General features: G+C 46.7%; 1 protein-coding gene across 1 annotated transcript; it reads left to right on the top strand.

Annotated features, from left to right (window-relative positions):
• The first annotated feature begins 65,205 nt into the window (after positions 1 to 65,205).
• nedd9 (neural precursor cell expressed, developmentally down-regulated 9) lies at positions 65,206 to 140,627 on the top strand. The gene is made up of 7 exons (XM_038797098.1): positions 65,206 to 65,530; positions 102,680 to 103,147; positions 123,684 to 123,782; positions 130,375 to 130,491; positions 133,878 to 135,131; positions 136,653 to 136,742; positions 137,753 to 140,627. The coding sequence occupies exons 1-7, from the start codon at positions 65,519 to 65,521 to the stop codon at positions 138,260 to 138,262; spliced, it is 2,550 nt and encodes an 849-aa protein (XP_038653026.1). The 5' UTR covers positions 65,206 to 65,518; the 3' UTR covers positions 138,263 to 140,627.
• The last annotated feature ends 3,552 nt before the right edge of the window (positions 140,628 to 144,179 follow it).

Genomic DNA, 144,179 nt, shown 5'->3' with positions numbered 1-144,179 from the left:
CTACCCCCTCTAGTCTGTGAAACGTGTTCCGATGAGTGTGTCCCATGCGCGCTGACCCTGGCGGTACCATTGTGCAGACTTCCGTGCCGGGCCAGGCCCCGCTCAATTTCCCCCTCTCCCTCACCCTCCTCATCTGACGAGGCCTGCCCTTCCTCCTCATCCTGCTCCAGTGCATCGCCCCTCTGCTGGGCTATATTGTGGAGGACGCAGCAGACCACCACGATGCAGCCGATCCTCCTGGCTTCATAACGGGAGGTTATGTGGGAGGGGTGAGGGAGGGGTGGGCAAGCGGGAGGGATTCAGATTTCTGGATAACTGGGGCTCTTTCTGGGGAAGGTGGGACCTCTATAGACAGGATGGTCTACATCTGAACCTGAGGGGCACCAATATCCTGGGGGGGAGATTTGTTAGTGCTCTTTGGGGGGGTTTAAACTAATTCAGCAGGGGCATGGGAACCTGGATTGTAGTTTTGGGGTACGGGAGATTGAGAGTATAGAGGTCAGGAGCACAGATTTGACTTCGCAAGAGGGTGCCAGTGTTCAGGTAGGTGGTTTGAAGTGTGTCTACTTCAATGCCAGGAGTATACGAAATAAGGTAGGGGAACTGGCAGCATGGGTTGGTACCTGGGACTTCGATGTTGTGGCCATTTCAGAGACATGGATAGAGCAGGGACAGGAATGGTTGTTGCAGGTTCCGGGGTTTAGGTGTTTTAGTAAGCTCAGAGAAGGGGGCAAAAGAGGGGGAGGTGTGGCGCTGCTAGTCAAGGACAGTATTACGGTGGCGGAAAGGATGCTAGATGGGGACTCTTCTTCTGAGGTAATATGGGCTGAGGTTAGAAACAGGAAAGGAGAGGTCACCCTGTTGGGAGTTTTCTATAGGCCACCTAATAGTTCTAGGGATGTAGAGGAAAGGATGGCGAAGATGATTCTGGAAAAGAGCGAAAGTAACAGGGTAGTTGTTATGGGAGACTTTAACTTTCCAAATATTGACTGGAAAAGATATAGTTCGAGTACATTAGATGGGTCATTCTTTGTACAATGTGTGCAGGAGGGTTTTCTGACACAATATGTTGACAGGCCAACAAGAGGCGAGGCCACATTGGATTTGGTTTTGGGTAATGAACCAGGCCAGGTGTTAGATCTGGAGGTAGGTGAGCACTTTGGAAACAGTGACCACAATTCGGTGACCTTTACGTTAGTGATGGAAAGGGATAAGTATACCCCGCAGGGCAAGAGTTATAGCTGGGGGAAGGGCAATTATGATGCCATTAGACATGACTTAGGATGTGTTGGTTGGAGAAGTAGGCTGCAAGGGTTGGGCTTGTTCAAGGAACAGCTATTGCATGTTCTTGATAAGTACGTACCAGTCAGGCAGGGAGGAAGGGGTCGAGCGAGGGAACCGTGGTTTACCAAAGAAGTGGAATCTCTTGTTAAGAGGAAGAAGGAGGCCTATGTGAAGATGAGGCATGAAGTTTCAGTTGGGGCGTCTGATAGTTACAAGGAAGCGAGGAAGGATCTAAAGAGAGAGCTGAGACGAGCAAGGAGGGGACATGAGAAGTCTTTGGCAGGTAGGATCAAGGAAAACCCAAAAGCTTTCTATAGGTATGTCAGGAATAAAAGAATGACTAGGGTAAGAGTAGGGCCAGTCAAGGACAGTGGTGGGAAGTTGTGTGTGGAGGCTGAGGAGATAAGCGAGATACTAAATGAATACTTTTCGTCAGTATTCACTCAAGAAAAAGATAATATTGTGGAGGAGAATGCTGAGACCCAGGCTATTAGAATAGATGGCATTGAGGTGCGTAGGGAAGAAGTGTTGGCAATTCTGGACAAGGTGAAAATAGATAAGTCCCCGGGGCCGGATGGGATTTATCCTAGGATTCTCTGGGAAGCCAGGGAAGAGATTGCTGAGCCTTTGGCTTTGATTTTTAGGTCATCATTGGCTACAGGAATAGTGCCAGAGGACTGGAGGATAGCAAATGTGGTACCTTTGTTCAAGAAGGGGAGTAGAGATAACCCCGGTAACTATAGGCCGGTGAGCCTAACGTCTGTGGTGGGTAAGGTCTTGGAGAGGATTATAAAAGATACGATTTATAATCATCTAGAAAGGAATAATATGATTAGGGATAGTCAGCATGGTTTTGTGAAGGGTAGGTCATGCCTCACAAACTTTATCGAGTTCTTTGAGAAGGTGACTGAACAGGTAGACGAGGGTAGAGCAGTTGATGTGGTGTATATGGATTTCAGTAAAGCATTTGATAAGGTTCCCCACGGTCGGCTATTGCAGAAAATACGGAGGCTGGGGATTGAGGGTGATTTAGAGATGTGGATCAGAAATTGGCTAGTTGAAAGAAGACAGAGAGTGGTAGTTGATGGGAAATGTTCAGAATGGAGTTCAGTTACGAGTGGCGTACCACAAGGATCTGTTCTGGGGCCGTTGCTGTTTGTCATTTTTATAAATGACCTAGAGGAGGGCGCAGAAGGATGGGTGAGTAAATTTGCAGACGACACTAAAGTCGGTGGAGTTGTAGACAGTGCGGAAGGATGTTGCAGGTTACAGAGTGACATAGATAAGCTGCAGAGCTGGGCTGAGAGGTGGCAAATGGAGTTTAATGTGGAGAAGTGTGAGGTGATTCACTTTGGAAAGAATAACAGGAATGCGGAATATTTGGCTAATGGTAAAATTCTTGGTAGTGTGGATGAGCAGAGGGATCTCGGTGTCCATGTACATAGATCCTTGAAAGTTGCCACCCAGGTTGATAGGGTTGTGAAGAAGGCCTATGGTGTGTTGGCCTTTATTGGTAGAGGGATTGAGTTCCGGAGCCATGAGGTCATGTTGCAGTTGTACAAAACTCTAGTACGGCCGCATTTGGAGTATTGCGTACAGTTCTGGTCGCCTCATTATAGGAAGGACGTGGAAGCCTTGGAACGGGTGCAGAGGAGATTTACCAGGATGTTGCCTGGTATGGAGGGAAAATCTTATGAGGAAAGGCTGATGGACTTGAGGTTGTTTTCGTTAGAGAGAAGAAGGTTAAGAGGTGACTTAATAGAGGCATACAAAATGATAAGAGGGTTAGATAGGGTGGACAGCGAGAGCCTTCTCCCGCGGATGGAGGTGGCTAGCACGAGGGGACATAGCCTTAAATTGAGGGGTAATAGATATAGGACAGAGGTCAGAGGTGGGTTTTTTACGCAAAGAGTGGTGAGGCCGTGGAATGCCCTACCTGCAACAGTAGTGAACTCGCCAACATTGAGGGCATTTAAAAGTTTATTGGATAAGCATATGGATGATAAGGGCATAGTGTAGGTTAGATGGCCTTTAGTTTTTTTCCATGTCGGTGCAACATCGAGGGCCGAAGGGCCTGTACTGCGCTGTATCGTTCTATAACAGAGGGCCCCTCCAGAGCGGTCCAGGCACCTGTAGCGCATCTTCAGGTCCCCACACCCCAAAGCACCTCTCCACCACACCCCGAAGCACCTCTCCACCACACCCCGAAGCACCTCTCCACCACACCCCGAAGCACCTCTCCACCACACCCCGAAGCACCTCTCCACCACACCCCGAAGCACCTCTCCACCACACCCCGAAGCACCTCTCCACCACACCCCGAAGCACCTCTCCACCACACCCCGAAGCACCTCTCCACCACACCCCGAAGCACCTCTCCACCACACCCCGAAGCACCTCTCCACCACACCATCATTGTAGCGGGTCGTCGGACAGTTTGTGGCCTCTGTATATGCGCCATCAGCCACGAGCGCAGTGGGTTACCCCTGTCCCCCAGCAACCAGCCCCGCAGATGGGGGGAGGGATTGTCCCTCAAACATGTCAGGGATCACCGATTGTGCTAATATGAATGAGTCATGCACACTGCCTAGGAAGCAAGCGCAGACGTGCAGGATCCTCATCTGTTGGTCACGGACCACCTGAATGTTCATGGAGTGGTACCCCTTCCTGTTCGTGAACAGCGGCCTGTTATCTGCAGGTGGGCGAAGGGTAACCTGCACCCCATCGATTACCACCTGACCTGGGGCATCCAGGCGACGGCAGCGAACCCCATTGGCCTGGCATCCTGGAGGGTGATGTGCAGTCCATTGGGTACTGGATGTACCCGGCTGTCTAGGGCATACTGGGCATCCATGACAGTTCGGATGCACCTGTGCACCGATGTCTGGGCGATGCCGGACAGGTTCCCACTCGTCAAATGGAACGACCCCGTCATGTACAAGTTCAACTCTACCGTCATCTTGACAGCCACCGGGAGCGGGTCTCCACCCCCATTCTCATGCGGTGCCAGGTGTGCCATCATGTGGCAGATGTGTCTCACTGTCTCCCTGCTCATCCGCAGTCTTCTCCTGCATGCCCGGTCCGGGAAGTCCTCAAAGGACATGCGGTCGTGGTAGATGCGTGGCCTCATCCGGTGCCTCCTTGCACCACCTCCTCCTCCTCCTCCACGTCCTGTTGGGTAGCCGCCCCTCTAACCTGAGCGTTTGCTACCTGCCTCTCTGCAGCCCACTCTTTGCTGCATCCTCCGCCTCCCCTCTGAGCCGGCCCCGCTGATGCTGCCACAGGGCTGCATGCAGGGCAATGGCCGTCGTCACGGCAGCCAGCATCGCATGTTGATGACCGAATGCCATAAATATCTGCAGGGGGTGAGAGGACAACATGTCATCATGGCACATACACCCGTGCCCAATCAGGTATCATGGACTGCACGATGGCTCCTGTTGTCACCTCGCGCCCCAGCCACGCATGCCCTCCAGCCGCTCTCCAAAGCATCCACATCTTTCTGGTAGTGTCACGACCAAATTTGTATGCAGTATTCCAAATGAGGCCTAATTGAGGTCCTGTACAGCTGCAGCATGAATTGCCAATTTTTATACTCAATGCACAACCAATGAAGGCAAGCATGCTGTATGCCTTCTTGACTACTTTATCTACCTGCGTTGCCACTTTCAGTGATCTGTGGACCTGTATGTCCAGATCCCTTTGCCTGTCAATACTCCATTTACTGTATACTTCCCACCTGAATTAGACCTTCCAAAATGCATTCCCTCACATTTGTTCGTATTAAACTCCATCTGCATTTCTCTGCCAAAGCCTCCAACCGATCCATATCCTGCTGTATCCTCTGACAATCCTCTTCACTATCGCAACTCCAATTATCTTTGTGAGGTCCGCAGACATACAGACCAGCTACATTTTCCTCCAAATTTATTGTTTATTTTCCTCATGAAAGACATTTGTGCTAACTTTTGACATTCAGTCTTATCAGCTGACGGTGTTATGTATATCTGTGCACATTTTTTCTTCCTGCTTTACAAATAATTTAGACAATGTTATGTGGATATGGTGCCTGGTGCATGGATTAAGAAACTATAGCTTAATTAAGTATTAATTAATTGTCAGCAAGGCGTTTGCACTGTCAGTTCCCAAAGCACAGTCTTGTATAGCCTTCAGCAATCATATAGTTGGCGGCCATCCCTGCCCTGCACCCCACTCCCCACCCCCACTTTTTTTTCCCCGACTACAACTTTTTGACAGCCGGTTTTAGTGAATCCTTCAAGTTTTGTTCTAGGATTGGTGCAGCTAGCTACATGGAAACAAAACAATGACAACCAGCAGCACAAAAACCTTGCCAACATCAATAGACATTCAATTGCATTCTTGGTTGCTATTAGCATTAATGCTTCTGTTGACACTTCTAGTATCAGTTGGATCATCGGAAAGGGGAGAATATAAGCAGGCCTAAATTTTGATAAAGATTGAGAGCATCTCCAGCTTAGCCAAAGTGGCACGGGAGCCTTGATTCTGGAATTCCCGACCGCAAACGCAGAACCCACCGTTTTTGTTGGGGTGGCAGAATGGGGGCGGGTTATAGTTTCACATCTGTGGTTCACTGAGGCAGGTGCACGTATCAAAGTGCAGCTTACTTGAAACAGATCCAATTTTCATAATTGGGATGTACAAATCACTTGTCGGCTTTAGCCTTTGAAGATCCAAAGCTGCCGGAGTCCTTTGGAGGAGCGTAGTAACAATTCAGATAGGTCCAGGGACACCTTTGGGAGATGTCAAGTGCTGTTTGGGAGAGGGCAGTTGCCTTTTTGCGTTGTTAAAAGTAGACATGAATGCCTGTATAAAGTGGATAAATTCAATGGAGCAGCCAAGCTGAGTGAAAGTGTCAAGCTGTCAAGGGAACTGTCAAGTTAGCAAAGAAAACGTCAAGCTGATTGCAACTGTCAAGCTGTGAAGGTAACTGTCAGGTCGTTAAGACATTTAGATCCCCTGACCTTTATTTTAAGAACAAATCCTGCAGTTTAAAAGCTTACTATATCACTCTGTCTGTAGACATAAACCTGAGGGCTTTTATTACAGTCTTTGTGCTGTATAATTGATTTCAGAACCTATCATTATCACAGCATGGTGTCTGTCAGTTCACAGTTTGATTGACAGATCGAAGCAGTTTTAAAGGCTTTGATGTTGGGTTATGAATATAACTGCTTATATTTAGTAGAGTATCCCCCCAGTCCAACGCCGGCATCTCCACATTATATTTAGTAGGATTAAGCACTTGAACCAAATGGTTATTTTTATTATGCGTTATGTCATCCAAGAAATGTAAATGTAGTGAATGCGTTTGCATGAATGAGTTTTTCTTTAAATAAAGTCCTTGTTAGATATTTAGAACTTTATTTTATTTCATCACAGCATGGATCCTGAGGTCTGCCTACGGTGGATTCAGGGTGAATTGGTGTGGATGGTATAAGGACAAAGGATGGTGAGTGGGTTGACATGATTTTTCACTAAATTGGTGTCAGGGTTATAAAATAACATGGGGGGTCAGAGGGGCATATGTTTGCATAGCGGCTATAACAGGGCGGGTGATTGGTTAGGGGGTGTAGTTTGGCATGGAGGGTATAGGGGGCCAGCACAAGATGGCATGGATGGAGCATGTGAGGGGGTGCGGGGGATGAGGGGATGTTTATTTGTTTTATTGTCCCTTTTAAACAGCTGAGACTAATTCCCAGATCCCCAAGGCCAGCCTTTCACGTAGGGGTCTCCACACCTGGTTGCCCTTGTAGCTGCCTCAGAACTGTTCCCAGGATGGTGGGCCTGACTCCCCCAGAATAAAAACTGACCATGAGACTCAGGCCATGGTCAGTGTGGGATATTCTTTCCACTATTAATGGGTTAGCAAGCAAGGAGAATCAATGACATGCTCAGTAATTTTTATATATTGGGCCCAGCCAGCCTTAACTAAACAAACCAGCTGTCTTCTTGGCAGGAGGATATTATGCATGTGGGTAGAGAGGAGTTCATTTTTAGGGAGAATTTTGGATTAATTAAAGAAAAGATGGAATTATCATATTTTTGGCAGATTTATAGCTGTTGACATTCGAACAATATTTAAATGTGTAATTTCCCTGAAAGATAAAGGTCTGGATTCTCCGTTTGAGAGGCTCGGACTGAATCGAGGGTGTTCTATGGGCCCTGATAGCAACACCGGTCCTGGGGCAATTTAGGATATGATAATGGACCAGCACCAACGCCATGTAGAACTGGCAATTCCAACTGATGCCGGTGTCGGATTCGCTGTGGTCGGAATTGGCACTGGAGAGCCTGACAAGCTGGAGCTGCATATAAGCGCTCCACTCCCCACACACTCTCATTCCAGCCATGAAGATACCACCCTGGAGAATGGCCCCAAGATTGGCCAATGCAGAGCTGAAGACACTGCTGGAAGCCGTGGAGGAGATGCGGGACACCTTTTGCCCCAGGGTGGGAAGGCGGAAGCCACCCACAGATTTCAACTGGGCCTGGACACGGGTGGCAGAGGCCATGGCCACGGGCCCTAAGGCCAGGACCAGGCAGCAGTGCAGGAAGAAGCTGCACCACATTCCCACACCCATACCGCCCACCAAGGCCACTTACTGCAGACCCTCTGTACTGCTCGTGCTGGGTGTCTCAAACTGTGCATTATCTGTCTCCCCAGGAGAAGGTGGCCCACAGCCACAGGGAGGGGGAGGAGGCCGAAGGAGGCCCGTGGGATCTGTGGCCCCTCACCGTCGCAGAGCAGACGGCGTTGGATCTGGTCAACAGGGTAGGAGAGCGGGCAGTTTGCCAAGGCGGAGGTTGGCATCGGAGCAGCAAGTGAGCTCCCAACGAATTGCGATGCAGTGGCATGTGTGCCACCCCTCCCCACCACACCATGTTGAACCACGATCTCACCATGCACCTTGTCTTGTGTCTTGTGGGATCACCTGAAAATGAGGGGAGTCCACCTGGGGTACCTTGCCTCTCGGTGCAACCCCGAGACTCACCTATGGACGAGGCGGGACCTGCTGGTAATTCACCCCCACCACACACCACACCTCCCCACCCCCGCCAGAATCCCACAACACCCTGGAGCACATGTCAGGGAAAGACACTGATGTCTCGTCATTGCTGTCACCGGCACTCTCTACTATCCAAGAGACGCTCACCTCGGCTGGATACTTCAGTGAAGAAGCTCCTGGGGCACTATCCGGAGAACAAATGCAATGGACCCCCCCAAGTGGGCGGTAGGTCGCAGGACAGCGTGACCCCAGGGACTAACTGCCGTCCAGGTGGGCCTCGGGCTTCTGGAAAGGGCCCATCAATGTTGGAAATTCAAGGTCAAAGTCAGGGACCACATGAGGGGGTGTTAGCAACCATCCAGCACCTGCAGTTGCAGTGGGAGGAGTCCAACCACCTACAGGGCAAGAGGTGGTGCCGAGCATGCTTGCCCCCAAGTCAACTCCGCACAGCTGGCGTCACGGTGGAGCCCTTGGGTGCAAAGGTATCGGCCATGGGCCAAGATAGCCAAGGCCTGGGGTGCTCTGTGCATGCAGTGGCCGAGGCACAAGACAGCGCAGCCATGTCACCGGCAGTAATGTACCAGAGCAATCATGGACATTGCAGCAGCACTCCCAAGCTTGGCCTAGTCATGCTTACGGGCGCCAAAAGCATTAGCCTACCACTGGCTGACTTGAGCCAGTCCCAAAGGGCCCTAGCATGGTCACTGCGTGACATGGCAGGACTAGCACAGTGCCAGAGGAAGGTGGCAGAGTCACTTTGCTCCATGGCCCCAAGCATGGTGACCCTGGTCAAGATGAGAGTGGGCCTCTAGAACTGGTAGCGCCAGGGGAAAGCAAAGTCCCCGGAGCTCACTTCAGGATCTAATAAGTAGGTTGGTAGTACCAAGGAAGAAGGAGGTGATGGGACGCATGCCAGTGATGTGACTCAAGTAGGGGAGGTGCCAGAACACCGAGGGAGCTCTGAACCCCCCCCCCCCCCCCTCACCTGTCCCTGGCACATCCAATGTGCAGCGAGCAGAACAGGGTGGCATCACACCAACTGTGACACCCAGAAGACTGCCTGGTCTGGTCGCTCCAGAGGACAGCCGCCAATGGGGACCCAGGTTGCAGGGCGAGGGCACCGCCATCTTCCCCCCATCAGCTGCCGTGCAGTCCGTGGGCGCCGCCATCTTTAACGCCGACCATCATATGCGCCCCGTGGGCGCCACCATCTTCACCGCCTCTGGACCCCTGCTCGTCGGGCACCTCATCGGGCCGCTCATCGCCTGCAACCGCCACCGACCAGCCAGGGGCTATTCCAACACCAGCTACGGCTCTCCTCCATCACGATCGACCAGTCCCGGCCGCACAACCTCGCAACTGCGTTGACGACGGTAAAGTTCGATGGGCATAAGACATCCTGCCTTCTTGGCTCCGAGATCACAGAGGGGTTCATCCACCCCGATACGGTAAGGCTCTGCTCCCTTGCGGTACACCCCATTACACAACGAATCTCCCTGGCCTCCGGATCCCACTCCGTGGAGATCTGGGGGTTCTGCACCGCCACCCTCACCGTCCAGGGCTTAGAGTTCAGCGACTTCTGGCTCTATGTCCTCCCCAACCTCTGTGCTGCTTTGCTACTCGGCCTGGACTTCCAGTGCAACCTCCAAAGTCTAACCCTGAAATTCGGTGGGCCCCTACCACCCCTTACTGTCTGCGGTCTCAGGACCCTTAAGGTCGACCCACCTTCCCTGTTTGCGAACCTCACCCCGGATTGCAAACCCATCGCCACCAGGAGCAGACGGTACAGTGCCCAGGACAGGACCTTCATCAGGTCTGAGGTCCAGCGGCTGCTGCGGGAAGGCATCATCGGGGCCAGCAACAGCCCCTGGAGAGCCCAAGTGGTAGTTGTGAAAACTGGGGAGAAAAACAGAATGGTCGTTGACTACAGTCAGACCATCAATCGGTACACGCAGCTCGACACGTACCCGCTCCCACGCATGTCTGATATGGTCAATCAGATTGCACAGTACCGGGTCTTCTCGACAGTGGACCTGAAATCTGCCTACCACCAGCTCCCCATTCGCAAGGCGGACCGCCTGAACATTGCGTTTGAAGCGGACGGCCGCCTTTATCACTTCCTTAGGGTTCCCTTCGGCGTCACTAATGGGGTCTCGGTCTTCCAATGGGAGATGGACAAAATGGTTGACCGGTACGGATGCGGGCCATCTTCCCATACCTGGATAACGTCACCATCTGTGGCCACGGCCAGCAGGACCATGACGCTGACCTTTCCAAATTCCTCCACACCGCCGAACTCCTCAACCTTACGTATAACAAGGAGAAGTGCGTGTTCAGCACTAACCGCTTAGACTTCATCAGCTATATGGTGCAAAATGGAGTTCTCGGGTCCGACCCCGATCTCATGCGCCCCCTCATGAACTCCCCCTCCCCTCCTGGCCCAAGGCCCCAAACGATGCCTGCAGTTCTTCTCATACTACGCCCACTGGGTCCCTAACAATGCGGACAAGGCCTGCCCACTCATTCACTCCACCGCTTTCCCCCTATCGGCCGAGGCTCACCAGGTCTTCAACCGTATCAAGGCCGACATCGCCAAGGCCGCGATGCACGCGGTCGATGAGACGCTCCCCTTCCAAGTCGAGAGCGATACATCAGACGTCGCTCTGGCCGCCACCCTCAACCAGGCAAGCAGGCCCGTGGCATTCTTTTCACACATCCTCCATGCCTTCGAAATTCGGCACTCCTCCGTCAGAAGGAGGCCCAGGCCATAGTTGAAGCTGTGCGACATTGGAGGCATTACCTGGCTGGCAGGGGATTCACTCTCCTCACTGACCAACGGTCGGTTGCCTTCATGTTCAATAACACACAGCGGGGCAAGATCAAAAATGATAAAATCTTGAGATGAAGGATCGAGCTCTCCACCTACAATTACAAGATTTTGTATCGCCCCGGTAAGCTCAACGAGCCCCCCCAATGCCCTAAACCGAGGTACATGTGCCAGCACACAAGTGGACCGACTCCGGACCCTACACAACGCTCTCTGCCACCCAGAGGTCACCCGGTTCTTTCCTTTCATAAAGGCCCGCAATCTGCCCTACTCCATTGAGGAGGTCAGGGCTATCACCAGAGATTGCCAGGTCTGCGCGGAGTGTAAACCGCACTTCTACCGCGCACATCTCGTGAAGGCCTCCCGCCCCTTTGAACGCCTCAGCGTGGATTTCAAAGGGCCCCTGCCCTCCACCGACAGAAACACGTACTTCCTTAATGTGGTCGACGAATACTCCAGATTCCCCTTCGCCGTCCCATGCCCCGATATGTCTGCCACAGTCATAAAAGCACTCAACACCATCTTCGTCCTGTTCGGTTTCCCCGCCTACATCCACAGCAACCGGGGATCCTCCTTTATGAGTGATGAGCTGCATCTGTACCTGCTCACCAAGGACATCGCCTCGAGCAGGACGACCCTCGGGGAAACGGGCAGGTGGAGCGGGAGAATGGAACAGTCTGGATGGCCGTCCATCTGGCTCTACGGTCCAAATATCTCCCGGCCTCCCGCTGACAGGAGGACCTCCCCGATGCCCTTCACTCCATTCGGTCGCTACTTTGCATTGCGACTAATGCAACCCCCCATGAACGTCTCTTTGTCTTCCCCAGAAAGTCCACCTCCGGGGTTTTGCTGCCAACATGGCTGGCAGCTCCAGGACCCATTTTCCTCCGCAAGCACTTGCGGCTCCACAAGGTGGACCCGATGGTTGAGAGGGTACAGCTACTCCATGCAAACCCGCAGTACGCCTGGCATACCCCGACGGCCGCCAAGACACAGTCTCCATCAGAGACCTGGCACCAGGCGGTTCCCCCCCCCCCCCCCACTCTGCCCCGGCGCACCCTTCCTCCCCCCAGCGCACCTCACCACAGCCCCCGCTCCAGGACGATCCATCCTCCCCTTGGTCCCACCCGGGGATGAAGATGAGGTTTACACGCTCCCGGAGTCACCGGCAACCGAACCAACGCCTGCATCGCCACTGGGACTGCGGCACTCACAACGGAGGATCAAGGCACCCGACCGGCTGAAGTTGTGAAATTTCCCCAAAATGTTAACCTTAAAATGCTTGTAAATAGTTTTTCCACCACCCCCGCTGGACTCTTTTTTAACAGGGGGTGAATGTGGTAGTCACCACTGTTGTATATATATCACATATGAGATGTAAAACGGCAAGGCTCCTGTACTACAGGTACGGGGGTAGATCCCTGCCTGCTGGCTCCACCCAGTAGGCGGAGTATAAATGTGTGGGCTCACCGAGCTGCAGCCATTTCGGCAGCAGCTGCAGGAGGCTACACATCACTGCTTAATAAAGCCTCGATTACACTCTACTCTCGTCTCGTCGTAATTGAGAGTGCATCACCACCAGCATCCCCTCCAGCTTCGCACTCACTGTAACATACCTGCCCCTGAGTCTGCCACTATATTCCCTACCTCGAATGACACCCACTTATTGATCAAAATTGCAACCCCTCCTAGTTTTAGAATGAAATATCTGCCCAATCCAACCCTTCCTCAGCCTAGTCTGATCCACTAGCCTCAGGTGTGTCTCCTGTAGCTTTGCCATGTCCACCTTCAAACTCTTCAAATGCGTGAACACGCGGGTCCTCTTGACCGGCCCATTCAGCCCTCTCACATTCCATGTGATCAGCCTGGTCAGGGGACACATCCCTCCCCATCCCCGCCCGCCAATCAACCACCAGCCTTCTTAGGCCAGCCTTCAGGCTCCTCAAGCCCGCCCCTGCGTGTTCAACGTCATCGACCTCCAATTTGTCTCCAAGCGCCAGGGCGTCCCCTGTCGGCAGAACAATTATCCCCCTCTCACCCCCTCCCCCATTAACAAAATAACAATTCCAACCCCCCATAACAAATTGATCACCTGCTTGCCCCCACTGTGCTTCCGTGAGCGAGCCCACCCAGGTGGCATGGTAGCCCCCGCCCATGGTGCCAAGCCAGTCCCCTGTCCTTAATAATGTTCATCGCCTCATCCGTCGATCCAAAATAAAGTTCTTGTCACTCGTACGTGACCCACAAACGAACTGGGTACAACTTGCCGAACTTCAAACCCTTCTTGAGGAGGGTCAATTTAACTTTATTATAGCTCACCCTTCTTTTGGGCAGATCCGCACCCAAGTACTGTGATGCTCGATCAATGAATCAAGAAACAACAATTGAAGGCTTTATTGGACTAGATGTTTCCCCCAGCAACGTAGGTACAAAATGCAGCTGCTGGGGAGACACAGGCTCTTATACTCTGCCTTACTGGGCGGAACCAGCAGGCAGACATCACCAATGATATTGCTGTCTCAGGTACCTCCCACACCATTGTCCAGGGTACCGTAATACCCCTAATACCAACTACCACATTCAACCCCTGTTTAAAAAAAGAGTCCGGCGGGGTGGTGCTTCTCGGGTTATACAGTGGTAGAGGTTGAGGTTATGGTGGTACCTGATATACATTAGCACAGTGTTTTGCCTCGTTACATGTCACAACTATTTACAGTATTTATTTACAATCAGAATGAAGCAATTAGTCGATCGGGGGCCCTGGTCGTCCTCTGCGATCGTCGTAGCTTTGGCGGTGATGCAGGCACCGGCACGGGCATCCGTGGCTCTGGGAGCATGGCTTTGGCTTCTTCGGCAGCTTCATCACCCCTGGATGGGACCGGTGGGAGGACCGATCCACCTGGGAAGGGGGCGGATGTGGGGTGTGCCGGTAGGAGGGAGGGGGGTGGTGGTGGTGGTGGTGTGGGTGGGGATCCAGCGGGGACCAGGTCCCGAAGGGAGACCGTATCCTGTCGGTCGTCGGGGTATTGAGGGTTAGCGTGAAGGAGATGGACCCTCTCGACCAATGGGTCCGACTTGTTCACCCGCATGTGTTTGCGGAGCAGGATGGGTCCAGGAGCTGCCAGCCAGGTCGGGAGTGAGGTCCCGGAGGAGGACTTCCATGTTGGGGTGTATGAAGCTCTCTGTGCTCTCAGAGTCGATCAGGCAGGATGATTTATGGCCATTGATGAGTACGGTCGTCGTCGTGGTCGCGCGCGTTCGGGGCCGAGACTGGTCCAGGGTCACCCAGGCAAGTCGTGGCAAAAGCTGGAAATTTTCGTCGGGCGATGTGTGGTCATCCGAATCGGGGTCCTGAGACTCCAGCCAAGATGGCGGCGGCCACTGGCCGCACATGGCTGGGGGTGTGCAAGATGGCGGCGCCCATCCATCGCACGTGGTCTCTGGGGAGCACGATGGCGGCGCCCGGGGCCCACACGTGGCTCTGGGAAAGGAAGATGGCGGCGCCCACTGGCCGCATGTGGCTCGTGGAGAGGTTGGGTTGGCGGTCCCGTTTCGCCCCCGGAGACCGCGGCGACCGCCCGGGCCTGGCATACCGCCACGAAATGGCCCTTTTTGCTGCATCCTTTGCAGGTGGAGGAGCAGGCCGGGCAGAGCCGCCGGGGGTGCTTGGCTTGCTCGCAAAAATAGCAGCGGGGCCCCCGGGGTTGCCTGGTAGTCGTGCCGCACAAGCATGCGGGGGGATGGGGGATGCATCGGAGTCGGCCGCGGGGGTGTTCCACACTGCCCAAGGGGCTGCCGCGCAGTTGGGGACGTACGCGTGGGCGTTTCGGGAGGCCATGGAGCTAGCAAGGGCCCGTGCCTCCTTGAGGCCTAGTGTCTCTTTTTCTCGCAGCCGCTGACGGATTTGGGAGGGCAGCGTACCAGCAACGAATGCATCCCGGATCAGAAGCTCTGTGTGGTCGCTGGCTGAAACTTGTGGGCAGTCACAGTTCCTACCTAACACCAGCAGACACGGTAAAAGTCCTCCAGTGATTCCCCGGGGATTTGCCGCCTCGTCACTAGCAGATGTCGCGCGTAGACCTGATTCACTGGGCGAATATAGTGTCCTTTCAACAGGGCCATCGCGGCCTCGAAAGCATCCGCATCCTCGATGAGGGTGTAGATCTTTTTGCTCACCCTCGAGTGAAGAACTTGCATCTTCTGGTCCTCCGTGGGTGTAGCTGTGGCCGTCCTGAGGTACCCGTTGAAGGTCGCCAGCCAGTGTTTGAAGGTCGCCGCTGCGTTTGCCGCCTGGGGGCTGATTTGCAGACACTCCAGCTTGATTCGGAGCTCCATTCTTTAAAATCTAGTCCATTAAATTGATGCTCGATCAATGACTCCAGAAGCGAGATTGGATGACAATTGAAAGCTTTATTGGACTAGATGTTTCCCCCAGCAGCACAGGTACAAAATGCAGCAGCTGGGGAGACACGGGCTCTTATACTCCGGTTTACTGGGCGGAACCAGCAGGAAGGCTTCACCAATGATATAGCAGTCTCAGGTACCTCCCACATCAAAGGTCTTACAGCATTTTCCAGGATACCGTAATACCCCTAATACCGACTACCACATCCTGGTAATTGTGCAGCTCGTTATCTTCCCATTTGCAGCTTATCGTCTGCCTGGCCCACCTCAAGATCTGTTCCTTATCCAGAAACCGGTGCATTCGTACCACCATCGCCCTTGGCGGCTCATTCATCCATGGCTTCCTCATCAGCGCTCCGTGCGCCCTGTCCACCTCATAGGGCCCAGTAAATGCACCTTCGCCCAGCAGCTTCTCGAACATCCGCACCACGAATGCCCCTGCGTCCGATCCCTCGCTGCCCCCCGGGAGGCCAACGATTCTCAGATTCTGCCTGTGCAACCTGTTCTCCAGATCTTCCACTTTCTCTTGCAGCCTTTTCTGGTGGTCCTTCATCATCCTCATCTCCGCCGCCATCGTAGCTAGCTGGTCATCATGCTCAGCAACCGCCTCTTCCACCTTCTTAAATCGCCTGGCCCTCGGCTTTCAATGTTTGCTCCACCCAGTCAATCCCCGTCTTAATGGGGTCCAGGTACTCTCATCTTTGCTTAGCAAAGCACTCCTGAAGGAATTCCACCAGCTGCTCCATTGACAACTGGGCCGGCAATCCCAGTCCATGAGCCTCCGCCATGTTTTCCTGTGCTACAGACTCCACTCCCCTTTCTGCCCAACAATCTCTCCTTTTCAGACCAATTCTGGTCCACGAATCTATAGACTGGTGGGGGATTCTTCTCCTCTCTACCTCACCAGACTCCTATTGTACCGATCAAATCCCCCATAAGTCGGGGAAAAAGATCTCAAAGGTTCACCACGAGAGGGAGCTACCAAATAAGCGACCACTCACTCCATGGCCGCCACCGAAAGTCCGACATCACAAATTGTAAAACATCTCCAGACTTCCTCCTGAGGCAACCCACCATAAGTCTTCTCGAGATCGATGTTACATCGGCATTGGCCTTCCTGATATTTCTCCATCCCTTGTCCCAAAATAAAAATGGCTTGGTGGTGCTTCTTTCAGCCATGAATCCAAATTCCTGCTCTTATTTCTTGTGGTTGGTAATCAAAGAGCATAGATTTAAAACAATTGATAAAATAGACAGAAGTTTGTTCTCACTGGAATGACGGAGGTTGAGGGGTGACTTGATAGACATCTACAAAATTATGAGGGACACAGGACTGAGTGGATAGTCAGAAGCTTTTTCCCAGGGTGGAAGAGTCAATTACTAGGGGACATAGGTTTAAGGTGCGAGGGGCAAGGTTTAGAGGAGATGTGCGAGGAAGGCTTCTACACAGCGGGTAATGGTGCCTGGAACTCGCTGCCGGAGGAGGTGGTGGAAGCAGGGACGATAGTGACGTTTAAGAGCTTCTTGACAAATACATGAATAGGAATGGAATAGAGGAATACGGACTCCGGAACTGTAGAGGTTTTAGGTTGCACGAGCAGCAGGGCCTGTTCCTCTGCTGTCTGTTTATTTGCTCTGTGTTTTTAAGTAGGGTTACCAACTGTGATGAAAATTATTCCTGAAGGTTTCATCACATGGCTTGTCCATAACTCTCTAGCCATTAGTCGGCCAACTCATCCATCCTTGTGGCACATTGCATTTCTACTCCACTTGGAAAGAAAAAAGACTCATTACCCAATCAGATGATGCTTGACTGTCAGCCAAACTATCTTCTTGCCCCAGTTTGTAATATTTTTATATCTGATAAAGTGAAATGTTCAATGAAAATGACAAAGAAACCAATCTATTTGATGATGTGGAGATGCCGGCGTTGGACTGGGGTGAGCACAGTAAGAAGTCTTACAACACCAGGTTAAAGTCCAACAGGTTTGTTTCAAACACGAGCTTTCGGAGCACGGCTCCTTCTTCAGGTGAATGGAAAGGCTTGTTCCAGAAATGTTTATATAGACACAGTCAGAGATGCCCCGGAATGCGAGCACCTGCAGGCAATCAAATCATCAAAGATGCAGAGAGAGAGGTAACTCCAGGTTAAAGAGGTGTGAATTGTCCCAAGCCAGTTCAGTCGGTAGGCCTCTGCAAGTCCAGGCTTGTTGGTGGGGGCCGAATGTAATGCGACATGAATCCCAGATCCCGGTTGAGTCCGCATTCATGCGTGCGGAACTTAGCTATAAGTTTTTGCTCAGCAATTTTGCGTTGTCGCGTCTCCTGAAGGCCTCCTTGTAGAATGCTGACCCGGAGATCAGAGGCTGAATGTCCTTGACTGCTGAAGTGTTCCCCAACTGGAAGGGAACAGTCCTGCCTGTTGATAGTCGCACGATGCCCGTTTATTCGTTGTCGCAGTGTCTGCATGGTCTCGCCAATGTACCACGCTTCGGGACATCCTTTCCTGCAGCGTATGAGGTAGACTACATTGGTCGAGTCGCACGAGTATGCGCCGCGTACCTGGTGGGTGGTGTCTTGCACGTGGAAACACCACCCACCAGGTGCGCGGCGCATACTCGTGCGACTCGACCAATGTAGTCTACCTCATACGCTGCAGGAAAGGATGTCCCGAAGCGTGGTACATTGGCGAGACCATGCAGACACTGCGACAACGAATAAACGGGCATCGTGCGACTATCAACAGGCAGGACTGTTCCCTTCCAGTTGGGGAACACTTCAGCAGTCAAGGACATTCAGCCTCTGATCTCCGGGTCAGCATTCTACAAGGAGGCCTTCAGGAGACGCGACAACGCAAAATTGCTGAGCAAAAACTTATAGCTAAGTTCCGCACGCATGAATGCGGACTCAACCGGGATCTGGGATTCATGTCGCATTACATTCGGCCCCCACCAACAAGCCTGGACTTGCAGAGGCCTACCGACTGAACTGGCTTGGGACAATTCACACCTCTTTAACCTGGAGTTACCTCTCTCTCTGCATCTTTGATGATTTGATTGCCTGCAGGTGCTCGCATTCCGGGGCATCTCTGACTGTGTCTATATAAACATTTCTGGAACAAGCCTTTCCATTCACCTGAAGAAGGAGCCGTGCTCCGAAAGCTCGTGTTTGAAACAAACCTGTTGGACTTTAACCTGGTGTTGTAAGACTTCTTACTAATCTATTTGATGTCCTTATGATATTTCTCCAGGGGACCTCAGAGCAATGTCCTTGATCTTCAATTCCTGGAGATTCCAGGCCAATTCTGGAGGTGGGACAAGGTGCAGTGAAGTTAATTCATTTTATGCAGCAAGTTGCTAAGATCTGGAAAGCATTGCTTTGACAAGAGAATTGAATAAATGGTTGAAAAGGAGAACATTGCAAGGCTGTTAGGAAAGAGTAGAGGAGTTGCACTAATGGCAAACCTTTTTCAAAGTTCTAGCTCTTCCTTCTTCGCTCCAGTGAGAAAAGCCCTAGCACCCTCAACCTTTCTTTTTTCAATGAATTTAGAATGCCCAATTCATTTTTCCAATTATGAGGCAATTTAGCATGGCCAATCCACCTAGACTGCACATCATTAAGTTGTGGGGGCGAAACCCACACAAACACGGGGAGAATGTGCAAACTCCACACGGACAGTGACCCAGAGCCGGGATCGAACCTGGGACCTCGGTGCTGTGAGGTTGCAGTGCTACCCACTGCACCACCGTGCTGCCCTCCTCAACCTTTCTTCGTAAGACATGCCCTCCAGTCCAGGCAGCATCCTGGTAAATCTCCTCTTCACCTTCTCCAAAGCATCCACATCCGGCCAATAATGAGGCGACCAGAACTGGACACAATATTCCAAGTGTGGACGAACCAATTTTATAAAGCTGCAGCAAAATCTCGCGGCTCTTAAACTCAATTCCCCTGTTAATGAAAGCCAACACACCATATGCCTTCTTAACAACCCTATAAACCTGGGTGACAACTTTGAGGGATCTATGTACGTGGACCTCAAGATCCCTCTGTTCCTCCACACTTCCAAGAATCCTGCTTTTAACTCTGTATTCAGCATTCAAATTCGAACTTCCAAAATTAATCACATCACATTTATCTAGGTTGAACTCCATCTGTCACGTCTCAGCCCAGCTCTGCATCCTGTCAATGTCCTGTTGTAACCTGCAACAGTCCCCGACATTATCTACAACTCCACCAACCTTCATGTCATCGGCAAACTTACTAACCCACCCTTCCACTTCCTCATCCAAGTCATTTATAAAAACCACAAAGAGCAGAGATCCCAGAACATGATCTCAGATTCTATGAGCTAGATTAGGTAAGGATGGAAGAACATTCATTTATTTAGCATCCGCAGGGGCCCCAAAGAGTTTTTTTTTGAAGGGGGGCACAGTAGCATAGTGGTTAGCACTGTTACTTCACAGCGCCAGGGTCCCGGGTTCAGTTCCCACTTGGGTCACTGTCTGTGTGGAGTCTGCACATTTTCTCCGTGCCTGCGTAGGTTTCCTCCAGATGCTCCGGTTTCCTCCCATAAGCCCCGAAAGAAGTGCTGTTAGGTGAATTATTCTGAATCCTCCATCAGTGTACCCGAACAGGCGCCGGAGTGTGGCCACTAGGGGATTTTCACAGTAACTTAATTGCAGTGTTAATGTTAGCCTACTTGTGACAATAATAAAGATTATTATAAGTGTATTATCTTGGTAAATAGAGTATCAGAAACAGGAGTTTGTATGTATTGTACAAATAAAACCATTCTCATAGGCTACATAAAAACAGTCATGAAAAATTAAACTTTAAAAAGCCCTTCCTTTCCTGATATGAAATCGAGCACAAGCATTAAACAATTGTGAATATGTCCGTTGCCATCTGTAGTGATCTCTGTATATCAATATACATGAGCAATGTATGTAAAACTAGTATAGTCAATTCAACACTGGATGTCTCACTATAAGATGGTATAAGAAAGACTTTCCCGCTCTTTCTGAGAGAATGTGCTTCAGGAGAGTGAACAGACGAGACAGAATAGCTGGAGAGAGAGGTTATAATTTATTTCATTATTACATTATATAATTAGTTAGTTATCTTTACTGTATTTTATTTATTTTACTAGTTGAGTATTGAGTACAAAGGACTCACAAATATTATTTATATTACTCAATAAATTAGTTCATCCTTACAATTTCATCAACTTGGCTGGTTCAAAGAGTAATATATGTATTATGTCAGGTAATATAACACCATGCATCTGCTTCGTTCCCATTTTCTCTCTTCTTCTCCTCATTGCCAGAGATTATTCTGGGTCTCAGGATCATTAAGCAAATATCAGAAATTGGGTGAGTCATAGCATTGGGTTGTCGAGGAACTTTCTTATTTTCGTTCAGGTTTGGATGGGAGATGGGGCAGATTCCTTTAGCGTCAGGAAATCTGAACCGGCAGGATTCTTGGTACTTGCTGCAGCCCAGCGATACAGTGCACCTGGAGCACAGACCCAGGAAAATCTTCCCAGTGGTGCAAAGGCCCTGCAGATATTCCTGTGAATTTTTACTGAACTGAATGTGGGCAACAGCAACAAAGAGCAGAGCCCTGGAATCCTTTACAGTGTTTGCAAATGTTGATCACAGCAATCTGGCTCACTCTTCGCGGAATCAATGGAATGCTCTGTTTTCCCTTTGTAAAATATGGTGGCAATTGTCAAAGATCAGGGGCTGAGGTCAGTGAAGAGACAACTCTCGGGGGAGTCTGAGAGGAGCAGATTGTCCGCAGCATTATTAAAATAGACAAGAGTGAAAGTAAGCTGTGGTTTAAGTGCTGCAAGTAAACTGTGTGACACTAGACAAGGAAATGCCATTCATTAGAAACAGGAAGAGGTGCTGTGGAATAGCAATGAAAAGATCAAAAAGATAACTTTCAGGCTGGAAAATAACAGTAATAGAAGCAGACAGATTTAGGACACGCCAAACAGAAACACTGTTTATGCGATTAGGTGGTGAATCTGTTTTGAAAGAGGCACCAATTCCTGGAATGAGGGTTTTACAATGCACTTTTTTTGATCAACTCAAGTACATATTTGTAAAATTTACATTCTTGTGTTAATTACATGTATGTAACTGAGGTGGCTGTGTATAGCTTACATCATGTGCAGAGCTGGCTGGTCACAGTTAACCCATTCAAAAGCAGCTACTTGAGCAGAATTAAAATCAGGTCCAGTGCATACAAAGATATCTGTATATAGTTTAGTACACAGCATGTGAGGACCTGACTGTATATGAGTTATGGTCTCTATGAGGCTACATATAAGACACAATATATATGGAGCTGAATGTATATGGATTAGGGTTAGGGTTAAGGTTAGGGTTAGGGTTACGAGTACCTGCAGATGACATGCGGGCCCTGGGTTGGCAGTAACAGCGGATCTGCACCATGGGATAAAGTACGGTGACAACCTGCTCTGCAATGAGATCTGGTGCTCCGCATCGTTGGACAATGTCTGACTCCTGCCCACGATAGCACTTTCCACTGTCCACCTGGGTGATCCTTGCATGCGAGCTGGTCGTTCCATCACATGGTCCCATCGATTCCCTAGGGTGGTGGAGGTGGGGACAGTTGGGGGGGACACCGGAGTGGTGAGCGCTGGCTAAACTATGGCCCCTGGCCAAGCCCACCCTCAATGTCAGCCCATCCTCCATGCTCCCTCTGCGGGTGGCCCAGACCAGCCCACCCCTCACACCCTTCTGACAGAGCACCAAGGCAGGTCGTAACATTGTGCACAGATGTTTAATGTGAACAAATATATACAGGTTTGTACCCTAGCTCCTGATGATATACTGTGCCCTATACCCGTGTCAACTTAACTGGTGTCTACTTTTCTGGCCTTACGGTCCCTAACGCTATGCCAAGGTGGATCCCTAGATGGTGCAGAGCATGGCAGAGCGGTGTCAAACCGGCGCCGGCCCTGATTTTGATGTGAAAATCCATTCTCCGCCTGATCGCCGAACCCGATTTTGCCATTGGGCTACAGAGAATCCCGCCCAGTATGTATGGATGGCGCTGCATATTGATTATAGTATGGCTGAAAAAAAGATGTTTTAAAACTGAGGCAAAAACCTTAGCAGGGAAGTTTGAAAAGAACAATATTGCTGTTTTTCTCTTTTGTGGAACAATTTTGTCATGGAAGTTTGAAATGACTGCAGCTCAGTGGAAGCAGAGGCACTAACATTAACAGAAAATACAAGTTCTCTGATGATGAAAAGCTTACAAGACGTAGGAAGTTATTTTTCAATAAAACTAGAGACACTCAAATCACTTTAAGAAGGAAAGAGAAGATCATCATTGAGACTGTCAATGTTACTTGTGACACAATAATGATGTAATTGCAGAATAGAAGTGAATCTCTGAAAAAAAACTTGATTTATTTTTCGTGTTTTTTAGCAGAGTTTGGATGAAAATGCTAAAAGCCACTGCAGTAAGAAATTAAGTCAATTCCAAATTCTTAAGATTTTCTTGCTTTATTCCTTGTTGATATGGCAAATAAATAGATTTTTTCCGAGACCTTTTCTTCAAAAAAATATGAATTACATTATCATAGGTAATAAAGACGTACTTCCAATCATCAATATTGTTGCATATAAGAGGGATATAAACCCAAATGTTTTTGACGATGAAGTGAAACAATTCATTCATTTCATTGGTAATGATGAGCTCTGTGCTTTGAGGTCACCAGGTGATTTGTACAGACCTGTATGTGATGATTTGCAGACAACCTTTCAAATTGTGGAAACCATTCTGAAAATATTTGTTAACAATACCTGACACAAATGCTTCTGATGAATATTATTTTTCTGTATCGAAAAGTTATTATTTGCGAAGCTTGTTGAGTCAGGAGCATTTGACAAATGCAACAATATTGATGATTGGAAGTACGTCTTTTTTACCTATGATAATGTAATTAATGTCTTTGTGAAGAAAAAGTCTATTTAATTGTCATATCAACAAGGAATAAAGCAAGAAAATCTTAAGAATCTGCCCGTCTTCCATATTCTCTTGTTTAAATTCTGTTTTTTTAAATGGACCATTGCTGGTCTGATATATTGGCTGCTGCTGGTCACATACTGATAGTTCCAACCTAGGTGTAGGTTCAAATCCCAATATGGCAGCTGAGGAATTTAAATTCAATTAATTTTTTTTAAAATCTGGAATTGAATGGTAATGGTGACCATGAAATTACTATTGTTTGTTGTAAAAACCCATCTGTTCACAGGGGAAGCACGGTAGCATTGTGGATAGCACAATTGCTTCACAGCTCCAGGGTCCCAGGTTCGATTCCTGCTTGGGTCACTGTCTATGCGGAGTCTGCACATCCTCTGTGTGCGTGGGTTTCCTCCGGGTGTTCCAGTTTCCTCCCACAGTCCAAAGATGTGCAGGTTAGGTGGATTGGCCATGCTAAATTGCCCTTAGTGTCCAAAATTGCCCTTAGTGTTGCGTGGGGTTGCTGGATTATGGGGATAGGGTGGAGGTGTTGACCTTGGGTAGGGTGCTCTTTCCAAGAGCCGGTGCAGACTCAATGGGCCGAATGGCCTCCTTCTGCACTGTAAATTCTATGATAACACTATGATAACCACCATCACTCTCCAGACTGACCTTCAGAAAGTCTCTTCAGGAAAAAGAGCAGAATCCTGCTGACAGAGTCACTGAGATTGGGCTTGGACTGCCTGGATACTCCACTCAGGTCAATTTGCAGCAATAAGATGAAGATAAAGATCCTTTATTGTCACAAGTAGGCTTACATTAACACTGTGAATTACTATGAAAAGCCCCTAGTCGCCACATTCCGGAGCCTGTTCGGGTATACAGAGGGAGAATTCAGAATTCTCAGCTGGTATGGGAATTGAACCCGCACTGCTGGCCTTGTTCTGCACCACGAACCAGCTGTCTAGCCCACTGAGAAAAACCAGCCCCTAATCGAAACGTATTTGATTTTGTGAGAGGAAGTATGGAACTTAACTTTTGAAAGTGAATGCGACTCTGTGAAATGTACTGATAGGCAGTGTATGCCTCTTGTTGATTGGAGTATTTGCTCCTGTGCTGGACTGGCCCATTCTGCATTGGCCTGTGCTGCAGTGATGACACCGGCTGCTTTTTCCATCACGTTGCTCATCAGCAAGTTCCATGTTTACTCACCTCAACGCACACATTGCAATGTTAATCATCTTTACCGCCATTCTGACAAGAGATAAGCCTGGGTTTCAATTCAGCAACGATTCATACGGTTGTGTTTTTACAAGTTAAAAAGCACTAAAGCAGTGATCAATTTGCGCATTTTTTGTGACTTGCGCCTTTGCGTTCTGTGGACCGAGGGTGGCTGTGGTTGGGAGGGGCATGATGTCATCGGGGAGCGCCTTTGAAACAAAGGTGAGCGCGAGGCCCCACAAAGTGTAAATCCATCTCTGTTAGGGTTGTATATCGGTTATACTGTAGTATAGAATCATAGAATTTACAGTGCAGAAAGAGGCCATTCAGCCCATCAAGTCTGCACTGGCCCTTGGAAAGAGCACCCCACTTAAGCCCCACACCTCTACCCTATCCCCTTTATCCCTGTAACCCAGTAACCCCACCTAACCTTTTTGGACACGAAGGGTAATTTAGCATGGCCAATCCACCTAACCTGCACATCTTTGGACTGTGGGAGGAAACCGGAGGACCAGGAGGAAACCCACGCAGACACGAGGAGAATGTGCAGACTCCGCACAGAAAGTGACCCAAGCCGCAAATCGAACCTGGGAACCTGGAGCTGTGAAGCAACTATGCTAACCACTGGGCTACCGCGCTGCCCTGTGCATTTCTGGAGCTGAATATTGGTTATAGTATGTATATTTGGGACTGTATAATGGTCATAGTATTTATAGTTGGGGCTGTATATCCCCAGGCGGCACGGTAGCACAGTGGTTAGCATTGTTGCTTCAGAGTGCCAGGGTCCCAGGTTCAATTCCCGGCTTGGGTCACTGTCTGTGCAGTGTCTGCATAGAACATAGAACAGTACAGCACAGAACAGGCCCTTCGGCCCTCAAATGTTGTGCCGAGCCATGATCACCCTACTCAAACCCACGTATCCAGCCTATACCCGCAACCCAACAACCCCCCCTTAACCTTACTTTTATTAGGACACTACGGGCAATTTATCATGGCCAATCCACCTAACCCGCACATCTTTGGACTGTGGGAGGAAACCGGAGCACCCGGAGGAAACCCACGCACACAGGGGGAGGACGTGCAGACTCCACACAGACAGTGACCCAGCCGGGAATCGAACCTGGGACCCTGGAGCTGTGAAGCATTTATGCTAACCACCATGCTACCCTGCTGCCCCAATGTTCTCCCTGTGTCTGTATGGGTTTCCTCCGGGTGCTCCGGTTTCCTCCCACAAGTCCTGAAAGACGTGCTGTGAGGTAAATTGGACATTCTGAATTCTCCCTCCGTGTACCCGAACAGGCGCCGGAGTGTGGCGACGAGGAGATTTTCACAGTAACTTCATTGCAGTGTTAATGCAAGCCTACTTGTGACAATAATAAAGATTCTATTATTTTATATCGGTTATAGTATGTATGAATGGGGCTGTATATTGGTTACAATATGTATGAATGGGACTGTATATTGGGGCTGTATATCAGTTATAGTATGCATAGTTGCTGTATATCGGTTATAATATGTATAGTTAGGGCTGCATGGCAGTTATAGTGTGTCTAGTTGGGTCTGTATATCGGTTATAGTATGTATAGTTGAGGCTGCATATCAGTTATAGTGTGTATATTGGGCCTGTATATCAGTTATAGTATGTATAGGTGAGGCTGATATTGGTTATAGTATGTATATGATGTGGAGATGCCAGCGTTGGACTGGGGTGAGCACAGTAAGAAGTCTTACAACACCAGGTTAAAGTCCAACAGGTTTGTTTCGAATCGCTAGCTTTCGGAGCGCAGCTCCTTCCTCAGGTGAATCACTTTAATGCCATTTTGATTGCCCTGATCTTTCACCCCTTCTTTCAAGCACCCCCCCCCCCCCCCCACGGCTTTTGTGACCCACCCTAACCTTGGCAAGGCCCCTGGGAACCCTCCCTCAGCCCCCTTGAAGTGGCATGGTTCCCCCTTCCCGTACCCTGGCAGTGCCACATGGGCACCTTGGCAATGCTAGGGTGGCACGGCCAGGTTGGCCGGGTGACACTGTCAGGGTTCCATACAGGCAGTGCAAAAGTACACAGGTGCCATGGGAGTGCCAGGATACCACCCCCCTTATCTCATCCCCAACAAGCCAGACGTCTCCAATGGCCTGAGAGACCCACCCCCCAGGTGCCCTTACATCTGGTCCACTATTGTATGGACCAATACTAAATGGCGCCCTGGCAAAGTCTCCCAGGTGCAGCCGCTGAGTCCCGGGCGCCAGGTGAGTCTGGCGCCTGAGTATTTAAATGAGCTATTAGGTTAATTTAAGTATTCAGGTCTGGATCATGCCCAGCGAGGGCAAGATGCGGGGGATGACTCGCGATCAGCCCAGCGCCCGGCGCAAAGTCTGTATTGGGGCTCTTTCATGATTAACCCATTGGGCCCAGCTCTGACATCTGGTGCAACAGGGTCCCTGAATCGGGCCCAAAATTGGTGTTTTTTTATTAGGTGTTTCTGTTCGTAGTAAATTATTACTCAGGTTATGAATCAAGAGCAGAAACACACGCCTACTGGTTTTTTAATATCATCCAGTCAAATGTAATTAATTTGAGAGATTTTGCCAAATGTTACAGCAGTGGCGCACAAAGAAATCTGACTTTGGGGGCTCGATGTGGTCCAGATGATTTCAATTCAGCTGCAGCCCATGTGATAGAGCTTATTGTTATGAACGGTCGGTACAATGTCTACAACAGCTTGATTGAGATTGGAACTGGTGTTCTAAGAGTCACTTGATAGCCTGCTCCATACCAATTGATATCAGAACAGATGAGCGCATTTTATTTGTCCTGGTGAATAGTCATTGATCTGAAATGTTGGACATGATTTAATCACTGCACTACGCCCGATGCAGTTAAATGGCGGGAAAAAACTCGAGATTCACGCTGGGCACAAATCAGTTTGTTCTCTAAATGGCCCACTCCTGATGGCGAGTTCCAGATCCATGCCCAAATAGGGGCTAGTTTAGCACAGTGGGCTAAATAGCTGGCTTGCAATGCCGAACAATGCCAGCAGCCCGGGTTCAATTTCCATACTGGCTCCCAGAACAGGCGGCGGAATGTGGCGACTAGGGGCTTTAGTAACTTCATATGGTAAACATGTTATTAACCCTCATTTGCATTAATGTCAATCTCATTAGTGAGATTGAAGTCGAATGTGACGGCCTCCCAGGAATTAACCCCAGCGAGAAATCACGTGGGCATTATTTAGTACTCCTTTTTAAAAACGTGAAGCTGGTGCAATGGCTGTTAAGGGGAACTGAGGAGGTGAGTAGCCATTTCCATTTTTGGACATGCAGCTCAAGGGCACCGGAGCTACTGCCCTAGTGTTTGGGTGGGGTGGGGGGAAGGGCAGCACAGGTGGAAACAGCCTGCTGCTTTCCATGTCTTATGGCCTTTGATGCCCTTGGCGGATCTCTTCTGGAGGGCCTGGAGCTGAAGGGCCCCGGCTGACTTACCGGTGCCACTGGCTTTGCCAGGCCACCCTGATCTGCCCGCAGCACTTGAGATGCATCAGTGTCAGGAGGGGAGGAATTTGGAAGAACTGGAGACCGCTGTCGTCTCCTTGGGTGGCAGGCCCTGGGTTGGTCTCCAGCACGTCCACCTCCAAGACATTGCCTGGAGGGCTATGGGGGTCTCCATGGGACAGAGGAGCAGCTGGAGTGAGTTCCAGAGGCCTCTGCATCCTGGCATCTCCCCGTTGTCTGCACCATGGTATTGACGACCTCAGCAATGATCCTCAATGACTGGGCCACACTTCGCAGAGCCCCGGCAATGACCATCTGCATCAAGGACACATCACTCAGCGACTGGACAGCACTCTGTACTGCCTCGGCAATGTCCACCTGCCTGTGCCTGGGACCCCTCCCTCAGCAAGTGAGATATGATGTTGAGGCCCTCAGCAAGGGCCATCACAACTGAGCCATACCTTGAGCACCACCACTCACACCACTGACCTTGTGCTGAAAGACCATGAAACTCATTGCCCATTGTCGTTAAAATCCATCTGGTTCACTAATGTCCTTCTGGGGAAAAACAATCTGCTGTCATTACCCGGTCTGGCCTACGTGTGACTCCAGACCCACAGAGCAATGTGGTTGACTCTTAACTGCCCCACTCTGAAATGGTCGAGCAAGCTGCTCAGTTCAAGGGCAATTAGAGATGGGCATCAAATGCTGGACCAGCCAGCGATGCCTACATCCAAAGAACAATTTTTTTTTAAAATCTTCCTGAAGTTCCATTCCTTGTTTATGCTGTTGTTTATTTATCATTCTTTCTTTTCCAATCCCTTGCACCTACATTCTCCCATTCACTCGTGTTCTCTTTCTTTTCAAGTGTTGCCTGGCCTCTTGCCCAAGGGGGCAATGTCAGGGAAGACTGGGATTAGAATATTATTTTATTTTATTTTTACTACAGAAAGCATTGAGCTGCAGGTATTTAGATCTGTATCAAGGGCCGCATTCCGGACCTGGAGGTGGGGGGCCTGATCATGGGGGGGAGACTTTAACACTGTGCTGGATCCCCCATTGGATCGATCCAAGTCCCGGACGGGTAGGAGGTCGGCGGCGGCTAAGGTGCTGAGGGGATTTATGGACCAGATGGGGGGGGGTGGACCCTTGGAGGCTTGCGAGGCCAAGGGCCAGGGAATACTCGTTTTTCTCCCATGTACATAAGGCTTACTCGAGGATTGACTTTTTTGTCCTGAGCAGGGGGCTGGTGTCGAGGGTGGAGGATGTGGAATACTCCGCCATTGCCATTTCGGACCATGCCCCGCACTGGATGGACCTCGGGCTGCGGGAAGAGAGGGACCAACGTCCGCTCTGGCGCATGGAGGTGGGGCTGCTGGCAGAGCAGGAGGTGGCCGGGAGGGTCCGGGGGTGTATTGAGAGATACCTCGAGGCCAATGACAACGGGGAGGTTCGGGTGGGGACGGTCTGGGAGGCATTGAAGGCGGTGATGAGGGGGGAATTGATCTCCATCCGAGCCCATAGGGAGAGGGGGGAGCAGAGGGAAAGGGAAAGACTGATAGGGGAGATGGTGCAGGTGGATAGGAGATATGCGGAGGCCCCAGAGGAGGGATTGCTGGGGGAGAGGCGTAGCCTTCAGGCCAGATTTGGCCTACTGCTGACCAGAAAGGCAGAAGCCCAGTGGAGGAAAGCACAGGGGGCGGTGTATGAACACGGGGAGAAGGCGAGCAGGATGCTGGCGCACCAGCTCCGGAAGCGAGACGCGGCCAGGGAGATTGGGGGAGTGAGGGATAGTGCCGGGAAGGTGGTGCGGAGGGGGGTAGAGGTCAATGGGGTCTTCAGGGACTTTTATGGGGAACTGTACCGGTCTGAGCCCCCGGTGGAGGAGGGTGGAATGGGGCGCTTCCTGGACAGGTTGCGTTTCCCGAGGGTGGAAGAGGAGCGGGTGGAGGGACTAGGGGCGCCGATCGAGTTGGAGGAGGTTGTCAAAGGGATAGGGAGCATGCAGTCTGGGAAGGCGCCGGGGCCGGACGGGTTTCCGGCGGAATTCTATAAAAAGTATTTGGACCTGTTGGGCCCCCTGTTGGTCCGGACCTTTAACGAGGCAAGGGAGGGGGGGGCTTTGCCACCAACTATGTCGAGGGCGCTGATTTCCTTGATCCTGAAGCGGGACAAGGACCCTCTGCAGTGTGGATCATATAGGCCGATTTCGTTGCTGAATGCCGACGCTAAGCTGCTGGCAAAGATCCTGGCCACTAGAATAGAGGATTGTGTGCCGGGGGTCATACATGAGGGCCAGACGGGGTTTGTGAAGGGAAGGCAGCTGAACATAAATGTGCGAAGACTCCTCAATGTCATTATGATGCCGGCGGTGGAAGGGGAGGCGGAGATAGTGGTGGCGTTAGACGCGGAGAAGGCCTTCGATAGGGTGGAGTGGGAGTACTTGTGGGAGGTGTTGGAGAGGTTCGGGTTTGGGGTGGGGTTTATTCGGTGGGTGAGGCTGCTCTACGAGGCCCCGATGGCAAGTGTAGCCATGAATAGGAAGAGGTCGGAGTACTTTTGGCTGCATCGGGGGACGAGACAGGGGTCCCCCCTGTCCCCCTTGCTCTTCGCATTGGCAATTGAGCCCCTGGCCATGGCATTGAGGGAGTCAGGGAACTGGAGGGGCCTGGTGCTGGGGGGAGGAGAATCGAGTGTCACTGTACGCGAACGACCTGCTGCTGTATGTGGCGGACCCGGTGGGGGGGGATGCCGGAGGTGATGAGGATCCTTGGGGAATTCGGGGGTTTCTCGGGGTATAAGTTGAACCTGGGCAAGAGCGAGGTGTTTGTGGTGCACCCGGGGGATCAAGAGGAGGGGATTGGTAGGTTCCCACTGAAGCAGGCAGGGAAGAGCTTCAGGTACCTAGGGGTCCAGGTGGCTGGGAGTTGGGGGGCCCTGCACAAGTTCAACCTCACAAGGTTGGTGGAGCAGATGGAGGAGGAGTTTAAGGGGTGGGATATGTTACCACTGTCACTAGCGGGTAGGGTGCAGTCCGTCAAGATGACGGTGCTCCCGAGGCTTTTGTTCTTGTTCCAGTGCCTCCCCATCTTTATCCCAAAGGCCTTTTTCAGGAGGGTCAACAGCAGTATTACGGGATTTGTGTGGGCGCATGGGACTCCAAGGGTTTGAAGAGTGTTCCTGAAATGAGGCAGGGATAGGGGGGGGCTGGCGTTGCCCAACCTCTGTGGGTACTACTGGGCGGCCAACGCAGCGATGGTGCGTAAGTGGGTAATGGACGAGGAAGGGGCAGCATGGAAGAGGATAGAGGCGGCGTCATGTGTGGGCACGAGCCTGGAGGCGCTGGCAACGGCACCGTTGCCGCACCCTCCAACGAGGTATACCACGAGCCTGGTGGTGGCAGCTACCCTCAAAATTTGGGGGCAATGGAGACGGCACAGAGGAGAAATGGGGGGCTCGATGGAGACCCCGATACGGGGGAACCATCGGTTCGTCCCAGGGAGCATTGATGGCGGATTCCGGGGCTGGCACAGGGCAGGGGTTAGGAGGTTGAGGGACCTGTTTGTGGAGGGGAGGTTCGCGAGCTTGGGGGAGTTAGAGGGGAAGTTTGGGCTCCCCCCGGGGAGAATGTTTAGGTACATCCAGGTGAGGGCGTTTGCCAGGCAGCAGGTGGAGGGGTTCCCCTTGCTGCCCCCACAGGGGTGCGGGATAGGGTGCTCTCGGGGGTGTGGGTCGGAGGAGGGAGGATCTCGGACATATACCGGGTGATGCAGGAGGTAGACGAGGCCTCGGTGGAGGAACTGAAGGGTAAATGGGAAGAGGAGCTGGGTGAGGAGATTGAGGAGCAAAGACGGTGTCGAGGGTGGTGGGATCCAGGGTCGAGCCAGGCTGGGGACTCGCAATTTTTGGGGTGGCAGTGGAGCCGGGAGTGCAGGAGGCAATAGAGGCCGGGGTCCTGGCCTTTGCGTCCCTAGTAGCCCGGCGGAGGATCTTGCTTCAATGGAAGGATGCGAGGCCCCCAAGCGTGGAGGCCTGGATCTCGGATATGGAGGGGTTCATTAAATTGGAGAGGGTGAAATTTGCCCTGAGGGGATCAGTACAAGGGTTTTTCAGGCGGTGGCAGCCGTTTCTGGATTTCCTGGCGGAACAGTAGGGAAACAGGCCGACAGCAGCAGCCCGGGGGGGGGGGGGGGTTAAGGATTGGGGGGGAGGGAGAACTGTGCACATGGGTTTGTGGAGGGTGCTATCTCCATCTTGTTTGTTTTTTTTTCTTTTTCTTAGTTGTTGTTTTTTCTTTTTGTTTGAAGTTGCTATTGAAGCTGGGGGGTATTGTTCATGGGGTGTTACCGCGGTTGTATGTTAATAGAGCTAAGATAGAACATAGAACATAGAACAGTACAGCACAGAACAGGCCCTTCGGCCCTCAATGTTGTGCCGAGCCATGATCACCCTACTCAAACCCACGCTATACCCCTAACCCAACAACCCCCCCTCCCCCCCCTTAACCTTACTTTTAGGACACTACGGGCAATTTAGCATGGCCAATCCACCTAACCCGCACATCTTTGGACTATGGGAGGAAACCGGAGCACCCGGAGGAAACCCACGCACACACGGGGAGGACGTGCAGACTCCACACAGACAGTGACCCAGCCGGGAATCGAACCTGGGACCCTGGAGCTGTGAAGCATTTATGCTAACCACCATGCTACCCTGCTGCCCCAGTTTATGTATGTTTATATTTTGTATTGTATTTTGTAAAAATTTCAATAAAAATTATTTTTAAAAAAAAATCTGTATCAACATGGTAACATATTAATAATGATGACACTATTATCCTTGATAACAAAATGATCAATCCACTACAACTATCAGGTGAGTGCCTGAACTTTCCTTCTTTCCTTGGCACGTCACCGAGGGAGCCGACCTTTGACTTAGCTCCCGCATCTTGGTCAGAAGGTACAATCCTGCTCCGTTTAGCCGTGCTCTGATTCAAGATTTGTTGGGATATTCACATAAGGTGATTCCGGGTGAACCCCACTTCATTGTATAGGTTGTGTGAGCCCATAAAACGTCCCCACTGTTTTGGACGATCTACCCTGTCAGATGGCTACAACCATAGAGGGAGCATTTGCACCATCAGATTGTTAATCAACCTATGAATCCTTCCACTATTTCACAATGTTCTCACAGGGGAAAATGCAAAATTATGAAAATTAGCAACTCTGGAATGATTGTGTCGATAATATAAATAATCTCAAGAATCAAAACACTGAGTGCATAAAGCTTGAAGAGTTACTACCGTGGAGAAAAAACTGTCAGCCATCAGGCCCTTGTGCGCATTCCTATGCTGTTGCTTAAGCATGCCTCAAATTCCTGCTGCCATCTGCAATGGGCCAGACTACTACTTATTAGCCAAGTGTTATCTTGGCCGACATGTGCAGCAGACTTAAGCAATCTTCATTCTGTGCACAGTCATAAGCCAGAATGCCTGTAAAGTAAGGTGGTAGCAAGTTTCTCTGAGCCTTCATACAGTATGGGACATGCTGCATCATCTCTTTCATATGCATTTTTCACTTTTCCTCAAACTACAGGGTTAATTGCTACCCACGTCATTAATTTCCTTTAATCACTTATACAACAAAGCCGTCTCCTGTTGTGTTTGTCTCTTAGACTCATGAGAGGCAGAACAAATCTTACTGAAAGTTCTAACGTCATTACAAATCACACAGAAGTGGCTAATTTTCCACCAAGTGAAAGATTTGAGTTGATAGATGGGAATCGATAGAATAGAATCATAGAATTCCTACATTGCAAATGGAGACCATTCGGCCCATCAAGTCTGCACCGACGCTCTGAAAGATCACCCTACCTAGGCCCAATCCCCACCCTATCCTATTAACCCAGTAACCCCAACTAACCTTTGGACACTTAGGGGCAATTTGCCATGACCAATCCACCTAACTCTGCACATCTTTGGACTGTGGGAAGAAACTGGAGCACCCGGAGGAAACCCATGCAGACATGGGGAGAACATGCAGACTCGGCACAGTAACCCAAGGTCGGCATCGAGCCCGGGTCTCTGACGCTCTTCGGCTTTTTGTTTTTAAGTTTTCTCAGCCTTCAGGAAGTGGTCTTATTCTGCTACAGGAGAAAAAATTAGTTATTTGATGATTGTCCAGTAAGTGAGCAATACTTATTCTCTTCCTTAGTGTACAAGGATATGCAGGTTATGAGGATAGAGTGGGGTAGACATGGATAGAGTACCGGTACACATTCGAAAGGTTGGTGCAGACTCGATGGGCTGAATGGCCTCCTTCTGCACTGTAGGAATTCTATGATTCTCCATTAAGGATGTCAGGACAGGTGATGTGTCATAGCTGCAGCATATGAGAGCTGGATGTCAGTTTGATCCAGGGCAAATATGTCTACAGTAAGTGTTTGATGTTCGAGCAGCCTTCAATTCAGGGTTTATCAATCGGAGGCGGAGCTACAAAGACTGCAATGTATCAGGGAGGGGAAATTTACTTGGACTCTTTCTACCAGGAGGCAGTCACACCACTTAGGACAGGATCTTTTGATTTGCTCAGTGGCCAAGGAGAAGGCAATGTGATTGAAAGGGGGGCAGGTAAGGGGACTGAGAGGGCAGGAGGGGCATCAGGTTTGACATTTTTTCAGCTTGTTTAGATGAGAGTGGGGGCTGCAGGGTGGATGAGCAAACGGACCATAGCACTGTGATACAGGAAGCCATTGAAGTAGGGGGAGTGAAAAGGTATTTAAGAGTAGTAGGGGTCAGAATATTCACTGTTTGACACCATTCTCTGCCACAAAGAGCATGAGTGGAGTTAGTTGGATTGCCTGTGTGGTGCCAGGGTTCGGGACATTTGTTCCAGGCTGGAGAGGAACTTGCAGTGGGAGGGGGAGGGCCTAGTCATCATGGTCTATGTAGATAACAACAACAATGACATTCCAGCGAGTGCATAGCCGATTGGAGGAATCCCAAAGGCTACGGACGCAGGGAATGATGCCAACAATGCGTGGCACTGAGGCCAACACCATTGAGGTGGTGACCGAAGTGGAAAGCAGAGAGCATGAGGTCAGCATGTTGAGTGGTGGTTCCCAAGGTGTGGTTCAGTCTGTGATGACCATGGCTGAGGGGTAGGTCCCAGACGCAGGTGGACATTGCTGGGGATCTGCAGAGTGTGGCCCACTCACTGAAGAGCATCGCTGAGGGCATCGACACCATGGTGCAGACAACAGGTAGGTGCCAGGATTTGCAGAGCCAGATGCCGCGAAGGCCTTTGGATCTCACTCTATCTGCCCCTCCATCCCACGGAGATCCCCAGGACCCTACGGACACTGTCAGGGAGGAGGAGGCACTGGTGGCCAAGCTGGGGCCTGCCGCTAACGCGACAACAGCGGTCTCCAGTTCTTCTGAATCTTCCCCACCTGGCACCGACTCACCTCAAGGGCAGCGGGCAGAACAGGGTGGTATCGCGAAGCCTGTGACACAGGTAAGTTGGCCAGGGTCCTCCAGCTCCAGGCCGTCCAGAGGTATCTGCTGTGGGCATCAAAGACCACAGGGCAGGTAAAGCCTCTGATGTGCATTCTGGGGCACATGTAGACGTGGCAGTAAACCACGTAAGGTTAAGAAGATTGACGAGCACTGAGTGTGCACTGGGGGGTTCACTATCTAGGGGGAATGGAAATATCCAATGATCACGATTAAAACATATTACACCTGATACATGTGAAGCCTCTGTCACATTAAACTTCACACTGGGTCTGCCTGCACCCCACTCCCTGTTGTCCTCTGCTCCCCCCCCAACCCCACTCCCTGGGCACAGCGTTCCAAGATCAAATGCCCCCGATGTTCAAAGGATGAATGTGAGCCTGCTGTCAGCAGAAAGACAGCAGTCAGACTTGGACATAAACTGAGGAGCACCAGAGCTAACCTCACAGCGAGTGATCATCACTCTCCTGCAGTGTATATTGACCCACTGACCGTGCCAACACAAACCCATCGCCCTGGAGTGATGTTACCAGACTCTCAGAGGGTGGAACAGGATATTGAGGGAGGGGGTGGGGATGGGAGGGTCGGGCAATGGGGTAAGAGGAAGGAGGGGAATGGGGGGAACATGAGGAATAAGGGGAATGAGGGGGAGGAGAATGGGGGAAGGCGGGAAATGGGAGAAGAGAGGGTGAGCTGACAAACAAAGCCTCTTCCGATGAGAAGCGGGTAAACAGGAGGGTCTCCCTGGTCCTCTGGGCAAGCCGGACCTTCGCCGCTGGCTGTCCTCCATCCTCCAGCTCCTCCTGTGGCTCCTTCCCAGGCTCGTCCACCATTCCCTCCTGGTCTGGCTCCTCCTCCGCTTCCTCAGCCAAGGCCGCATCCCCCTCCTCCTCCTCCACCTCCAGCATCAAAGACCACAAAGACCCCCTGCTGTGCCAGGTTATGGTGGACACAGCCAACCACGACAAAGCAGAAGACCCTCTGGGAGATGTACTGCAGGGCACCAGAGTGGTCCTGGCACGAATAGCATTTTTAGCAGTCTAATGCACCGCTCAGTGACAGCACAGGTGGCAATATGGTCCTCAGGTCTCCACCTCGGTCTCCGGCCTCTGCACTGCATCATCAGCCAGGACCTCAGCATGTACCCCTTAACCCCCAAGAGCCAATCTGTCATCTTGTAGTGGTCCTCTAAAATGCTGGAGATCTCAGAGTGTCCCAGGATGTAGCTGTCATGCACCCTCCTGGGAAGCATGTACACACGTGCATGATCTTGATGTGATGGTCGTATATTAGTTGAACATTCAGAGAGTGGAACCCCTTCCTGTTAATGAAGGGCACTGCCTAATGCCCCAGTTCATACAATGCAACATATGTTTCATCAATTACCTAGGGCATCATGGCAATGGTGGGGAATCCTGCTGCCCGGGCATCTTGGTGGGCCTGGTCCAGCTTAAAGTTGATAATGGCTAATGCCTGGGCATACACAGCATCTGTGACCTCCCGGATGCACTTGTGGGCTGTAGCTTGGGAAATGCCGCAACAGTCCCCACTCGAGCCCTGGAATGAATGGGTTAGATAAACGTTCAGGGCTGCGGTGACCTTCACGGGCACAGGGAGCAGGTATCCTTCTCCACATGCCACATGTGCCGCACTGTCTCCTTGTTGCGCCGGAGTGTCCTGCAGCACATGCTGTCCATCATTTCCTCGAAAGGCCAACGACACCTGTACACCTTGGGCTGGTGCTGCCGTCCCCCTCTGGGTTCCTCCTAAGCCTGATGGGTGGCCGAGTCTTCAGGGTGTGCAGCGGCCCCCTGCCCATGGGGTACCACCTCCAGCCTGCGTTGACGCTGCTGCCTTCCCTGGCGTCTGGCCACCTGAGCTGCCACCAGCACTGCGAGGAACCGCCACCACTATCCATTTTGGTATCTGTGAGGAATTGCAGAAAGAGATAGACTGACAATCAGTTGGGGCGTCCACCTTAAATACCATCCAGTGAGCCAGTTGTGCTGGAGAACCTGGCTCTGCACATTCACCCCCGGCCACAGCAGGAGCCCCGAGACCCCAGACCCCAATCCCCAGACCCATTCTGGGAACATTAGGGGACCGTACTCAAGTGCCCTCCCCTGATCCACAGCCTCACCCTTTGATCGCGAGTATATCCCCAGTGCTGAAGCCCAGCTCTTGGGTGTTTGATTTTTAGCAGCTGCCTCTATGGTGCTGATGCTTCTAGAGTTCAGGCACACTGTTCAAGCTTCAAAGTTTGATTAAAATGCGATGCAATAATCATTGGCTGAGATATGTGTACCCACCAGAAGCCACTTGAGAATATTTTGTTTATTAAACGGTCAACAGGAACAAAGATTTGAAAATCAATTAAATAACATTCCACAGATCACACTAACCATTAAATCACAAGGAAATGTCACCGTATTGGTACCAACACAAAGATATATCATCAAATTTTCACAAAGAAAAACAAACACTCGATCTCCGCTCGAAGGTTCTTCAACAGAAATGGAGGATAAGGCAGAGAATGTGTTATCCAGACCTTTGTCGTAGAAATGAGCTGTGCATGAATGTGTCATTCATTCCACGTATCAGTGCCATTCTCCATCCAGGAGCCGCAGCTGTGCGGACCTCCCACACAACCCAATCTCACCAGAACCAAATCCTGGCATCCACATATTCCACTGGCGCTCAAGGTGCAGTTGAACATCCTTGACTTCCAGCGTGTTTAACCATGTGTGACATGCCAGTTACATGCAGCATCCACCACACCAGCAACAAAAGCATCAGCAATTTGTGAAAGCATTTCTTCAACGGCGTCATCAGGCGGCCCATTTCGATCAATATCTCACATCAGGTCCAGCAGCGTCGTCTTGTTTCAAACCACATTGCCTTCTGGACTCATACGTCCCCCTGAGCCCGATGTTCCAGGTCCCAGGTGTTTTAGAACAAAATGGCCTTATTTCCGGCTGCAGAAAAGGAAGGAAACAGCAACAGCAGCCTCCAGGCATTTGCAGCCACCAGCAGGAGCAAGCACAACACAACCGACAGCTGGGAAGTGCTCTCACAACTAACCAGGCCAATTCCTAATCAACAATAGCTTTCAACTGTGAAGCTCAAAGTCAAAGGGAGTTAAAATGACCACCAGCCTATAACTAAGAACAGGGCTCTATCCCGGAAGATATTGGTAGGACAGACAGGCAGCAATCGTAGATGCCCCTGTTATGGGTCTCCACAATATTTAAAGATGGCTTGAATGCGTCAGGGATGAAAAGCCCTTCAACCCCCTGGACCAGGGTCGCTTCCCAACCTGAAACGATTCAACCCTCTGACTAAGACAACCACGCGAGCGGGCAAACCCCCCCCCCCCCCCCCCCCCGGGTCATCAGTTCGAGTGCCCTAGAGCTGCATGTCAGAAAATGAAAACGGCTACTCACCTCCTCAGTTACCCTCAGCAGCCATGGTGCCGGCTTCACATTTTTAAAAAGGAATACTAAACGACGCCTGCGTGACTTCCGGCTGGGGAGCCGTTCAAATCCCGGGAGGCCGTCATATTCGACTTCAATCTCGCTAATGAGATCCAAATTAATGCAAACTGGGCTAATGATAGGCTCCCCATATTTGGGTGTGATCCGGAACTCGTCACCCAGAGAGGGCCAGTTAGATAGCAAACTGATTTCCGCCCGGCGCGAATATCGAATTTGGCCTTTCCCACTATTTAACCGATGAGCTCAGATCTGCGCCAGGGGTAACACCGTGGTTAAACCGCACCCAAATGCAACTCTAGGTAAGTCTGGGTCATTGTCTTCATTTTGCTTGACTTGTTGGCATCGGATGATTATCACGTCTCTCGAATAAAAAACGTGCAATAAGATGCATAAAGTTAGAGTCGTAATAACTACAGAAGAAAATGACGCAAGGACTGCCCGTGAAAGGGGCAGCACAGTAGCATGGTGGTTAGCATAAATGCTTCACAGTTCCAGGGTCCCAGGTTCGATTCCCGGCTGGGTCACTGTCTGTGCGGAGTCTGCACGTCCTCCCCATGTCTGCGTGGGTTTCCTCCGGGTGCTCCGGTTTCCTCCCACAGTCCAAAGATGTGCGGGATAGGTGGATTGGCCATGCTAAATTGCCCGTAGTGTCCTAAAGGTTATGGGAGGGGGGGGGGGGGTGTTGGGTTACGGGTATAGGGTGGATATGTGGGTTTGAGTAGGGTGATCATTGCTCGGCACAACATCGAGGGCCGAAGGGCCTGTTCTGTGCTGTACTTAGAATTAGAATTAGAATTAGAATTAGAACAGTACAGCACAGAACAGGCCCTTCGGCCCTCGATGTTGTGCCGAGCAATGATCACCCCACTCAAGCCCACGTATCCACCCTATACCAGCAACCCAACAACCCCCATTAACCTTATTTTTTAGGACACTAAGGGCAATTTAGCCTGGCCAATCCACCTAACCCACACATCTTTGGACTGTGGGAGGAAACCGGAGCACCCGCAGGAAACCCACGCACACACGGGGAGGACGTGCAGACTCCGCACAGACAATGACCCAGCCGGGAATCGAACCTGGGACCCTGGAGCTGTGAAGCATTGATGCTAACCACCATGCTACCGTGCTGCCCCAAAATACTGTTCTAAAAAAAAAATGGTGTACGATGACAGGTATGAAGTTCACAAGTACAAAACATAATCTAAACCGTGACTGGATTATGGCTTTTATCTCCAGGACTTTGGAATTCAAAAGTGGGGAAATTGTGTTTCAGTTGTAAAGAGACTTGGACTGACCCTATCTGGAGTACTGTGAACCTCTGGGCCTTAGAGTGTGTGCAGTGTCAGATTCACCAGATTGATTCCAGGGCTTAAAGAATTAAGGGCAGGTTGTATAAACTTCAGTTTTATTCCCTTGAGTTCAGAAGGCTGGGGAGTGATCTGATTGAAGATTTTAAAATGGCTAATGGATTTGATAGAGAAGATACGGAAAAGTTATTTCCTCCAGTGCATCTAGAACAAGAGGACATAATCTTAAAGTTGGAGATAGTTTGTTTAGGAATGAAATCAGGAAGCACTTCTTCACACAAAGGCTAGTGCAAGTGTCATTCAATCAAAGGTCTGTGGATGCGGGTTAACTGAAATTTTCAATACTGAGTTTAATAGACAATTGTTAAGCAAGGGTATCGGGGAATATAGAACGAGCACAGGTAAATGAAATTCATAAACAGATCAGGCAAAATTGTGTTACAGAACAGGTTGGAGGGGCTGAATTACCTATTCATGTTATGTTTTGTCCAGATAATGCAAAAAAAGACACTGCAGTTAATTATTCATCGATTGAACAGAAGTGTATAAAGGCATGCAAGCTCATGTGTGAAGTCGATAATAAGTGAAAGAATTGCTGAGGTTTATGCACTGCTTTCCGATCACAAAAATTAGTGCTGTTCTCCACTGGGGCTCTCCCCTCCCTTTCTTTTTGGTACATTCAGATAAGTTTAGCACTATGGGAATTTACTAACACATGCATGTTTCTGAGTATTGTCATTTAACTTCCTGACAATCTTTCCTGTACAACATTTAGAATGTGAGCTGTTTAATACTTAGGAAAAATTGTGACAGGATTCGATGGTGTCAAAATAGGAGTGACTATAAGTCACAGACAAAATACAAGGACCCAAAGGTCTCATTCAAATTGCAAATGAGCGTCTAAAGCCTCAAAGACAGCCTCCTCAGCTCCCAAATTGATGAACCCTTCAATGCATGAAGAAAAATCAGAGTTCATTTTAAATGGAAAATGGAGCATAGAGCAATTATGGCAGAGAGGGAAACTATTCACCCCATTCCATCAGTGCTGGCCAAAAAGGAACTATCCAATCTGACCCCATCTTCCAGTTTAGTGTACATCTAAGTGCTTTATTTAAATGTGATGACCCCATGGTTATTAACCTCTCTGCTAACAAAAATAGGTTATTCCTATTCACTCTACCTAGTCCCCTCATAATTAAATCTCCCCTTAGCCTCCTCTGTACCAAAGGAGCCTCTCTAATCTTTCTTCATAGCTAAAATTCTCCATTCCAGGCACATACGTATTCCGTACACCTTCTTTATCATCTTATCTACCCATCCTGCTATCAGGGATCTGCAGGAATACACTTCAAGGTTCCTCTATGTTAGACGTATTCGATGCTGTGGTATGAAGAGACAAAAGTTCTGTTCCTTTTTCACCAACACACCTTTATTTCTCCCAACAGACTCTGCACAAAACTCTACACATTACCTGACCCAAAGGCCACCTGAAGCCCCTTTACATATCAGTGCCAATTATTGGACACTTAACATAAATGAGAAAACTAATTGCAATGTCTCTTAACCCATTACTTAACAGTCTCCCCTTCCTTGGAGAAAAAAAAGCAATTAGGTGAAAACAACATTTCTAGAAGCTAAAACACACACGTGATTTCCCCCATTTTTTTCCCAGTTTTCTTTAGGAGAAAAAAAATCACAGAAACAGGCGCTCTTCATTAACAATATCTAAAAGTTTCCGTGAACTAGCCCCTCTTTTCGTAAAACATTCTGACAGTTGATAGCTACTGTTGACCCATTTAATTTTTGTTATTTCCCCTCTGTCCAACATCTGCTTCAAACTTGCGATGTCTATCCGTAACCTCTTTTCATTGACACTTTTTGTAGAGTGCACATTTTCCCACAGGGATTTATTGTCAATGTGACAGTCAATAGGTATATTACCCAAATCCCCTAATCCCAAAATTTCTGTCAATATCTGACTTATATAAAAGGCCATATCCACCGCTTCCACTAAGCTTAACGTTTCAGCAGCCAAAGTGCTTTTGACCACTCTCCTTATTTTCTTTGTTTCCCACACAAGAGGGCAACATTTACCATTGTTCCCCAAAAGGAAAATTATAAAACCTCCTGCGCTTGAAACTCCATCACATAAATTTGCATAGGACGCATCACTATAAACTATGAGTTTCAAATGCCTAAGGTCACCTAAAACCGGGAACCTCAAAACACACTCCTGCATTTTTAGTTTGGCCAACGCTTTATTTGTGCTTATTATGTCTTCCACTTTGGGATCATTCATTTTTGTACTTAACTCTAAGACATCAAAACTTGCGTCCGGTCTAGTCTGTCTACCTAACCAGTTCAGTTGCCCAATTAAACTTCGCTGTTGCTCTTTTTCTATCTTTGAAACCATTGCGTCTTTTTGTGAAACCCGGCCACGACTAATTGCTATTGGGCCTATGCTTTCCAAATAAGATTGCTGACGTAAAGTTACCCCAAACTGAGTCTGTCCGATTTCCAGTCCAATATATTTAAATGCACCGGAAGCCTGACTTCCAATCCTGAATTCTTTCCTCAAACCAGAGATTACAATAGCTTCAAAATCACTAGTCCCACCCCACAAAAAATCATCGACATGCATCATAAAGATGCCAGAAAGATTTCCTTTATAGTGCCAGTAAAACATTGCAGGATCTGCTTTCAACTGGCAACAGCCTAACTTTAACAAAACTGACCTTACCGAAAAGTACCACACTCTAGATGCATAATTTAATCCATATACACATTTGTTCAACTTCCAGGGTACCCCTTCTGTGTTAGCTGCTTCTTTAGGAGGACGGAGAAAAATGTCTCTCTGGAGCTGATGCCCCAGCAAAAAGGCAGCTTTTATATCTATAGATTTGCATTCCCATGCTTTTGTGGCTAATAGAGCCAAGAATATCTTTAAAATAACCTTTCCTGGTGTAGGTGAATCTACTCTTAAATCCTGATCGTCTAAGTTTTCTTCAAATCCCCTTGCCACAAGCCTGGCCTTTGCCTTATAAGTTCCATCCGGAAGAACCTTTTCCATGCAAATCCATCTGTGGGATAGAGCTTTTTGTCCCCTATCCGGTACTTCCGTGTATATCCCAAATTCACTCCAACTATGCAATTCTTGCTGTTCAGCATCTTTTTTTTAAAAACTTTTTTTTTAAATTTAGAGTACCCAATTATTTTTTTCCAATTAAGGGGCAATTTAGCATGGCCAATCCACCTAACCTGCACATCTTTGGGTTGTGGGGGCGAAACCCACGCAGACATGGGGAGAATGTGCAAACTCCACACGGACAGTGACCCAGGGCCGGGATTCCAACCCGGGTCCTCAGCGCCGTAGGCAGCAATGCTAACCACTGTGCCACCGTGCTGCCCCCTGTTTAGCATCTTTGATAACATTTTCATCTAATTTATTTGAAGCCACCAAAATCTCACGTGCATGTGGGCTTCTACTCCTATTAGTATTCGTAGTCCTACTCATGTTCCGAGATCTTGATAAACTACGTCCCCTCTCCCGCCTGGTATCTCGTTCTGTACTGCTACTGCTTGATCTTTCCCTTCTGTTGTGGGATGTCCTTTCAATAGTTCTCAACCTTTTCCTGTGAACCTGTTCACTATCCGATGTACTATCTGAACTGGCACTGCGTTTCTGTGCCCTCCATTTTTGAACTTCGTTTTCCCAATCCATTGTTTTAACTCTCTCCCCTGAATGCTGTACATTCAACCAATGTTTATACTTTCCAATGGCCTTCCCTGCTCTACTAATAACAGTTGCATCCTTTCATTGACTAGACCCTTCAGGCAAGTATGTCACTTTTGTACCAACTTTTGGCAGTTGCCCTTTCGAAAAAATGGCCTGTTCTAATTTATCAGAAGTGTCGTGTTCCTCGACAGAAACCCTGTCTATATCAGTTTACTGGTCCTCATAGTTCTGTAACACATGCGTACCAGATGACTCTGGTTCCTCGTCATGTCTGTCTGCCTTGTCTAAATTTGAAAATGGTACCCATTATCCTTGATGAATGTACCCTAACAGTTTGATTTCCATGAAAAATAAAACTATGATCTATGCCTATGATCTTCCCTGGACATTTCCATTCATAACAATTGTCTCTCTTGTAGTATACCATGTCTCCTTGCTGAAAAACGGCATCTGATGGCCATACATTATGTCTTAAAGCTCTGCGAATTCTTTCAGAGACTTCTGCTTCCAAAAAAGCTTCTCTACTGCTATGTAATGCATTTAAATGTTCAGCAAAACCAGAGCTAATTGTAGTCCCCTACCATGCTGGACGCTGGTCATCCAAAATGGACGGAATTGTAGGATTTCTACCAAATACTAATTGATAAGGACTATAGCCTCCAACCATCTGCAATTAATTATTTGCATGTACCGCCCATGCTAAAGCTGAATTGAGCATGCAGTTTGGTCGATCTGCCAAAATTTTCCGAAGCATGTCATCGATGACAGCATGATTTCTTTCTCAGACACCATTACTAAATGGGCTTTCTGCAGCCGTGTTCATAACTTTGATATTCATGTTTTCACACATATCCCTAAACTCATCATTAGCAAGTTATCCCCCATTGTCCGTAAGGAATTTCGCATGGCCAATCCACCTAACCCGCACATCTTTGGACATGTGGGAAACCGGAGCACCCGGAGGAAACCCACGCACACACGGGGAGGACGTGCAGACTCCGCACAGACAGTGACCCAGCCGGGAATCGAACCTGGGACCCTGGAGCTGTGAAGCATTTATGCTAACCACCATGCTACCGTGTTGCCCTGAAATGACAGTTGGTTTCTTGCCTCATCAGCCATTAAAATACTTCAAAAATAATTTGAAAGCGGATAACAATCTCAACAAATCACTGCCAGAATCCCTAAAAAAAACACGTCATTTATTTATATATTGTAGGTTCTAACTGGGTTTCTGTCTTCATAATTTCCTTGTCTCAGTCTCCTTTTATAGTCTTGAGGCCTGTTCGTGGCCATACGAATTCGCCATCCTGTTAGTAGTGTATCTTCCATATTCTGCCTTATTGCAGGCTGACATATTTGGGTCATCAGAGCCATCGGAATTGAATGTTTCCCCAGAAACTTTTGTAAAGCTTTTGTCACCTGTTCGAATAAGGTATCCTTATCCGTAAACTAAACTCCTGTCAAAACCAGGAGTCTATCCATGTTGCTCACTCTAGCACAGTCAAGTAATTTAAAGGCCAACACAGACTGTGGAAATTCCAGGTTATGTTTCTGCAGCCTTTTATACAGTCTGCCAAATTCCATTATATAGTCTTCCATGGATAAATCCTCCATTTTACGGAACTTATCAAAATCCGACCATGCTTCATACGCACTTAACAAGTCATCTTTCTTATAAATCTTATCCATATAATGTAATAAAGTCGCCAGACAATCTTCTGAGTCTAACTCTTCCAATTCCAGCTCAGAAAGCACTTTGTTTCGGATTTTACTGCCATATGGTAAAGAAAGAGCCAATGCCATATCTTGTTTTCTCTTTCCCAAAGCAGTCACCTTAGTCCACATAACTACGGCACTTCTCCGTTGGTCGTACGATTCCCTTTCAGAAAATAAGGGAGGATAGTCATATCCAGCCATCTTCATCTTGGGTTCAGCCATATATCCCCTTTTTTTTTTCACTCACTCCTCGGCTTCATCTGGAAAAATTGTATCTTTCAACCCTTCACACTTGCACAGCAACCATCCTCTGCTACCAATTGTTAGACGTATTCGATGCTGTGGCATGAAGAGACAAAAGTTTTGTTCCTTTTTCACCAACACACCTTTATTTCTCCCAACAGACTCTGCACAAAACTCTACACATCACCTGACCCAAAGGCCACCTGAAGCCCCTTTACATATCAGTGCCAATTATTGGACACTTAACATAAATGAGAAAACTAATTGCAATGTCTCTTAACCCATTACTTAACACTCTACACGTCTCGGTATGCTACCATTTATTTTTATCATCCTGAAATGCATTCATTCCCACTTCTCGAGACTGAATTCCATTTGCCACAATGTTAACCAGCCAGCAGTTGATTGAAACCCCTCTGCAAACTTCAGCTTTCTTCCTCACTATCAACTACACAGCTCATGTTCCTTACATTTAAGTTTCATAGAATCATAGAATCATAGAATTTAGAGTGCAGAAGGAGGCCATTCAGCCCATCGAGTCTGCACCGGCTCTTGGAAAGAGCATCCTACCCAAGGTCAACAACTCCACCCTATCCCCATAACCCAGTAACCCCACCCAACACTAAGGGCAATTTTGGACTCTAAGGGCAATTTATCATGGCCAATCCACCTAACCTGCACATCTTTGGAAGTTTAATTCATTAATGTATATCACGAACAGCAAGGAACCCAATACACAGCCCAATGGAACCTCACACGAAACAGCCATGCAGTCACATGAATGCCCAATAACCACAACATTTAGCTCCCTGCTACTGAACCAATTTTGAGTCCAACTTGTCATTTTGTCTTGTATCGCCTGAACTTTTAATTTTCTGACCAGTCTTCCATGTTGGAGCTTGGTGAAAGCCTTGCTAGAATCCATATACATAACGTCAAATGACCCTTATTGACCCTCCCTGTAATGTCTTCAGAAAATTCAGTCAAGTTTGTCAGACATGATGTTTGGTTAACAAATCCATGCTGACCATTCTTGATTAATTTGTGCCTCTCTAAATGACAATTTATGTTGTCTCTCAGAGTTTTTTCCAACAATATACCCATCATTGAGGTTGGGTCTTTTTGCCTTATTGCACTCTGCATGCTGTTTAACATTCGGGGGCGAGGGACGGTGGTGGTTCTAGCTTTGTGACATCTAGTCCATCTATCCAATTTTCTTTGTGGCAGCACATTTGTTGAGAGCCGAGGGCAGCACGGTGGCACAGTGGGTTAGCCCTGCTGCCTCACTGCGCCGAGGTCCCAGGTTCGATCCTGGCTCTGGGTCACTTTGTGTCGAGTTTGCACATTCTCCCCGTGTTGCTTGGGTTTCGCCCCCACAACCCAAAGATGTGCAGGTTAGGTGGATTGGCCACACTAAATTGCCCCTTAATTGGAAGAAAATGAATTGGGTACTCTAAATTTATTAATAAAAAATTTGTTGAGAGCCTCAATAGCTTTTTCCAGTCCATAGAGTCATACATCACAGAAAAGGCCCTTCAGCCCATTGTGTTTGTGCTAGTCAAAAACAACCACCTAACCATTCTAATCCCATTTTCCAGCACTTGGTCCATAGCCTATAAGCCTGTAATCGCAAGTGTACATCTAAATACTTCTTTAATGTTATAAGGTCTCTGCCTTCACCACCCTTTCAGGCCACAAATTCCAAGCACCTTCCACTCTCTGGGTAAAATAGTTTCCCCTCACATCCCCTCTAAACTTCCTGTGTCATACATTAAATCAATGCTCCCTGGTCATTAATCCCTCCCCAAGAGGAAAGGTTTCTTCTTGTCTACTCTATCTATGCCCCTCATAATTTTATACATCTCAACCATGTCCCCCCTCAGACTCCTCTGCTCCAAGGAAAACAATCCAAGTCTATCCAATCTCTTTTCATAACCAAAACTCTCCAGCCCAGGCAACATCCTGGTAAATCTCCTCTGCACCCTTTCCAGTGCTATCACGTCAAGTTTTGCCAACTCACATCTCAACTCAGTAAAATTAACCATTCTGCAATTTAAAACATTTACTCTTGGACAATACTATCCTCTTCAAGAACGACACTAAATCTAATTGTACGATGATCACTTCTCTCAGAGAGTAGCAAATCTCGGGAATTCTCTACCGCAGTGTTTTTAAATATATTCACAGCTGAAATAGACAGATTTTGAATCAGGAAAGGAATCAAAGGGTCATGGGGATAAGGCAGGAAAATGGAGTTCAGGATTATAATTTCAGATCAGTTATGATCTCATTGAATGGTGTAGCAAACCCAATGGGCCAAATGGCCTACTTTTGCTCCTACGTCTTATGGTCTATTGTTAAATGCTCTCCCTCCAATACTCACTACACCTTCCTTAATTATTCTTACAGGTAAGCCAACAACTGCCCCTTCTCTTGTTGAGTTTCCTACATGTTGGCTAGAAGCTTTCTCCAGGTGTATTTTAAGAATTCTGCAACCTCTGTATCTTTTACACTGCATTCGTCCCAGTTAATTTAAGGAAAGTTGAAATACCCCTCTGATTATTACCCTTTGGTTTCTGCACTTCTCAGCTGCTGATGGCCATAGTCTTCTCCCAGCAGTGTGATCCGTTTTACTTTCTCAGTTCTACCATTATGGCTTCATTTAATGCTTCTCTGACATAGCAGGCGGGATTCTCTCAGCCAAGGGCTGGGTCGGAGAATCCCTGCGACCAGCGCGAATCGCGCCACGCCACCCCGACGCCGAGATGTGATTCTCCGCAGGGCGGGGTGGGCTGAGCAGTTGTAGCAAAAAACCCGCCGGTGCCATTCTAATCTGCTCTTAGCCGGCGGGACCTCGGTGTGGAAGGGTCAGGGGGCGGCCTGTGTGGGGGGGTGGGGTGGGGGTGGGGAGCGGGGATCGACCTCTGAGAGGGCCTCCCTTGTGGCCTGGCCCGCGATCAGGGCCGGCGCCATGTTGCGTCGGGGCCGGCGCGGAGAAGGGAGCCACTGCACATGAGCGCATTGGTCCCAGTGCCACTGCACATGCGCGAGTTGCCGCTGGTGCCACTGCGCATGCATAGACCATACGGTGCCCAGTTGTTGACGGGATCAGCAGCTGGAGCGGCGAGGGTCACTCCAGTGCTGTGCTGGCCCCCTGTAGGGGCCAGAATTGCTGATCCTGAGGCCATGTTGATGCGACGGCGTTTCCAACAGGGTTAACATTTAGCCTCAGGATCAGAGAATCCTGCCCATCATTCTTCCTCGTTGGTTTCTTTAACCAATTTTGTGACCTCCCCTCCTATTTATTCCACTCTCTTTCCTGTCTGAAATTCGTCCAACCTGGAATGTTTTTCTAAAAATATTTTTATTGAGATTTTAGAGATTTTTTGAACGAAGTTTACAAAACGACCTTTGGGACTATTCCCCACGCCGTTGTGAAAACTGTGCTCTTTTACGCCAGGAAAACTGGCATTAAAAGGCCACAGATTCCCTGTTTGCTGGGGGCTAGCAGGCAGCTGTTGTAGAGCTCGCAGCTCTAGCTGCAGATATGCCCCCCCCCCCCAGCTCTTCCAGATCAGAGGCCACGCGTGCACACAGCGGCGGCCTGCAGCGGCCGAGCTGTGCTCCATGGAGGACTCAGCCCGCAGACCTGGACCGGCAAAGTAGTGCCCCGCATCGGCAGCTCGCGCACCCCAGACGGCCCAACCACATTTCCCCCAACCCCGAATGAAGCCCGCCGATTGGCCCTTTCCTGACTGGAGCAGCCCCGGACTGAGTCCGCAGCCGCCAAGCAAGGATCCCGGAAAGTGTGAGCACACCTAGGCCATGCCGTCGGGAATTTGGCTGGTCAGCAACGGAGCATTGTGGGGCAGGCCTCAGGCAATGACCTGAGTTGGTAGCTACTTGGAGCAGGTACTCCATGAGTATGCCAATTTTCGAGGGGCGGAGAACTTAAAAAACGTGCTGCTCTCGATTTCGGCGCCAAAGCGAATTCTCCGCCCTGTTGCCGAACGCGATTTAGGCGTCGGGGAGCAGAGAATACAGCCCCATACATTTACGTATCACAGTTGGACTAGCCCCTTCCCCTTCCCTTCCCCTAATGTCGAATAACACCCTTCTCCACCCCGTTAATTGCTTAGGTGTTTCATTTCCATCTTGTTTTATCTTGCGTATTTACAGAGATTTACTTGTGTCAGTCCCAACAAAAAGAATAACAAAGGTTGGAGAGGGAGTCATTACATATGGTGTACCCCACCTCCATTTCTGTACCTCCCCCCCCCCTTCAGCATAGAATGGCTCGGTTCGTTTGCTGGTTCCATTTGCATGTTCCCACCTGTCGGGCGGGGGGCAGGGTGATGCCCCTCCCCATCAGGGTTAATTCGGTCTTACTTGCCCCCTTTCTGACCTGGGACCCTTCGCCCCTGCTATAGGGTCCTAACTCTGTGGACTTGTTCTCGGCCTCCCACCCTCTGCCCAGTGTGTTTCCATCCCCTCCTCCCCGTCGTCCCCGTCTCTACCAGGGTCCCAGGTTCAATTTCCGGCTGGGTCACTGTCTGTGTGGAGTCTGCACGTCCTCCCCCTGTGTGCGTGGGTTTCCTCCGGGTGCTCCGGTTTCCTCCCACAGTCCAAAGATGTGCGTGTTAGGTGGATTGGCCATGCTAAATTGCCCGTAGTGTCCTAATAAAAGTAAGGTTAAGGGGGGGATTGTTGGGTTACAAGTATAGGGTGGATGAGTAGGGTGATCATTGTTCGGCACAACATTGAGGGCCGAAGGGCCTGTTCTGTGCTGTACTGTTCTATGCTGTTCTATGCTCTACCCTTCCCCCCACCCTTTCCACTCTCGGAATTACTTCACCTGGAGAAAATCAACTTCACCATCCAAGGGTCGGAAGAGGACTTCCACAAGACATGGAAGCCATTCACCAACTTGTTCCAGGACCTGGAACCAACAGTCAATAAAGCGAGGGGGGGGGGGGGAGGGGGGGGGCAAAAGACCTCTAGAGCACCAAGTACCTTGAACTGTCTTTCCTGCCCTTCTTTAAGCTGTGTTTCAGTCATAGCAATGATATCATAATACGTAAGTGCTTATTTGAGTCCTCAGACCATCTACCTTATTCACGGGACACCTTGCAGTGAAGGAATCCTTGCACTGAACAATTCTTTTGCTGTCTGTTTTCTAACCTAGCCTTTGTTTCTGCAACCTTCCATACTCGCTTACTAATTTTCTGCTTTCTATTTCCCGTTTGGCTTCTCCTACTGCCAATCACGTTTAAATTCTCCCCAATGGCATCCTGCCAAGGTATTGATCCTGGCCTCATTGAAGTGCAAACCATCAGCTTGTTCAAGTTAACAATAATAATCTTTATTAATGTCACAAGTAGGTTTACATTAATACTGCAATGAAGTTACTGTAAAAATCCCTTAGTCGCCACACTCCAGTAGATAGAGGAGTCTAGAACTAGAGGGCATAGGTTTCAGGTGAGAGGGGAGAGATACAAAAGAAACCAGAGGGGAAATTTCTTCACACAGAGGGTGGTGAGCATCTGAAACGAGCTGCCAGAGGCAGTGGTAGAGACAGGTGCAATTATTTATTTTAAAAACAGTTAGACAGTTACATGGGCAGGGTGGGTAAAGAGGGATATGGGCCAAATGTGGGCAAGTGGGACTAGCTTAGGAATAGAAACTGGGCGGCATGGACAAGCTGGGCCGAAGGGCCTGTTTCCCTGCTGTAAACATCGATGACTCTATGACTCTCATAAGTATTCATACCAGCTGGAGAGGAAGATGCATTCAAGGAACTCCTGTACTAGTTGGATGGCCCTGTTTGACTGTCTGGTGGGCACTCATTCCCTATCTGCCTGCACACCCTTCAACTGTGAGATATTCACATGCAGGATGTAGCTGTCAGCCCAGAGGATGCATGGTGCTCACACCAGCTCCTGCTGAAGATCTGAAATCCACAGCTCGAATGCCTCGAGCTGATGACACTTCCTTCCCCCCTGGTTATCCATAACATGAGATGCATCCTGGAGTTCCCACATTGCACCACAGAGTTGAAGTACCTTGGGCGAAATTCTCCCAAAGGGAGACAAACAGCCAACGCCGGAGTGAAACCCGGAGTGTTTCACTCCGGCGTTGGAGGCCGCTCCTCGCCCCCTATTCTCCCCCCCCCCCCAGGGGGCTAGGAGCGGCGGCGTGTGAATTCCGCGTGCTGGGCCTTGACGCTTGCGTCAAAGCGGCGCGCCGGGAATGACGCGGCCGGTGGCGCCGAAGTGACGTCAGCCGCGCATGCGCAGGTTGGCCAGTGCCAACCCGCGCATGCGCGGTTGGCGTCTTCCCCTCAGCTGCCCCACAAGACATGGCGGCTTGATCTGGCGGTGCGGCAGAGGGAAAAGAGTGCGTCTTATAGAGCGTCGGCCCGACGATCGGTGGGCACCGATCGTGGGCCAGACATCTGCTGAGCACGCCCGTGGTGCTCGATCTTCCCTCCACCCCCCACAGGCCCCACATTCACCGGTCGCGCGCTGTTCACACCGGCAGCGACCAGGTGTGGTTGGCGCCGGTGTGAACCGGTCGGGTTCGGCAGGCCGCTCGGCCCATCCGGGCCGGAGAATCGCCGGTCGCCGTGTGAAACGACGAGCGCCAATTCTCTGAGTGGCCTGTCGCAAAATACGACACGCCATTTTGGGGGGGTGGGAGAATCGCGGGGGGGTGCCAGGGCGGCATGGCGTGATTCTCCCGGCCCTCCCGCGATTCCCCCACCCGGCGTGGGGTGCGGAGAATCGCGCCCCTTAATTTATTTCTGTTAAGTTTAGTTAGTCCAATAAATCAAAGATTTATTCATAAACCTCAGCAGCTACTTTTCAATCAGCACATTTCCAAGTCCCAATGTGACATTTTTTTTAACCTTGCCCCAACACTTGTGTTTCCTCAGGACTTGGAGTCATTGCGCTGGAGGCCGAGCTGCAGGCACTGCAATGCTACCCAGATCCTTTGTACCAGGAGGAAGTTACACCTCTTAGGGCAGGGTCTTCTGATTTGGTCAGGGACAGAAAGGTGTGACTGTAAATGAGACAAATGTGGGAACACAGAAGGTAGCAATGGAGGAGCCTCAACCTTTGCAATTGCCCAACAGATTTCAGGTTCTTGCAGCCTGTATGGGTGAAGACTGCAGTGTGGATAAGAAAACTGACCATTGCACCAGAGTACCGGAAATCAGTGAGGGACAATTAATAGAAATTAGTGGCAGTTGATTATAGTCAGGGGATAGACACAGTTCTATGTAGCCAAGAGCCAGGGTTAAACAACTATGTTGCCAGCCTGTGCCAGTGTTCAGGACATCTGCTCTGGGCTAAAGAGGAACTTTCAGTGAGAGCGAGAGAAACCATTGGTCTTGTTCCAAGTTGGTACCAACCACAGAGATAGAACTAGGAAAGAGGTTCTGCTGAGGGAGTACGAGCAGCGAGGGGCTAAATTTAAAAGCAGAACCTCAAAAGTGATCATGTCTGGATTACTAACTGAGCCACAAACAATTTGATTTAGGGTAAAGAAGATGAGAGAGTTAAATGCGTGGCAGAAACAGCGGTGTGGGGGAAATGGGTTTTGACACATGAGGCACTGGCACTAGTACTGAGGAAAGTAGAAGTGGTACCATTGGGACAATCTTCACTTGTATCGTGCTGGGATGAGTGTTCTGCTGTGTTGTATATCTAAGGCAGTAGCAAGGGCTTTAAATTAAATAGTGGGGGCAAGGGAACAAGTTTGGCAAGATGTGATAAATAATTAAATAGACAAAGCAAGTGAGCAAGATATGAATAAGGGAATTTATAATCAGAACCGCCACTGCTTCTGTGTTCCCATACCCACAGGAAGGGCAGATTGTACAAACAAACCGAAGAGTGCAGCAGATAAGGCTAAAGGTTACAAAAATAGTTAAAAAAAAGAACTAAAGACTCTGTCTGAATGCCCGGACCATTCCTAACAAAAACAGATGAATTAACAGCACAAATAGAAATAAATATGTATGCTGTGATGGCATTGCAGGATGACAAAGACTGGGATCTGAATATTTACGACTACATGACACCGAGGAACGACAGGAAACTAGGAAAGGATGGAGTGATAGCTCTGTTAAATAAAGATGATGTGGAGATGCCGGCGTTGGACTGGGGTGAGCACAGTAAGAAGTCTTACAACACCAGGTTAAAGTCCAACAGGTTTGTTTCAAACACGAGCTTTCGGAGCACGGCTCCTTCTTCAGGTGAATCTGAAGAAGGAGCCGTGCTCCGAAAGCTCGTGTTTGAAACAAACCTGTTGGACTTTAACCTGGTGTTGTAAGACTTCTTACTTAAATAAAGATGACATTGATACAATTGAAAGAGTATCTTAGTTTTGGAGGTCAAGATGTAGAATCAATTTGGGGTAGAGATAAGAAATAATAAAGGTAGGAGGTCACTAGTGGGAGTGTAGGCCACTCTGTATGATGGGATACAGGAAGAAGTAATGGGGGCTTGTGAGAAAGTTATAGTGATAATCATGGGTGATTTAGTCCTGCAATTAGATTGGATAATCCGATTGGCAAAGGCTGCCTGGATAATGAGTTCACAGAGTGTATTCAGGAGTGTTTCTTAGAGCGGCACCTTTTAGCAAGACCACAGAGAAGGCAATACTAGATCTGGCAATGTGTAATGTGACAGGATCAATTAATGGCCTCATAGTGATGGCACTCCTAGTGATCATTATATGATTGAATTTCACAATATGTTTGAGGGAGAGGGGAGCGGATTGAAGGTCAGTGTTTTAAATTTAAATAAGGCCAATTAAAAGGACATGAAAACAGAGCTGGCAAAAGTGCACCTGGAAATGAGATTAAGGGATCAATGAGTAGAGATGCAACAGCAGACATTTAAGCATACCTCAGAATCCAGAGGAAAGATACATTCCGGTGAGAAAGATAGCTACGAAAGGACGGACTGACCATCTGTGGCTAACTAGGCAGGTTAACGTTGTACCAAGTTGAAAGAAAAAGCAATAATTCCGCAAAGATAAATGGCAGGTCAGAAAATTGGACAGAATATAGAGAACAGCAAAGAACATAGAACATCCAGTGCAGAAGGAAGCCTTTCGGCCCATCGAGTCTGCACCAGCCACTTAAGCCCTCACTTCCACCCTATCCCCATAACCCAATAACCCCTCCCAACCTTTTTGGTCACTAAGGGCAATTTATCATGGCCAATCCACCTAACCTGCACGTCTTTGGACTGTGGGAGGAAACCGGAGCACCCAGAGGAAACCCACGCAGACACGGGGAGAACGTGCAGACTCCGCACAGACAGTGACCCAGCAGGGAATCGAACCTGGGACCCTGGCGCTGTGAAGCCACAGTGCTATCCACTTGTGCTACCATGCTGCCCCAAATGGCAAAGATTCATAAGGAGAGAGAAATTGGAGAATGATCAAAGGCCAGCTGGAAACATATGGCATGATTCAACTAAATGGAAACATAGCCCCATAGCGAGTGAATTTAGCCACATGTTTTCCAGCGCTCATAGCACCGAGAAACACATGGCTATACAATGCCTCTCGCGTTAAATAAGGAACCTCAGCGGGAACATCTGCCGAGGCTGCACACAGCCCCATTTTAAAATGGTGTCCGGATTTCCAAGGCTCCCCACATGACCCCTGACCCCCACAGCACTATGGGAGGGAGGGAGGGAGAGGACACCCCCCCTCCTCCCGGATCCTACGCAGGGTACCCTGGCCCCATCGCCAGCACACACAAAGTGCTAGATTGGCACCCTGGCAGTGCCCCTGCCAGCTGGGCACCTTGGCAGTGCCATGCTGACACTCAGGTGGCACTGCCCCAGGCTGGCAGTGCCTGGGTGATACCAGCAGTGCCAGGGTACCATCCTGCCCAAAGGGCATGCACATAGAGGCCTCCGATCCCCTGAAAGATTCCCACGAGTGCTGTTCCATGTTTCTGGGGACCAGTGCTGAATGGCGCACACCCGAGGTCTCCGACACAAAGGGGATAGATTCCAATACCTCGGGTACCTCGGGAATCTGATGAAAGTGAGACTAGCTGTCTCCTTTAATATGCAGATTTTAAATCGCAACATCTCACGAGATCGCATTAGATCTCGCGAGGCATTGCAAGCTGGGTTGATCCCGGGAGCAGGATCTCCCAGCTTCTATCAGCCATGCGGCGCCACTGGGCGAGCTGTTTTCCGGGTGCAGAGTGGCCATTGGATAGTGCCCTAAAATGCAAAGAGTAAGAGTTGCTACAGGTTTATAAAGGAAAAGAGTAAGTCAAGTGAGTGCTGGTCCTCGAGAGAGTGAGAATGGGGAAGTAATAATAGAAAATAAGAAAATGGTCGATGAATTGAACAAATATTTTGCATCAATCTTTACTGTAAAGGATGCAAAATCCCAGACATAATCAGGGGTGAAAGGGAGGGAGGAACTTAAATCAATTCCAATCACCAGAAAAAGGGTCACTGAGAAAATTATTGGAACTAAAAGCTGACAAGTCCCCAGGTCCTGATGAATTTCATCCTGAAGTCTTAAAAGATGGTTGCTGAGATAGTAGGTGGGTTAATTTTAATTTTAAAATATACCCTACATTCTGGGAAGGTCTATCAGATTGGAAAATAGCAAACGTTAATTTTTTATTCAAGAAAGGAGTGAGACAGAAAGCAGAAAACTACAGGCCAATTAGCTTACCATCTGTCATAGGGAATTTGCTGGAATGTATTATGCTACGGCACCCTGGGCTAGTCCGCAGTTAATTCCAGGCCCACTTGAGCCAGAGTCACAACACAATTGAAATTAACAATGAATTCTTAGAAAATACCCGCAGTCTTTGGTCTTTGACTGCGCAATAACTACTGTCACCAGGTTTCGTAAATTTATTCACACTTAATTTTGATTAATAACAGTGTATAAATAGGCAGCAAATACAACTGGTTAACCATTATCTAGTCCCTAATCCCTCCTTCTTTAACTGATCCCACCCTCTACACACACACACAAGACAGACAAACACAAAGGGGAAAGAGGGGTGTGAAGGAAAATAAATCAAAAATAAAAAGGATAAAAGTTTATTTTCAGATGGATGTCTTCCAGTACACCTTTCTTCAGTTTAGACATTCAGTTGAAGGTTTTATGCTTTCAGGCTGTAATGGTTTCCACTCTAGATTCAGAAAGTTCTCAACATTTTCAAAAACAGCAGTTAAGCAGCATTTCTGGAGAAAGAGTGAGAGAGAGAGAGAGAGAGAGAGAGAGACAGCAGCTCACACCTTCTTCTCTCAGCATCCAGGGCCAGACTGTCACTCCCTGGGTTATCTGAAAACCATCCCACACGGGTAGGACCCAATCACCGCCTGTCGCTGGGCAGAATACAGGATGGGATTCTCCGATCGCTGATGCCGAAATCGCTTTCGCCGATTGGCCATGTTTACACTGGAATCGGGTGAAGTGACATTTTTTGCGATGCTCCACCTCCTGAAGAACAGCGTACTCGGGGAGTACACCGCATGCCGTATGGCCGATGTCAGGATGTTGTCTGAGGCACTTCCCCGATGCTCCACCCCCGATGAGCCGAGTCTCCGATGGCATCGCTCAATTGTGTTCACACCATTCAGCGACCTCATGTGGTGGTTGCAGACAGCATCCAGCGCCACCACAGTCTGGGGTTGGGGGTCCGTTCCGCTGGCAGGGAGGTCTTTGGCGGAGGCTGGAAGGACTGGTGGGGAGTGGTCTAGGGGGGCAAGGGGGGGTTACAGGGGAGCAGCTTTTGGTTGGCTGTGTCCACACGCGGCTGGCACCATGCTGTATGGCGCGGCCGCCGCCAACTTTCTAGTCATAAGACGGATCCTGTGGACGGCAGCATCGGAGAATCCAGCTCACAGTCTTTGGCCAATTAATTGACCACCAGCCAACCAAACAAACCGAATCCCTCCGATCTCGCGGATGCCAGAATGTCTGAGTTCTGCTGTTCAAAAGCTAAATCTCCAATAGGTATACTCTTTTGCAACTTTTGAGTTCCTCACTTCCTCTGTTCGACTTAAAGGAAATGTCCATGAAATATCCATGGATCAAAATGATGACAACAAATAAAAGAAATAGGAAATAAGGGAATCAACAGGAAGGGCCATTATAATTATTAAGGAGATTGTAGTGGGACACTTGGAAAGTCTCAATGGAATCAGGGAGAGTCAACATGGATTTGTGAAAGGGGAAGCATGTTTGAATTAATTTATTAGAGTTCTTTGAGGAAATAACAAGCAACATGGGAACAAGCAACCTGAGTATGAGCTGTGCTTTGATTTCTAAGGACATGAATGCATTCGAATAGCTTCAGAGAAGGTTCACTCAACTGATACCTGATGGGGTGCTTATCTTATAAGGAAAGGTTGGACAGGCTGGAACTATATCAATTAGTTTGTAGAAAATTGAGAGGGGATCTTATTGAAAGACATAAGATCCTGAGTAGGCTTGACAGCGTGGATGTTGATAGCATATTTCCCATCGTGGTAGAGACTAGAACTAGGGGACACAGTTTAAAAATGAGGGGTCTAATATTTAAGATGGAGATGAGGAGAATTTCTTTCTCTGAGACCCATGTGTCTTTCAAACTCTCTTTCCCAGGCAGGGTCAATTCAGATTTTTAAGGCAGAGGTGGATAGATTTTTGACTAAAAAGGGAATCAAAGTTCAAAAGTTATTGGGGATAATCAAAATGTGGATTTGAAGCCACAATCGGATCAACCATGTTCTTCTTGAATGGCCGAGCAGGCTCGAGGGGTTGAATGGCCGACATCTGCTCCTAATTCTTTTGTTTGTATTGTTATTGTTCCAAGGTGTTTTAGTGCTTCCTCACAAGCAGCCATGTAGCTGAACTGGGTCACTTGATGTCATCACATCACCAGCCATTAGCGTGGGCAAACAGGCAGTCTAACATCACAGCCTGTAGTGTTAACATCTTCTAAATAAAGCTCCACGTTTTGGTTGAACCTCCAAGGCCTGCAGACTCAATCTTGAATCCACCACATAAAAACTGGCGACGAGGTAGATGAACAGCGTTTGCAGGCACCCGAAAGAATAGGAAATAATTGAAATCATCGCTAGATGAAAGCTGGCAACGGGGGGGAGCCAAACAATGATTCAAGTCGCCGGAGGGATTGAAAATTCACCACAAAATCAGAAGGAAACAACCTTGGAGAGGAGCCCGCCATGTACTCCACCTGAAATGAATTTGGAGGATATGAGTAGCCATTAGATGTGGAGGTGTTGCAAAACACAAAGGAAAACAAGCTGAGCTCGTGTTGTGCCTTGTTTTATGGAGTGCAGATGCCGGCATTGGGGTGGGCACAGTAAGAAGTCTTACAACACCAGGTAAAGTCCAACAGGTTTGTTTGGAGTCACTAGCTTTCAGAGCGTATCTCATTCATCAGTTCCTTCCTTAGAGAAAAATGGTGGCATTTCTTGGCACCCTGGGATTGTTTGATGAGAATACAGTGATGGAGCTCTTAGACAGAATAATTCAACTATTTTGTTCAGGTTAGCAAGGTAGCAACAGATATAAAAGTCTGAATGTTCCTGAGCATAATGAGAGGGGGAACATTTAATCTCCTTGGAGTCTGGTACAGTCGAAAAAGCCAGCCACAAAAACATACAAAGAAATAGTGGAAATTTTGCAGGGTCACTATTTCCAAAACTTTTAGTCATCGCAGAAAGCTTTAGGTTTCATAAGCGCAACCAAGAAAAGGATGAATCAAAGACTGGCTGAACACTGCGAATTGGGGATGTGTTAAATGATACCATCAGAGACAGATTAGTCTGTGGTTTAGGGAGCAAAGCTATTTAAAAGTGGTTGTTAACCAAAAACAACCTGACTTGTAGAAAGCTTTGGAAGTTGCTCTGTCCATGGAATTAACAGCCAAAGAAGCTCAGCAGTTAGAGTTCAAGCACAAGAATTCACAAGATGTTGGCTGAAATTTGAATGCAAACACAGTCTTACACTTGCCATATGTGTGCAAAAACCAGTCACTCAGTAGCAGATTTCGGTGCAAAGATGTCATGTGAAAAAATTGAGGGAAAAAGGGCCACATTGAGCAAGCTTGTTGGCAAAAGAAACAAGGATCAGGCAAAAATTTCAGGAAGCAAGAGCCAAATAAAAGAAATGGCAAGGTGAATCAAGGAAAAAGTGCCCACGTGGTACAAAAAGGAGGTGAGAAGGAATTTGATTTACAGTCCAAAATGAACTCTCATTAAATATACTAGCTATTGCTGGTGCAACAAACCAATATTGGGCCACTCAATTATTGGAGAGTGAATGGGCGAAGATGGAGGTGGACACTGGGGAGCTGTTTCACTGGTGCCAGAGACGGTGTATCAAGAAAAAATCTGCCATATTGCTCTGCCCTTGAAGATAGTGTTAAAAACCTACACTGGAGAAACGGTTCCATTGAGGGGCAATTAAATGGACAGACAACAGATTTGTCCTTTCACATAGTAAAAAGAAATTATCCAGCATTAATGACGACAGATTCCGAATCAGGCCTACCCAAAATCTTCAAGAAACATGCCATGGGAATCTCTGAACCCATTAACATGAGTGATTGTACCCATGATGAAAAAGATGGATCTTTATGCATTTGTGGCAATTTTAAAGTCACTATTAATCCTGTACTGTGTGCAGAGCAGTGCACTCTAGTCCTGGTTCACTGGTGGACAACATTTCAGTAAAATTGACCTCAGTCAAGCATACCTTCAAATGAAAGCAGATAAGAATTCACAACAGTTCCTGATGATCGTAACACACAAATGGTTGTTTTGAAACAAAAAATTAGCTTTTGGCATCACTTCAACATCAGCGTTGTTCCAACGAGCTATGGAGGAAATCTTAAGTGGAGTGGACGAAGCCCAGTGTTACCTGGATTATACTTTAATTACTGGGAAGAATAAGGAAAAATATCTCAGCAACCTGGATGTCACACTCCAGAGATTAGAAGATTATGGATTGAAAGTCCAAAAAGACAAATATGAATTTTTCCAACCTTCAATTGAATATCTGGGTCATGTCATCGACACCAAGGTACTGTATAAGTCATCTTCGAAAGTCAAAGCCATTACTGAGGCACCTGCACCTCAAAATGTCAACCAACTTCGATCTTTCTTCGGGTTACGTCATTACTACGGAAGGTTTGTCCCTAATCTGACAACTATTCTAAAACCCTTGCACAATCTGCTGTGTCAAAGTAAAAAGTGGAAATGAGAGGATTCATGCAAGCCAAAGAGGCACCACTCAAGTCAGATATCCTGACACATTTTGATCCAAATTTACCTCTGAAACTGGCAGGTGATGCATCATCTCATGAGTTTGGGGTGGTGATTTTCCACACAATGCTCACAGATGAAGAGAAGCTGATAGCATTCGCTTCGAGGACCTTGAATAAAGCCGAAAGCAATTGTGCGCAAATAGAAAAAGAAGCTGTGGAAACATTTTTGAATAAAATGGTTCGACAGGAGGAAATTCACTTTATTGACGGACCATTATTCACTAACAATTATTTTTGGATCTCATACCAGGATTCCAGCACTGACAGTGAGCAAAATGCAGACGTGGGTAGTGCTCTTGTCAGCATACACAACACAATCAAATATCATCAGTCAAACCTTCATGGGAACGGAGATGGACTCTCCCGACTGTTCTTACCAAATAGTTCATCCATACGCAGTTTGTGTGGAAACATTTTCTACTTCGAGCAAGTGGCTAACACTCCTGTAACCACAGGACTGGTGAAAAAGCATACCAGAAGTAATCCAGTACGGTCACAGGTTATGGACATGGTGCTTTAAGTAAGATATCAGGAGCAACCCTGAGTTAAAGCCATATTCCACCTGAAGACTTGAGTTCTGTATAGGCTGGTTGTCTCCTCTGGGGAATTATAGTCATCATTCCACCATTATTAAGAAAACGTGTATTAATCAGTTACATGGAGGCCACTGTGGTATTGTAGTAATGAAGAAGATAGCCGGAAGCTATTTTCGGTGGCCAGGGCTAGATGCCAAAATTGAGGAGAAGGCAGAAATGTGTTTGTCTTGTGCAAAAGTTTGGAACCTGCTGCCAATAGCCCCACTACACCCGTGGGAATGGCCAGAAGAGGCCAGGCAATGGGTATATGTTGATTACACCGGGCTGTTTGAAGGGCATACGTTTCTCATTCTGGTCAATGCTCACTCAAAATGGCTTGAAGTTGCCGTCATGAAATCAACATCATTGGAGAAAGCAATTGATAGATTGGGTGAAATCTTCAGCAGATTTGGTTACCCTGAACAACTGGTGAGCGATAATGGGCCGCAGTTCATATTTCATGAATTCATAGCCTACTTGAAGGAGAATGTAATTGCACACAACACATCAGGTCCGCTCCTTATCACCCTGCCACAAATGGGCTGGTAGAACATTCTGTACAGATGATGAAACATTCATTAAAGGTAACCAGAGAACAAGGTTCATTTGTAAATGTTTGAGTGAATTCCTGCTCACGTACATGAATACTGCGCACTCAACAACCCAAGTTTCTCAGGCATTGCTAATAGTTAAACATCAACTATGCACAGCATTCAATTTGCTAAAACCACCCAAAACAAAAGAATTACAGTGAAAAAACAGCAGGATGAGGTCATACAACGGGAGAACAAGGCAAAATGTTGTGTTTTTCACCAGGGTCAAGACGTTCTGGCAAGTGAAACCACAAGTGAAAAGTGGATACCTGTCACCATCTTGGCACAGTCAAGACTGGTCTCCTACACCTTACAAACCCGAGATGATGTAATATGGAGAAGGTATGCGGGTCAACCTTTGGCGACAAGAACCAATCCACCAGTGGCAGAATTGACAGATTCCAAATCCAGCTGTGCCAAGAGTCCACCTGGACCTTCCCGAAATCCTGACACTAACAGAACCAATTGGGGAAAGCAGCACTTCAATTGCAAATCAAACACCGAGTCAACCTCAGATCACTACCTTGATTCCAGTTCAGATAAGGTGTTGTTTATTGTGTCAAAAAATCACGACAGTACAGAGCAGAAAGAGGCCATTTAGCCCATCGAATTTGCCGCCACTCTGAAAGAGCACCCTATCTATCCTCACCCTATCCCTGTAACCCAATATCCCCACCTACCTTTTGGACACTAAGGGACAATTTAGCATGGCCAATCCACCTAAACTGCATATCTTTGGACTGTGGAAGAATTCTGGAGCACCCGGAGGAAACCCAAGCAGACACGGGGAGAATGTGCAAACTCCACACAGATAGCCACCCGAGGCTGGAATTGAACCCGGGTCCCTGGTGCTGTGAGGCAGCAGGGCGAACCATTGTGCTACCGTATGTCACCGTGATACAGTACATGTTAGGGATCTTTGATTTAAAGGGGGAGGAAATGTGTATTCAGAGAGATTTTAGTGTTTCCTCATGAGCAGCCTTGTAGCTGAACAGGGGCACTTTAAGAGAACGATTGTGTGACGCCATCGGAGATGACATCATTGGCCATTTACTTGGGCAAATGGGCAGTCTAACATCACAGCCTGTAGTGTTAATATCTTCCAAATAAAGCTCCACACTTTGATTGAACCTCCAAGGCTGGCAGACTCAATCTAGAATCCACCATAGGTATGTACTCTCATTTAGAAATTGGAACCAATAGAGAAGAAAAAGTGATTTTGTTCACTATCCTCTAGATGAAAGGCAATGTAGTCCTGCCAGTGGCTGATAGGTGGGTGACGTTTTCATCTGCCAGCAGTATCTTCAGGGCGGTCCTGCTGCCCCCCCCCCCCCCCCCCCCCCGATCTCTGCTGTATTGATCTCAGCTAGGACAGAAATTGTATTATTGGACCCTGAATAGGGAAATGGAAAAGGCAGCAATTTAGTTCTTGGGTTACTGGTATAGGGTGGATACGTTGACTTGAGTAGGGTGATCATTGCTCGGCACAACATCGAGGGCCGAAGGGCCTGTTCTCTGCTGTACTGTTCTATGTTCTATGTTCTATATGAGGTGCCCAGAATCATAACCGGCTGAAGCGCCATTTTTGAAAAGTAGACAAAAAGAGGGCTAAAGGCAGGATGCCGCCGGGGGAAGCGCTGAGGTATATGCCGCACGCTAATTGGTTACAACCGGGACTATTAATTAATATACTATGCGGCCCTTTAAAATTGTGAATTTCTGAATGTGGCCCTTGTACGGAAAAGTTTGCCCACCCCTGATCTACATAATCATCCCATGCCCATACATGTAGATCTCAGGAGAGGACAGGTAAGGCTGGCTGTCCCATTCCCCACGTGGCAAATTAGGCAGAGGGAGTTCAGGTGAATGCTGTGGCGGTGGAGAAGCCAAGAATAAGTGGGCAATTCGAGCTGAAATACAATTAGGAGAGTGCATGTGTGTTGGAGAATTATATAGTCAGCTTGATCAGAGTAATTTTAATGAATGTGTTGACCATATGGAAATTGTGGAGCCAGGTGTGTGTGTCTGTGGGGGGGACAGTTCCTTCAGTGAACAGGGCCTGTTGTCAAGAGGCTGTGCCGTGGAATCTAACGGCTCACACCGCTTTGAATTCACACCGAACAAGGGAGAAACTGCACTCAAAAAGAAATGTCAGCGGGGGAGGTCAATGGAAGAGATTGTAAACAGAAAACGTATTGTTTCTTGGGGCCATCTGATGTCAGTTGCATGAGGCTTCGAAATGAATGCATTTTAGTGGGGCTGTTCGGTTGGTTGCTAGGGCACAGGAATAAAGATTTTCAGAATTATCTATGTGGGCTTATCCCCCCCCCCCCAAAAAAAAATAATTCTTATTTAAACCTGACTAATCTGACAGAGAATTCCTTCCGTCGAGAGCTTGTGTTGTACTCAGAATGTTCTTGTTCAAGCTCCCTTTGCTGGTCACTTTGAAGCACTACCTTTTGCCGATGCAACTCTTCGAGCTCCCCCTCCGAGCCAATGGGAGGCCGCTCTGTGCACATCATGCAAATAAAGTAGAGTTTTGCTGCCGTGTGTGTTTCACAGGAGCAGAGAGGGAGAGAGTAGAGGGGAGCGCTATAAGGAGCAGCTACACACACACAACTTGCAGCAATGACCGGCTTGTGATACCTCCGAGACAGTGCTGAATGCACCCTGCGCGCACCGAGGGTTAGTCTTGACACACCGCGAGGATCATTAAAATGAAGCGGAAGGTAAAATTGGAGTTTTTCTTTTATACTCTTTTCTTTGCTGCCTGTCTTGTTTGCTGGGTTCAAGCGCTGCGGAGAGCCCTGCTTGATTGAAAGCCCCAACTGCAAAAGGGGCTGGCAAGTTATTTCCACAGGCTCTCTTTTTAACTGCGAAATGCGAACTTTCCACATTGAGCGCTGTGTCAGATTGCCGTTGCTCGGCTGTAGGAAGAAGGCGCGCGGGGGGGGGGGGGGGGGGGGTAAGTTAGTGGATTGCCATTGCACTTTGTTTATTTCAGTCCCAAAGGGCAGAGAGATTGTGTAACTTCACTTGCATCTCTGTGTCTCCGTTAAAAGGAAGTCGGTTTCCTTGCAGTATACTTGCATTGGAAGAGAAAAACATTTCCTAAGCGTGTAGTGTAGTGGGACAGGGGTAGGGGCTCTGCAGTTTCACAAGTTGATGTGGCATTCTGTGACTGCGCTGTTTAGCTGGGCATCTTGCCTTTCCTCACTTTCCCATACACTTCCCCCAAGTGGAGGCAACATGATGCTGTACAAATACTGCCCCTGAAGAGGTGTTCCACAGCAGCCTGGTTTAAGTAATAGAAGAAACAGGAGCAGAGGCGTAGACTGGTCTGTGGCGTCTTCCCACACCAATTGGTTATTTTCGCACAGAAATTGCTGAATCCACCTCGCTGAGTATTTGCATTCTAAACCCCATCACTGTCTCTCGCTCCATTACCATCGTCGATGGTCCAATCTTTCAGTTTCTATCACCCCATTTGCTTGAATCTTCCTTTACATTTACTCTATGCTTTGCCTCATTCCAAACCAGAATCTCCTTCTGTGTTTTAATTTTTTATTTTCAGACATAGAAGACAAAACCCACATCCTGAAAACCTCGCCATAATCTTCATGCATCAGATCAGCCCCCCCCCCCCCCCCTCAAGATAAAGTCCATGAATGGCCATATAGTTCTGCCCCCCTCGTGTTCTGGAATCAATCTCGCCCCTGCCAAGGTTTAAATATCCTTTTTAAAATAAGTGAGAATCTCACAGATCTCCACACATCTGATCTCGCCCATGTTTTATTTCAGAATGACCTCTCTCAACTCATCTACTGGAGTTAGCTAGGGTGGCACTTGCTCTCCCAAATGCCGTTTTAGTGTTAGATTTATGTGTTTTTAAAAAAATACTTCATATAGCAAGTCATGGATGTGAATTCCATTTGGCACTAAGTATTATTACCACAATCCACCACACAACTGAGTCAATGGACCCACTCCACTTAATGGACAAAAGAAAAAGTTGGGCCTGGCCTGTGACGTTGTGTTCAGGAATTGAGGTTGGAAGAGCTGGTAGCATTTCTCTGTTGTCTTGCCATCTGTTGAATGATTATCCCTGCTTATGCATGGTGCTCATTCTGATCCTTGAAAATTAGACATTTCTCCATTGTTTTTACTGTGGGGAGTGACACCCTGGATAATGTGACCTGGACCACACTCACACTGACTCACAGAATGCCAGGTTCCATCCCCTATCTGTGCTGATTTCAGGGTAAAAGTGAGGGCATTATGATCAGCCTCAGCATTCTCGTGCTAATCAGGATTACTGTTCCGATCTCTGTCTAGCTAAATATATGTCCGGTTATTATTTGCCCATGGCAGTTCAAATAACCAACAGTAATTTTGTTTCTATTCACCCAAATGGCCACTTCGGTAAACAGAATGTTGCCATCGCCATAACTGTACCCCACCATGGGGGGCGGGGAGGGGGGGGGGTTCTGAATTCGGAGGGACTCTGTGAATCATTTATAGGCAGCAGGAGATAGATGTACAAGTCAAAGTGTGTCAATTAGTTCAGATAAATTGGCTGAGCTGAATTCGCACTGGTGGAATTGTGCTGTGGTTTGAACATCTTATGCAATCAGCACTTGCCCCACTCATCTTCAGGATCCGCCTGAAACCACAGATATGACATAGAGTAAAAATAAGTGTGCGCGCATGTGCATGCTGTGTGTTGCATTGGGACACTCTGCACACATGACTAGCATTTAACTCATTGCTTGGATCCCAGTCAGTTAGTGGAGGACATTGCAGTTTGTTTTTGGTTTATATTCATTTTAAATTGACAGATGGATAAATAGTTCTATTTTCAGTTTTGAAGAGAAAAGCACCTGCACCACTTTTATCTCGACTTTTATCTTTGCTGAAGCTGGCATACTGTTGAGTTTCTCATTGCAGCATTAATGGCTTTATAAATGGTTATTTTAAAGCAACAAAAAACAAGCTAAGAGTCTCAAGGTGGCACCTATGAATGCTTCCTCGATCCACATAAAGAGGAGGTGGGCTCTGAAATTCCACCAAAATCATGGGACTTCTGGTCGGCCAGTCTGTCTGACATTCCAAGTCCTGAGGATGGAGTCATTTACATGAATGGGACAGGTCCCGGCACTATTTATGACATTGTCTTGGCAACTGCACCAATGGAAGCCTAAGATATTTGGAACAGTACTTTGTTGTGGGATTGTACCAGACAATGATTTTCAAAGAGTTAAAAATTGATTTTGGAGTAACTGTATTTTTAACCCCTTCCCTATATCACAATGGTCACTTCACTTCAGAAAGTAACTCATTGGCTTTAAAGTGTCTGGAATACCTGGAGGTCGTGAAAGATGCCATTATAAATGCGGCATTGTCTTTATCACATTGCTCTGTACAGAGATCTATGTCATCACTCTCCAGAAATCCCACCAGTTCCAACTTGCTGTCTGATGTCAACACCATGGCGGGGAAGGGGTTAAACATGCATGGAGATCCAGCAGAACCAGGTCCTGCCTCTTGTCCTCTGCCAAAGAAGCATCAAGATTACAGCCCCAAAGTCTCCATCTTCCCCTCCAATACAGCAACATAAACAATGCTCGCTGTTTATTCTGCCCATCGCCAAGACTGTCTGAATCCATCCATTAAGGCCAGAAGTGCAGGTTTTCATTCATTAGATTCTACAGACTTACTCAGCCTCTAGGTCAAGTCACACCTTGTGCAAGGACACATCGTTGTTGTTGTTGTTGTTACAATTCTATAGGATGTAAACTGGCTGTTTCCATGGGCCAAGGCCCTCTTAAATATTACTGAATTGACTCCCAAGGCGGTTCTGTTAAGTACAGCCTTTTGATTGATAAAGGTTAACACGATCGCCAAGGCAGTGATCAATTACTTTCAGGTACTGATTTTTCACCTCCTCTGGTTACAGAGGTCGGCTGCTCCTCGGCCTTTGCTGCTGTGTCTGGAATTAACAAGTGCCCTTGATCCCTGACTGTCTTGTCTTTGCAACTCCATACTACTTGTGCTTGTACATGTTTTCGTTTGCAAATGTTCCCTCTTTGAATTTCATGGTACAGTTGACACATTGGTGGGTCAATCCTAAGACAGAATGCCAAGACCTGTTGGGGTCAGCAACTTGGCAATTTAATGGGGACATAGATTTAAAACTTGCACATTCTACCTCCTACCCCCCATCAAGGCTCTGTTTTATTAATTGTGGTCCATACAGGCAAAAGTACTTTGACGTTACTACATAAGGAGCTGCATTTGCCGGGCATGTGGGGGGTGGGGGGAGGAGATGTTGATGTGGTGGTGGGTGTAATGATAAGCAACTCAAGCTTTCCCTTTACAAAAGTATCTGCCTCCACTCCTAATCTTCTCCACTAAAATCAGGGACTCTTGCTGAGGGGATGGAAGGTTCAGATGTTCCTCTCCTCAAGGGTGCAGTGTGCTGGCACTCTAACAAACTGTATCGCTCAACTATCCGCTTTATGTTAAGTGCTCGTTGGCTGAGGGATACTTTCACTCTAGAGTACTGGCGTAATATTTGACTGTACTAACAGGTGTTTAACCATAAATTCTTTTGACAGATACGCACTCAGATTACCGTGGTTATAACTAACTGCTTTTATTTCCAGACCCCCTAGAGTATTCTATCAAATTAATAACAAAAGCAGCACAAGGAACCTTGGAGGTTATGCAATGTGCTAACTCCCAAAAGGGAGCCACCTAGTGTTCAGTTAACAACATGCAAGTACCACACTCCACAAATCAGTCATTCTGATGAAGTTAATAATTGGTGAAAGTTAACATGTAGCCCTTGGCCTGAGATTGCCAAAACCTTTAGAAGTGGGAAAGTAGAGGTTAGATTTAACTACTTTTATGCAGAGGGTTGCACGTGTGTAGAATGGACTGCACAGTGAGGCATTGCAGGTCTCTAGTGTGGCAGAGTTGGATGAGGGAATGAATGATTGAAGTGTATTAAGCATGATTTTAACTGGCTCCAAAGGGTCAATATAGGGCCAGTGGAGTGACGGGCAGTCCAGGGCCATTAACTCCTGTTTGGGGGGTGGTACTCCTGGTCCACAAGAAAAACGTTATAAAATTAAATGCACCAGGCTTCTTTCTCGGCACTCTACTGGACCACCTGCTCTCTACTTGGGTGTCTAAAATTGGCGCTTTTTAGTTTTTGAGAGCAACCAGATGGACCATGGAGTCTGTACTTTCTGGCCTTCTACATTTACTGAATTCCTAATTATTGTATGAACATGGTTGCCAAGTAGAAAATGTGAAATGGATCAGTCTCCTAATTTTACTTGTTATCACATTCTGTAATGCTGGAAAGTGTACAGCTTTTCAGGTTGTTTGTTGCTTTTCTGTTATCAGAGAACAGTAGAACGTACCACAGCCATATAACCTTTTACACCAAAGGTGGGCAACTTGCAGCCTGGGGACCACATGCGGCCGATCTGGGTTCTGAGTGCGGCCATTGGCCAGGTGCAGGATTGCCCCATTCTGCTAATTTCTGTCTACACAGAATACCGGTATAATTGAAGTGATATGCAATTAAAGCAAGGTGCGTGCTGATTGCTCACAACTGTGAGAGCTGCGCACTCCCTCGGTGTCCAAAGTGTAAATATTTCCTTTGTTTTTAACCTCTTGAAGTTGATAGTTCTATTAATATATAAATGACACAGTACAATCACAACACAGTACGAAATATTCAGCATGTTTTAAATGTATCTAATCATATTCAAGGGGTTATGGCGAGTGAACAAGCCTGATTTTAATCTTGCAGCCCACTTAGATGAAGGACGGCCACTCATGTGGCCCACTCATAGCCTAGGTTACTCATCACTGTGTTACAAAGTATTCCATGAAACTTTCCACCTAACCATTTAAAGGCTTTCCAATGATGTGAGTGCTGTTTCGATACAGAGATTTGGGAGTCTGGATTGGATTGCATTGGATTGGTCTATGTTGCAGGAAAAGATTTAGATTTAATTACTAGGAAACTGCTTTTCTAGAAATGATGGTGTGCTTTGACTTGTTTTAACCTCTCAAAGTTTCATGGTTAGTCGCCACTGTAGGTCACTGCACCTAATGGGGCAGTGATGAGATTTATTAATAACAATTCTGTTGATCTTTCACTGTATCTCGGTACATGTGACAATAAACAAATCCAATCCAATCATTGCCCAGTATTTCTGAGACTGCAATTAGGAAAGCCAATGCAGGCCTTGCTATGTGTGGGCAAAAGGGCAGCACACTAATCTTTTGGAAGTGATAATGAATCTGTGCAAGGCACTGGCATGACCACATTGTGTGCACTTCTGCATTCCTAACGGCAGCAAGGATATCCAGATATCGGAATACTGCAGAACAGGGCAATCAAACTGATACCCAGCTTAAGACATGCAAACTGTAAGGGAGTGGGGTGGGGTGGGTAGAGATTGTGGAGTTTTACTTCAGAGCAGATAACTTTTCTGGATGATATTCTTCAAGCTAAGATATATTAAGTTGCCGTAATGACTGGGAATTTGGCGGGGTCAGAAAATCCCAGCTGGGAAGCAGCATTCCGAAGTGTAGGCCATAGAAGAATGAAGGTGCACAGAGAGTTTATCGTTAACTAGCTTCGCTCAGTGGTGAATGTGTAGACCAGACTGCCCATGGAGGCAGTAGGAGAAACATTGTTGGAGAATGAGATTGGGATTCCAGGCAGTGAATAATGGGGGGGATATTAGCTTTTGGCATGGGCCAAATGGGCTGCGAACCCTGTACATTCCTGTATTCCTACAAGTACTGTTTCTAACAACAATTCAAGCACTGTTCTAACAATTAATCAATATTTCAGTAAATATAGAATATTCTAGAGATTTGCGGCAGGAACTAATAAAGAGAGGATAGGTTAGGATGTCTGTGATCCTCCGGCAGGCCAAAAGCTTTTCCTTTATCTTCTATCAATAATTTTCTTCTTGCTCTCACTACCAAACGCTACAGTGGCCATGTAATAACCTTTCCTTAATTAACTTCCTTGATTCTTTTTGGATAAGATGAATAGGTTGTTTTGAGAGCACTTGTGGAGAGCAGCCTGGATTGAACACTAAAGATGAAACTGCTGAAATGTAAGCTTCAAATGCAACATATATTGTCACAATATCATCAGTTAATGATAACTTGGTTAGACTTCTCCTAATTTTGGGTGCTGCACCTTGTCAGAGCTGCCTGGGGCCTATAAGTAGGACAGGATACTGCTGTCATTTTAAGCAAGTTTGTCTTGAGGATTCCATCCCCTTATTGTGGATCTCTTTTGAAGTAGCTACAAATTTCAGTATAATTGTTACCTTTTAACTGTGGAAAAAAATGTGTTGTTGGACATTTTGGAAACAAATTTCCGTCCACCAAATGCATCAATCTCCTCTGAAATTTGGAGGGTGCTAATTGCCACCTTAATGGCAAAGGCCATTTGGGGCCTCACGGTAGCATGGTGGTTAGCATCAATGCTTCACAGCTCCAGGGTCCCAGGTTCGATTCCCGGCTGGGTCACTGTCTGTGTGGAGTCTGCACGTCCTCCCCGTGTGTGCGTGGGTTTCCTCCGGGTGCTCCGGTTTCCTCCCACAGTCCAAAGATGTGCGGGTTAGGTGGATTGGCCATGCTAAATTGCCCGTAGTGTAAGGTTAATGGGGGGATTGTTGGGTTACGGGTATACGGGTTACGTGGGTTTAAGTGGGGTGATCATTGCTCGGCACAACATCGAGGGCCGAAGGGCCTGTTCTGTGCTGTACTGTTCTATGTTCTATGTTCTAACTAAAACACTAGCCATGCTCCTGACCTGTTTCTACAGGCAATGTAAATGATGAGACTCTGTAACCATGTAAAAAGTAATCACTCTCGGTGTCGGGTATCATTGTGACTAGGCCTGTGGCTGTCTAATGCCAGAACAATCTAATCCATATGATCTCTGAAAATTAGTGGCAGCAAAATCATTACATCGTGATGAGGTTCCTCTTAAGAAATACTGTGCTTTTGAGCTGCAATTTAATTGACGCCTTCAAATTAAGTAATTACTGGTCCTCCCTTCAATATTTCTGAAGGTACTACATGAATACAAACAAAGTCATAGACACAGATCAACGATTTGTAAGCTGCATTAAAAATATTTTGAAAATGAAATGAAAATTGCTTATTGTCACAAGTAGGCTTCAAATTAAGTTACTGTGAAAAGCCCCTAGTCGCCACATTCCAGCGCCTGTTCGGGGAGGCTGGTACGAGAAATGAACCGTGCTGCTGGCCTGCCTTGGTCTGCTTTCAAGGCCAGTGATTTAGCCCTATGCTAAACCAGCCCCTTTTAATTGGGTTTTATGATTCAGGAGATGACGTGCAAGATTGGGGCAGTTTATTTTGGCTAGAGTTGATCAAGGGTGTGTAGGTGTTGGCATGTGGGCGGACTCTGGGTTTGAGTCAGAGATTCCATGTGGGGCTTCCTAGGATTTTTAACAGTTGTGATTATTTATAATCCTTTAATGAACTTCAGTCATATGCAGATCACAGAGATTGGAAGGGATTGTACGATGCTCTGAAATCGGTGCTCTGGTTCAGCACCAACCTTCGATGCCGACAAGTCATACTTATTAGGAAAAAGCCCAGATCATAAAAGGATGGGCAGAGCCCTTTAACCATACACTCAATTAGTTCATCCATCATTCAAGAAGCAATCACCAGGTTGCCATTAATGAATCTCTCTTGACAAATTCCCTCTTGACGAATCTCCTACATACACTGTTAAAAATGATAATGCAATCAAACTCCTGTCTAGTGGCAAAGCTCCAGGAGCTGATGCTATCCCAGCTGAGGTCTACGAGAGTGATGGTCAATGCCTTGTGGTTTCTGAAATGGTAGAGGAACCACTATTATGGTGCTTGCATTTATATAGCTGCAAGAGAAATGCCAAGAACAGAACATGAATCTCTACACCATGTTTGTTGACCTGACCAAGGTCTTTGACACAGTCAACCATTAAGGCCATTGGAAGGTAATGGAGAAATTTGGCTGCCCTGAGAAATTCCTCATATTGGTTTGACAGTTCCATGACAGCACGCTCACGCATGTGCTGGAACATGATGTGTCTTCTGACTCAATTACTAATGGAGTTAAATAAGGCCATGAGTTAGCCCCAACGCTCCACCTTTTTCTTCACCGTGTTCTCCAATGTCTTCCATGATGGTGATCCTGGTGCAAATTCAGATTCTGTTGGATGGGAAGCTACTCAATCTTTTAATTTAAAAAAAATAATCTTCATTGTCACAAGTAGGCTTATTTTAACACTGCAATGAAGTTACTGTGAAAATGGCCACATTCCGGCGCCTGTTCGGGTACACAAAGGGAGAATTCAGAATGTTCAAATACCTAACAGCACATCTTTTGGGAATTGTGGGAGGAAACCGGAGATTCCGGAGGAAACCCACGCAGACACAGGGAGAATGTGCAGACTCCGCAGAGACAGTGACCCAAGCCGGGAATGGAACCTGGGACCCTGACGCTGTGAAGCAACTGTTCTAACTACTGTGCTACCGTAGTACAATACAAGATCTCCAAGGGCATACTTCACGATTTGTCTGTTTGCCGATTGACTGTGCACTAAGTGAGACCCACTTAAGCCCTCATTTCCACTCTATCCCCATAACCCAATAACCCCTCCCAACCTTTTTGGATACTAAGGGCAATTTAGCATGGCCAAACCACCTAACCTGCAGGTCTTTGGATTGTGGTAGGAAACCGGAGCACCCGGAGGAAACCCATGCAGACACAGGAAGAAGGTGCAGACTCCGCACAGACAATGACCCAGTGGGGAATCGAACCTGGGACCCTGGCGCTGTGAAGCCACAATGCTATCCACTGTGCTACCGTGCTGATCTTCCGCGACCACCATGCGATCATTAATTAATTCGAGCCAAGAGTAGAAGTAAACCGTGGCTCTGACCTCCTCGATGGAGTAGGGCAGGTTGCGGGCCTTGATATAGTGGATAAGCCGGGTGACCTCCGGGTGGCAAAGATCATCGTGGATGGCCCGTAGTCAGTCATCTTGCGCGCTGGCGCATGTGCCGCAGGACAGGGCATCTGGGGGCTCATTGAGCTTCCCAGGACGATATACTATATCATAATTATAGGTGGAGAGTTCGATCCTCCACCTCAAGATCTTATCATTCTTAATTTTGCCCCGCTGTGTATTGTCAAACATGAAGGCTACCAATCGTTGGTCGATGACGAGGGTAAACCTCCTACCAGCGAGGTAGTGCCTCCAGTGCCGTATGGCTTCCACGATGGCTTGGACCTCCTTCTCGACTGAGGAGTGCCGAATTTCGGAGGTGGTGAGGGTGCGCGAAAAAAACTCTACCGGTCTGCCTGCTTGATTGAGGGTAGCAGTGAGAGCGACCTCTGATGCGTCGCTCTCCACCTGGAAGGGCACGGACTCGTCCCACCACGCGCATCGCGGCTTTGGTGATGTCCGCCTGCAGCTGAAGGCCTGGCGGGCCTCAGTTGCCAGTGGGAAGATGGTGGCCTTGATTAATGGGCGGGCTTTGTCCGCATAGTTGGGGACCCACTGGGCAGAATATGAAAAGAACCTGAGGCACCTCTTCAAGGCCTTGGGGCAGTGGGGAAGGGGAAGTTGCAGGAGTGGGCACATACGGTCAGGGTCAGGTACTAGAACCCCGTTTTCCATGATGTAGCCGAGGATGGCTAGTCTGGTTGTGCGGAAAACGCATTTCTCCTTGTTGTACCTTGAGGTTTAGGGTTTGGGCAGTTTGGAGAAATCTGTGGAGGTTGATGTCGTGATCCTGCTGATCATGGCCACAGATGGTGACATTGTCCAAGTACGGAAATGTAGCCCGCAGCCCGTACTAGTCCACCATTCGGTCCATTGTTCTTTGGAACACCGAAACCCCGTTCGTGACGCCAAAGGGGAGCCGGAGTAAGTGGAAAAGGCGGCCGTCTGCCTCAAAAGCCGTGTAGTGGCAGTCCTCCGGGCAGAGGATCTGATCTTCAGAAGTTCCTGAAGGCAGCTCAAGAAAAGCTTCTTGGCATGATGCTAGTACACAGTGCAAATCTTGCCTGAATAGTACAGAGAGCACTTCAGACTTTACTGTCCAAAGAAGTGCAGGTTAGGTGCATTGGCCATGCTAAATTGACCTTAGCATTCAAAGATGCGCAGGTTATGTGGGGTCATGGGCCTAGGTAGGATGCTCTTTCAGAGGGTCATGGGCTGAATGGCCTCCTTCTGCACTGTATGTTCTATGTTATCTATGTTAAAATACCAGATACTTGAGGTGCTTCACCAAAGCTGGCATGCCAAGTGTCTACACCATACTAAGACACCCACAACCGAGTTGGTATGGTCATGTAAGCCAGAATGCCTTGACACTCCAACACAAAAGCCAATCCTTTATGAAGAGCTTGAGCCTGCTGCACCTTCTCTTGAGGAAGTGCTCCAAGGACACTCTCAAGGTTTCACTTTGGCGTTTTGATTTCAATTTTAAATCCCAGGAGAAGGTCGCCCGGAAATGCTGTACCTAGTGCAGCCAAATAAGAGTGTAGCTTCCTTCAAAAGCAAGCACATACCAGAGTCCTGGAAATCCCAAGCCAGAAACGCATCCAAAACTCAAAGGGGGCGATTCTCTGCTCCGCGGACCAAGTGCCCGCATTGTCGTGAATGGCGTCGCGTTTCACGACGGCGTGAACAGGGCCCGGGCACGACCTATTCTGGCTCCCACAGTGGGCCAGCACGGCCCTGGAGCGGTTCACGCCACTCCAGCGTCCTTGTGCTGCACCAACCCGCGCATGCGCAGTTGGGGCAGCTCAATCCTGCGCATGTGCGGTTGGGCCGCGCCATCCTGCGCATGCGCGGGGAACTTCTTACGTGCGCCCGCCCCAACGCAATATGGCGTAGGTGTTCCGGGTGCGGCAGCGGCGGAATGTAGGCCCGGAGGGGCGGGGGAAGAGGCCGGCCCGCGGATCGGTGGGCCCCGATCGCGGGCCAGACCCCTTCGGAGGCCCACCTCCCCGAGCGTTCCCGCAGAGTTCCCATCGGCAGCGACCAGGGGTGGACAGCGCCGGCGCGACCCTATCGTGTCGGAGCGGCCGTTCGGCCCATCCAGGCCGGAGAATCGCCGCTCGCCGTTTGCGACGATTCTCCAAGCGGCCTGGCGCAATTCACGTGGCGCTGGGTTCGGGGGTGGGGGTGGGAGAATTGCGTGCGGGGGTCGGGGCGGGGTGGCGCGATTCGCCCGGCCGCCCCAGCGATTCTCCCACCCGGCGAGGGGGGGGAGAATACCGCCCAAATAGTCTGTGGTAACATGCCCTATTTGCAGCACTGCAGGCAATGGCCATGGTCATCTTTGCCTGGAAGGATGAATAAGAACAGGTGGGATTTATATTCCTTTGGTCATAGACTGACATCAGAAAATTATTCAATCTTCATGATGTGCACACATGAGATACAAAAAAAGTATTTCTGTGCTGTATGTTTCTATGTTCTAACCTCAGCTATTTAACTCTGCAAGGAAACAGATAACCTCCTGCTTATTGGAAAGCTCCTGTGACTGAGCCCCTTAAGTGAGGAGGGGGATGTTGTTTGAAAATATTACTGGACCATCTGGTTTGTGATGGGCATTGGAAGCACATTGTTTTAAGGGAATCCAATGATTGAAACAAAGTTTGTGGCATTCAATAAGGGAACAGCACATCCACATATCTGTCAGTAAGATGGCTTAGGCTGTTGTATTGATCACAAGGGAACAATTTATTATAATTATGAATTTTCTGGTACTTGTTGCGATACGGACTAGTGGAGAAAGAAGCTTTGGAAGATTTCCCACGTGAGTTAACGATCACAGGCTCCTGTTGGAAGTAGATGATCAGTGAATTTGTCTGTGCTCCCCCTCTTCCCCCCCCCCCCCCCCCCCCCCCCTTTACCACCACCGCAAGAAGGGAAGGAGACTCTGTAGGTTATTGAACCCCTGAGGTGCCTTTGCATTGCTCTGAACACATACCCAGCATGTAAATCAATAGTGGTCTGGGATCAGACTGTCCTCTAGCCAGGGTGTGGCATGTGGCAGGCAGTAACTTAACAGGGATGGAAATACTTAAGTAACCAATGATTCTTTCACGCACAAATGCAAGTCTGTAAGGATTATGAGTTGGGTAGTTTTATTTTTAAAAGAAACAAATCATTAAAAAATCAGATTACTTCATTAAATGATGCAAACGTTCCCTGAAACCGCAATGCATCAGAATTGGAAGCAAAAGTTCTGTTTCCAATCTGCCGAATTTAAAAGGTAGCAAGCCTATTGGACTAAACTTTATCTACATTACAATATTTGACCCATGACGGCACTTTCCAAATATAAGTGCTTTACACATTACCACACTACAATTACCCATGTTATTCTCATTCTCAGTCCTGGTCCCACAAACATCACTTTCCAATTAATTTTCCGTCTCATTGCCCAATACAGATGTTGTCGCCCAGTTGTCCCTTGCAATTGCACCAATGTACTGGGTGCAATCAGTAATAAGGTTTCACTGAATACAGATAGGTGCCCAGATGAAAGCTCCAGTAAATAAATTAATTGCGGCCATGTTAACTTAGCCAGCGGCCATTTGTGTTGGGTCATAAGAGTTTTCATCAGCAATTATATTTCACTTAAGGAATCTTTTAAAGAAAAGTTTTGATAACATTAAGGAGGGTCAGTACAGGAACTGGGTGCAGCAGCTGCAAACACAGCGTCGTCAAATATGCTATTGCCAGGGAAACATAGAACAGTACAGCACAGAACAGGTCCTTCGGCCCTCGATGTTGTGCCGAGCCATGATCACCCTACTCAAACCCACGTATCCACCCTATACCCGTAACCCAACAATCCCCCCCTTAACCTTACTTTTTAGGACACTACGGGCAATTTAGCATGGCCAATCCACCTAACCCGTACATCTTTGGACTGTGGGAGGAAACCGGAGCACCCGGAGGAAACCCACGCACACACGGGGAGGACGTGCAGACTCCGCACAGACAGTGACCCAACCGGGAATCTAACCTGGGACCCTGGAGCTGTGAAGCATTTATGCTAACCACCATGCTACCGTGCTGCCCTTTGAACTTTGAACTAGTTTCCGCCCCATAGAATGAGAGAGGTCTTTGCTTTTTGCCAGTTCAGTTGAATCAACCAAATGCTGAAGATTATTAAACTGGGTTATAACAATGGGGCACAATTAATGTATTTAAACCCCCATTCACTCTGAGAGTAGAACTTTACCAGTGTCTGCCATGGTACCATTGAAACCGGAATTTTAACCTGTCTCTGTGACCTATGTCCCCTGAGAGCTTTGTGCTCTTGCTCTTCCAATTTTGGCATCCGGCACCTCCTCCACTTCCTACATTCCACCATTGGCAGCTGTGTGCCTTCCGTTGTCTTTGGCCTGAACTCTGAATTCACTCCCTATATCTTTCCATTCTCCTCCTTTCATGACATTTCTTAACACTTATCTGTTTGACTGAGCTTTTAGTCACCTGCCTTAATATCTCCTTACATGGTTCCAAGTCAAAGTTTTGTGTTTTTAATTCTCGTGCAAAGTACCTTGGGATGTTTTACTATGTTAAAGGTGCTATATAAATGCAACATCTTGTTATTTTTGTAGAAAAAAAACAATGGGCTGTCAATCCCTCAACTAGCCTCACACTTGAAAAATGTACCTGCTAAATGATAGGATAGGTTTTGCAAGTTGTGTGCTTTCAGGATAGACCCTCACATACTCTGGAGCAAGGTGGGATTTACCGGCCCCACCGAGTAGGCTAGCCTGCCATATCCCTCACAGCAGGTCTCACCATAGCCCCAAGGATCTGGAAATCGCTCATCAGCTGCCTGTCGTTTCCCAAATGTGCATAGAATCCCCACAGTGCAGAAGGAGGCCATTTGGCCCATCGACTCTGCACTGAACTTATGAAAGAGCACCCTATCTAGGCCCACTCCCCCACCTTGTCCCCAAGCACCCAGAGGAAACCTACGCAGATATGGGGAGAAAGTGCAAACTCCACACAGTCACTCAAGGCCAGATTGAACCTGGGTCCCTGGTGCTGTGAGGCAGCAGTGCTAACCATGTGCCACCATGCGCCCTTGCTTTGTAATGGTCAGTACTGGGACTATGCATTCTAGTATCTATGTGGGTTGATATTTGTTTAAAGGGTAAATAGATTTAATATCACAGCTGTTTAATAAGCACCCCAGTGCAGAAAATTAAAGGAGTTAACAAACAATTTGTTTAAAGCCATCAAAGCTTTTTCTACTTGCTGTGCTGTGGGGACTTTTTCACTTCACTCCCAAGACAACTGGTTAGTCTGAATTTAATTTCTCGATAATGATGAGCGCGGCCTACTGCCTGAGGTTAAACAAAATGCCCATCTTTGATTTCACTTCTGAGGGGATATTTTAAATGCGTCATTTTCAACCAGCCCACGCTGAAATGTCTGCCAGCAGTAAATAGAAGAAATGCAATGATGCAATTCAGTTCTCTGGAAAATTTAAATCCTAGATGATGAGATATGCCTGGAAAAGTATGTGACCAGAGATGCAGTTGAACCTGGGAAAAGTAGAATGAGCACGGAAAAACATCAAATGGGTGGGTTTTCCAGCCCTTCCTGCCAGCAGGTTTTAGCGGGACTGGAAGATCCAGTCAGTGGCCAATGGCAGCTGCCTCTGCCGCAGGAAAATACGCCATGGGGAGGGGCTATAAAATCCTGGCAAAAGTGTTTTTCCAGACCAGTCCACTCATTCATTTCTGCACCATAAAAGTGCAAATTAAAATTTTGAAGAAAATGCTTATTTTGAAATCTGCAGTACAGATGGTGACCTGGGTTATTTGTGGCATGGATTGAAACAAAAGAAGAAACATACACAATGATGTATGCTAGCATACAGTGTTTGGCCTGTGTGCATTACCTCTGCATCCGTGTCTTTCTTTGACTATGAGGTCAGTTTTTTTGGGCTGGCGATTGAATATGCAGGGCCAAGGTGGAGCCTGAGGCTTGCGATATTTTAACAAAGGCCCCACTATCAGTTCATCGTGTTGGCTCCCACTCAAAGGCAGCGGGAATGATGTAGAAAATCAGGAGGTCAGGCTCCCAGCGCAGAATCAGTGGAAAGCCAAATAAACATGATGGCAGGGAGCAGCGATCAGCAGCAAGCATGGACAGGGATCAACCTGTGTGCAAGAGGGCCCAAAGGATCCAAGAAGAGCGCTCTTCCTGGTCCACACAGAAGTAAATGTTTCTAATGTACCTTGGCCTCTTCATGTCACTCCCCAGACTTCAAAGGTTGCTGTTTTGGGATGGTCATGTGGCCCTCCCAAATATGGAAGTTAATACAATGGGTGTGATTCCTCCCAGCCGTATATTTTGAGGTGGCACGCCATTCGCTGGTGGGGGGGTTCTCTGCTCCCGCTATTGTCAATGGGAATTTCCGTTGAAGCCACAGCCCACCACCGGGAAACCCACGGGCAAAGGTACACTGCCCACAGGACCAGAAAATCCCGCCGACAGTGCTCCTCTGGAGAAATCCAGCCAATGTCATCAGGTTGCTTCATCTTTCCAATGTAATGGGGCAGCACAGTAGCACAGTGGTTAACAGTGATGCTTCACAGCTCCAGGGTCCCAGGTTTGATTCTGGCTTGGGTCACTGTCTGTGAGAGTCTGCACATCTTCCCCGTGTGTGCGTGGGTTTCCTCCGGGTGCTCCGGTTTCCTCCCACAGTCCAAAGATGTGCAGGTTAGTTGGATTGGCCTTGATAAATTTTGCATCGTGTCCAAAAAAGGTTAGGTGGGGTTACGGGGATAGGGTAGAGGTTTGGGCTTGGGTGGGGTGCTCTTTCCAAGGGCCGGTGCAGACTCGATGCGCCGAATGGCCTCCTTCTGCACTGTAGCCTTCTGCACTGTAGCCTTCTGCACTGTAGATTCTATGTAAAGTAGACATGTGTCTGACATGACGGTCCTGTTCCTCCTCTTTGCTGAGTTATGGTAGTGGCAACATGTGGAGAATGTGCCACAATTACCTTGCATTATCTTAACCCCGTTTCCACTTTATTTCCCATAAGTAGCTAAAATCTATGCCACTGGTTTTTCTCCATATGCTTCCCTTTCTTAGTGTTGGTATCTGACTGTGTCGTTATAAATGAAATATACATTACTTATTAGAATGCCAGCATCTTTCATCTCCTTCATAATGACTCACTCCGCAGTAGAATCAAAGCATGTCACACCTTGTCTGTTTTACAGGCCATAATAGAATACATACAACCACACAGCGAGGTTCAATTAATATGATTTCAGATCAGTATCTTCAAAGCCAAATCAATTTGATTTGCACCTTGTCCTTTTCTTTCTTGAAGGCCTAGTTATGACTCTAACATAGGCTGAGAACAAAAAAGCTCCTTTTGCTGATGGCAATCAGGACCAGAAGCAAGTTGAGTTTCAGAATAAAACATTCAGCTGGGAGGGAGGGAGGATTTTTGACATTAAGGCCAATGAATTATAGGAGCAGGAAATATTGGTAAAACATTTTTGCAGAATGATGTTATGCTCTTATGCTGAAATCCAAGAGAGTAGACAAGAAGGGAAGCACATTAGTAATTTAGAATTGGATAATTTTCTGATCATTCAATGTACAATTAGAAAAGCATGGGCGGGATTCTCCCAGCCCAGGGCTGGGTCGGAGAATCCCCGCAACTGGGCCACGTTGCCCCGCGCTGGCACGCAATTCTCCGAGGAGCAGAGAATTGGCGCCATTAGCGCCGGTGCGTTTGGCGCAGCACTGGTTGCGGGCCACTATACGCGGCCGGGCAGCCAATTCTCTGGCACGGATGGGCCAAGCGGCCGCTCTAAAAAGGCAGTGTCCTGGCCGGCGCCGTCCACACCTGGTCGCAGCCGGCGGGAACTCTGCGCGCAAGGTCCGGGGGGGGGGGGGGGGGGGGGGGGGGGAGATCTCTGATGGGGCCTGGCCTGCGATTCGGGCCCACCAATTGGCGGGCCGGCCTCTCGCTCCCTGGGCCTATTTTCTTCCGCGCCAGCCCCTGAACGCCTGCGCCATGTTGCGTCGTGGCCGGCGCATTGAGGGAGGCCACCACGCATGCGCGTGTTGGCGCCACTGCGCATGTGCGGATCCCGTGGCGCACAGTTTGCGCCGGGATGGGAGGCTGGAGCGGCGTGAACCCCTCCAGCACCGTGCTGGCCCCCTATCGGGGCCAGAATCAGTACTTGCAGCGGCCCGTTCACGCCGTCGTGCACTCTGCCACCGAATGGGAGAATCCTGTCCCACACGTCTATGTTTTTAGCAATAAATTTAAAGTACCCAATTCTTTTTTTTCAACTAAGGGGCAATTTAGTGTGGCCAATTCAGTTAGCCTGCACATCTTTGGGTTGTGGGTGTGAGACCCACGCAGACACGGGGAGAATTTGCAAACAAACGGGTTGAGATCGAACCCGGGCCCTCAGTGCCATGAGGCAGCAGTGCTAACCACTGCACTACCATGTTGACCAACATGCATCTATTTTCACGTTCTCAGGATATCCCAAAGTAGTTCACTGTCAAGAGAGTACTTTTGAAGTGCAGCCGCTATTGTCGAAAATGAGGCTGCCAATTTGAACAGTGTGTTTCCACAAACTGCAACATGATAATAACCAGATACTGCCATGTGTTTTGGTGGCGATGGCTAAGGGATAAATATTGGGCAGGACAGCAAACAAGGGGCTCCCACTGACCACATGGAGTTAAGACAAAAAGCTCCTATAATTAAAAATAATCAGCAATTATGAAAAATGAACAAAGAGGTGGACATTTTTCCGAAGCTTTTTGAGGATGTTTTGTGAAACACTTCGCCTGACACTTGTGCAAACATTCCTACAGACAGTTAGCATGGGCCTCTTGGGAGACCTGTATCATATTAAAGGTGCAAATATCCAACAGAAGTATTTGGGTATGCCGGAGGAGTTCCGACAGTGAAAATGAATTGATGATGCATACTGGGCGAATTCCCCCGTTTTGACTCTGTGGTAGCGGGTGGCTCCGGTGGTACCTGTCCCGCCGAGCTGAATGGTGGGATTCTGTGCCTGGAACCTCATTAACTGGAGTCATCATCTATTCCCTTCCATTAAATTATGTGATATCCCATTGACCCCTTTGAGAGGTTTTCATGCAGCCTTGTCAGGGTCCAACTTCCATCTCCTCGGTCTTTCTTCTGTCCTCCATTGTTCGTCATCTTCATCCACCTACTTGCCTCTCTGCCTGCCATCATGGGCCCTCGTCCTAACCCCCCCCCCCCCCCCCCCCCCCCCCGCCTCAGTACTGAACTGCGACGGTGACACAGGAGGGTCCATGGGTCCAGAAGCACGGTGCTGTCCATGAAGACCAGCTTGGTATGGAGATGGGAGGACAGGAACTGGTTTGTTATGGTACAGTGGTGAACAGCACATCATTAGCAGATTAGCAGATAGCATCATGGCAGAAAGGCTTTGTTGTACTCCTCTCAAAGCCTCTGTTAAACTGAGGACCACCTGCTGGTTGGGTGAATTTCACCCACCGTTTAATCAACCCATAATTCACACTTTAAACACAATGTGTACATGTCTTTGGTCACAGGGATTTTATAATGTAATTGTATGTGATATCTATATTCATTACACTTGTTCCATCCAGTATATCCTGCTGTTTATCCGGCAGTATATCCTGCTGTATTGAGTCTTTCAGGTTTCTTACTGTGCCTAGTATTTGTAGGCCAGAACCTAGCCTTCAATCAGTTAATTCACTTTCTGATGACATGACAGCAAACGTGTTTTTTTTTTAATGTCGTGCCAGTGTTGCCTGGTTACCAAAGTGTGAGTTTTGCACAAACCAGGACCTCATGAAACTGGTGGTCCAGAAGAACGACTTATCAAAGGTCTGGCCAGCATCCAGCCTTAGATTTCTGCAGTTTTACATTTGGCTTGTGGTGAACCCAGTGACACTGGCCCAATGAAAGCTCTGGATTTAACAGCCTCACGGCTGGGAGACAATGAATGATGGAGGAACTCGGAATAAGACTTCACATTATTACCAAGAAAAGAATTAGTAGAATGCATATCATTTTAAAAACCATGTAGATTTTACCAACTGCAAGACCTGCATGGAATTTGCAGCCTTAGTCTTTGTACATTTGCAAATGTTTCATTTACCACTGGGCCAACCAAAGCAGGCAGAAGCCGGGAGCTTGCCCTTGACCCGAGGAGAAAATACCTGAGGAGTAAATTAGCATATGTCTTGTGGTAACTTCATTTATTGTTGGAAAAGCTCATTATTACATCATTTTACTTTGTAATAAACCAACCGATTGAAACTTCGACTTCCCAGATACAAATGCATTGACACGGACATACCAACCGTTTGTCAAATCTATTGTGTACTGACCTTCAGTGACATAGTCCTACAAAGCTGTGCCTACGACTTTGAAATATTTTAATATTGAGAAAAAACTCCGTTTGCCATGTTTTCTGTACTTGTAAGCAGCTTTTTATTAATTAGGATTCGGCTAGAATGTTATAAAATCAGTACTCATAATAATAATCTATTGTCACATGTGGCCTTACAAAAGCCCTGGGTCACCACATTCCGGCGCCTGTTCAGGTACACAGAGGGAGAATTCAGAATGTCCAATTCACCTAACAGCACGTCATTCGGGACTTGTGGGAGGAAACCAGAGCACCGGGGGGGAACCTACGCAGCCACGGGGAGAACATGCAGACTCCACACAGACAGTGACCCAAGCCGGGAATCGAACCTCCGACCCTGGCGCTGTGAAGCAGCAGTGCTAACCATTGTGCTACCATGCCGCCAGAAATATCCTGTGATTGAGCTCACTGGGCGATCTAAATGTTCCAATATTGACGTTCTTGAATTTGAGAATGTAAAGTTACACAGCAAATCATATTAATAATGGTAGAAAATGATTAGATAGTTTGACACAGAATGATGGGGTGCAGGTGAATTAAAAGACACAGTTTTCGGTCACTTTTGCAGTTGATGACCACAATGTCTGTATATATGCAAACTTGGCAATGCTGTTGATCGACCTCACATGGTGTTTGTATCTTATTCTGATGAAGATAACATAAACTGTCAGCAATAACACCACTCCAACCAGTATGCAGGACTAAATGAATTCATTAAAAATTATGAAAATACCAGAAGGATGTCAATTTAAAGCCGTGATCTGTTCTTGTAGTTGAAAGGATTGTCACATACTCTCAGGGGAATTTTCCTCAGTGGTTTAGTTGGTAGAGCATGAAAATACAATCCCACAGCTGAGATCCAGTCCGTTCTGAGTCAGCTGATCTCAGTGAAGGCATTATGCAACAGCTATGAAAAAGAAGAGGGAAGGGAAGAAATCATTCAAGGTCTGACCTGAGGTACGTAGGAGTAGAGTGAAGCTTAAAGCAGGAGTTCCAGAGAGCATTGCAAAACAAGATGACAGCCACAAAAGGGGGTAGGGGGCGCATCAAAAAGGTTTGGGGATAGGAGAACTTTAGGCTGGATCAGAAAAAGAACTGTGGTGGAAGTAACCTTGGGCGCAATACCTCCAAGAGGGTGAATGTGCAAGATGTGGAACTCTTCTAGTGACAAACATTGATCATAACATCAGGGATTATGTTATACTGGTAATCTCTGCTATCACACTCAGCACTAGCTTGGCTCCACACCAGGAAAGGAGCAGCCCTTCAGGCATTAAACCTCCCTTTTTACTCACTCCTATTAAACCGAGATGTGGCTTGCTGATTTCCACATTTGTTAATCTCTGCGCCAGGGACCTGGGTGAGTTGCGGCCTTGGGAGAATCTGTTGGAGTTTCCACTTTCATAGAATAGAATCCCTACAGTGCAGAAGGAGGCCATTTGGCCCATCGAGTCTGCACCAACCCTCTGAAAGAGTACCCTACCTAGGACCACAACGCCACAGTGGGTAGCACTGTTGCTTCACAGCTCCAGGGTCCCAGGTTCGATTCCTGGCTTGGGTCACTGTCTGTATTGAGTCTGCACATTCTCCCCATGTCTGCATGGATTTCCTCCAGGTGCTCCGGTTTCCCCCCACAAGTCCTGAAAGACGTGCTGTTGGTAATTTGGACATTCTGAATTCTCCCTCTGTGCACCCAAACAGGCGCCGGAATGTGGTGCCTAGGGACTTTTCACAGTAACTTCATTGTAGTCTTAATGTAAGCCTACTTGTGACAATAAAGATTATTAAATTATTACTAATCCTGTAACCCCACCTAATCTTTTGGACACTAAAGGGCAATTTAGCATGGCCAATCCACCTAACCTGCACATCTTTTGACTAGGAAGAAACCAGAGCACATGGGAGAACGTATAAACTCCACACAGACAGTAACCCAAGGCCAGAATTGAACATGGGTTCCTGGCGCTGTAAGGCAGCAGTACTTGCCACCACATTGCCCATTTTCTCCCCGTCTCTGCATGCCTGCGTTTCCTCCAGCGTTTCACCGGCTCCTTGAAAGAGCACCCTACCCAAACCCACGCCTCCACCCTATCCCCATAGCCCAGTAACCCCACCCAACACTAAGGGCAATTTTGGACACTAAGGGAAATTTAGAATAGCCAGTCCACCTAACTTGCACATCTTTAGACAGTGGGAGGAAACCGAAACACCTGGAGGAAACCCACACACACATGGGGAGAATGTGCAGACTCCGCACAGACAGTGACTCAAGCCGGGAATCGAACCTGGGACCCTGGAGCTGTGAAGCAATTGCGCTAACCACTATGCTACCATGCTGCCCCAAATGGCCTCCTTCTGCACTTTGGGATTCTATTGTCACCCAAAATTTCCTTGGCTTTTCCTGACTAGGTGCCATAACTTTGGATACTCTGAGCTTGTATATAGGGTTTCCACTTGTGAATAGTTTGGAAAACGCTCCAGAATTCCTCTCCTGCTCAGAGTTACTAACGAAGCAGTTATACATCAAGTACTGAATGAGGAAGGGTTCATCAGCAAGGCCGGGTGGAAAATTCCTCTTTTTGAAAAAAAAAAGCCTTTATTTCCATCAGACGTGCAAGAAACAATCTAAACCAAACACGAGTCAAGGGGAGTTATTTCCCTTCCTTTTTTTTTGTAAAATGTGTATCTACGTACTTGTTGTTCTTGCTTTGTAGCATCTTCTCCATACTGATAGTTTTATTACCATCTTGAATGAAATCAATGAAAGAAAAAGACTTCCACCTTCAGATCACTGGGCACTCAGAGCTTTAGAGTCAATTAAGTACTTTGGCATTTGTTGTATCGTAGGAAATACAGCAGCAAATTTGTGCACAGCAAGCTCCCACAAACAGCCCTGTGACAATGACCAGATAATGTGTTTTTGTGATGTTGATTGAGGGATAAATATTGACCAGGACACTGGATGGAGTGGGGCTGGTGGCGGGGCTCATAACTTCCCCGCTCTTCAAAGTAATGCCATGGGGTCCTTTTGCATATACCTGAAAGGGAAGATGGAGCCTTGGTTTAACAGCTCATCTGTCAGTGCAACATTCCAGGAATACTGCACTGGAGTGTCAGCCTTGATTTTCATGCATGGGTCCTGGGAACTTGAACCTGGATCTGTCTGACTCAAAAGGTAACAATGATACTAACTGAGCTACAAGTGACACATATTGAATTACATTCTGTGTGGGAAAGTATTCCGATAGGACATGTTTGATCGGGACCTCATGTGTTAACCACAAATGAATGTAGAATAATGGTGAGGAATACCTCACAATGCCGAGGACCCGTTTTCGATCCCGGCCCCTATGTGGAGTTTGCACATTCTCTCTGTGCCTGTGTGGATCTCATCCCCCACAACCCAAAGATGTGCAGGGTAGGTGGATTGGCCACACTAAATTGCCCTTAATTGGAAACATTTAAGAGAGAGAATAATTTGAGGAAGTCCTATTATTTTGACCCTCTTCTGACCTCTTGACTGTTTCCTTTCTCTCACAATTGTGCTTAGGGCTCCTTCAGAAAAGTTGTACTTAGCCTGATGTTGGAATGTTACTTTTTAATTTAAAATATTTAGCTTATTTCCTGCATAATAATTCTGAAGCAATCAACATTCTGTTTAGTCAATAGATGCTCGTTGCTCAGTTACCTCCCTGTTTAAATGTACTTATCACAGTGACCACTAATTTGTTTGTAGCATATGTGGTTGAGAGAATTGAACATTTGCAGGTGCTACAAAAGTCCCTGACCACAGGGTTTGTCGAGGTCAATAGCCCAGTGCTGCTAGGTCAAGAAAACCACCATTGTGCATCTCTTTTAGCAGCCACATTCAGTGTTGGCCTGTGGACAAACTATCCGAAGGCAGGTCATCAATGAGCCAGAACTTACCAAAACTCAGCAGGGGCAAATCTGAAGCGGCTTTTGCTACCACCAGAAACTGGATATTCAAATTCCAACTTCTACCCCTTCGTTACTCAAGCTCGATCTGCTGGTTGGCCCTGAGCTGAGCTTCAAACTCATGCCCAATCCATCGCCAAGATGTCACGGTCACTTGCGGTCTGTTGCAAACATAAATGTTGACGGTCCCGATGTAGACCTTGAGAGATCTATCTCTATGCTATCTATGATAAGCAAGATATTGAGAATGATGAAGGTTCTGGTTGAATACAATTCTACGAAGTTTATTGCTAGCAACAACTTTATATATACAGTTCTGCACAGATGGTGACCTAGTCCGAGTCCTAAGAGTTACATAGGTTGATCACTTGCCTTATTCATAAGGTATACATGAAGTCTTCCTGATACAAAGTCACAGACATGATGTGGAGATGCCGGCGTTTGACTGGGGTGAGCGCAGTAAGAAGTCTTACAACACCAGGTTAAAGTCCAACATGTTTGTTTCAAACACTAGCTTTCAGAGCACTGCTCCTTCCTCAGGTGAATGAAGAGCTATGTTCCAGAAACATATATATATAGACAAAGTCAAAGATGCAAGACAATGCTTTGAATGCGAGCATTTGCAGGTAATTAAGTCTTTACAGATCCAGAGATAGGGGTAATCCCAGGTTAAAGAGGTGTGAATTGTCTCAAGACAGGACAGTTGGTAGGATTTCACAAGACCAGGCCAGATGGTGGGGGATGAATGTAATGCGACATGAATCCCAGGTCCCGGTTGAGGCCGCACTCATGTGTGCGGAATTTGGCTATAAGTTTCTGCTCGGCGATTCTGCATTGTCGGGCGTCCTGAAGGGCGCCTTGGAGAACGCTTACCCGGAGATCAGAGGCTGAATGCCCTTGACTGCTGAAGTGTTCCCCGACTGGAAGGGAACATTACTGTCTGGCAATTATCGTGCGATGTCCGTACATCCGTTGTCGCAGCGTCTGCATGGTCTCGCCAATGTGCCATGCTTCGGGACATCCTTTCCTGCAGCGTATGAGGTAGACAACGCTGGGCGAGTCGCACGAGTATGTACCGCGTACCTGGTGGGTGGTCTTCTCACGTGTAATGATGGTACCCACGTCGAGGATCTGGCAGAGATTGCCATGGCAGTGTTGTATGGTGTCGTGTTCGCTGTTCTGAAGGCTGGGTAGTTTGTTGCAAACAATGGTTTGTTTGAGGTTGCGCGGTTGTTTAAGGCAAGTAGTGGAGGTGTGGGGATGACCTTGGCAAGATGTTCATTTTCATCGATGACATGTTGAAGGCTGCGAAGAAGATGTCATAGTTTCTCTGCTCCGGGGAAGTACTGGACGACGAAGGGTACTCTGTCGGTTGTGTCCCATGTTTGTCTTCTGAGGAGGTCAGTACGGTTTTTTACTGTGGCGCGTTGGAACTGCCGATCGATGAGTCGAGCGCCATATCCCGTTCGTACGAGGGCATCTTTCAGCGTCTGTAGATGCGTCATAGATAGACATAGAAAGTCATAGACAGCAGTGAATATCTGCAGTGGTGTCACAGGTAATAGTGATCATCAAACATGGAGACTGCACTCTTTATCCTCCAGCCTTACACATGGTGATGTCTGAACAGTCATACATACAATATCACAACAAAGATTACGGACAAATACTATACACGTCCACCCCTATGTGATCGCATCCAGGCCTAACACATTCCACACCCTCCTCTCTGAATGCCAGCTATACCGTCCATGCGTTTCAAAAATGCAACATTTTAGCACTGCACCCCACCCAGTAAAACATTCTAGTGTGAGGCAAGGGTTGAATTTGTTTTTTTTGTTTTTGTTTTATTATCATTTTTATTAAAGTGCCATGGTACAGATGCATGCATTGTGCCCAGCCCACCTCTACACACAGCATCCTGTGCCTTTGTTACAAATTTGCCCATCTCGACTTCTATTTAAGCCCATCTCACCCAACTGAAAATCTGACCTGTCATTTTTAATGGTTTGAAATCTCCCAACTCTGAGAACCTGATCCGTGGACAGAATCTGGGTCAGACAAGAGCAAAGAACAAAGAAAAATTACAGCACAGGAACAGGCCCTACAGCCCTCCAAGCCTGCGTCAATCCAGATCCTCTATCTAAAACTGTCGCCCATTTTCTAAGGATCTGTATCCCTCTGCTCCCTGCCCATTCATGTATTTGTCTAGATACATCTTAAATGACGCAATCGTGCCCGCCTCTACCACCTCTGCCGGCAATGCGTTCCAGGCACCCACCACCCTCTGCGTAAAGAACTTTCCACGCATATCTCCCTTAAACTTTTCCCCTCTCACCTTGATTCCCCCACTCTGGGGAAAAAGCTTCTTACTATCCACCCTGTCTATACCTCTCATGATTTGTAGACCTCAATGAGGTCCCCCCTCAACCTCCGTCTTTCTAATGAAAATAATCCTAATCTACTCAACCTCTCTTCATAGCTAGCACCCTCCATACCAGGCAACATCCTGGTCAACCTCCTCTGCACCCTCCCCAAAGCATCCACATCCTTTGGTAATGTGGCAACCAGAACTGTACGCAGTATTCCAAATGTGGCCGAACCAAAGTCTTATACAACTGTAACATGACCTGCCAACTCTTGTACTCAATAACCCTTCCGATGAAGGAAAGCATGCCGTATGCCTTGACTACTCTATCGACCTGTGTAGCCACCTTCAGGGTACAATGGACCTGAACACCCAGATCTCTCTGTACATCAACTTTCCCCAGGACTTTTTCATTTACCGTATAGTTCGCTCTTGAATTGGATCTTCCAAAATGCATCACCTCGCATTTGCCCGGATTGAACTCCATCTGCCATTTCTCCGCCCAACTCTCCAATCTATCTATAGTCTGCTGTATTCTCTGACAGTCCCCTTCACTATCTGCTACTCCACCAATCTTAGTGTCATCTACAAACTTGCTAATCAGACCACCTATACATTCCTCCAGATCATTTATGTGTATCACAAACAACAGTGGTCCCAGCACGGATCCCTGTGGAACACCACTGGTCACAGTTCTCCATTTTGAAAAACTCCCTTTCACTACGACTCTCTGTCTCCTGTTGCCCAGCCAGTTCTTTATCCATCTAGCTAGTACACCCTGGACCCCATTGGACTTCACTTTCTCCATCAGCCTACCATGGGGAACCTTATCAAATGCCTTACTGAAGTCCATGTATATGACATCTACAGCCCTTCCCTCATTAATCAACTTTGTCACTTCCTCAAAGAATTCTATTAAGTTGGTAAGACATGAACTTCCCTGAACAAAACCATGTTGCCTATCACTGATAAGCCCATTTTCTTCCAAATGGGAATAGATCCTATCCCTCAGTATCTTCTCCAGCAGCCTCCCTACCACTGACGTCTGGCTCACCGGCCTGTAATTACCTGGATTATCCATGCTACCCTTCGTAGACAAGGGGACAACATTAGCAATTCTCCAGTCCTCCGGTACCTCACCCGTGCTCAAGGATGCTGCAAAGGTATCTGTTAAGGCCCCAGCTATTTCCTCTCTCACTTCCCTCAGTAACCTGGGATAGATCCCATCCGGACCTGGGGACTTGTCCACCTTAATGCCTCTTAGAATACCCAACACATCCTCTCTCCTTCTGCCGACTTGACCTAGCGTAATCAAATATCTATCCCTAACCTCAACATCCGTCATGTCCCTCTCCTTGGTCAATACCAATGCAAAGTACTCGTTAAGAATCTCACACATTTTCTCTGACTCCACGCATAACGTTCCTCCTTTGTCCTTGAATGTGCCAACCCTTTCTCTAGTTACCCTCTTGCTCCTTATATATGAATAAAAGGCTTTGGGATTTTCCTTAACCCTGTTTGCTAAAAATATTGTAGTGTAACTGTGTACAAAGCTTATGCATAACACCTTCCTGAGATTTAGGAGACCATGGCCCAAATTTTTGCTAAGCTGAAAGACTCTGTATCTGAAATGGTGCCAGAGGCCTGATCTTGGATGCCCCCTCCCTGAACCTGTCACCCACCATTTTTAGGGATAGATTGTAGTTTTCACATTTGTGATTCATGAAGGCAGCTGCACATTTAAAATGGGATGTCCAAAACACAACTTGTGGCTGTAGACCTTTGAACAAATAGTCTAAAGCTACCAAAGTTGTATGACTAGGTTGGGTGTCCTTTTGGGGAGATCTAGTCAGCCTCTTAGGACAGATCAGGTACCCTTGGCCTGTAGTTGTTGTGGGTTTATCCTTGTGCCCTTTTTTTGAACATGAGTTTCATTTTTGCAAGTCTCCAATTCTCTGGCACAACCCCTGTATCTAAAGAGGTTTGGAAGGTTATGGCCTTGAACTGTTATCATAACTTTATGTACCCATCTGCTTTGAGCTGACTTTCCTTCAACCACCTTTTGAATCTATCCCCCGCATGTGAGTGATTGCACATTGAAACACAATTATTTCTAAAGTAAACCGCCGCATACTTGCTCCCGTGTGTTTTTACTTGGTCACCATGTGATGACTTGGTAGTCCTCCTCCCTTTTCTGCCAGCTGCACTCTTTCCCCCCCCCCCCCCCCCCCCCCCCCCCCCCCCCCCCCCCCCCGATATTTCTATTCATTAAAGTCAACCTGTAAGATGGACTGGAAGACAGTCCAATCAACACCATTACAGGAACACATGGACATTTGACAAGTTCTTACACATTCGTATTATCTCAATTATATGGGACTTGTATCTTTCTCTTTTACTCATGGGTGAAGGGTTATGTTTTTATGTTGATTGTTGCCAGAACATCATACTCATTTTACATTATTATGACATTCACGTCGCTTCACAACCTGTATGAAATATGTGGCATGTACCAGACTAAGGTTAACCATTTATCTTGGGCAATATATTTAATACAGTTGATCCTGTAAGTGGGTTGGAGGGTAGCATTTATTTGTCCTCGCATCAGCTGTGCTGAGCTACAGTTGGGGGACCTTGCAGTATATCGGTATAGTAGCCTTTAGCAATAATTATTGTAAAAGCAAATTACTGCAGATGCTGGAATCTGAAGCCATAACAGAAAATACTGGGCAATCTCAGCAGGTCTGACAGCTTCTGTGGAGAGAGAACGGAGCTAACATTTCAAGTCTGGATGATTCTTTTTTTTACCACGGGGAAAAATAAGATTTGAGTTTCATCATGATAGCTTTTCCACCAATGTTTCCTATCGAGGGATTGCAATGGAATCTTGTGGCCTATGGGGATCTGGCCAGCCAAGGGGGGTCTGGCCTGCCAACTGTGACAGCCTCATGTCACCTTTTTTCAGGAAGGCCCGTCACATCTTGTTCAACACGGACTTGACAACCCAAGGGTGGGCATTCCCCTGAGGAAATCAGAGGGCTAATTCAGAGGCCGGTAACTTTATTTACTGGCAGTGCCACAGGTGAAGTGGTGGCTGCTGTCGGTACAACACACACCCGAGGCCGAGGATCATTACTGCATCGCAGGCCAGAGGTGAGTGCTGGCTGAAGAGTCGGCCGCCGGGGAGTTGGCAACAAGGGTCGTGGGCTGGCTTTCAGTGGACACCCCATGCTAGGCCACTCAATTAGGCATTTAATAATCATTTGAACAAGGAGTGATTGGAATGCACTTATTGCTTGGAATGTTCTCTTTGATCTGATCAATATTTATCAATATTGGGGTTTAGCCACTTAGGGCCACTGTTCTATGAAGGGAGATGAATGAATTAGGGCTGCAGCTGGTTTGTGGAAGTTGTAATATTTTTCGCTTCCTCTGTCTGGACTGCTCTCTAGCTTCCAGACAGGGGCCTTGTTTCTGGGGGAGGAGGGTGGGGGGGTTCCTTTTAGTTCGGGGTCTCCGTGTGGGTCCCTTTACTTAGGGGGTTGCTGGTGGGGGGGAAGGATGAAGGATCTCTCTATTGCAGGTATTCTGGGGGGGTGGTCTCCCTGTTACTTGGGGGAAAGGGCAAGCACCCAGGTAATCTGAAGGTAGGGGAGGGAGTTTGGTGTCCAGGCCCATATACACCTTCCCTTTCCTCTTCAAACGCTTCTGACATGGTGTTACTTCCCAAACCTGTTCCCATCTTTCCTAGAACTCTATGGGTGCAGAGGGGTGGAGTTCGGGGCAGACTTGCTGATGAGATTTAAATCCATGCAAATGACTGTTTTGCAAGGCCCTGTGGTCATGAGCCGCAAACTTCGATAACGGTGCCAGCAGTGTACTGGAGCATGGCATCGGATTGGCGCACAGCGCGTATTTGCAATTGTTTCCATTGGGCGGCACAATCGCAATTCTCTCTGCCGGCAGCGGGAGGATTCGGGTCCAGAATTCCCTGGGTAACAATTCTCAATTATATCACGTGCAATCTACCAGCCCCGTTGTGCCCGGAGCGCTGTGTGGTCGGGATGTCGGGAGATCCCCAGGATCTACCCGGTTCATCACGCCTCGCGAGATCTAACGGGACCTCACAAGATCTGAATCCCGCCCTTGTGAACGGGGTCAGTATTTGGAAAATTTGCATATTTAGAGTAAGACAGCTAGTGTCACTCTAAAATGCAGCTCGTCTGATGAGGCCCTGGAATCTAAGCCTTTTGTCTCAGAGACCTCAGGCGAGCGCCATTCAGTGCTGGTCTCCACAAATAGAGACCAGATGGAATGGCCTTTGGGGGTCTCCCAAGAGATCGGAGACCACCAGGTGGTTGCCCTCTGGGCGGGGTGACACCCTGGCACTGCTGGTGTCACATGACCACCTTGGCAGTTCCACCCTGCATGATTAGCCTTGCACCCTGGAAGTGCCACCTTGGTGCCAGATTGGCACTATCAGCTGGCAGGGGCACTGCCAGGCTGGCATTAATTTGCGGACCAGGAATTGGGCCTGGGGCTGCCCATGTGAGGTGGAGTGTGGGAGGGTCTGAGGACCCCCTTTTAGGTGATTTTGGGGGGGGGGGGGGGTCCAGCAGTCCTGTTGGTGGGTCGAGAGAGGGGGACATCATTTAAAGATGGTGTCCCAATCTCCTCCTGCACTGACGTGTTCCGGCGAGCAGAACACCTCAGTACAGGAAAATGGGCTAAATGCAGCCTTGGGCGGGGATTCCCCACTGAGGCCTCAGATTGCAACAAAGTCATCTTGCATAGCGTGGTCTTTCTCGGCGCCGCGAGTGCTGGGAAACCCTCGGCTAATTGCACTCGACACGGGATTCTGCTGCCATATGGTTAGATCGCGGCCATCACGTAGAACCACGGGTTAGAATACTTCTCCCTACCTTTGTAAAATCTGGGTGAGAACTTGATCAACTGACAGCTCTGAACAGAATTCCTTCTAAAGCCACGAACATAACCTTTCCCACCAGTCAACCCAGGCAATCAATTTCAAATTGCTTCTCCTGCCAATCTCTGGTTTTTTCTGAGCCAAAATGCAGTTCTGCATGAAAAGACACGAACAGTAGCATAATTCCCTGATGACAGAGTTTGTCATCCAATATTTCTAGATGTTAATCTCTCATTGTAACGATAGGGAGTGTTCTGAATTAATTTCTTGAGATAACATCCAATTAGTCTGCTTTGCACAGCAGGCTTCTATCATCAACAATGTAAGCATTTTCCATTAGGGTTATGCCGACCAACATTTGCATAAAAGCACGATGCAACAGCAAACTGAGCAGAATACAAAATGGCAATGTAATTGGAAAGCCATTATTACAATTTTTTTTTTTATTGGTACACTTCAATTTTGGCTTCCCAAAAGACCATTAAATTAATTTGCATTAGACATGTTGACCCATTTTCGACTAATTCTGACTTGGCCATTTAATGAAGGTATGAGCCATGGAATGCAGCGGATACATTGGGCCAGGTTAGCTGACAACAAGTGACGCACAACCACCCCACGCACACCCACACTTGTTCAAGTGAATTTAAAAGTTCCTTGTTGATTCTGTGACTCCTTTGTAAAGTGACTCTGTCATCTTACATAAACATTGTTTTCCCACCACCATTCACACGGCGCGATTCTCCCTTGCCGTGCCGTATGGGAGAATCTCCGTTCACGCCATTTTTTCCCGCAGCGCCGGCAGGCAATTCTCCAAGGAGCGGAGAATCGGGGCCATTTGCTCCGGCGCGGTGTCGGTTGTGGGCCGCAGTCAGCGGTTGGGCCGTCGATTCTCCGGCCTTGTTGGGCCGAGCAGCCGTGTGGAAACAGGAGGTTTTCGGTACCTATCTGCCATTGGTGCAGAACACTCGCTGCCCATTGGCTCAGGCCGATCATGTGCCTCTCGGCTGGTTGGTTGAGACTATTCATGTGACTACTCACCGATTGGTCAGGAGGCAAGTAGTCCCGCCTATGAGGCGGGGTATAAGAACCCATAGGACCCGGCAGTCGGCCTTTCTCTGTAAGCCGACTGCCGGGCACACAACTAGTCGATTAAAGCCTAGTGTTTGGATCTTCATCTCGACTCGTGTCCAATTGATGGTACATCACATCTGCAGCTCCTCTGCTTGTAGTTCTTTGCCTGTGGCCACATGGTTTCTGGTCTTAACTTCCTTCTTGTTGATACTACTTCCAGGTCAAGGGTCACAAGATTACATGTACCGAAATTTCTTATTATCCAAGAAAATTTCAATCGATCCGTTTACAATTGATGCAAATTCTTAAAAGTCATTTTGAAACATTCTTAAAAACAATTACACGTTATAGATTCCGCGAGCTGGATTCTCCGCTCCGCCTCGCCACATTTCTGCCCTAACCCGCCGGCGGGATTTTCCGTTACGCCGGCCGGTCAATGGGGTTTCCCATTGTGGGGCAGCCCCCCGCTGTTGGGAAACACCCGGGTGCCGGCAAAATGGAGCAGAGAATCCTGCCCCACATACGTTTTAAAGAAATTACAAATTTTTCTGGCAGTTCTATTTTTGGGTGAAAGATCATCCCTGTTGGAAATGGAATATTTTGGGTGGGATTCACCCCTGCGGGGCGGGGGTTCCGGTGGGATGGAGTGGCGTGAACCACTCCGGCGTCGGGCCGCCCCAACTAGGCCTGCTGTGTGCCCCGCCGGCCAGCGGGAAAGGGACTTGACGCCACACCAACTGGCGTCAAAGGGCCTCCGCTGGCCGGCGCAAGTCGGCGCATGTGCAGGAGCGCCAATGTGTGCTGACATCATCCCCGCGCATGCGCAGAGAGATTCGCTTCCGCACTGGGAATGGCGGAGGACCACAGCCTCCGGTGCGGAACAATAGAGTGCCCCCACAGTACAGGCCCGCCCGCGGATCGGTGGGCCCCCGGTGGAGGCACCTCCCAGGGCCAGATCCTCCTGCCCCCCCCCCCAAAGAACCCCGTAGCCCGCCCGTGCCGCCAGGTCCCGCCAGTAAGGGGCCTACTCTAATTTACGCCGACGGGACCGGCAACAGACGGGCGGGACTCTTCGGCCCGTCGCGGGCCAGAGATTTCGGGCAGCTGCGGCACCCATTGAGTCGCGCTGGTCCCCGCCATACTCCGAGGCGGGCGGCGCGACTTACGCCGGGCCGGTTTTGGGGGGGGCGGGAGGATTAGGAGGACGGCGGGGGCAAGATTCACGATGACCCCCGGCGATTCTCCCACCCAGCGGGGGGTCGGAGAATCCTGCCCCACATCTTTCCATTTGTTGAGTGATCTTGCCTCTTCGGTCAGAATGTCTGGAGTTCAAGTCCTGCTCCAGGAATGGAGTACCTAATTTAGGCCAATGCTCAAGTTCAACACTGCGTGGGTACCACAATGTCAGAGGAGCTATTTTTCAGAAGAGATGTTAAACAGAGGGTCCATCTGCACGCTCCATTGAAAGAAAGAAAGGTGCTCGTCGAAGAAGAGCAGGGGAGTTCACCTACTCCGCAATCTGTTCAACCAAGTAGTTATTTGGCAGTTTGTGAAATTTGCTGTGCATAAGTGAGCTGACGTGTTTGCCTACAGAACCACAGTCTGTCCACATCAAAATATTAATTGGCTGTGAACTACTTTGAAATATAAGATTACATAGCAAGAAAGAAATAATTCATATTTATATGCATTGATGATTTTCTGTAAAGGAGTTTTCAAAAACAAAATAAAAAGCAAGTTGTAGGTGAAGGAGTTGAACAGAATGTTTCTCCCTACGCTGTGGAGCAGGCAATGATCCCTTCCTCTCAATGTTAAAACCCTTTGACTATTGTAACCTTTACCTAGATGCGTATTTTGTTCTCATCATCTTGTCGGCAAAACCACAACAAGAATAAAGTTGGCCAAATGGTAACGTTTCCCAGGAAACCAACAAAGCCATCTTTTGTTATCAGGACAGTAGGTTTTGACCCGTGAAGTTCTCCTGTTTGTTTATAGGCTTATGGGTGACATTTCAAACTGTTAAAAGGCATGATGGGTGGAAGGATTTAGGGGGTCAAGCATCATGTGCAGTGACGTCAGCACTCTGTCCTTTGCTCTCCCTAAGTCTTAGAGGTAGCAGTTTCCCCCCTTTAGACTCTTGCCATTTATTCCGAGCTTGGATTTGGCAGGTCCTTGCAGTTTTGTTTACAGAGTGAGCTTTTTGTGAAATGCCAAAGCTAGATGTGCAGAGGATAAAGTAACTGCAGCAAGTTGAAAGGGCACTTGGTGACTTGTACACGCATCTCACACTGCAGAACAACAGTAACAGCTCCAAATCTGAAAGCTATGTGATTGTGTTGTGGAATTAAAGTGGTACAAGGATAAATTTCGTTGAAAAGGGGTCCACTAAGTCTGTGAAGCCTACATACCTGCTAGCTTGAGATTTATTGAATGTCACCAAATAGTTATAGTCAGTAATATGGTTGACACTTGTCTTAATACACAGTTGCTTATATGAACTTAATTTATGCCAAAAATGCCTCCTTTTTCCAATGTTCTCAAATTTCTGGGTATGTTTTCTTAAGTAAGAAAAAACTAATAGGAGTTGTTACTTTAATTAGTTCAGACAGCCTAATGGCATATTTAATTTTCTTACTTTGATGAAATTGTTTAGAGTAATTTACATAATGTCATGCTCATGCGCAACAACTTGCTGCAGTTACATTATCCTCTGCACATTTAGCTTTGGCATTTCACAAAGAGCTCACTGGGTAAATAAAACTGCAAAGGGCCTGCCAAATTCAGGTGACTATTTCTTTCCTGCCAATACACATGAAAATACAAGACCCCCAGCTAATCTTCATATCTAGACGTGTATTGACGATGTCATTAAAATGCAAATGACTCTTCCCATGTGTTAATGGCTGCACTTCTCCAACTCTTCTGAGAACCTCATTCACAATACAGTTAGCTGACTCTTTAACTCCGAAGCTAAAATCAAGAGGATGGGTATGAAGCCCTATTTTTTTTATTGCAATGGTATGTGAATCGGCAATGCTTGGATTCCATTGTTTTAATAATGGTCCAGTCATCAGAGAATCATTATTTATGAAGACAATGGAAAATTGATGCTGGAAAAACTAGAGATGGGATGTTCTGGACCCACAAACTGCGGGAATCGTTACAGGTGGATGGAATTTTTGACGGACCAGCAAAAGATTCAGTGGCTTTGGCCGGCAGTTAAATGAAATGAAAATGAAGGTTTCTGATTAAGAGATTTAATAAGGCAATTTTTTGGAGTAGCGAGTGAATAAGCAACAAGGCCAGCGAAGGAACAAGACCCTCCCTAAGAAACACTATTAGGTGAAATTAGGATTGACCTTGACCTCTCTACATGAGGAACTGGACCAAGGTTTCACTACAGGGTTTCAATATTACACCTTAGCTGCAGTGGAATAAGAGAAATTTACAGCAAGCGTTACAGCGTTCCCGCGCTGTTCCCGCTGGCAGCGACCAGGTGTGGATAGCGCTGGCGGGAACCTGTCGCATTGGGCAGGCCGCTCGGCCCATCCGGGCTGGAGAATCGCCACTCGCCCGTTTGGGGGGTGGGAGAATCGCGTGCGGGTGCCGGGGCGGCGTGGCAGGACTTGCTCGGCGCCCCGGCGATTCTCCCACCCGACGTAGGGGGAGGGGGGAGAATTCCACCCTACTCCTTTTCTAGAACCTCAATTTCTATTTTAACACTTAACAACATCCTAAACAAATATGGGACCAAATAGGGTTTCAGTCAACCGTCTGGGCTCCCAAGGGTGAAAGCATCATATGACTCATTGTTTGCATAGTTCCCTTTTCTTTTTGATAATGATTTTGATCTATGGATGCTTAATGTACATGTATCTTTAAGTCAAGCAGCAGAGAGAGGGAGGAATTCAAAAAGTTGCAACATAATATATGGTACAAGTTTTCGAACACTAGAACTCAGACTCTGTGGCACCCGAGGGATGGGGTGGAATTCTGTTTGATTGGTTGGCTGGAGGCCAATGAATTGGCCAAAAGGTCGTATTTTGCCTGGTACCATGTGGTGATTGGATGCTGCCTGAGTGAGATGATTTACAGGTCCTAAAGAAAGCAGAGTCATATCCCTGACACTCAGGGGAAATGATCTGATCTCTTTCTCTCAGTAGCTGCTGTTTTTTCTGAAACTGCAGAGACCTGAATGAATCTACAGTGAAACCCATTACAGACTGGAAAGCAAAACCCTCGACCTTAAAGCCTGGTTTGAAGGAAAGTGTGCTAAAAACAACCATCTGAAACTCTCAGGGCGGAATTTGCTGAACCCCGCCGGGTCGGAGAATCGCTGGCGGGCTGCGCGAATTGCGCCACGCCGCCCCGATGCCGGGACGCGATTCTCAGCAGAGCGGAGAATCGGTGCCATTGGGGCCGGCGTGGTCAGCGCGGTGCCGGTCGGGGTATGCGCCGACTCTCCGGCCCGGTCTGGTGCGCAAATTCTCCGGCCTGGATAGGCCAAGTGGCCGTCAACAGAAAGCCGAGACCCGCTGGCAACATTCTAACATCCTCTGAGCCAGCGGGACCTTGGCGTTGATGGGGGCAGCCTGTGGGAGGGGAGGGGGGTCCGACTGTGAGGAGGCCTCCGTAGTGGCCTAGCCTGCGATCGGGGCCCACCAATCGACGGGCCAGCCTCTCTGTCGGGGGGGGGGGGGGGGGGGGGGCTCCTTTCCTCCGCGCCGGGGGCAAGTTAAAGTGCGGGATTCAAAATTAGATCATAGTTAACCAGTTGTATTTGCTACATATTTAATTATAGTTCTTGTTGTAAAATAAAAGTAATTATGTTTAAATTTACAAACCTGGTGACTGTAATTATTAGACGTCTGGTATTTTTCTAAGAATTATTGGTTAATTGGATTGTGTTGTGACTCCGGGTCAAGGGACGCTGGAATTGGCCGCGCTCACAATGGTATTGTAGCAACATTTTGCCATGTCTTCCTTGTTCATGTCTCTAACGTCTCATTTTTTTTCTTCTAGAATCTTATGGCCAAAGCCTTGTACGACAATGCACCCGAATCTCCCGAAGAGTTGTCTTTTCGCAAAGGTGATATACTGATGGTGATTGAACAGAACACTGGCGGGTTAGAAGGATGGTGGCTTTGCTCACTGCACGGACGACAGGGCATTGCGCCTGGCAACCGTCTCAAACTTCTTGTTGGGCCTATTTATGACAGCTCCTCAAATGAACCCTCCTCCTCTGTTGCAACACAGCAGTCACTCCAGCAAGGCATCTATCAAGTACCCCCAAGCCTGCAAGGCTCAGGCTGTGGAAGTTCTTTTCGAGATCCTATCTACCAAGTACCCCCTTCACACTTAACTCAGAACATATATCAGGTGCCTCCCACTGCATCAGGCCAAGCTGCACAAGGTCACCAGATCTATCAGGTGCCACCATCTTTACAGAAGAGTGCTTGGGGGGCTGACAGTGCCCCTCCTACAAGTAAGGTAGGGTTTCTCTTACTCCTTTTGAGTTGCTTCATAGTATATAATTCTCTATTTAATTCATTTCCATGCTAGCACAAAGAAACATGAAATCTATTACTGGTTGCTAATCTTACAACCTCTGCCAGTCTACCATGTTGTGTTGCAGGGTTGCCCAATTCAACTTAAGGGAATGTTTCAGTCGTAATCAATCCGGTGCTTGCCCAACGGCCCAAGGACAGCATGGCGGCGCAGTGGCTAGCACCGCTACCTCACAGCGCCGGGTAGCCGGGTTCTATTCCAACCTTGGGTGACTGTGTGGAGTTTGCATGTTCTCCCCGTGTCTGGGTGGGTTTCCTCCGGGTGCTCCGGTTCCTCCCACAGTCCAAAGATGTGCAGTTTAGATGGATTAACCATTCTAAATTGTCCCTCGGTGTCCAAAGGTTAGGTGGGGTTATGCGCTTATAGGTATAGGGTGGGGAAGTGGGCCTAGGCATGGTGCTCTTTCAGAGGGCCATTGATTGAGAGAGGGTCAGAGGGTACAGACTTGATGGTCTGAATGGCCTCCTTCTGAACTCTAGGGATTCAATGATTACTGAATGTATGTTGCAGCAAGGGTCCCTGGGCAATGATAGCACAGGTAATCCTAGCTGGTTTCCTCTATTGAAAGCAGGGTATCAAGGTAAAGTGCAGAATCTCCATAGTTAGAACAATTTAATGCAGTGAGGATTAATTCAGTAAGATTCCTGGTTCACTGGCAGGCTGCCTGAACCAATGGGGAATAATTTGGGGATTCTTACTGCAAAAAAGTCATTCCACATAAACGTACAGCCAATGAAAAAGTATTGTCTATTCTTGGTCTGATAATCCATGCTTTTGTGATGTGTTAATGATAGGCCACAGGTTTTTATTAAAAGACAGTGCCATGCTTGATAGCATTCACCACAAGCTCACTGATATAGTGCACACAAACCATGTTAATATTTAACTGATATACAACTTTTGGGGCTTTCTTTACTCATGTCCTGGAGCAATGATAAATACAGTATCAAAAGCAAGCAGAGGTGCGGATACGTGGGGAGGAACATACAAGTTAGATGTGCTGAATGATGGGCTTATTTTCTGTGTCTCAATATTCCATTATTAGTTTGATGCCAGGTCAAGTAGTCAGTGCAAATTCATCCAATATAGGAAGAAGAAACGGAAGCCAAGAGTTTATAGAGCTGCTGCATGTTCATTTAAAGATTTCTCAAATGAAAATTATTAGCTGAAAATTGTGAACCATTTTGTTAATACTAGCTAAATATTGCACATGTTGTAAATTCAAAATATTTTTGTCAACAACATTGATTATATTTAAGTAGCTACATAGGTCAGAAGCGAAGCTCATTGTACATCTGCAATATGTTTTTTTTTTAAAAGGGCCTATCTGCGGCACAACATCTTAGTTCCTTCCTGTTATTGATCAAATGCCACATTTCTACTGTCACACGTTGTTCAAAACAAAACAGCAGCAAATCAGGACTGAATGTATACTAGCATCGTTTTTTTGTGGTATAAAACCTCATAATTCTAAAATAAAGACTCACTGTGAGCAATACCAAATGGGAGTTTTTATTTTTTTTAAATTAAGCACCGAATTACTTTATTTTCCAATTAAGGGGCAATTTAGCGTGGACAGCCCACGTACCCTACACATCTTTGGGTTGCGGAGTTGAGACCCACGCATACACAGGGAGAATGTGCAAACTCCACATGGACAGTAACCCGGGGCTGGGATTGAACCCGGGTGCTCGGCGTCGTGAGGCAGCAGTGCTAACCACTGCACCACCATGCCGCCCACAAAATGGGAGTTGCTAGTATCTAATAAAGGGTTATCACAGAACAAGTGATACATGCAAACCTTCACCTATTTATTAAACCAAATAAAATATTGGCATATATACCGTAACTGTTCCTTTATTAATTCTAAATGTGTTCACGATGCTTGAATATAGCCATGACAAACTTGCTGTTGTCGAAGGATATTCTATGCATAGTGTTTTGCGTCAGAGTGGAGTCTCGTTTATAATCCTGAAAAGGAGGATTAATGGCTGCATTGTAGTGATGTCCACACTGATGGTTGTCCTGAATGTTGGATATGGAACTCCAAATGTGATGTGATCAATCAGAGCGTTGCAGAGATCTCCACAGAAAAGTAATTTGTTATAAACATCCATGAGCAGCAGTTCTCCGTCTGGTCAGCTAGGGGACATTATTAAATTATCCACATGCAAACCAAAGTTCAGCCTTACCCTTGGGAAGGAGATGGAAACAGAAGGAGAGGTAGCAGCAGAACCTTGAATAATGGGACTTACTGAAGTCCATTCGAGCGGACATGTGTCGGCCCAGATTAGGTGCTCCATGTTGTGAAGGTTTAAAGATATAACCTTCAGATGGCAAGGGTGCTATCACTGCGCAAAGCTGCCATGTCAGATGAGGGTCTCCTCTCCTATGAAACTTGATGTCTGACTTCGAACCCCAGGCTCAGTGACAGATGGTATGCTAATTAGACCACCCAGTCAGTTTTGCTCTTCGTAATTCTGTTTACTGTAACTTTTTTTTATTTTTAGTATTTCACACAAGTGTTGCTGAATCACGTTCAAATCTTTTATTTACAGTGAAATGTTTGTGTAGTTTGGAGTACAGTACTGTAAGCAGCTTCACAGCTGTTATTTTTCTACAGCAGCCTGGCTCACATTAAGCAAATGGTGAAATGTTGGTAACTAAAAGTAGCAGAGTTTGGGCGTGGAGGGCAGAGAGCGAATGTTTAATTTTACAGATTGTAGCATCTGTGTTTTGAGTCACATAAGGCAGAAGACATTGACCAATTTGACGTGGGGAAGTGCTACCTATTAAAGGAGTGGTGTGATCTGTATTGAAGCTGAGCAGACAGCAGGAGCACTGATCAGGAAATGCTTGGCTGGAAAGTAGTAGTTTCCATTTTCATTGCAGTTTATATTGGCAGAAAGGTCAGACATTCCCTTTCAGGGCCCACCGCTACTTCTCAATTTATCCCCAGGAGTCCATGCTGATAAATAGAGAAAGCTCCTGCTAAAGCTCGGCGAAAGGGTCCAACACCTTCCAGTTATTAACCAGGTACAGGACCTTGAGCTTCATATCCAGTTAGTGCTTTCCTGAAGTTTGGGACTGCAGTAATGAAAGTACTTTTAACTGTTTCATCATTCTGTTATTCTTATTTTGTTTTCCCGCCCCCCCCCTCCCTATCTCTTTGTCTCTTTGTTTTTAAATTCTCCCTCCGTGTACTTGAACAGGTGCCGTAGTGTGGCGCCAAGGGGATTTTCACAGTAACTTCCTTGCAGTGTTAATGTAAGCCTACTTGTGACACTAATAAAGATTATTATTATTAAATAAAAATGGACTGCAATGGAATGATATCTTCAAGATGGCTTCTGCTGACACACTGGAATAAATTGTCCAGTTGCAAACTCCCAATTCAGAGGTATCTACTTGAGGCCTTATGGTGGGAAGCCTCGCACACTCCGTCTACACAGTCAATGTCCAATTGTGGCTGCATATGTGTAATTTTCTGTGCTCTTCCTAATGGGCAAAGTTTTATTTCATAAGGAAGCCTGCTCCAATATCACCATCATAGGCTCAGGCAGAGGAAAATCTTGGAAAAATATTAAACCATCAACACTTGTTCCCAGTCTCAGCAGCTAGCACTCTCGCCATTTCAGTCCAAGAACTGGAGCCCAAAGTCTAGCCGACACTCCAGCTAGTACAGAGAGAGAATAAGGTGGTGTCTTTCAGATGAAAGGATGAATAGAGGGGTTCTCTATTCTCTCAGGGGTCATAACAAATTTCAAGGCACTATTTAAAGAAGGCCCAGTATTCTGGCCACCACCTATTGCTCAAAGAATATCTAAAAATAATCCGATATTTTCTCATTCACAACAGCGCGAACATTCTGTCTCCATTTCGGAGAATCGTGCCCAGAGAGTTCGCGCCATCGTGTATGCCTTCGCATTTCACGACGGCGCGAAACGGGCGTGGGCACTACCGAGGGGGCCAGCACACGCTGGAGCAGTTCATGTCGCTCCAGCTTCCCTTCCCGGCGCCAAATGGCCGCCGCGCCAACCCGCGCATGCTCAGTTAGGCCGCGCCAAACCGGGCATGCTCAGTTAGGCCACGCCAAACCGGGCATGCTCAGTTAGGCCGCGCCAAACCGGGCGTGCTCAGTTAGGCCGCGCCAAACCGGGCGTGCTCAGTTAGGCCGCGCCAAACCGGGCATGCTCAGTTAGGCCGCGCCAAACCGGGCATGCTCAGTTAGGCCGCGCCAAACCGGGCATGCTCAGTTAGGCCGCGCCAAACCGGGCATGCGCAGTTGGGCCACGATAACCTGCGAATGCGTAGGGGACTTCCTCAGTGCGCCGGCCCCGACCCAACATGGCCTCAGGGTTCAGGGGCTGGCCGCGTAATAAAATAGGGCCGGGGCTGGAGAGGCCGGCCCACTGATCGGTGGGCCCCGATCGGAGCCCCCCCCCCCCCCCACCGGTGAAGGAGTGCTTTTCCCCGCCCCACAGGCCGCCTCCCGACCCTATGCTCAGAGTTCCCGCCGGCAGCGACCCAGGTGTGAACGGCGCCGGTGGGACTCTGCTTTTTCCGTGCGGCCGCTCAGCTGATCAAGGCCAGAGAATCGGTGGCCCGGCCGCGGACTGCAGCCTGCTACTGGCACTGCGCCAAACACGCCAGCGCAAATGGTGCCGATTCTCTGCTCCTCGTGGAATCATCTGCCGGTGTCGGACCAGCCCCGCAGGAAAACATGGCGCGAACGGCAATTCTCCCATACGGCATGGGAGAATCGTGCCCAATATTTCCTGGTGAGGTAAGAATGTGAAAAGACATTTCTGGGGCGGGATTCTCCCTACCCGGCATGACGGGGGGTCCCTGCGTATGGGAGTGGCGCCAACCACTCCGGGGGCTAGCCCTGCGCCAGAGCGGTTGGCACCAGAAGACTGGCGCAAAAAACCAGCGGCAGCGGGGCTGGCCGAAAGGCTTTCGCCGGTCGGCGCATGCGCCGGCGGTGACGTCACCACCGGCGCATGCGCGATGTGGGTTTCTCTTCCGCTTCCGCCATGGCGGAGGCCGTGGCGGCCGTGGAGGAGAAAAAGTGCACCCAGGTAATTGGCCCTTAGTCTGAGCGGAGGGCCCCGATCGCGGGCCTGGCCACCGTAGGGGCACCCCCCGGGGTCCGATTGCCCCGCGCCCCCCTCCCCCCGGGGGCCCGCTATCGCCGCCGATCCCGCCGCCACCAGAGATGGTTCAAACCTCGGCGGCGGGAGAGGTCTCCCATCGCGGGCCGGAGAATCGCCGCAGGGGCCTCGCCGATCGGAGTGGAGTGATTCCCGCCGCCGCCACTTCCCGGGTGGCGGAGAATCTCTGCCACGGCGGGGGCGGGATTTTCGGCGGCCCCAGGTGATTCTCTGACCCTGCTGGGGGTCGGAGAATTTTGCCCCTGATGTCATTGATTCTCATTGATATCAAACACTTCATGAATTCCTCTGCCAAAGAGTTTAACCTGAGGACACCTCCTGAAACCAGCCTGAAAACTCTAAAATTGCTTCATTATAAAACATTTTGAAATCTTGAAGTTGTGAAAAGCACCATATAAATATTGCTGTCTATGTCCAATTGAAGCAAGACCTGGACAATATCCAGGCTTGGGCTGACAAATGGCAATTTATATTTGCGCCACACAAGTGCCAGGCAATGACCATCTCCTGCAAGAGAGGATCAAACCATTGCCCCTTGACATTCAATGGCTTTACCATCACTGAATCCGCCACAATCAACATCTTGGGGTTACCATTGATCAGAAACTGAACTGAACTAGCCAAATTAATACTGTGACTACCAGAGCAGGTCAAAGGCTAGGAATCCTACGCCGAATAACTCCCCTCCTGACCCCCAAAGTCTGAACGCCATCCAGGCACAAATCAGGAGTGTAATGGAATACTCTCCACTTGCCTGGATGAGTGCAGCTCCAACAACACACAAGACGCTCTACACCATCCAAGACAAAGCAGCCTGCTTGATTGCTCCTCCTTCCACAAACATTCAATCCACAAACATTCAATCCCTCCATCACCGATGAACAGTGGCAGCTGTGTGTGCCATGTACAAAATGCACTGCAGGAACTTGCCAAGATTCCATAGGCAACACCTTCCAAACCATCTAGAAGGATAATAGTAGCAGATTCCCCTCCAAGTCACTTACCACCCTGACCTGGAAATATATCGCTGTTCCTCCAATGCCACTGGGTCAAAATCCTGGACTTCCCTCCCTAACAGCACTGTGGGTGTACCTACACCTCAGACTGCAAATGTTCAAGACGACAACTCACCACCACTTTCTGAAGGGCAACTAAGGATGGGCAATAAATGCTGGCCTAACCAGCAACACCCACATCACATAAATAATTTTTAAAAAAATGTTTTTTAATGTTTGATTTCCTTTTATTAATTGTTGCTAAGAAACAAGTGATACTTGTGTAGAGTCGGAACTACAATTTTGGAAATGAGATATAATGGGTGCAGTGTAACAGCATATGAATGCCACAGTCAGATTACTGGTTGCTGTTCAGTTTCCTTTTTTTAAATAAATTTAAAGTGTCCAATTATTTTTTTCCAATTAAAAGACAATTTAGCATGGCCAAATCACCTACTCTGCACACCTTGTTGATTGGTGGATTGGCCACACTAAATTGCCCCTTAATTGGGGGAAAAAAGAGAATTGGGTACTCTAAATTTATAGAAATGTTCTTTTTAAAAGAGATGCTGAAGAAACAGTGATTTATTTCCAAGATAGTATGCTGTTTGAGGGGTGTTACATTACACCATGTCTTTCTATGTCTTTAATAGCCAACCAGGGGAGGCAGTGACAGATGCCCCTCTCAGTAATGGAGAATTGAGCTTGTATTTTTATACGCAATAAAACCTGACAGCTTCGGAAAATGTTTTCTCTTCTTCAAACTCCAATGCCTGTAGAAATCATTTATTGACTGCTGCACCTCAACAGTTTGAAACAGCATCACCAATTTTAACAAACATCATGAGCATCCCTCCTCCTTCTCCTTAAATGCATTTGTAAATGAATAACTTTAGAGCCTAACTGTCATGGAGCTCGTGCCTCAATAGCTGCTTTCATTTTCCCTTAAATTGAGTATTTACTTCCTCTTTTGCATTGCCCCAGAAGAGAAATAAGTTGTAGATATTGTACTCCAACTCCTTAAAATGATTACATGTAAACTGCTAACCAAAACATTCATTCAGATGTTCTGTTTGTATTCATTGAGTCTACACTGCAATTTATTTTTCTGGATGCTCTTACAGATTTATAATCTGAACACAAACCTGTTCAAGCTGATTTGCACTCGATTGCTCCAACTCGATTGCTATAATTGCTTATTTGCTGGACTGTACAAAATGTTCCCAAAACATATAGATCTACCTCATCTTGTTTTTCATCCCACTTCTTCCCCTGCTTTACATAGTCCTCTGGGTTGCTTCTACATCAAAGACCATGTGCCGGATTTTCCATTTAAGAGTTGGGAGCCACAAGTTGGGCCATTTCCTGATATTACATTCCTGACTTCTAAAAGTCTCTTTTAGAAAAAAAACTGTTCCTTGAGCAACATCATAAAACTGTCAAGCAATGGTAATGCTTTAATCTTTTTAACACCTCTAAATCTCGTCCAAATGAACAGACAGGCATTGAAAATTCCCTTCAAAGAAATAAAAACGTATTGCAACTTCATCAAAATATCAATATACAAAACTAACACTCCCTTCATAGTTGTGTAAGTATTGTCTACAAGGCCGAATTCATTAGACAGCCCTGGAGCCCAGCCAAGCATTCATAATGAGGCCAGATGGAAAACTGATACCGGATGATCTGTGCAGCCTGATTCTGAGGTGGCCTCACTGTGAATGCTTGGCTGAGATCCAATATTGACTAATACAATGTCTGCAGGATGAGTGAGTATGGAGGATGCAGAGGCATTGAAGGGGTATTTGGTAATGGAAGCTGTCTGAAAAATACAGGGTATGGAGGGTGTATTGGGAATGTGAGGGCTCATGGGGAAATCTGAGGGGACATTGGAAAGCCCTTTTTAAACTTGCCTGTCAAAAGGTTCCCAACTCCTCAGCAGTTGTCCATCAAGGTCCACAAACTGATTTATTTGCGGAGTTCTCACTGCCTTCGGGAACCTACCGTCCTCTGGGAAAATACCATGGGAACGGAAACTTAGATTTCCAGCAGAAATTTAAATTGTGAGCCCGGTTTAACTTTTAAGGTTGCAATCCGCCACATTTCCCGATTCAGGGAAAGTGTCAGGAAGAGCCTGGCAACTTTGAAATGGTGGCCCTCCGTGCCACATGATGGGAGCTTGCTCCGAGTCAGGAGGGGAAAATCCAGCCCCCTCTTTTTTTTTTTTAATGTCATTAGTCTGACACAGAGCTGAGTAAACATTCCATACTCCTATCTGATGCGAATACCCCACTTGACATCAATTCATTGCAACAGCTCTGGGGGTGAAATTGGCCCGCTTTAATAGCAAAGAATGGGTGGTTGTGAATTAGTGACTCCTTATAGACTGCACACGTTTTTTATGATGCATTTGACTTTGGAAATATTGCCAAGATTTCAAGCCAAGAAAAAGTCAAATCTCCAGAAAGAGTTTGAATAGTTGCTGTGTGATCTTCAGTGAAAAGTAGATCAGACACGATAAAAAAGCTGAAAAGTAGGTCAGACACGATGAAAAAGCGATTTACTAAGTGCCCATTTCATACTGCTGGAAGGCACCAATTTGATGTCCTGGTCGCCCAGGTGATCTGTATCATACATTCGGGTTGTTGGAGCTAAGAAGTTTCCTGAATGTTGCAATCAAGGAAAGACATACACTTTTTACAAATGTATGATTTATCTTGTCTGTAATCAAGCTGCAGCTTCAGAACCTCTTCCAACTCTTTTCATTGATGTTCAGGAAAGCAGTTTTTCTAAGTGGAGCCACAGCTGCAATAATCTATAACTTACAACCTTAATCCGGTACGGAGTTGTGCACTATACAAGGAACAAACGTGTAGGGTGACACAGTGGTTAGCACTGCTGCCTCCCAGTGCCAGGAACCCGACTTCAATTCCGGCCTTGGGTGACTGTCTTTGTGGAGTTTGTACGTTCTCCCCATGTCTGCGTGGATTTCCTCCGGGTGCTCCGGTTTCCTCCCACAGTCCAAAGATATGCAGGTTAGGTGGATTGGCCATGCTAAATTGTGTCTTTATGTCCAAAGAACACGCACGAACAGACTCAAAAACAGCTTCTTCCCCACTGTCACCAGACTCCTAAATTACCCTCTTATTGACTGACCTCATTAACACTGTATGCTTCATCCAATGCCAATGCTTATGTAGTTACATTGTATATCTTGTGTTGCCCTATTATGTATTTTCTTAAATTTTGTTTAATTCCCTTTTCTTCCCATGTACTGAATGATCTGTTGAGCTGCTTGCAGAAAAATACTTTTCACTGTACCTTGGTATACGTGACAATAAACAAATCCAATCCAAGATGTATAGGTTAGGTTAATGGCTTATTGGGATAGGGCGGGGAAGTGGTCTTGGGTGGAGTGCTCTTTCAGAGAATCAGTAGATTCGATGGGCTGAATGGCCTCCTTCTGCACTGTAGGGATTCTATGATATTCTTCTAAGATTCATATAGCACCTTTCATGCCTTATGTTTGCATACAGCAAGGTCCCACTATCAGAAATTAGATAAATTTCCAGATGCTTTAATGGTGTTGGGTGAGAACTAAATGTTGTTGTGACAGCTTTCCTGCTGTTCTTTGAACAGTGACATAGGAACTTTGACACCCACCCGCATTGAGGCCTTATTTATGGTCTCAGCAGAATGGAGAGTCTCTGATGATGCAGCATTACTGCACTCAGATGTCAGTGTAGATTATGTGCTCAAGTCTCAGAAGTGAGGCTTGAGCCCATTACTTCTCTAACTTATTGTTGTGCTACTACTCAGCCAAGGCTGACTTTGTACTTCAGAATTGAGCAATATCCAGAGGCCTACTTGGGTGTAGACTCCAAGGTGAAAACACCATAGTGCCAGGGGACCTCATACAAACCAAAAGCAATAATCCTGTTTATTTACAAGGTTAATAAAAATAACTGCCAAACAGTTGTGTGGTGAGGCAGTGCTTGATTTATGTAATCCTTTAAAACCACGCTGAAAATCGTTTAAAAATTCCAAGCTTCAGAATCTTTGAATGAAGATTTTGACGGATGGAATGTGGGTAACTTTAGCTTCAGGGCTTTGTTCCACAATGTGGAAATGTGAGGTTAACACAGAATTTGTACCACTTGTATCATTCAATCGTCAAGCCAAGAAAATGCTTTCTGATTAAGCAAGCAGCTCAACAGATCATTCAGTACATGGGAAGAAAAGGGAATTAAACAAAATTTAAGAAAATGCATAATAGGGCTACACAAGATATACAATGTAACTACATAAGAATGGGCAGCGCGTCAGGTGGTTGGAGTGCGACAATAGCCATTGCATATATGCATGTTTGCTTGCGTTGGATATTTCAGAGGTGCGAGGTGTTGCTCGTTATGCTTTCCTTGATTTGCTCTGTTTTAATTACCTTTGCTCAAGAGTCGCCAGGTATCTTTTTGATACCACCACAAGGTTCAAAACCAAATACTGATCAAAGACTCGATACACCATGAAATGAAATGAAATGAAAATCGCTTATTGTCACGAGTAGGCTTCAAATGAAGTTACTGTGAAAAGCCCCTAGTCGCCACATTCCGGCGCCTGATCGGGGAGGCTGTTACGGGAATTGAACCGTGCTGCTGGCTTGCTTTGGTCTGCTTTCAAAGCCAGCGATTAGCCCTGTGAGCTAAACAGCCCCTGTAGCACCAATTAGTAAGTTTGAAATCAATGCACATTTATTTACACACACGGTCACTTATTACTCATGCACAAACTCTACTCACTAAACTACAACTACTACTAAAAACCTATGCTTAGCTTCGGGCACCCACTCAGTCAGAGGAACAATGGCCATTGTCCGATTCTGAGGCTGCTGGCTTCGAACTGGTATAGAATAGTAGCTAGGAGCGTCTATCTCGTAGCGTGCGCTGACCTTAGACTTCCTTGGCTGGTGCTTGGCGGGCCTCTCGTCGCTGAGAGCCAAAGGCCAAGATGAAGGTGAAGAAGAAGAGAGCGCTCTGACCTTGGGGACTCTTCTTTATACCCCAAAGGGTTTCATGCCCCTTTGGGCGGTTCCTGAACTTGGCCCCAATTATTTGGACCATGTCCCAATCATTTGTATTGATTCTCTCCAATAAAGGGGTCGTTGCTTGATCACTGGGCGGGCCCTAGGTGACCGTTGGCCTGTCTTTCTTTTAGTCTCCACTGGCGCCGGGGAGTCTACTCTGGTACCGATTGCTTAAATGTTTCCCTTTTGTCCCCGGAGATAGCTCATTACTATGCTAATGGCTTGTAGTATCAGTTCTGTCTGGGAGCTGCAAGTTCCAATCTACAGGCAAACCTTGCACCTGCTTGTCTTCCTAGCATTGTCCAATTTTCCCTGTACTCATTGCAAGTGTCCATTTTAAAATCGGGACGTGGCCACCCCAGGTGGCTAGAGAGGGAACGTATGATGCCTTTAACTTGTCAGGAATGTGAAGGTGAATTCGGCACTCCTGATAGGAAACCATAGAAGGAAACATACATCCCAGTACTGCAGCATTGACCTTCTGAGCTATACGCTGTTCAGGTATATTTCCATACTTGGAGTGCAGTGACATGCTGTAATCACATGCCCTCTATTTTTTTTTCCGAGTGCGCAGATGATTTATTTAAGTACACAGGCCTTTTAAAAAGAAATTCTGCATGGCAGTGCACATGCAGTAACTTAAAACACTGACAGTGTGTGTGTGTGGCCTGTACATGTTCTTTCAGGTTGCTGTTCAGCAGCCCAGCTTACAGGGAGCATTACCTGTAATTATTCTCCTCCAGACATCTTCCCATAAAAATGTGGATGTCCATTAGCCATATTTCAGTGTTCTCTTTCGCCAACGAAGAAAGCGCCTCTCTCTTGTTAACAAAAAGCTTTAAAGTCCATTTAAGTTTACAGTGTCGCTGAAGTTACATCTGACGTAGATGTAAGAGAGAAATTATGTGTGACCCAGGCCAGCGTATATACCAGTTAGCCAGAACCAGTTTCTAAGAAACTGGCTAGATTTAATTCTGGCTACCAACCTCGCCATTTCTTTACTCATACCTGTTCGTTCAGCTTCCAAATAAAAACCGATGGGAGATTTCGAATTTGAAACCTGGATCAAGGTTTGCAAACGTGGCAATTAGCAGGGCAAATGAATGACTACAGACTTCATAATGACAAGGCACAAATTCACACAATGTCTGGAGGCAGGAAAGAATGGTCAGACTTCTGGGAAAAACACAAGAGGGCGTATAATTATTCCAGTCATCAATCGAAGGGTTGTTGCTAAGCTGCACTCCTCAACAAGTTGGGACATTCCAGAAAAAGTGAACGTTGTGGTCTGGTGCACATCATCTGGATTTTACTCTTGTTAACACATTATTTAAAATTAACTGTTAATAAAATGAAAAAAAGTGTGGTTAAATAGTGGTATGCTAACACACATTAACAGTGACTGCTTTCTGAGAGTAATTTGAATTTGCCTCATGAAGAGGATAATAATTTTTATTAGTGTCACAAGTAAGCTTACATTAACACTGCAATGAAGTTACTGTGAAAATCCCCTAGTCGCCACACTCCAGTGCCTGTTGGGGTACACAGAGGGAGAATTCAGAATGTCCAATTCACACAACAGCATATTTTTCAGACACTGGGAGAAAGTGCAGTCTCCACACGGGCAGCGACCCAAGCCGTAATCGAACCCGGGTCCCTGGTGCTGTGAAGCAACAGTGCTAACCACCGTGCTACCGTGCCACGCTTCCTGATATGCTAACGTGACATGGTGCAACATTAATATAAATATTGTTACAGATTTAAAGTGATTTTCAGGAATTGTTCACATCATTTAGGAATATGTTCACATATTCTGTTGATATATATAGAAGTCATTTTTAAAATTTCCTGTCACATACTTAAGCCCCCGGAAGATTTGTGGTATGATTTTGGTTTTGACTTCCTGTTTGTAACAAGTTACCAGAATTCATGGGTGGTGTCAGAAAACGAAAACATTTACAGTAATATAAAGTGAGTTGAAAAATGCCAGTTTTTGACATTCCTAGACCACCTCAACTGCTGTATCAAAGTTCAAGAAATTAGCCGTACACATGCATGAAGTGGCCCAAGCTGCCCAAAAGGTATTGTTTACCAGACATGGTTTAATGAGCAAATCGCCTTATTTCTTCTGTTGTTCGTATCACTGTGTAGCCTTCAAATCACTGTGACTCCCACAGAGATCTTTCTGTATGTCCTTGCCTTTATTCTGATGAGATAGCCACAGCCAGAACAAAATGTACAGATAAAAACGACACCAAATAGCAAATAATTGTGATTACAAAAAACTGTGGGTGAAATCATGAACCCTCCCCTGTGGCAGGTATGGTGGCTGGGTCAGGGGGGCGGAGGAGGAGGTGGGGGCAGAGGCGGAGGGTGGATAGGGAGGAGGAGGGGGCGGGGACAGGGGAGGAAGAGGTGTGGACGGAGGGGTGACGCTTCATCAGGCGGGTGGCTGGTGAGTGGGGATGCCTCTATCTTCCCGCCTACACACCATGTAAGTTTGCTTAATTAATGCTCACTGGTATTAATCCTGTGGCAGGAGGGGCGCTCTCAGTGCAGGAAGTGTGGCAGGCAAACCAGTCTGGAGTTACATGGTGGGGTCCTGCAGAGGATCCCTGCATTCAGTGCCTGATCAAGACCCCCAACATTGGAAAGCTGTTGACATCCTTCCTGGTGGCATGTCATTAAATATAGCTTTGGCCTCTGTTCAGCCAGATATCTTGGCAGATAGGTCTTTGACTCCAGGGTCCTTGATCCTGCTGTCCAGGCAAGTGCCTGAGTGGCACTACTTTCTCAAAGCCATGAAGTTTGGCTCTCGCTGACTCTGCAGCTGGTGCGCAAGACCCTGATCGCCCCATTAAATGTTGCCCCATGGGTAAAGAAGTTCATCCTGGTTGGTTTTTTTGGATCTATTAATGACTCTTTTATTTTTGTCTCTAGTTTTTTCCTCCCACAAATGGTAGTATCTTCTCTCTATATATCTACCGTTCGATCACTCTCCCCTCAGCCTCTTCTAATGAAACAAGGCTCCACCTGTTCAGCCTTTCCCAGTAGCTGTCACCTCTCAGTTCTGCTATCTTCATTGTCAATCATTTTTACACAATTTCCAGAGCATCTATATTCTTAAACCGTGCCACTTAAATCTACCTGAATAGACGAAAAAGGAGCACAGAACTGCAGATGCTGGCAATCCAAAACACAGTCTGAAAATCAGATTCAGGCGACACACCTGAAACATTACCTGGCCTTTTCTCTACACATGTGCTGACTGCAGTTTGGAATGCTTTCAGCATTTTCTGTTTTTGTTTCAGACAAAGCAGGCCTTGGTTCAACAAAGGGCAACATTTCTAATGATTCAGGTGTTCCCTCAGTACAGCACTGAGGTCTTAGCCTAGGTTATCCTGCTCTTTATAATAGTCCAGAGCCAATAAATACTTACTTACAGTTGGATCGAACTGAGCTAACAAAATAAAAACAGAAAATGCCGGAAACATAGAACATACAGTGAAGAAGGAGGCCATTCGGCCCATCGAGTTTGCACCGACCCACTTAAGCCCTCACTTCCCCCCTATCCCTGTAACTCAATAACCCCTGCTAAACATTTTGGTCACTATGGGCAATTTATCATGGCCAATCCACCTAACCTGCACGTCTTTGGACTGTGGGAGGAAACCGGAGCACCCGGAGGAAACCCCGCAGACATGGGGAGAACCTGAGACTCCGCAGACAGTGACCCAGCGGGGACTCGAACCTGGGACCCTGGCGCTGTGAAGCCACAGTGCTAGCCACTTGTGCTGCCCACAAACATTGAGCAAACGTGCAGCATCTGTGCAAGGAGAGTCAAAAGTGTTTAACATTTCAGTTTAATGGCCCTTCATCACAACCAATGCTCCAACACAAGCATCTGAAGTGGGGTGGGGGGGGGGGGGAGTCTAAGAATGGGCATGCCCCCTGTGTCCTAAAGTAGGACCTGTTCTGCTAACATTGGTGTAAAAGAAAAACAGACACCAGAAGACTCCCTTGTCTTGGTGGATGGGTAGGGGGAGGGTAAAAACAAAAGCCACACTTTCTGGCTGCCCACCTGTGTCCATGTCTGGTCGTTTTGTCAAGTCTCTGGGGCATCCATTGTTCATAATTACCTGAAAATGAGGAGGAGGGTCGGAATGCCTCTGCATGCCTCATTATAACATGTACTTTAGGTCTGTGTTTAATATGGGCATAGACCCAGTTACATCCACTGGAAAACCTCTGGAAATGTCATAATCAGGGCACTGGATGCAGAGTCCTGACAACCAGTTTCTGTCCAGTGTTTGCTCTTCCCCGTGCGAGGAAAAGCCCATTCTCCAAGCGCAGTATATTTATCACTTTTTTCAAGATTCTGTAGCAAAGGAGACATTACTAAAAACTTATAACATCCTGTAGCAGCTGTCTTTAAAATGCATAGCCCCTGGCCTGAGTTAGAATGAACAAGTGGAGTCCTGTGAATCATTTGCTGCAGGCTGCATATTGATATTCCTGTTTTACCACAGCCACACTTTTGGCACGGGTTTCCACAGAATCTGTCCCTGGCAGCCATGTCATAACAAGTTTGTGTTTTTAAGAGCTCTGCACCTCAGTCATGGGTGCTGCTGTTTAAACCTAACATCTGGCACGGCAGAGTGTGCATGGATTAAAACAGTGCTGGCTTTCAACATACTCCTTCCAAATTACTAAACAGATGAGCTCAGGCTGATCCACGTAGGTGGTGCTTACATCAACAATATTCTTGCCACCCTCTCAGTCTTTGATAAATTTTCCCAGCTCTGTCGCAGTTTTTTCTACACATCGTGGCAAAACAAAAGCTGGGTAAGCATATGAGGCAGAAGGGAAAAGAGGGTAGATTTGGAAAAGAATGGTGGCAGGATGCTCAATTGGAGCATAAACGCTAGCATGGATTAGCTGGATTAAATGGCCTGTGTGCCTCTGCCGTACATCTTCTGTAATCCTATGTAAAACATAATGGCCAGAGTTCTGTTTTAGTCTTTTGTTTAAACCAAGGACCGCTCTCAAACACCCTTGGAATTTAGTCTGAAATGTTTGTTTCATGAGGGAGGACAACAAAGATCTTGCTTTCATTTGCAACCCAATTTTTGCCTCTGATTAAGATGGGTCCTGAAACATTGATGGCCATAAAACATCAAGGGTATTTGTGGAGAATGCCATCATGATTGGACCATGAGCAGGTTGTTAACTGTCGTGCACAGGAAGCCCTGGGTCCATGGTGCTGATTCCTCGACTGAGGGTAGAATAAGGCCAGTCAGAGTTTGTACATCGTATTACAAACTCTGACCAGAGAAAACCAGTTACCAATCTTGCCCACCAGGGTCCCTCCTATTTTTTTAAAGTCATGACCAATTTATCAGTGTCCAAAACACATGTGCATTTTGGGCATGAGCATCTGTCATGCTGAACTAGTTATCATCTCACCTGTTTTAGACCCATAAAATGGGCACAATTCCCAGAGAATCACAGAATAATACAGTGCAGAAGAGGCCCTTTGGCCTATCAAGTCTCTACTGATGCATGAAAAGCACCTGACCTGCCCACCTAATCTCATTTGCCAGCATTTGGTCCATAGCCTTGAATGTTTTGACGTGCCAAGTGCACATCCAGGTACTTTTTAACGGATGTGAAGCAATTCTCCTCTAACCCTCTCCCAGGCAGTGCACTCGAGACTGTCACCATCCTCCGGGTAAAAAAGATTTTCCACAGCCCCCCCCCCCCATAAACCCCCTGTCCCTCACCTTGAACTTGTGACCCCGCGTAACAGACCCTTCAACTCAGAGGAGCAGCTGCTCCCTATTGACCCTGTCCATAGCCTCATAATTCTGGTATGTTTAGACCTATCAATTCCTAGTGTGGAACTTAAATCAGCCACCTTCTGACTTGAGGTGAGGTTGTTACCAAACAAGTCAAACTGCCATATCACTAATGCAGAATGAATTTTTCAGAAGTGTTTTTCAAATGATTTTTTAATTCACCATAAAGCTGACAATTGGTGACAGGAGCAGGCACAGTATGACTGGCTGTTGGATTGGCTCTGCAAGAGGATGGATAGGAATGTCGAGTTTGGGTCTTTTCTTTTGGCAGGTTGAAAATTGAGTTGCTGCTGACACCAGATTACAAAGGAAGACTGCTGTCCCACCATTGTCTTTTAAAGGATACTCCATGCTGAAAAAGACGGATATTTGGTGAAGTGCTGAATTTCAGCTTGGCAATAGGGCCTGGGATTCCCATTTTAGCTTTTTTTTTCCCCCTTCGAGAAGCACCTGCTTCAGTCTTTAATTGGTGTAACCATAAGCTGAGGTGAAAGGTCAATAGATCTGTGGTGATCTGATTCTTGTTTATGGCCCTTGTCCCCGTGTCCTTCAGAAGTGCACAAAGAATCGAAGGGCGGAGAAAACTGATTTGTTTCAACAACCCACTTGGATTCTATTCTCATATTTTCTTTCCCTTTTCCCACGTCTGGTTGTTGTGCTTTCAAATGCCAGGTGGTTAACATACCCGCTTTGCAGAGTGACTCGTTTTTTTTTTCTTTTCTTGTATGTTCATTGCTTTTTTGACCTTCCAACTGTTTTTAGCACAATGCGGAATAGTTATTATTCTTCCCTAATTATACTTCACATGTGAATTGAAATAGAGACCAACAGTAAACATTAGGGTACATTAAATCTTCTGGCTGTTTCTCCTATTTAGTGAACCAAAAAATGCTTTGTAAACACAGGATAGAAGTTCTTCTAAATATTTATTCAGTTGATTGGTTTAAAAAATAGTGCTGGTTTTCAAAGGCATTACTTATTAATAACAGATTCATTATTATAATCTTTAATTCATTTCCCCTTGAAGATCACTTTCTTGCGAGTGGCTTGTCTGTAAGCTGACCGTAATCCCTTGGTTTTAACTGGAAAAAAATAGAAATTTAGCCAAACCAAAGCAGTGTAAAATCATCTGGGCACCACCTTTTAAAAGGAAGCTGCCCCATCTGCTGAATCAATATTAACTTTCCTGGGAAGGAGATGGCTGTTGGCGGTTCCACCCCTTCATGTCAGTTTTCACACGCAGATTGGTAGCTTTCGTTGAAATGACATCTCTTTCTATGGGCCTCAGCTTTTCGTTCTGTCCATGCATCACTTTCTTCCCATTGATCTGTCATGGGCTCTTTCATACTTTATTTACGTCTCAACATGGTTGGCCCTGCCTGCTCTGGAATTTAAAAAATAAAAATACTTTTATGAGATGATCTTTAAATACCAGTGCCTTTGTGCATAGTATGATTTTCCACTTTTCCTGCTATCTCAGAAGGACTTTTAAACATTTTTTTCATATATTCAATCTATTCTTTCCTTCTTTTTGCACTGGGAATAGCTGAGAGGCTGGCTAAGAGGATTTGTGGGTCCCCATCTGTTTCATGCAGATGGCACCAATGAATAAGAAAACAATTTAGTGTGGAGTGAAACGCTCCCCCAAACAGATGGTCTGTGCTATGTGTCATTGCTAAATGGGTTAGCAGAATTTCAGTCATTTACTTGGAAGCTGAATGCCACCACACCCATGTTTTGTCCAAGGAAAAATGTGTGGCTACCCTGTCAGTTGAAAGAAGAATGATTAACATGTACTTTACTGTTACACAGGCCACAGACTGAGCAATGGACTGGGGCACAGGGCACTGACTGGGTAATGGACTGGGGCCAAGGGCACCGACTGGGTAATGGACTGGGGCACAAGACACAGACTGGTCGATAGGCTGGGGCACAGGGCACAGACTGGGCGGTGGACTGGGCACAGACTGAGCAATGGAGTGGGGCACAGGGCGCACGGGGATGGACTGGGGGTACATTCTAACCAATAAACTGGGGCACAGACTGGGCGATGGACTGGGGCACAGGACACACACTGAGGGATGGACTGGAGCACAGTGTAATCAATAAACTGGGACACTGAGCACCGGCACAGACTGAGCTAAATATTCTAATGTATTAATAGTCATGATAGATTGAGGTTTTATTTGTCAATTTGGAAGAACTTTCTTCTGTGACCACATGATACCTAAAACGAGGTTGTGACTGCAATATTTATTATGGATTAAGCCCTCAAAGCCAGACGATGATGGAAATTAATTTTGTTTCATCAGCTTGGATTGGATTCAGAGGGTGATATACTAATCCACTGTACTACCCACTCTCCTAAGTAATTACCATAAAACTGCTACGCCCTTATTGGAGCTGCAAATAAATGGAACTATTTCAAAGAAACAGTATGATGCAAAATTGGGAGGGCTGCTTACTGGGAGCACAAACCTTCACTCCTAATGTGCAATGGTCTATATGCTGGCAAAAGTGGATGATTTACTTTCTTAGCTCACTGTTCATCCTTACCCTGTTCGATGAGCTGCACCACATTCCCACACTCCCCGCAATTCATGCTTAACTATCTGTTCTGTCAGATTTGTGATTTAAGGATGGCTGAGGAGCTGTCTGGGAGTTATCTTTTTCTTTATAACTGTGTCAAAAACACTGGTCCATTGTACCAACAAGCTTCAGATTAGGATCATTATATCCCCGAGGGTCCGTGACAACTTCTGTTGCAACTTGTCTTTGCTTTGAAGATGTGGCATCTTTGTCATTGGCTGCCAAACTCTGTACTTTAATTGAAAGAAATCAGATGGATCTTTTTTTCTATATTAGTCTTTCCAAAAATTTGCGAGCATCGCAAGTCAAAGTAAACCCTTCCGTTCAGAGAAAATTGTTCCTTTTCACATGCAGGTCTCTCATTGGCATCATTAAAAATCCAGCTGTAACCTTGGATAAGTTGGCAACAGAAGAATCGGTGATAAACATTATTGACTGAACTCTGACTCCATACTGTAATGGAGGTAAATGTGCAGAAGTGGTCTAACAGATCAGTAGTAAAGGGTTGGATTCCTTTATTGCGACTGAAGTTCAAATTCTAGTCTCGTGAAACTTGAACCCAGTTAACCCAATTGGTGAGATGACCTAAACTTAATGGAGATAATTTCTGGCTAGCTGCTCAAATTTTATCACTGCAGATTTGGAGACTGCATCAGCCCAGATTATAGTTAGTTTGAAGAGAAATTAGTACAAGTACTGTAGAAAAAAGTTATTTGAGAGTTTATTAGTCATTTACAGTTTGTTGGCTTTTGTTTTCTTCAGGTTGTGACTCCTGTCAGGTGTGGACAGGGCTACATTTATGACTCTCCATCAAGGCAGCAACAAAGGGTTTATGACATCCCGCCAGTTCGCCATCAGGGGGTATGTATTCTCGCAGAGAAACAGGCCTTTCAGCCCAATTAGTCCGCACTGGGTTTCATACTCCTAATGACTCTCCTCCTATTCTATCTACCTCATCTCAACCTTTCAGTATTTCTTTCTATTCGCTTGTTTCTCAAGTATCATTTAGTTTTCTTTTGAAAGCATCTACTTTCTTGTGGCAGAGTTTCACATTCAAGCCACTCTCGGGTGAAATAAAATTCTCCTCAGTTTTCCTCTTGGATTTATGAGTAGTTATCTTGAATTTATAGCCCCTAATTTTTAGATTCTCTCATGTGTGGAAATATTCTACCTCATTTAAATAATCTCCATCGGATCGTCTCCATTGAAAAATGCCTCAATCTTTCCCCAAAGCTGTAATGTCTCTGATCTGGTACCGACCTGGTAAGTTTGTTTACATTTTATAAAATATTTCTATGTCCTTTATATAGTATGGAGACGATAGTGCACTATTGAGAATGTGCACTGTACTCAAGTAGGCCCGACTAGGATCCCATACAAGTTTGCGACTTTAGAATTCTACACAACTAAAAATTAATCCCCAATGTTGTGTTAAGTGTGTTTTAAGTGCTTTTCTGCCCTGCATTGCTACATTTAATAATTTCCCCCATCTGTGCCCCTTGCTCCCTTTGCTCTTCTACTCCATTCAGTTTCTTATTATTTATGGCGGAAGTGATTTTGATCTAGTGGCATTGAAGAAATGGCGATACAGTTCCAAGTCAGAATGGTGTGTGGCTTGGAAGGGAACTTGCACGTGGTGGTGTTCCCATGTGTCTGCTGCCCTTGTCCTTCTAGGTGGTAGAGGTAGTAGGTTTAGAAGGTGTTGTTGAAGGAGCCTTGGTGAACGCCTGCATTGCATCTTGTAGATGGTGCACATTCCATTACACCCCTGACGTGTGCTTTATATTTGGTGGACAGGCTTTGGGGAGTCAGGAGGTGAATTACTCACCACAGGATTCTTAGCATCTGACCTGCTCATGTAGTCATGTTATTTATATGGCTCGCCAAGTTCTGTTTCAGGTCAATGATGATACTCAGAATGCTGATAGGCGGGAATTAAGCGATGGTAATGCCATTGACTGTCAAGGAGAGATGGTTGTTTTCACTCTTATTAGAGATGGTCATTGCCTGGCACTTGTGTGCCGTGAATCTTACAACCATTTATCAGCTCAAGTCTGAATGTTGTCCATATCTTGTTGCATATGGACACAGACTGCTTCAGTAACTGAGGAGTCATGAATGATGCTGAACATTGTGCAGTCATCAGTGAACACCCCATTTCTGACTTAATGATAAGGAAGATCATTAATGAAGTGTGAATATGCCTAGGATACTACTCTGAGAAACTCCTGTAGCAATATCTGGGACTGAGATCATGACTCCTACAACAACCACCATCTTCTTTTGTGCTAGGCATGACCAGCTGTGTCAATTCAAAATATAGGGATAGATTTAATAAATTTATCCCAGACCATTCTGAGCCAATCTACTTTTCCCTCATAATAATAATCTATTATTGTCACAAGTAGGTTTACATTAACACTGCAATGAAGTTACTGTGAAAAGCCCCTAGTCGCCACATTCTGGCGCCTGTTTGGGTACACGGAAGGAGAATTCAGAATGTCCAAATTACCTAACAGCACGTCTTTCGGGGTATTTAATGACCAAATAATTAGCAAGAACGTCAATCAGCCAACCACTGCACCTAATACTCTGATGAACTCTTCCAGCTTGTGAATATCTGTCCCAGGAACTCAAACTGATGATGCATAATCAAACATTGAGTGAAAAGAAAATACTTGCATCTAAATAGCAGCTTTCCCATCCTCAGGATAACCCCAAATGTTTAAAACCTTTTCTTTAAAATTGTGGTCACTGTTGTAACATTTAACTGTTGGTTCCACTCCCATCATTTATTCACAATTTCAAAAGCTCCTCTGGATGCAGTAACCCAGTTAAAATTGGCAACTATAAAAGACAGAAAGCTTACAACAATGGTTGCAAAATCTATTTATTTATTTTTTTTTACATTTTTTATTCGCCTCCATTTTCATATTTTCTCCCAAATTACACCCACCAACAATAAACAATAATCAGTAACAAATATGTCAATCCCCATATCAATAACAACGATCCCATCCTCCCACCAAACTCCAAACATTAGACCACATGTTCAGATAAACAAATGGCAAAAAGGAATTGGGTATCACCCATAGTCGCCATTAACACACACAGCCCCCTTCCCCCCAACCCTCCCACCCACCCGACCCAACTAATGTTCGATGTTATCCAGTTCTTGAAAGTGCATAATGAATAATGCCCATGAAGTGTAGAACCTCTCCATCCTTCCCCTCAGTTCAAACTTAACCTTCTCAAGAGTCAAGAATTCCAACAGGTCTCCACGCCAGGGCATAGGGTAGAGAGGCTGCTCTCCAACCTATCAGAATCTTGGGCGATCAACGAGGCGAAGGCTACAACATCTGCCTCCGCACCCGTTTCCAACCCTGGCTGGTCTGACACCCCGAATATGGCCTCCCAGGGGCCCGGGTCCAGTTTCACATGCACCACTTTAGAAATTACCCTAAAAACCTCCTTCCAGTAAACCTCTAGATTTGGACAGGACCAAAACATATGAACGTGATTAGCGCCCCCTCCCCCCCGCACAATATTCACACACATCTCCTACTCCTTCAAAGAATCAGCTCATCCTCGTGAGGTGTGCTCTGTATACCACCTTCAGCTGTATCAGCCCCACGAGGTGGAGGCATTCACTCTCCGGAGCACCTCACACCAGAACCCCTCCTCCATATCCTCTCCCAACTCTAAAATCTATTTATTTTATGGGTGTGACAATGTAGCGCAGAATGCTAGCCGTGGAGCAATAGTTTGTGTGAAAGGGAAAAGAGCATTGGTCAGCTTCACAAGGAATTGGGAGCAGGAGTAAGCTTTTCATCCTCATACAGCCTGCACTACCACTCAATTAGACCATGGCTGATCCTCGCTCTCAATGCCATTTTCCTGCCCTATCCCTATATCCCTTGATGACATTAGTATCCAGAAGCCTATTGATTTCTGTCTTGGAAACGCTAAATGATTGAGCTTTTGCAGCCCTCTGGGTAGAGAATTCCATAGATTCACCATGCTCTGAGTGAAGAAATCCCACTTCATTGTGGTAATGGCCGGCCTCTTGTTCTGAGACTGTGTCCTCTGGTTCTAAACTCAGCAGAGGTTCTAGACTCATCCACCATATCACACTTAGTAAGAATTTTGTAAGTGTCAATGAGATCACCTCATCCTTCGAAACTCTAGAGAATACAGGCCCAGTTTCTTCAAACTGTTCCCATAAGACAATCCCACCATTGCAGGAATTAGCCTGGTGCTGCTCTGTTGTATTCCCTCTAGGGTAAGTATATCATTCCTTGGATAAAGAGTCCAAAATCATACACACTACTCCAAGTGCGGCTTCACCAAGGCTCGAAACAAGTGCACCAAGGCATATTTACTCCTTTCATCCAATCTTCTTGGGTTGAAGGCCAAAATATCATTTGCCTTCCTACTTGATTGCTCCACTTGCATTCTTTTTTTAAATTAAAAAAAAATAAATTTAGAGTACCCAATTCAATTTTTCCAATTAAGGGACAATTTAGCTTGGCCAGTCCACCTGCCCTGCACATCTTTGGGTTGTGGGAGCGGAACCCACCCAAGCACAGGGAGAATGTGCAAACTCTGCATTCTAACTTTTAGTGATTCATGAACAAAGACACCCAGGTGAGAAACAAATTCTCCTCATCTCTGTCTTAAATGAGGGACACTGTGTCCCCTCATTCTAAACTCTGCCACAAGGGGAAACGTCCTCCCAGCATCCAGTCTGTCAAGTCCCCTCAGGACTGTATATGTTTCAATAAGATCACCTCTCACTCTTCTTAACTCCAGTGGATACAGGCCCGAACTGTTCAGCCCTTCCTCATAGGAAAATCCCTTCATCCCAGGGCTCAGTCGAGTGAACTTTCTACACAACATCGTGGGCCAAAGGGCCTGTTCTGTGCTGTATTTTCTATGTTCTACGTTCTATGAGCTGCTTCTAATGCAATGATATCCTTTCTGAAGAAAGGAGACCAAAATTGTACATAGTACTCCAGATGCGATCTTACTAAGGCACTGTCCCTGTACAGTTGTAGCACCAGGTCCCTACATTTATGCTCTATTCCCTTGCAATAAATGCCAACTTTCCATTTGCCTTCCAAATGACTCGTTGTACCTGCATTTAATGATGCATGCACCAGGACTCCCACGTTCCTCTGTACCTGAAAGTCCTGCAGTCTCTCTGGGCACAATCTACCCGACTGGCAACCAGAGTCCCACAATGAGCGCGTTTAGCCAGATGTTTTTTGGCGCCATGTGCCGAGAAACCCCACGCTTTTGAACGGGACTCTATTCCCATTCAGATATATTTGGGGCCTCAGTGGGGAACTCTCCAATGAAGCTGCATTTAATCCCATTTTCTGCATGGAGAAGCTCCACTCGTCAGAACTCCTCAGTGCAGAAGGAGATCGGGGCACCATTTATAAATGGTGTCCTGATCTCGTGATCCCCAGAAGCCGCCTGCCACCCTCCCCCAAAGCCTGAACTCTCCCCTGAGAGGGCCAGATCCCCGTCCTGGAGAAAAATGCCAGGCTGGCACCCAGAGTACTGTGAGGGTGGCAGTAGCAAGGTGCCTAAGTGACACCAACAGTACCACCCTGTGCAACGGCAAGAACCAGGAGGCCTTCAATCCCCTTGGAGACCCCCACAGGTGCCATTCCGCCTGGTCCTCGTTTGTGGAGACCACCACTAAACGATACCAATGCCTTGGGTAGATGTGGGAGTTTATATTAGAGTGATCCTCCCACAATAGATGGAATTCATAGTGCAGCGTCTCGTGAGATCCCATTAGATCTCGCAAGGCATGGCGAGCTGGGTAGATCCCGGAAGAGGGATTTACCAGCCGAGTCGCATGGCGGCCCACTGCCTTTGAGGTGCAACACAGCCGGCACGGTAGCACAAGTGCCAGGGTCCCAGGTTTGATTCCCCGCTGGGTCACTGTCTGTGCAAAGTCTGCACGTTCTCCTCGTGTCTGCGTGGGTTTCCTCCGGGCGCTCCGGTTTCCTCCCACAGTCCAAAGACGTGCAGGTTAGGTGGATTGGCCATATTAAATTCTCCTTAGTGTCCAAAAACAGTTAGGAGGGGTTATTAGGTTATGGGGATAGAGTGGAAGTGAGGGCTTAAGTGGGTCGGTGCAGACTCGATGGGCCGAATGGCCTCCTTCTGCACTGTATGTTCTATAATCTATAAATATCACTCCCTCTCTATTTAAATAATTTGCTGCTTCTCCAGTCTTCCTGCCAAAGTGGACAAGTTCACATTACCCACATTATACTCCATCTGTCAATTTTTTTGGCCATTCTCTTTACCCATCTAAATCCCTCTGAAGACTCTTATCCTCTTGAAAAGTTACTTTCCTACTAATCTTTGTAATTCTTTGTAATCTTTGCAAATTTAAATACCATACGTTTGGTCCCCTCATTCAAAACAGTGATATTGACTGTAAATAGTCGAGGTCCCAGCACTGATTGCTGCTGTGACACTGCACTGGTTACAATTTACCGACCAGAAAATAACCCATTTAGCCTTACTCTCTGCTTCCTATGAAAGAAGCAGGGTAATAGAAAGCAAAATCAAAGAAAAACGGTAGGGAAAAGATTTTAAAATCTGTTACCCTTTATGTGAACCACAAGCTGTTTCTTATATTGACCAGATGACCACACAACCAGTATGTTCGCTCAAAAACACAGTTTATTAATAACACAAGACTTATATCTCTATGCAATAATACACGCGGCTCTGTACTAAACTACACGTAATAACTAAGATGACCTTTACTTAACTTCGAGTGATCGGCACTGTGCGAGATAAGGCCTTTATCCGGGTCCACGTGGTCGGTTGGAAGTTGTTGGGTTCGTCTCAGCTGGGCTCATCCTTCAGGAATGGTCACGGGTCCTTGAACTTGGCTGTTCTGCTACAGTTGGCCATGCACAGGCCAGTCCCAAAAGAGACAATCTCTAGTGCGCAGGGCTTTTTATCCTTCAACTCTTTCGCACCCTTTTGGGCGGTCCCTACTCCAGGTCCAATGGATCGATAGGGTTTCAATCACCCTCATCGATCTTAGCCAATTAGGGGACGGATACTTCGATGACTGAGCGGGTCCTAGCTATCATTGTCCCGGGCACGTTGGCCCTTCCAAATAAGGGGGGTGGCACCAGTTAGTCTGCTATCGTTGATGGTCCTTAATGCAAATGCTATTGTCTTGGGGAAAATGGTAATTGATTCTCAATGGATGCAAGTTTCAGGCAAGTCTAGTTTCTTTACATGATACACAGAGGCTGTGTACCTGTCTGTGTCCCAAATTGACCACAATTCCCATGGTCCTTTGCAGGTGGCCATTTTACATGGCTACAAATCCTAGCCACTTCAAATCAATTAATATTTGAATCGCGTTTGGCATATGTTCTGACCAACCCCAATTTGCCTTTAACAGCTGTATGATATCCCTCCTGGAATGCTAAAAGGAGCCATGCATCAGGCACAACTGGACGAATTCAAAGCCAAAGGATTGTATGATATCCCATCTTCTTTGGGGAAGGAGAAGCATAGTGTAAGTATTTGCTGCACATCACATATAGAAAACATGACTGTTTTTAAAACTGACGGCTTTTTTGTTAATTAAGGGTTTGAAATACACTGCTGCCCAGAGTCCATTGACCCTTAATGTGCTGCACTGGATCCCCGATTGTGGAAAAATTAATAATGTTTGTATTCCTTTAAATATGCCTTTCTTTTCACAAACAGTCACTGTTTTGACAAGTTTGCTCATTGCCTGTACTGCGGGTTGAGGGCGATTACACTGAGAGGATGGATCAGAAGCTCACATTTATTCAATAAGGATTGGCTTCTCAGTTCAACCAAAAAAAGAACGCAATTCACCCAAATGGGAGCAAAGTCTCATCGCGAGCGTGTTTAGCCATGTGTTTCCTGGCACTTTCAGTGCTGAGAAACACGTGGCTACTCAACGCGACTCATGTTGTGCAAGTGGCCTCAGCTGGAAACGCGTGGCCAAGGCCACACATAGCCCCATTTTGTGCACTGGCGGAACTCCCCAGTGTCGCAAAAGATCGTGACGCCATTTTGAAATGGTGTCCTGATCTCCGAGCCCCCGACGCTCACCCGAGGTCTCCGAGGCAAAGGAGATGAATCCCAAAGCTTCAGGTAACTCGGGAATCTGCACTTACTGTCTAACTCTAATATGCAGATTTGCCAAAAAGTGGTCCCGCCCACAATGGGTGGGATTCATAGCGTGGCAATGTTAGACGCTTAGCTCCTGTTGTATAAAGAGTCAAAGGTACTGCATCCCATTGTCCGTAAGGAATTTTGCCGGTGGGCCCATTTCTGTCCCTATCCATTTTTCCACGATTTGATCCAGATTTACTCTCTTTTCGTTACTTTGTACAATCGTTGATGGACTAAATCTGGTTGCTAAATCTACAAAATGCAAAATAAATATATTATTGGCTTTATCCCAGATCTTAAGGTCCATGGCCACAATGTCATTAAAATCTCTGGCCAAAGGTAGAGTTGGTGTCATGCTGGTGTCTTCTGTACTTCCTGCAGACTTCACAGCGATCACTAACCTGTTCTATCAGTTTAGTATAGTCGTCATCCCTTACCCCTGCATCCTTTAATAAATTTTTCAGCCTCCGAGGAGACGGATGCGCAAATTGCCTATGCAGTTTTAATACAACAAGCTTTTTATCAGCTAAAGTCCCATTTTCAACTGCCATTAACACATCCTTAACAGCTGGAAATATTCAGTAGTGGAATACAATAGTGTCCCTAAATTGTAAGTCCACCGTCTTTCCAAAAACTGTCTCCTTATCCTGTTCTATATCCAGTTTCATGTGTGCTTTCTTCATCGACGGTCTGCTCAGAAGCAAAGGTATCTCACTTGATACAACATCCGTGCTAATGAAATGATTCACTCCAGTAATATTGCAAGGGATCACCACTCTTTTCAGCGACTTCAGAGTATTATCATCCCCAAACCTGAAACTTGTGGAACTTTCAAATTCCTTAACCTTGTTACGATTTTCAGCATTCAAGGAGTCCAGGTGACATTTTAACCAGTCAAGTCCACACACAGTAGATGTGCAGCCACTGTTCAATACAGCACAATTGAAGGATTCTGCAACCAACACCCTCATTACCGGATTAAAACTGCTTGTTAATAGGACAATGCCTTCTTTCTGGTCACTATCTTTTTCCTCTTCTGACTCTTCCATTTCGTGTGTGGCTTCAAACACTATTATAACGTGTTGTGCAGTTGAAAGCATAATGGTATTGAGAGTCACATCGAAAACATCGATTTATCATACCCCATGCATTTCTGGGGTTTGTCTTCCTATTGTTGGTTCTAACTGAGTTTCTGTCTTCATAATTTCCGGGTCCCGAACTCCTTCTATAGTCTTGGAACCTGTTTGTAGCCGTCCTGTTTGTAGTGTATCTTCCATATTCTGCTTTATTGCAGACTGACCTATTTGGGTCATCAGAGCAATCGGAATCAAATGTTGCCCCAGAAACTTTTTTTAAAGCTTCTGTCATCTGATCGAATAAGGTATCCTTATCCTATTCAAGGGCAGCATGGTAGCATTGTGGATAGCACAATTGCTTCACAGCTCCAGGGTCCCAGGTTCGATTCCCGGCTGGGTCACTGTCTGTGCGGAGTCTGCACGTCCTCCCCTTGTGTGCGTGGGTTTCCTCCGGGTGCTCCGGTTTCCTCCCACTGTCCAAGGATGTGTGGGTTAGGTGGATTGGCCATGAAAAATTGCCCTGAGTGTCCAAAATTGCCCTTAGTGTTGGGTGGGGTTACTGGGTTATGGGGATAGGGTGGAGGTGTTGACCTTGGGTAGGGTGCTCTTACCAAGAGCCGGTGCAGACTCGATGGGCCGAATGGCCTCCTTCTTCACTGTAAATTCTATGATTAACTGAACTGTCAAAGCCAGGAGCCTATCTATGTTGCTCACTCTAGCACAGTCAAGTAATTTAAAGGCCAGCACAGACTGTGGAAATTCCAGGTTGTGTTTCTGCAGCCTTTTGTATAGTCTGCCGAATTCCATTATATAGTCTTCCATGGATAAATCCTCTATTTTCCAGAACCTATCAAAATCCGACCATGTTTATCCTCAGTTCAGCCATAAATCTTTTTTCTTCATCTCACTCAATCCTTGGTTTGGTCTGGAAAAGTTATATCTTTCAACCCTTCACATTTGCACAGCAACCATCCTCTGCAACCATTTGTTTAGATGCTGTTGTATAAAGAGTCAAAGGTGCTGCTCCTGTTACAAACACCTTTATTCCACTTTAACAGACCCTGCACAAAACTATCTTCACATCACCTGACACAAAGGCCATCTGAAGTCCCTTTACATAATCAGTGTCAATTATTGGATACTTAACATAAATTAGACAACTAATTGGAATGTCTCATTACTTAACATGCAATGTCATAGAATCATTGCATTTAGAGTGCGGAAGGAGCCCATTCAGCCCATCGATTCTGCACTGACCCTTGGAAAGAGCACCCTACTTAACCCCACAGCTCCACCCTAACCCCATAACCTCACCCAACCTTTTTGGACACTAAGACCAATCCACCTAACCTGCACATCTTTGGACTATGGGAGGAAACCGGAGCACCCGGAGGAAACCCACGCAGAGAAGCGGAGAATGTGCAAACTCAGCACAGGCAGTGACCCAAGCCGGGAATTGAACCTGGGATCGTGGAGCTGTGAAGCAACTGTGCTAACCACTGTGCCGCCCACGATTCACGTTGGACCTCGTGAGGTGTTGCGAGCCAAGTGGATCTGGGAGCAGGGTGGATAGTGCCCTGAATGTCAATAATGGTGTTAAAAAGTAATGGTGTTAAAAAGTATTCGAAAGCTCTGTATCAAAAATTAGTGTCTAATTATTTTTACAATTTATTTGTAGGTTTATGATATTCCACCCACTTCTTTCAAGGAAGCAGTTGGCAGTTATGACAGAGAAGCTACTTATGACTTCCCACCACCAATGAGACACTTCATAGATCCATTTATAAGTCAAAAATCTGAAGGGTTATATGACATCCCTCCAACCACTGTAAAGCCACTTTTAAAACTGAACTTGGCTCATCCAGGAGGTGGGATCAGTTCTCTGAAACAGTCTATTTATGATGTCCCACCAACAGTGGTTAACTCGGAGTTGGTTTCAAAAAAACAGAGCATTTATGATATTCCACCAACCCACCAACAGTCTCCACAAAAAGACATCTACGATATTCCTCGAGGCTTTCAAAACTTTGACCGAGCGACACCAGCAGTGGAGAATGCAATATATGATGTTCCACCACAGGTTTCACAAGATTTGAAGGTGGCACAGGATATGACTGATGGAATGAACCGTTTGTCCTTCTCTAGCACAGGTAGTACCCGGAGTAACATGTCTACATCTTCGACCACATCGAAGGAGTCTTCTATTTCAGCCTCACCACTGCCAGAGAAGAAGTTACTGCTTGATCTAGACTCTGCCTTTGAGAAACTGACTCAACTGCAGCAGAGCGTGGATACATCCATAAAGGAGCTTGTAGCTTTTATCATTCCTAACTGGAGATCTTATGAGGTAATGGAAAAAAACCTCAATGGAATACATGCCAATGTTGACAAAGTAATGCATTCCTTACTGGGCTTCCTTGGATTTGCCCAAGGAGCTGTCGCCAATGCATCAGGTTTATCAGATATCAGTCTTCACAACAAACTCAGAAAGCAGCTACAGCGTTTGGATGACTCTTACCAGATTTTAGTCCATACCAGCCAGGCACTGGATAACAATCACTGGTCCTTGAACATCTTGGTGGTTAACAGGTCTCATAATAAATGTGATGACTTAGACCGTTTTGTCATGGTGACAAAGACTATACCAGATGATGTTAAGCAGTTAGCATCTTCTATCAGCACACATGCAGAACTTATATTCAAACAAGGTGTTGGAATTACAAACCTTGAGACTGTCCATGAAATAAACCAGGGGACTGTTGGCGACATCATTACTACAAACTGTAATCAGCTCCATTCACATGGAGATAAGACACTGATTCAGATAAAGCCTCTGCATAGCCCACCACAGTTGGACCATCAGGATCATATTAAAGGCAAAGAAACCATAGATAAAAGTTGGATGGAAGACTATGATTATGTCCATTTGCAGGTTTGTATTAGTTCTGCCCTTTTGAATTGAATTATCGCCCCTAGCAACATCCACCCCACAGATGGAGCACTAGCTCAGACAGTGTCTAGGTATGACCCTCTTCCCCCCCTTGCCTCCCCTCCCCAATCTATCACACCCGAACCCCTCTGGCAGGTACACACTGTGGGAGACATGTCTTGATTCACATGAATGGATTATGTAATGGGAGAGGGGGCAGTTTATGAGGTGTAGAGGGTCGAAAATCAGATGTAAACATAGTTAAGGGCCTCACGGTAGCATGGTGGTTAGCATCAATGCTTCACAGCTCCAGGGTCCCAGGTTCGATTCCCGGCTGGGTCACTGTCTGTGTGGAGTCTGCACGTCCTCCCCGTGTGTGCGTGGGTTTCCTCCGGGTGCTCCGGTTTCCTCCCACAGTCCAAAGATGTGCGGGTTAGGTGGATTGGCCATGCTAAATTGCCCATAGTGTAAGGTTAATGGGGGGATTGTTGAGTTACGGGTTACGTGGGTTTAAGTAGGGTGATCATTGCTCGGCACAACATCGAGGGCCGAAGGGCCTGTTCTGTGCTGTACTGTTCTATGTTCTATGTCTAATGGGAGTCCAAGGTTGAATGTCGGGATTCTCATTCCTCATTGGTGGGGGGTGGGGACAATCGCAGTGGGAAACCCTGCCACTATACATCGCGTTTTAGGCCTCTCACAAGATTCTCTGCTCCTGCCCGCAGAAAACGGGAGCATTAAATTCACCCCCAGATCTCATCTTGAAAGGAGGGGGCTCTGGGGTAATCTAATTTGAGTGCTGGAAAATGAAAGGTTTTGTTAGTTTTAATATGGTGCATACTGAATCTTTCCACTTGTAGGGAAGAACTATCTACAGGCCTTCAAATTAAGGTGGTAGCTAAGAAATCCACTGGCGTATTAAGAATAAATGTATTAACCCAAAGTGTAAGTTGATCAGAGTGGCAGAAGGTGGGAATTGGTATTGCACAGGCTGGGGCCACTGCTTTTTACAACTTATTCACTGTTGGATTTTGGAATCGAAACTCCCTACCACAAGGTGAGGTCGAAGCAGATAGTGTAGATACACTTAAGGGGAAGCTAGGTGTCTGGCCTAATATCTCATGTAATCCTATGCATTTTCCCTTCCTCATGTTTAAGTTAAGAAATGTATGAAAAGCATTTGGAATTACAATCTTGTAGCTTTTTGTAATTATCCAAATGCAAAAATCTTTCTACTCTGATGAAAGCACTTGGTCATGCACATTTTTCAGCGTTGTTATTTTAAGTTACATTGCCCATTTAATGCTTTTAGTGGTTGGCTTGACCTGTAAAGAAATGCGAATAGTATTTTCCCTTCTCAACTGAAATATAAGGGACACTTCTGTAATCTGGCACTCCTCATGAGGGTGTATTCAAAATCATGAATGCAAAGACTGCGAATCTCCAACTGCCGAATCGCAGAGTGTGTAATTTTTGAAAATAACTCGGTCATGTCGGTTGACTTTGTGTTTTTAAACATTTAAGGGGAAAGATGAATTCGAGAAGCAACAAAAAGAACTCCTGGAAAAAGAAAACATTGTCAAACAGAACAAAGTGCAGCTGGAGCAACATCAAGTATGTTTTGTTGTGTGTGCATATTTTGTCAGTTAGTGGCCTGAAAGACTTGATTACGTCAACAAGAAGTTTGACTCCCTTCGAACATTCTTCAAATAGTTATGTGAAGGTTTAATCATATTGATTAACCACGACTGCCATTCAACATGTATTTACTTTAAATGCATATTGACTGACAAGATACTAGCATGAATATATCAAATATTGATGTGGTAATGTAAGACAGCAAAATGTGTAAAAAGTTAATTTTTCATAGTCTCTTGGTTCTACATTAACACAAGTGAGACTCTCTCAAGTAATTTTGGAAAGGATTCTCTTCTCCAGATGAAATTTGACTCATTTCTTCTCCAGATGAAATCCTCACTCATTTCCAACCTACCAATACAAAGTGAGGTGCAAATGTTAGTTGAAAATGGGAATCTCACTTGCATTGCCGAGCTGTAATCAAGTTTTACCATCACAGGGCCATAAATCTTTCTACTCTGATGGAGGCATTTAGCAGTAAACATTTTTCAGCATTGCCTTTGGAATTTCTATTGTCCTTTTAATGCTTTCAGTGGCTGGCTTGACATGCACAAAAATGTCATGAATATTTTCCCTTCTCAACTGAAATATAAGAGACAGTTCTATGATCTGGCATGAATATTAATTTTAATAGAATTAAAAAATATTTTGTCATTTTTAACACGTTGGTATTTTTCCTTGTCCTCTCTTTTTCTTTTACGTTAAAAGCATGTCAACATTGATTCGGTAGAAGTGATTATATCTAATTGTGGTCACTAATATCCAGCTGGAAGTTGCACTCTAGTTTTGATGTGAGGACACATCTGGAGGGAAATCTCAGTTTTTGGTTTGGGAGGAGAGTAAAACAAATTAATTTTTGCTGTACTTAGGTGAACAGTTTTCACTTGTGGAATTTGGAAATTGCAAACGTTGGGAGCAGGAAAATTCTGTTCAAATTGGTTTTAATTGATTTTTAAGGAAATGATTTACTTTTCTATTTTTTCCAGTTAAACCAGTTCCAAGAGCTGGAGAAAGAAGTCGCAAAGCCAGTGGAAAACGACCTCTCAAACTGGAAAGCACCGCAGCACATTCCTCAAAAGAGCAGCAGTCTCAGTTCTCAAGATAAGCAGCTTCTCTTCTTCTACTCTGAACAGTGTGAGACTCATTTCGTAACACTTCTGAACGCCATTGATGCCTTCTTCAATTCTATCAGCGGCGGACAGCCACCCAGAATCTTTGTGGCTCACAGTAAATTCATTATCCTCAGCGCCCACAAACTTGTATTTATAGGGGACACATTATCAAGACAAGCTATGGCCCAGGATGTTCGGAATAAAGTATTAAACTACAGTAATCTGCTTTGTGAACTTCTTAAAAGCATTGTCATGGCAACCAAGACAGCTGCCTTACAATATCCCAGCATAGCAGCAGTGCAGGAGATGGTGGACAAGGTCACGGAACTCTCCTATCACTCTCATCAGTTTAAAGTCCTGCTACTGCAACTGGCATCTTTATGAAGAGACATTATTGTTAAATTCTGAATGACAAAGGCAATTCCTAAAAGAAACAATATATTGTATTATAAGGACATGCTCTTGAATGCTCTGTTTTTATGTAGTGTTTTTTTATATCACTGTATTTTTGCTATATTTTTCATGCTCAATGCTTCATTGAAACAATTTTCATTCTTCAGATGCTATGATGCTCGAGTTTCTAGATTTGAATGTTCTCTAAACTACACAGCTCACTTAGTATAATCACACAAACCCATTGTTAACTATTTAACCCTGCACTGTGAAGTACCTTTTGTATCATGTGCTTTTTTTAGCAACTTTACATTTCGGTAGCAGTCAAACTCAAAGTTGTGGCTTTGTTTATAACTGTACATATTTATTGGAGCATTAAAATGTATAAACGCGGGTGGCACAGTGGTTAGCCATGGTGCCGAGGTCCCAGTTTCGATCCCGGCTCTGCGTCACTGTCCGTGTGGAGTTTGCACATTCTCCCCGTGTTTGCATGGGGTTTCACCCTCACAACCCAAAGATGTGCAGGATAGGTGGATTGGCCACGCTAAATTGCCCCTGAATTGGAAAAAATAAATTGGGTACTTTAAATTTATTTTTTTTAAATGGATGAACGCAGAAAAAAAAGTCATTGCTGAAAGGGATTTTCTCCAGCTGAGTGAGGCAGTGATTTTAACGGAGTTAGTTCATCTGAAGATGGTTTTGCCTCTCCTGTACTTTAGAAATGACTGTGTTGTGGCCATTCATTAAACTAAGAACAATGTACAGGACTGATGTCACAATCCTTTGCTCCAGAGGGGAGCTGAATTCACAGAGAGCAAAATGAAGACACTGATTGTTTTATGCAGCACAAAATGTATTGAAAGAAAATCATGGCTGCCTGTCACAGGCTCCCTGTGAGAGCAACTCCCCACTGGCAATCATCAATTATATTTCTAATTTACCGTCTACGCTGTCATCAGAGGAATATATTGGAAATGTGGTAGTCTTGCTCACACTTTTACTATCATTGGACGAGCAAAAGTACAAATTTGAGAACTACATTGACGTTGAGATGCAATGATAAATCCCAATCCTTCTGCATAATATCATGAAACCGATAGGTCATTTCCTACCATATCTTTGAATTTTAGTTTTTAACCTGTACTGTATGTTTTTTTTCCCCCTGTTTTAACCATCCTTGCCATATTCCCTTATTTATTCTGTCCCAACATTGTCAGATCAAACTATATTCACTACATAGAACACTCTACAAATATCTGTGCTAATTATCAAGTGAGTGCCGATTCTGGATGTTGAACAGGAGTCAGTGAGTACAGTTTAACACAGGGCAGTTCAAAAATGCTGGCTCATGCACCTGCAAAGCGTAGATGACGCGCATCTAATTTATGCTGATATTTCTTATTTGTTGGTTTGTCCTATTTGAATGTTGTCGCCAGCAATTTGGAAAGTGCAGTTCTTAAATTTTTTTTTGCCTTATTGATGATTAAATCCTGTATCAGAACATATGGATTTTTAGGACTAAAATTTGCGATATTTGCAAGCTAAATGAATCATATTGTTGGACATTTATATGACCCACATGACCAAGATTGGACACCCCTACTTTCATACACTAGATTAAGATTCCATGATGGAACTCTACAAGGATTACCACCAGCTGGCTCCATTTGATAATGTGAATAGCAATGGTCTTGTACCCACCAAATCAGCCTTCCCCAACTGATTGCACACTTTCTTATTTGTCATATTAATTCTCAGGATGTGGACTGTCATTTTTTTCCCCATCCAGAGTTATCCTTGAGAAGGTGGTGGTAAATTGCCTTCTTGAACCGTTGGTCTGTGCGGTACTTCCACAGCCCTATTGGGTAGTTCCAGGATGTTGTAAAGTGATACAACTGATAGCTGATATAATCGATTTGTTATGAAATGTGCCACGTTGTTACATTAAGGTGCATATTGTAATGATCAGGAAATTTGTCTGTAGCTGACTACATACAGAAATCAAAAACCATGTCAAAATCCAAGTAGTGCCATTGATCACTATCATTAAGTTTAGAGAATTTTGAATTATTCACTGCAGATTTCATTGCTTTATGAATGAAAACATGGTTTCATTCATATTAATGTCTTCCACTTGTGTGGTCATATGACGACTGAAATCTATAAGGCGAATGTGCAGTAAGAAAGTAAAAGTTCAGACTCTCTTGTAACCTGTGTCTAACATTGCCGGAACTGGAAATGTACTTTAATTAAACTTTTCTGAATGTTACATAGTTCATTCAGTCACATTATTCTGTAAAAATAAAAAATTTCAATATATCTGCTGAAAAAATTAAACGTTTTTGATAAGGTTTTAGAAAATGTTTGTTTTATTTTTCACAACTTACTGAGTCACTAAAATGGAAGCTATACCTGACCAAAACTATTCTACCTCCCAAGTTTTATTTTAATTTAACTGAATAGAATGTGGTAAGTAATCGAGTACCCACTGGCACTGCTACCTCCAACACATACATGAAAATATCAATTGCGCACTGTTGCTGCTCCGAAGTTCCCTGCTGGTGAGGTGAAGCTGCCCCTAATGGATGCACTTGAGAACCCATCCATGGCCTGGTACTTTTTGTATGTTGCTTACTAGATATGAGGGAAATAGGCAATAATCTGATGTTTGGCCATTTGAGAGACATAGCCACACTCAGATTACACTGGCTCGGGGAGTGCAGCTAGCATACGTTAATGCCCTCCGGAAGGGGAGAAGCACTAATCTGTCAATAAGGCGGCACATGATATCCAGTACCTTATTGGTACCTCAGGGTGTTAACGATATAGCCTACACTGATCCATACCTATACTATGATTTTGTACTGTTATATCATGATCTGCAGATACTGTAACATACTTCATAATCTTTACATTACTGATTATACATTTAAATCTGTACCATACTCTATTGTAGCAAAACCTGTCATTGCTATAATTTGCACATTATTCCATCCCAAAGCATAAACCACATAGTGCCATACCTGTAATATTTACCACGATAATTAATTCATATGTAAAATCATTGTGTAATACTGTAAAATAATTTATAACCTATAATCCATAATCTGCACAATTTATATTTCATCTGTCCTGTAATTTATACTTTAACATAATTTATATTGAGCTATACCACTATGGGCGGCTCAGTAGCACAGGGGGTTAACACTGTTGCTTCACAGTGCCAGAGACCCGGGTTCAATTCCCGGCTTGGGCCACTGTCTGTGCTGATTCTGCACGTTCTCCCTGTGTCTGCATGGGTTTCCTCCGGGTGTTCTGGTTTCCTCCCAAAAGACGTGCTGTTATGTGAATTGGACATTCTGAATTCTCCTTCTGTGTACCCGAACAGGGCCCAGAGTGTGACAACTTGGGGATTTTCAGAGTAATTCATTGCAGTGTTAATGTAAGCCTACTTGTGATACTAAGAAAGATTATGTTGATTATTATCCACACCGACCATAACTCTATGCTTTGTACCATTAATCACAGCCCGAAACAGAACATTAATTATAGTACATACAAATCATAAATTATAGTTTAAATTTAGGGAATAGTGTAAATGATTATGATCCACACCTTATATATAATCTACCAAATTCCATACTCCGCTACAATCAAACTACTCCATAAATCATACTATTCTATAAATCTTTAAACACAGTATCACAATCCATTGTTTATATCATAATCTATCCAACCTGTTTATTATATAAAACATACTAATAATCTAGGAAGAGGAAAAAGACAAAAGGCTATGAGGGCAAATTTGAACAACACTCAAGGGAGTGGTTAGGTTACTTTGTATATGTGGGAAAGTGTGGTGTGTTCATTATTTTGTATTGCTACACAGACCTTTTGTACGGATCAAATTAAATGAGTCCGGTCATAACTGGTGCTTTCCATGTTCATAGGTTTTTAATTAAAGCATCTTATTTGTTCCAATCCGGACTCATTTTAACAGGTGTTTTCTAGGTTTTCCTTTAAAAAACCTAGTTTAAAATTTAAAAAAGGAAGAATTCAGAAAAAATGCAAATATCCAATTTTAATCACTAGGAGATATCAGGGGGAATTCAGTTGCCCTAATGAAGGTCCCAATGGTGGAATCGGGAGTGGGTAGCATTGCCAATGACGGCGGGAATGGTTGGCCTACTGTGATTTGTGGCAGCCAGCCAATAAATGTAGTAGAGGCATGGAGCCCAGACAGTTATGTTGCCAGCGTTGGAAGGAAGTCTGAGTCCACCATCAGTTGATGGGATCGAGGATGTGGATGCTATTTTTAAACCGCATCTGGGCCTGCCTGCAGTGTCTACAGGCCAGCTGCAGAGGCAAAGAGGAATTCCACTCCTAAGCAAATCCTCCACCTTCAGCTGAAACCGAACATCATTCTCCAAATATCCACCTTCAACCTTTTGTTCTTCAGCGGTTCCCCCAGCCCATTGCTTGCACCTGTCTCATCAGTGCATCCTGATCTGTGATCAGCATCGAGAAGAAAATTACCAACTGGCACAGGTCTCTGAACAGACAAAGGGTGGCCCCATGTATCAGTGTTCAGGTTCTCAGGGCTCCCCAGGAATGGCAGGTGATGCATCAGGACCCTCCCACCAAGGAACTCTGGATGGATATTGAAATGAAGGTACCAGGTATGGGGTCAACAAACACAGCTGGGTCCAATGCAGTGTCATGCCCAGTACAGGACGGAAGATATTATACACTTTTAAAATTATATCTTAAGAAGAAATTAAACAGAAAAAGACTACACAAAATTGGGCATCTAAGGTTTATCTGAGTGCTTTTGTGGATTGAATAATGCCTTTGTTTCCAAAGGACTGCTGTTGACTAAATGTCTATTTCCTAGAACAGGGTATTTCAAACTCAGGGTCGCGACCTGTGGGTGGGTCGCGGGCAAATGTCAGGAAGGTCACGGAGCGATTGTCCCTGATCGCAGAAGAAGCGCTCAACAGCCGCAACCGGCTTTTACGTTGAGAAGGTCGGCTGTGACTGGCCTTTAAATGATGGAGCCTTCCCGCCAGAAGCGGTGGCAGAGAACAGGTCACGCGTCCAGTATGTTTCTGCTTTGGGCATGAAATTACGGAGGTGAGATTCCTCCATTTTGTAGTTGCCATTAAGCAAGCAACAGGACTGTGTGAAGAACTGAGGATGGGTCATTTTGTAATAAGGAAGACAGGGCCAGAGACACAAACAGGCCAGGATCTTACAACTGAATCTGCTGGAGAGAGCTGCACAGGAGAGTCCAATGACAGGACAAAGCAGTGCTGGTGTGAGCTGTGTCCAGACCTCCAGGCCATCTAGTGAACAGCTAACAAAGAAAAAAGTGAAATTGGGAAAAAAGCCGCACAAATATGATTTCTTGATGTATGGCTTTGTTAATTGTGCCAAAGCAAATCAGAATGCAAAGCCCATGTGTGTTATATGCAGGGAAGTGCTGGCAAATGAGAGTTCAGAACTCTTAAATTTCAACGGCATTTGAAGACTTAGCATGGCAAGATTGAGGACAAACCTCTTGATTTTTTTTCAAAGGATGCAGCGAGAATTTAAATTGTCAGCTGAAGTCCTTAGCAGAAATGTAACATTGGATGACAAAGCAAGTGAGTTCGTGGGCAGGCTTAAAGGTAAGTATTAATGATGTTTCCCGAATGTCAGCCGGCGTGGGTCCCGAAGGTCAGCCAGTTGGTAATAATGGGTCCTGGGAAACAAAGTTTGAAAAGCACTGGGGTGGATTCTCTGTTTGAGGCGCAGGACAGGACAACCCTAACACAGAAAGCCATGTACCAGGGCCACATGGGCATTGCTCTGGGGTTCCAGAGTGTGGCCAGTCACAATGGGCCTTGGCTGCAGGCAGCGAGAGCAA

The sequence above is a fragment of the Scyliorhinus canicula genome, chromosome 5, assembly GCF_902713615.1.
Source record: "Scyliorhinus canicula chromosome 5, sScyCan1.1, whole genome shotgun sequence".
Classification (NCBI taxonomy): domain Eukaryota; kingdom Metazoa; phylum Chordata; class Chondrichthyes; order Carcharhiniformes; family Scyliorhinidae; genus Scyliorhinus; species Scyliorhinus canicula.
The sequence above is the reverse complement of the archived record's forward strand: the minus strand, read 5'-3'. Positions and strand labels throughout refer to the sequence as shown.

Bases quoted from the DNA above. Each gene is read 5' to 3' on its own strand.
- nedd9 (XM_038797098.1), top strand. The intron at 123,783-130,374 runs GTATGTATTCTC...TGCCTTTAACAG, and splicing joins CGCCAGTTCGCCATCAGGGG to CTGTATGATATCCCTCCTGG. The intron at 135,132-136,652 runs GTTTGTATTAGT...TAAACATTTAAG, and splicing joins ATGATTATGTCCATTTGCAG to GGGAAAGATGAATTCGAGAA.